At 43.2% G+C, this 143309-nt stretch overlaps 1 protein-coding gene and 1 long non-coding RNA gene across 6 annotated transcripts; both read left to right on the forward strand.

Moving 5' to 3' along the window:
- Positions 1-4959: 4959 nt before the first annotated feature.
- EPHA4 (EPH receptor A4) lies at positions 4960-109949 on the forward strand. 3 transcript variants are annotated; one of them, XM_064386026.1, is made up of 18 exons: positions 4960-5115; positions 6001-6068; positions 10465-11128; positions 46380-46535; positions 61583-61921; positions 82039-82163; positions 83312-83471; positions 84920-85031; positions 90115-90173; positions 90948-91061; positions 91242-91427; positions 95343-95404; positions 96164-96373; positions 98872-99021; positions 101426-101619; positions 104102-104257; positions 104540-105418; positions 107636-109949. In XM_064386026.1, exons 1-17 carry the CDS (start codon positions 5025-5027, stop codon positions 104652-104654), a joined length of 2961 nt encoding a protein of 986 aa, XP_064242096.1. In that variant the 5' UTR covers positions 4960-5024; the 3' UTR covers positions 104655-105418; positions 107636-109949. The 3 variants fall into 3 exon arrangements, with proteins under 3 accessions (XP_064242096.1, XP_064242097.1, XP_064242098.1); XM_064386027.1 differs by lacking the exons at positions 104102-104257; positions 104540-105418; positions 107636-109949 and adding an exon at positions 101718-101756 and having other exon boundaries at positions 101426-101677; XM_064386028.1 differs by lacking the exons at positions 46380-46535; positions 61583-61921; positions 82039-82163; ... (10 more) ...; positions 104540-105418; positions 107636-109949 and adding an exon at positions 25098-26506.
- A 5744-nt stretch (positions 109950-115693) lies between these two features.
- On the forward strand, positions 115694-122761 carry LOC135278424 (uncharacterized). Of its 3 annotated transcripts, none has more exons than XR_010345939.1 (3): positions 115694-115789; positions 120752-120865; positions 121247-122761. It is a non-coding gene; the product is annotated as an uncharacterized LOC135278424 (long non-coding RNA). The 3 variants fall into 3 exon arrangements; XR_010345938.1 differs by lacking the exon at positions 115694-115789 and adding an exon at positions 115827-116028; XR_010345940.1 differs by lacking the exon at positions 115694-115789 and adding an exon at positions 115827-116024.
- The last annotated feature ends 20548 nt before the right edge of the window (positions 122762-143309 follow it).

The raw sequence follows: 143309 nt of genomic DNA on the forward strand, positions 1-143309 counted from the left end.
GTGAAAAGCAGTAATACCTGTTCTGACATTTTGCTGCATTTATTTCTCTACTTCATCCATACTGGTTTTATCTTTTGCCAGTGCCCTTTTAGGTTTATTTATTTTGGGAAATATAATCTGCATTGTAAACACTCCTGGATTTGTAAATAGCTTTGCTGATAGGATTTCTTTTCACAGACTTGGTAATGGCATATTATAAATTTTAGACTAACTATGAGATTTGTGTTGCCAGGACCAATACAATAAAAGGTACTCCTTCAATTGTCATTAAAATCCTGTTACATTTCACTTACGCTTCTCTAGTTTCCCTTAGCACTGCTGCTTAGAAAAGGCAAAAAATCTATGCATCTGTCTGTCTGTATATTGTCAAGTCACGCCGTGTGCCTACTCTGAATAAAGACACTGTCACAGTTCCTGTAATCAGCATCAAGGCAGTAATGAATAGGAAAATCTTGTGATGATGATCACGATTAACAAAAGGAAATGTAAATAATCTACAGTGCCTAAAGCTCACTTTTTTTGCAGAGTGGATTTGCAAGTGAGCTATAAACCTGATCCTTTTCTTATTGAGGTCAGCAGCAAAACTCCTGCTAATCCCAGCTGAAACAAAATCATTCTGCCAGCTTGATGTTTATAGAAATGCATATTACCTTCATGGAGATGTTCTCCTGCTACAGCTTTTTGTATTACAGCCTGCAACTTCATCTAAAGCAAACATGACCTGAGGAATGAAATCTTACACATATCAAATAAAAAGCTGTTATTCTGAAATAGCTAGCAATAAATTTTGTCAAGTAATTTACTGGCAAATGTTTAATACTCACAGATCCAAAAAGAATCAGTCAGTCCAGGGAGGGAAAGGCTGGGCACATCTGAGTACTTGTACTGGGAAGGAGCCGGCAGTGACTGTCTGGTGCCAAGCCTGATAAAGGTGCACCTTTGGGGCATTATTTCCTTTGACAATGAGACTCTGTGTGTGTCTTACACTTCCTGGGGTTATTTTACACTCTTTTGCAAATACCCAAGTAGTGTGGAAGTTGTGTGGGAGTGGAGTAAATAGGATTGAATTTTTGTAGGAAAAGGCTTTTCAGAGGAGATGGGTGAATTTTTCCTGCAGGCTGTGGAATTGCATACTAAAGGAAGAGATTGTGCTTCCTCCCCACTGTATTCTTATTTTTCCTTTACTTTTTTTTTTTTTTTCTTTCTTTTCCCCTTCTAAATGTAGTGCTGGGCCTCAGGAGGCCCATGAACACACAGAGCTTCCTACTGAGGTTGTCACTTGACTGACAGCAAAAAGCTTCTGGGGAGATGGACGAGCATGAGTAGGTGGACATAGAAAAATGGAGAATGAAAAGATAGAATAAAAATAGAACCGAATGTTCATCCAAAATCACAGCCCTTTCAGGGGCTTAATGTAACTTACAAATGTTGCGTTTGTGATTGGAAAAAACATAAAGCAACTTTGTATCTATAAGCATACATGTGTGTGAGACATTTCATATCCATTCAGTGTTCTGCTAGAAATTATATTAACTACAGAGATACATCCAAGACAACGCCCTTGTGTCAGTGCCCAATCATTTATACACTAATATATTCCCTCAGTGCTTTAAAATACGAGGAGAACAAATTGTGAGTGAGTAGGAAATACAACAATATTTCAGTCCTTGCATTTCAAGATGATTTACAGTTTCTCAGAGGGACTGTGTTTGTGTGTTCGTGTGCCTGTTTGTCTGTACCATTTGAGTCCTGATCTCTAAATAATTCGGCTGGGGTTGACCTCTCTGAAGCAGACAGGATCAAACATTTAACACACTGTCATAATTATTACAATGTCTGCTGCAAGTGAATACAATTTCACCGAGGAACTGAGACAAATCCAAGCTCTGAGACAAATACCAGAGACGCTGGCTGTGCTTTATTGAGCTGCATTAAATTGACCGTTTAAATGGTGTAAACTTGATGATGGTGCAAACATGATTAGTTCCCATCAAAGCCAAATCACTCCTGATAGTGAGTTACAATAACATAAGTTGTCAGGTTGGCAGCAGAGCAGGCTGCTCAGGTAATAGGCGTTTAAGACAAATGTAACAGCTCCAACAGCTGTAGCAAAATTTTAAGGAATAAATTTTGATGTCAGATACTTTGTTGAAGGGTGGAGTTATTGGCTGAAGCCGAGAACAGAATTGAGTCCAAGTATCAATGACATCTGTTAAAACCAGGCTGGGCTTTTAGGATTTGTTGAAATGACACAAAGTAAGGAAATTGTGATTATTTTGGCAAGACTTCTTAAAAAAAGCCCCACATACTGGAGGCAAAATATAGTAGTTTTGGTAGGATTGCAAACATTTTATTTTATGACATTTGCAGGCCTTTTTTACATTGTCTGTGTTTATTTTATGTGACTTTTTAAAACAAATTAAAGTTGCATTACAGAAAATTTTTTAAGATTTCAAAGCATTTTATATATTTTTAATGACGACTGACTCTTCTGGCATTGCCACAAAAATAACTTTAATTAAAAAAAGAAGACGTTTTGATGCTTCACCATTCCCATAAAGTTTATCCCGACTAGTAGTAGATCTGTCAGAGGCATCAAATATATGAAAAGAACATTCAGATAGTTTTGAGGAGTGCCTATATTTCTGTCTAAATAATAAAAAAGGCACTAAACCTTTTCTTCCTTCTCATTAGGCCAAGAATTCTTGTAGATAATTAAAGTCAGGAAGTACAAGTTTTAACAGTTGCATTGACTGTGCTACACTGTTTTCTAACTCCCATTATCCAAGCAGCCGCTTAAAAGATTTATTTTCAACGGAAAGAAAAAAACACACCAGCTATCTTTGCAGGGTTATCTTTAAGGTTTTGCCAGTGGGAGCTCCAAAAGAAATGTTTAAGGCTAAGGAAAACAATGTGAGCCTCAGAAATAAGAACCTCATTGTAAATACTGTGTTACCAAACCTTTTTAAGAGCCAAAATAATGCATCCTCCCAAGATCTTGACCCGAAATTAAACCAGGTGAAAGATATTCTATGTTTTAAGCAAAAACTGACAGTAAGGGCGTGTTTGTAAGTATTATGTTTCAGAGATATTTGGATTTGGGGAGAAGTAGAGTGATTTAAAGAGAAAACAGCAGATTCTGAGCAGGCGTGTGTCCCGATGCACAGAATTGTTAGTCAAACTTTAAGCCGCATTCAAAATATTTTTTTTAGCTAATCGAGCCTGTGAAGGGCTTCTGTGCGGAAGCTACAGCTAACTCTGGCAAGGATTCGTTTTAGCCCAGACGGAGGAACAATCCCCGGAGCGTCTGGCTGCGATTCCCGAGTCCGGGGCGCGGGGACGCAGCCGGGGGAAGGAGCGGGGTCCCGCGGGGAGCTGCCCACGGGACAAGGGGCAGCCACGGCCTCCGAACCTGCGGGAAACTGAGGCAGAGGGCCGCGGTGGGAGCGCGGGGGACTCGGCGGCCGAAGGGGGATGCGCTGCGGGATCCGCCGGCTCCGGAGCTTCCCGGGGCTCAGGCAGCGGTACCGACAGCGGCCGGCGGACGGAGCATCACGGGGCGGGCAGCGGGGGAGCTGCTCGGCTTCCCCCGGTCCCGGCAGGCGGCTGGGGCGGCCGGACAGACAGACAGGTCCGGGGGCTGCTCTGCGAGTACGGACTGCTCAAGGACGGTGCTCAGCCCGCTGACGCTGCCTGGCCCACCCAAGGCTCAGCTTCTAAAAACTACGGTTTGTTGTCAAGGCGCGTTCAGAGAGTATTATTGAAGGAGTCAGGTGTTCGGAGCAAAGCGCGGCTGCGGCTGCACAGCGCAGGATCCCGGGCACAGCCTAAGGGCATCAGCCAGCTCCGGTGTCCCCGGGCACGGCTCGGGGGACGCGTCCCGGCGGAAAAGGGGGATGTGCACGGGCTTGTGCGTCCCGATGGATTTCAGCGTTCGGGGGGAATCGCTCCGAACCCGGCTTTCCCTGCAGCCCGCCCCGCCCAGCCGCTGCCCCGGTGCATAAAAGCGTGAAGGATTGGAAACTCCGCGGGGAGCGCCGGGGCCCGGCCTGGGCCGCTCACAGGGGAGCGCCGCTGAGAGCGGCCGCCCGCACGGCCCGTCCCTGGACATCCCTGCCCGTCCCTGGACATCCCTGCCCGTCCCTGTATATCTCTGTCCTTTCCTGTCCATCCCTGCCCGTCCCTGTACATCTCTGTCCATCTCTGCCCATCCCTGTACATCCCTGCCGATCCCTGTCCATCCTTGCCCGTCCCTGTACATCCCGGTCCGTCTCTGTACATCTCTGCCCTTCCCTGCCCGTCCCTGTACATCCTGCTCATCCATGTACATCTCTGTCCGTCCCTACACATCCCTGCCCATCTCTACCCATCCCTGCCCGTCCCTGCACATCTCTGCCCATCCCTGCCGATCCCTACACATCCCTGTACATCTCTGTCTATCCCTGTCCGTCTCCGTCCATCCCGCTCCGTCCCTGCCCGTCCCGGGGAGCCGCTGCCGCGGTAGCCGCTGCTCCCGCCAGGTGGCGCTGTTGCTCAACGGTGGCGCCGGGCCGGGCCGGGCCGGGCGGGGCGGCGGCGGCTCCCGGGACGCTCCCGGGACGCGGAGCCGCTGCGGGCTCGGCGCGGGTCAGGTCCGTCTGCGCGCCGCGGCCGCGTCTCCCCCGCCGCTCTGCCTTTCCTAGCTTTGTTTTTCCGCCTTTTCGCCTTTTCCATCATCTTTCGCAGTTCGGACGCTGTTAAGGTCGCAGGGCCCGGCGGAGCGCCCGCCGCCCGCTGCCGCCGCCCGCCCGGGCAGCGCTCCCTCACGGCCCCGCCGGAGCGCCCCTCAGCGCCCGGCCCGGCTCCCCGCGCCGCGCGCCCGGGGGCGGGGCGGGGCGGGGCGCGCGGCGCGGAGCGGGCGGCGATTGGCGGCGGCGCCTGACGGACGGGCCGGCCCCGCCCCCTTGGCAATGTCTAGCGCGCGCCGCGCGCCCCATGTAGGCAGTTATTCCGCTGGGATAGCGCGGCCGGAGCGCGGCGGCGGCATGGCCGGGGTCCCGATCTGCGCCCTCCTCCCGCTCCTCGTCGGCGTCTGCGGCGCCGTCACCGGCTCTCGGGTCTATCCCGCCAACGAAGGTGAGGCTTGCCGGCGGCCGGGCTGCGCGTTCTCCCGGCGGGGCGCCGGGGGCGAAGTTCGGTGTCCCCGGGCGGGCAGCGGTGCTGTCCCGTCCCCTGCCCGCCGCCGCGCTCCGCTCGCCGCCGGGACGGCGCTTGCCCCCGCTGCCCGTGCCGCTCGCCGCCCGTCCGGCGGCCGCGGACCTGTCCGAGCGGCGCTGCCGGGGCCGCCCGCGGTGCCGGCACAGGTGTCGCGGGGCGGAGCGGAGCGGAGCGGCCCCCGCTGCCCCGGCCGGGCCGGGCCGAGCCGCAGCGCTCCCGCCAGCGGCGCCGGGGCGGCCCCGGCTGGGAGGGCGGCTCATGAAACCGGTTCTCCCGGGAGCGCTCGGCGGCTCCGCGCCGTTCCCCGCGGCCCCGGCTCAGCCCGTTCTGCGGGACGGTCCGGCGGCGGCTCCGCGGGAGAAGCCCGCGGGTGTCCCGCGCTGTGGGCGTGCGGCGCTCCCCTCGGGAGCCCGTGCCCGGTCTCTCGGTGCCTCGCCGTGCTGCCGGGGTCTCGGTGCCCTCTCTGAGCCCAGCGCTGGCATGCAGGCGGTGCGGTGCCCAGCGCCGGCAGCGCTGCGAGAGGCGCTCCGGTGTCTGCCGCAGGTGTGCCGGCACTCCGCCGCTGCCCTCCGCGCCCCGAGCGGCTCCGGAGCGCCGGGAAACGAACACGCGATGTATGTTTCCCCCAGTGAGAGTTTCGAAGTGTTTCTAAGAAATTGACGCGTTCGGAAATAACATTTCGTTTCAAGCGGAAGGTGGATGCGATGTGCTCCGCACATATGGAAACGTTCAGGTAAACCATTTATTTTAGTATTGCCTTTTGGCAGCTGGAATTTAATCTCTTTTATTTGTGCCTTTCTGCAGTTACCTTGCTGGATTCCAGATCAGTTCAGGGAGAACTGGGGTGGATAGCAAGTCCCCTGGAAGGAGGGGTAAGTTTTAAACCGCTATCTGATCAAAAGGGTAAAGGGGGTGATTAGTAACTTTCAGAGAGCCCTAATGGCTCGATTATTGTTGATTGTGGTGAGGAGGTCAGATTTCTTCCCTGGCTTACCAAGTGAATTACTCTTTGTTGGAGAAACTCTATACTCCCTTTGGATAGTTCTGTCATGGAATAAGTGGAAACCAAAAGGGCAGAAAAGAGGTTTCAGAATTAAGAGATTGGTTGAGGCATGGGCTTAGATGCCTATTTAAAACTGAAATACCAACAAGAAATGTGATCTCCCGACTGAATTGGCATTCGTGACTGCTATTATTTTATCTGTGGACTGTCTCGGCTGGGAGATGTTCAGGGCAATTGCTGTTCTATTTCTGGATGAAGGAGTGGGGATCAATATACATGCTAGACCTTTTGTTGTGATGGGACAGTTGTCCTGTTTCAGGGTGTAAACATCGTGTGTTTTGGCTTCTGAACAGATAAACTCAGCAACCCGTTCTTGACTGTGGTTCCTTGGAGTTTCTTTTTATGTACTTTTACAATTTTCTTATTGAACAGAGGGCTGCTCAAATGCACTGCCCAGTGGTGATGTGATGACGTTAAGAGGTTCATTGCTGGGTTTAGAGTCCCTTTGCTTAGAGAGCTGCACACGAGGTAGCTTTAGTTTTTGGTTTAGCTTTACATTTTTGGATGTTCCTTGCTGCTCCCTCATCTGTACCCCGACCTACAGGGTGCCCAGTGCCTCTCTGGGAAACTCCTTCGAATGTTGGACTCTGGAATTGTTGGGATCTGGAGGAGACTGTACTTCATGGGACTTTCTTTTAATAAGCAATTAGAAAGGCTTTTTCTTTCTTCATATGAACAAATTAAGCAAAAATGCCAGCAATGCGCACTAAAGGTGAATGTAAAAAAAAAAAATCAAATCCTTTTAATATTAAGGAGTAAAAGCAGCTTGGAATCCTTAAGCAGAAGTAACTAAGTCAAAGTGTTTGAAAAAGGAAAATGTTGAAAGATCAGGACCTGTGCCCAACAAAGCACTGGATTCTTCAGGAACCTACAAATTTACTTTTTTTGTGTGTGTGCGTTCCCGCTCGCAATTAGAAGAAGTAGAGCTAAGGAAACAGCAGTGAGCGGAAGGAATCCGAGGCTGCCGTGGCTGGTGATGCATTATGCATAAGCTCTGAATAACCATAACATGGGAGAATGGGGGATTGTTGTGCTCCCCCATTGTTGTTCTGGGTGAACTTGACTACAGTCCTGGCTTGTGCTCCGCCTGAGCACGCTGTGCTGTCCCCGAAACTCGCTTTGTCAGAGAGTGGGGATGTGATTGGCAGGCCTCTGGCAGCGCCCACGGTGCACGCTCAGCGCTGATTGCAGGCAATTGCCCTCATCTTTTGACAGCGTGGAAAGGTACAGCTCTATCTCGGGGAGAGCCGGGCTCCCGTGTTAATCCCACACCCTGGAATGTCGCTTAACGAGACGGGGTCTTTCGGACGCCTCTCCAAGGGATATCTACACTGTATGTTCAAACAGAACCTAAAATACAAGTTTGAATAAGTCAGCAGTGGAATCAATGATCAGAGGACAGCTGTGTATTATTAATGGCTGTTGGATCCCCCCTTTCTCCACATGCTTTTTCTGAAAGCGCCATGCAAGCTTGAGAAGGAAAAAATGTGTGCTCTTATTGTGGACGTGACTCGTTTCACTAAACCTACATATGTGTGTTCTATTTTTAAGCCTGTAGTGAAAAATTTAAGAGTACATGGTCTGTTTCTGAGATAGAGTGCTTGGAAAGCATTTACTTTACTTCATATGCTGCAGATTTATTTGAAGCAGCAGAAACAAGCTCCTTTTTCTTCCTGGGAAGAATTTGTCCTTTAGTGTTTTTCTTTAACTGTGTATACTTTATTGTCTAGTTAAAAAAAAAAAAAAAAAGGTATTTTTTTTAGATCTGAGCCACACTGTTCCTGGGGTGTGAGGGTTGTGTGGACAAGAAGGGCTGGAGATAAAGATTTAGTCATTTAGCAGTGACTAGCCATATAGTAGCCCCGGAGGAATTAATAAATTGCATTATAAATGTAATTAATGATTTACTCTTGCATTTCACAGTTGAAAAGCAGGTTTTGTGCCCAGAATGTTTTAATCTGCATCATTAAACTGTGGGAAGAGCTGAATTATAAAATTTATTTCAGCTTGAAAGCAAAAAGTTACAGCTTTGACCACATACTTAGAGTCACAAGTCATTTGCAGTGGCTGGACAGTTTGGGCTGTAGTTATTTTCTAGCTCTGTAGTTATTTTCTAGTTACATCTAGCTCTGTCAGAAAGATGCACTTGGGTTTGTTTTGTATTTGTGCTAATGGAATAAGAAGCCCAGCTCTGTACATTTGTGTGTTGGTCAGCAGATGGGTGTGTTGAGAACACGATCCAAAACTTGCTGAATTCAGTTGCTCTGTCTGTTGACCTCGGCGGTCTCGCTATTGAACCCTCTAGCAGCATCCTCCATTGTGTAAATGCACTAAAGGAAATCCCATCAACAAGTATTATTTCCCTCTGCTTCTTCCTTTCTCTTGTAGCACACACAATATTGGTGGCATAGGCAATCTGAAGATAAGCAGAATGGAAAGTGATGGATCATAAAGGCAACATTGTAACACTGCACTAGCTCTGTGGTGCTCTAAATTAAACAAGTCTGTCTTCTTACTAACAACATGTTACACTTTACATTGATAGATGGCTTTTTAAGATTTATTTCTTCCTTTTCTCTGGAAAGGAGTGACATGCTGAGTATTGATTTCCCCCCTCCTTCATTTTAATTTGCAGTTATCTCTAGGCAGCAAATAAAATATTATTCTTTCTGCTCCTAGTGACTCATGGTGCTAACTGCTGTCATTCTATAAACGGATTCAGCTAAGCTGGAAGCTTTTTAAGTAAAAATCACTTGCATAAGAGCAATCCTTGTGAGAAGAATGCAGGATATTATACAAGAAGACCCTTCATCTTAAGAAGGCTTCTGTTTATCAAAGCTATGGCTTCAGTAGTTTTGAAAAGCACTTCTGAGAAGTCTCTTTAAAGTTATTACTGTTTTCTAAGGATAATTTTATATGCTTCATTGTATTGCTTGCAAACCTAGTCAGCATATCATTATCTAATATTGTTATAGGGAAGGATAAATTGAATAATATAAATTGAAGTGCTACGGTTTTATTTCCTGGAGACATTTCTTTTCCTAATGCCCCTACTTTCCTTTCTCTACCTGCCAGTACAGCTCTGTGATAAACTTTCTTCTGTCTCTGATAATACTTTGACCATTTTTTCCCCGAACGGTTGAGTATGTGTGTTTTCCTTTTCTGAATTCATTGTGCTGAACTCCTGCATCTCCTTCTTCCATACCCACCCTGGATTACACATGTTGTTGTTGTTTCATAATCATGCTGCCTGGTTGGCACTTCTGAAGATGCCTGAACTTGATTTGAGGGGTGTAACAATTCTGAAGAATGCTGCTATCCTTATCTTTCAGCACTTTCCCTCTCTGCTAACCCTTTTGGGATTTTGATAATATGAATTTAGCTGTTCCCTGACATTTCCTCCAGAAAAAATATGTGTAGTATTTCTCCTTTTTTTTACCTTCCCACTAGTAAGAAGCTCTATTTGGATAACAAAGTTATGGTGATGTTGCTGATAGACTGATGATGTTGTCTCTTTACCTGTTTTTCCTTCTCTAAGAGAGACCTGTCTGAGTCAAGGACCCAGTTCTTTGTAGGCAGCTATTTCTGCCCAGCTCCAAAGCAGAATTTACTGAGTCTCTCTGGGACATTGGTAGCCCAGGAAAGTAGCAGCTTAGAGAAAAGTTGGTAGCCCAGGAAAGTCGGCAGCTTAGAGAAATAATAAGAGATGGCTTGAGAACTTGGAAAATAAGCAGTAGTGATGCCTGAAATGTGGCTAAGTCGTGCTGTGTCACCTGTTGGATGTTCCCAGGTGCAAGGCAGGGTCCTGCTGCAGAGAAAACACTGCAGGGCAGTACTGCTCTGTGGGTTTGTGAAGTTCTGTATGTAGCCCTGCTCCAGACAGTGTTCTGTAGACTGTTCATATATAGGTTTATACTGCAAATAAACCTAGTCAGTCGAAGGAGTGTTCTTGGATTGGTTCAGAGGGCCCTTAAAGTACATGCTTGTTCCTCGAGGCATGAGGGATTTGGAATTTGTTTCTCCTGAACAGATGCTTCCTTTAATGTCCAAGTGGTTGAAGTCCTGGCTATAGCTTGGTCTGCTGGGTTGTTTTTTGGGCTGTTTGTTTGTTTCCCCGTAATGGAGCAAGTGCATGTTGTTTGTTGTGAAGCTCTGTTGTTCCTTTCAATATTGATGTGTTTTTCTCCCCCTTTTCCTCGCTGCAGTGGGAGGAAGTGAGCATCATGGATGAGAAGAACACTCCTATCCGCACCTATCAGGTCTGCAACGTGATGGAGCCCAGCCAGAACAATTGGTTACGAACTGATTGGATTCCCCGAGAGGGGGCTCAGAGGGTTTATATTGAAATCAAGTTCACGCTCAGAGACTGCAACAGCCTGCCGGGTGTCATGGGAACTTGCAAGGAGACTTTCAACCTTTATTACTATGAATCCAATAACGATAAAGAGCGTTTCATTCGCGAGAGCCAGTTTGCCAAGATCGACACCATTGCTGCTGATGAAAGCTTCACCCAGGTGGACATTGGTGACAGGATCATGAAGCTGAATACAGAGATCCGGGATGTGGGACCGCTCAGCAAGAAGGGGTTTTATTTGGCTTTCCAGGACGTCGGTGCCTGCATTGCTTTGGTCTCTGTCCGTGTGTTCTACAAGAAGTGCCCGCTGACGGTTCGGAACCTGGCGCAGTTTCCAGACACCATTACTGGGGCTGACACCTCCTCTCTGGTGGAGGTTCGTGGCTCCTGTGTCAACAACTCGGAAGAGAAGGATGTGCCAAAAATGTACTGTGGGGCAGATGGCGAATGGCTGGTGCCCATTGGCAACTGCTTGTGCAATGCTGGCTATGAGGAGCGCAACGGAGAATGCCAAGGTAGGATGAGCCATATTGTACTGTTCATTAGGGCTTAGTGGAATGCATAATTGAATCAGAGATGAGAGTAAATGGACTAAAGCCAGTGATTAGCAGCCCTGTGGGATGTGGTGGGACAGAGGGATTTAATGAAGAAGTCCAATAGCTCCAGGTGGCAAGGCTAAGAATTATATAATGCAAAACAAATGATACTGCTGTAATAGGCAGAAGGTGAAACACATTTTCTAGCAGATGCCTAAATTTGATTTGGCTCGTGATAGTCACCAAAATGTGGATGACTGCAAAGCCGTGCAGTTGAGCTACCATTGTTTGAAGAGACAAATGTTTTAAGGGAACTTTGTTAAACACGGGAAATTCTGGCAAAGTTGACTTTGGGTAATGCAGTAGGTTAAGAACCAGTCTGGGAGGCAGGACAGGAGTTTTAGCTGGATTACTTTCCCAGTTTAGGAAGTGGAAATCTTTGGTGTTACTTGTCGCAAATTTTTAGCACTAAATACCCTTTGATATTTGACACTGCTGCCTTTGTTAAATATTTTCATTTCTCAGAGAGTCTCTATTGTCAGTTAAATAATAGAGGTGCTAGGATACTCTTAGAAATGCTAAAAGTCTCCACCCCACCCTCCCACACACACACACTATCCTGTGTGCTGCAGAATTAGGGATTAAAGTCTGTATAAAAGACAGATTCGCCTAAAAGAAAAAAAACCTCAATACCTATATTCTCTTCGCCTTCCTTTTCTGGATAAAGAAGCTGTAGAAGGTTAGCGAAGGAGAGAAGACAGTTTATAAATAAAATATCTTTAGCCTCTGCTTTGAAAGTCTTGCTCATGTAAGCATAAATTAAGATCAAACTTAAATGGTTTCTTGCACAGGTCAGTGAGCTTAATTTTGCTGGGTGCTGAATTGAAGGTGCTTAGCTCCTTCAGGGATTTGGAGCCATGTTTTTAGAAAAGGTTCTTTGGAATCAGTTGTCTCATCTTCTTGGTGTGTTTTTACTAGAGCATTTTTATTGTCTTGAGACTGAGAACAAGTTAGCAAAGCAAGTAACTGGCTGCTTTTGTGATGGCCTCCTGAGAGAATGGCATCTTTTGAATGTTCTACTTGATTTCCTTTAAATGCTAATTTACAGTCAATATGAAGTTCATTATTACACATTAAAATTATATTTTGGTAGAAAAGAACTGCTATGTGTGAACTTCAGCCTTAATTTTGAGTTTTTGCTCTATGACGGAAGCCTAATGTGTCATTGTGGCAACAAAACTGCCGTGGGCTGAAATTACAGAGGACTGAAAGATGAGCTGCACAATGACAGGGCATCCTGTCTGGGGTAAAATGCTGGGTTTTTTTGTTGGTTTTTCCATCCTGTGAGATGGAAACTCAAAAGCCTGTTTGTCACCAAGTGTGTGAACCTGTGGCACTGCCTGGGTGCTGCCAGGGGAGCCATTGGTGGCTGGGGAGATGCTGTTAGTCTCTCACAGCTCAATAACTTCTGAGCAAAGCCTCCTGACACCTTACCAGCCTGGGCTGTGAGAGGAGGAAGTGAAGTGGGGAAGCATTTATTGGTTTATTGCATGGAGATGATTCCACTTTCTCCTAAAGCCTGTTAGGTCAGTACTGGGTCACTCTGACACAGATCATCCATTTTTCAGTGTCAGTGGCCCAGATGTGGTGAGCTAATTGTCCAACAAATCTTGTGTTGTTTGGGGGAAATCTTTTGAGGTTTTGCTGATGGGCAGTGGTTATAGTGGCATGCTTTTTAAGTTCATTTTTGTAGTGTTGGACTAGACCTTGGGGATGACTGTCAGCTTACCTGAAAGCTCTCAGCTGCATCTGGGGATGTTTGGGCTCAGGAAACCCAATTCTCCATTTCCCAATTAAAAGGGAGACCAGGTGATGCCATACTGACAAAGGTGTTAGAAATGTTCTGTCTCTTGGGCTCTCCAGAGTGAAGTTGGCCTGTGCTACTCATTTTGAGAGCGTTCGAGCCAGCACATAATTGAAAGTGCTAAACCCATTTCATCAGCTGTTACTTGTGGTTTCCTTTTCTCACATTTGCCATTCTCCAGCCAGAACAGTTAACTGGGAAGCTCCTCCTGATGAATTCATGAAGCTCACCAGAACTGTGCAGCTTCTCTCCAGTTTCCAGTGAGGCTGTTAAAGCAGTTTGGCCTTTGACACTACTGAATGAGGTTTCCCCTTTTCTTTCCACTCTTAACTTAATCGTTTAGCTAATGTTCTGCTCTGACAGGTTTTTGGAGGGGAGGAGGAGGATGAAGTGAGGAGGATTCCTGGGGTTTTGATATAGAGGACTGGGGGCAGGGGGAAAGACTTTGAGTTTGGGAAAGGATGTGAAAGGGCTCTGGTCTGGGATGGGAGCTGGTGAGCAGGTTCCACCTCAATTGTTTTTCAATAGGTTGACTGTGGCAGGACAAATACAACGAGAGGTCAGAGGTTGTCCGTTTCCTCATCCATCTTCCCCTGTGATCCTAGGGTCAGAGTGAGGATTGATTAAGATCTTAAATGTTTAACAAAAGCTCAGTGGGCAGGAATAGTTTGGGCCAGTGGACTGGGGCTTTGCACTTGTTGGGAGATCCCCAGTCTGTGTTGGAGCTCCTTGTCCTCTCCTGGGAGCTGCTCCCTGCCCCACAGTGCTGGGACAGACCAGCTGGCCCTTGGGTTGTCCTGCGAGCTGCTTCAAGTTCACTCATCCTCCCAGTTTTTAAATAGTACATTTTCCTTGAGATTCTTTTGCCTAATTTCTGATGTGTGTGTGGGAAGCATAATGGAAAGCCTTTTCACATCTAAAATTCTTGTAGTGGGAGTTAATGACTTTCTGACCTCAAATGGGATTTTTAAAAATTTGTGTTGGTGGTATGGAGGTGTTTGAATATGATGACAAAAAGCTGTCCTTTCTCTGACTGCTTTTTTTTTCCCAGTTCATTTTATTGATGATGATTGCCTTACTGAACATCCACCCATAAGTGTGTGTGTATGTACATATGCAAAAACCTGGGACAGAAAGGAAAAGGAGCTGAGTACTAAATCCGTATTGATTTGGGAAGCTTCACAGGTGTGTCATGGTGGTAGCTCTGCAGAATTGGTCCTGATGTGTAAAAATTTTAGGTGAGATCTGATTCTTTGCTTGCAAATGAACTTGTAGCTGTAAATTAGATGCCAAAAAAAATTCCAATTTGCTGTTTCTACTACTCTTTACTCTCCCTCAAACGTTCTGCGTTAGTGGCTATCCATTTAGGAGAATATGAATGTAGAATATTGTTGATGGAAGATGACTCTCCCAAATAGTGACACATCTCAAGGCTAAGGCAATTAGTGCTTTAGGGCAAAGCTGAGACATCAAGTAATTTTAAACTTCACTTGTAGACATCATTGTTATGTAAATTGTTTTGTTACACATTAATAAAATGTGGTTTGGATTTAGTTATGATTTCCTTATGATAAAACACGTATCTTTCTAACTCAAAGGAAGAGGGGGGAAAAGAAGCAGGAAGGGAGAAAAGACAGATTAAAGAAGCAATAGACTGTAGCCATCTGTGATGATTTTGATGCTGTGAAATTACAAATCTCAATTTTAGACCTGCCATTTAGTATAAATATGTGAGACAGTTGAGATTTTTACTGTGATATTGTAAAGGTTATGAGAGCCAACAGCTTTGTCTTCATCTACACTTGCTTTTTCTGAGTTGTGAATTGGCCAATTGGCAGAAAATCCAGTGTCATTTAAAATATGGCTCAGTCCTGGTTTCATATCACTGCTGTTTTTAGAATTTTCCTTCGAACTTTGATAAGAGCATCCCTAAGAAGTAATAATTTGAATGATAAGATTCTTTTAATCTTAGAGGCTTTGAAGAGTGGCTGTGATCATTGAAAGCAGCAGTTCAGTTTGCATCAGAAGTGTACAGTCTAATTATATGTTTTTCTGTGATAAGATTCTTGGATGATGGGTTTTTTAAGGGTGGGGAAGCAATGTAATTTGTGTGTACTTTGCCATTTTAGTCACAGATAACTTTTTTTGTCAAAATAGCACTGATGTACAGTCTGTCTGCACAAAAGGGTGATCAGAAGGGTGACTAAGACTCTGCAGATTTGAGATTTCAGGAGGATTTTTTTTTCAGGTTGATTATTTTTGGCAGGGGAAAAAAATGCACAGACTCAACATGTTACGTTTTAAAAGGAGCTGAGAAGACGGAAGCTACAGGCGGGGCCTGGGAGCGATACTGAAACACAGTCTGTCTGAACCAAATTTAGTTGGTTCTCTTCTCTGCTGATTTGGTTATGTTATGTTCTCATGTAGCTCAATAGATCTTCCAAGGGTTACTCCCTCTGTGATTTTCTTGTACCACCTGGTGCATTTCAAAATCTGCATTTAAATGTTCTTGCAGGAGCTCGATTGCTTTTCTCCTGCCTGGCCTCCTCTGAAGTCAAGTTACAGTTGTCAAACAATTGTCCCTTCATGTATTGCTTGGAGAAAGGCTGTGATTGCTTCTTTTTGAATTTCTGACATGATTTCTGCTAGTATTGCACAGGGGAGCGATATCTGGTCCTTATTCTGTGTGTTACTGGTGAAAAGCACAATCCTCACAATCAAAGCCAGATGAGTTTTGTGGTGGTAATGAATTTCATGGTAGGTCTGGGTAGTCTTTTGTGGGACTTTCAGCCCATCTTCTGGTTTGTGTGTTCTTTTAGGATTAAAAAAAAAAAGGCAACCCAAAACTTTCCAGACAACTCATCCACTGTGTGATGAGTTCAGTATTTAGATCTTGGCTGGGTAAGGGTTATTATCTGTCTAATAATATGCTTCACTGAGCTTGGTTTTTATTGTGCTTGTGAGTAGTGATTAAAGAAATGCTCAGCAGTACTCTAAGGTCTTTTGAAACTTCATCAAAAAGCCCCCCAAACTTGTGAGATAAATATCTTATCTGGTTTCCTCCCATTATGTGACATCCTTTTCATATGTTGCAGGGAGCAGGTGAGGTCACACAGTTTTGTGAATTAGAGACAATTAACACTCCCATGACTAAACGGCCATTTTATGAATATTCAGAGCCTGCTTCACCTCCCTGGGAAGCAAACATGTTGGTTCCCTTCTCCTTCCTCCTGCTAGAGACTAGGGAAGCTCTCCCTGTGAATGGGGATTGGCAGCTGTCGGCCGCTTTGCCTTTTGCATGCAGCAAATTCCTCATTTACATCATTTGTATACACCCTCATGCAAAGCACCATTTCCCCATTTCACAAAGGAGATAAGAGCTTCCTTTGGAAACACCGGCCAGATTCTTCTTCTGTTTATGCAGAGCTCAAAAGATTTGGATTTCATGCAAATGAATTCTGGTTTGATTTTTTTTTTTTTTTTGATCTCTTTGCTTAAGAGACATTGTGATATTTGCTCAGTGTGCTCCTCATGTCTTGACCAGGCTGGTTGTGTGCAGCTCCCTTCCAGCTGGTGTGACAGTGCTGTGCTCACACCTGACCACCCCTAAAACCATGGCTGGGTGTGGAAGTGCCGCTCCTCATGCCTGGAGGGGCTGCAGGCCCTTGGGTGTCCTCTCCTCCAGATGTTCACCAGTGGTCACCAAGCTCTCCTGTAGCTGCAGCCTCAGCTGGGGGAGCGATGAGGTTCAGGAGGTGGGATCCCCCCTGGGCTGTAAGTGTGCACTTAGGGCATGAAAAAGCAGCATGACATTTTGACATTTCCTATGCTTTGGGCCAAGTCCCTGCTCAGGCCTGGGCCAGTGCTCTTCCCTTTGCTGCCTGGGCTGGCCTTGGCCCATGGTTATAGCGTGGTGAAAAGGGGCTCCCAGCACTCGGGTAAGTAAACATGCAGAAATGCTCTGCTGTCTTTATTTATTGAATGAAAATAATCTGTGAGAAAAGTTCTGCTTTCTTAAGGCTCGTGATTATACGAGTACCCATATTTTATTTTATTTTTGGTTTTAGTGGCTTTCTTTTCTTTTTAACTTTTCTTTATTTCAACTTTACTTAAAATTGCCTTTGGCTTGAAATAAAGCTGAGGCTCATTAAATGCTCCCAAAACACAGGCTTGTTCAGAATGGATTTGTTGAAAGGTTTATTGATATAAGTTAGAACACATGCTGCATGAATGTACTGTATTTCTTTAAAGGACTGGTTTTCATTTTGTGTCTTTATAAATCAGTGGTATGAAATTGGGACCCCGATGGTGTTGGAGCTACATCCTATAAGAAACCAGAAGGAAAAACGTGGTTGTGGGGGGTTTTCATTTTTGTTGGATGTCCAATTAGTGTTTAACTTGAAGGTAATTTCACAGGGGTAGTAAACTGCGCAGTGTGAAACCTGGTGGCATAATTAAATGGAGGAAAGGCTCTTTAAAACAACAAAGGAACGTGCAAAAACTTTGCTTTTGTCCTAACAGTCACCCAGAAGGGGAGGTCATGCTGTTCAAAGTACAATATGGATGGGCTATTAAGGTTTGGAGGGGAAAAAGGCAAAAAAAGAGCTATACTATACAGTTGCTATTTGCTTTGGCTCATTTAGTCATGGATGCCTAGAAAAAAACCCATTTGCTGGTCTGCTTTTTATACTTCTCTTAGATGGGTGTGTTTAAATCTCACTAATGCTGAGTTGATCTGAACAAACCCACTGAAAGAGGTGTGCTGGAAACAGGCTTTGTATTCACTGGGGGCCTGGTGCTGCACAGCTCAGGCTGGGGCAGGCAGCAGTTTCAGCAGCCTGGGCAAAGGCAGGTCCTGGGCAGGAGGAGGAGGAGGAAGATGAAGGATGCTCCTATGCCCCAGCCAGAGGATGGAGGGATAAAGCCTGAGTAACTTTCCCAGAGGCACACAGGATGTCTGTGACTGAGATAAGACCAGAGTGAGGGCTGAATGTAGATGAATGTGCAGATACTTTCTGCCCCTCCTCACTTGTCAAAAGTTTTTGCTCACCTTTTCCTAATGAGGGACCCATCTTACACATCCTTAAAGCATCATTTGAGCTAAGGCAATCAATACCTATTGCTTCTGCTTGTATATGTGAAAGCTTTGTACAGCCACACTACAAAGCTGCAGTACAGTGTCTTAATTACCCAGATAATCCTGTTTGCTTGTATTTTTAAACTATGGAGCGCTGGGTAATTATTCAATTCTTAATAGAAGGCAAATGGCAATGTAAACAATAATTAGGATGTTAGACTAATGTGCTTCAAAGCAAATTGGATTTTTTTTCTTACTGTTCAGCATGAAGTCCCATAAAGCTGACAATTTAGTGGCAAGGAAGCAAGTTCCATTTTTGTATTTTCTGGTGTTATCTCCTCATGCCTTGTTTCTGTGAATGAATTTGCTGTGATGCTGCTGCCTGCTCCAGAGCAAAGGTCAGGCTGATAGTCAATTCTCCCCATTTGCCTGTTCTCTCTGCAGCTTTTTGTCTCCTACAGCCGGGGGTTAGAGGTCAGCAGCATCCCGAATTCCCTCCTTTGCCTGGGCATGTGAGTGTGGAGGGGCACAGCTGGTGCAGCTGGCACTGGGCTCAGTGGGTTGGGGCTGTCCTGGGCAGGGTCCAGAGGAGAGGGAGCAGGCTGAGCTTGGTGACTTAAGCTCGTCCTGCATTTGGAAATTAAGATGTATTTCAAGGGAAATTGAAGTTTTTGGGTGTTCAGTCTTTGCAAACAGGATAATATGCTGTGTGTCAGAACTACAGCTCGTTATCTCCCTTAGCTTGGAGAGAACTCCTGGTTTTCATAGCTCATATCAGGTTTTCCTAGGAGCATGATGCAAGCCACAAACACTAATGCAAAACACTGAATTGATTTCTGTTCTGCCTGCAAAACTTGTGCAATGTAACATATTTCACTACTTGCCCAGGTCGTTAATTAAACCCTGCCATTTTATCCATTCCTCACTTTGCATTTAGCCCGTGATTGAAAGGCGAGTGTTGGTAGCAAAGGCTCAGTCAATAACGCTGCTGCTTCCCGAAATACTTCAATAATGTCTCTGTCACACCGAGGGTTTTGTCTGGCCTTCCCTGTGTGCTCTCGGCGGCCTGAAGGGATTGAACAATTGCCTTTATTTTCCCCATTATCAATGCTAAGAAAAGCCAAAATGTCCTCCAATGTTGATGCTGAATTACAGAAATTGAATTACAGAAATTTAATTTTAAACACATTTTATTCTTCTCCTTAGAAGTGCGTATGTGGGGGAATCAATGGAACACTTCCAGAGGTTTTGGCTCAGTATTTTTGATACAAATACAGGCTATCTTTTTATTAAAGTGTGCACTTAAAGGGTGTGGATTTTATTATTTTAAATCCCAGAGGGTTTTTGCCAGGCCACATTTTAATAACCCTAATTAACAAGTCTGTCTTTCCATACATCAAACATCTCTGTCTGGGGAACTGAAGAATACCTGCGAGTGCTTCTGTGAATCTGGGGCTTGAATTCATTTGTTTTCAGTTTAAGTTTTTCTGCAGCTGAAAAAGACATCGCATCTTTGAAAACAGTTTCCTTTTGAAGTGTCCAGCCTGGCAATGACTAAGCAGCCACTGGGCAAATTAGCATGTTAAAAGGAGGGGATCAATACTTTCTCTTCGCCTGATCCCTGCTCGGGGTCTGGCCAGCTGCACCCCGGCATTTCAGGGGAGCCATCAGCAGCGGCGTGGGCTGTGTCAGGCTGAGACTGCTTGATCTGGTGCCCAGGCTCTTTCAAGGATGGTGATTTGAAAATGGATTTGAGGGAATTGATAGCTTTGGGGAGATCAGACAACTTGTGTAATTATAAACAGGATTAGAAGGAAGGTGGAGGGAGAAATAGGAGATCAGTGGTGGAGCACGAGTTGGCTGAGCTCCTCTTCTGATACTTGAGTTTTGTTGTACTTCGTTGCTGTGTGTGGAAGATTTCTTTGGCCTTTTTGAAGAGACAAGTAAACACCAATTAAAAAGAGGGAGTGTGGGCAGTCCCCACCGTTTCACAGAAATGGTTGGAGGCAGTGGCTGCTGGAGAAGTGTAGCAGGAGATGCTTGGATGCAGCTGTGTTTGCCAACAAACTGCAGGAGGTGGTTCTGGCTCCCCTGTGAGCCCCAGCCCGTGTGCCTACACACCTGCAGAGCAGCTCCAGGAGCTGAGCCCTCCTGCCCTTGGCTCTCTCTGCCAGGCTCCTGCTCACCATCCACACCTCCCTCCCTGGGCCTTGGCCTCCTCCTCCTCCCTGAGACACAGCCCCTGCCTTGGGAGTGGGGGAGCAAAGGGGTTTCTCCTCTGTCCACCACTGCTGAAACAACCAACAGGTGATTGCACTCATCAAAATGGCTCTGGAGCTGTTCTGAAATGGAGACTACTTCTTGAGAGGCATCCTGCGGTCTCACTCACCAGAGATACCAGAAGATAGCAGAGTTCTATTGCCGTTTCTTTTTAGTGGCTTCAGTATTTGCATCTTGCACATCTGCCAGCCTTCCCTTAATCTCTGAAGTACCCTAACACAGTTATTAGGTTGACACATTTTGTCCACTCGTAATTAGTTCTTGGATTGCTTTTTTTTTTTTTTTTTTCCCCCCCGTCGTGATCAGTAGTGTCCAGGGTAGAGCTAAAAAGACAGCTGAAATCAGGACCAGATCCCTATGTGCACTCCACCAGCTCATTAATCAAGGACTCTGCAGTTAATGAGTGTAATTTCCAGGTAATATTTAATCTTAGAGTAGCAATAGTTACACTTAATGTGAAAATACTTTTTTTGTGGTTTGTTGCTGAAGTCATTCCCATGGCACGTTTCCATTCTCTCTGCTACTCCCAGCTGCAGTTCTGTCAGGCTGGCCCAAATTTGGACTGCTTCCAAAAATCCATACAAGGTGAAAATACTGGATCCAAGTATTTAGGCTGGACATGACATTTCAGTGGGTGCTGAGTGCAACACACATGCCTACAGACGTGGCTGATAATGCACAGTTTTGCCGTGCTTTGAGGTTCAAAGGCTTCTCTACGTAGGGAAGAAAGTTGAAAGCAATCAGCTAAAGGGGTGAAGTCAGCGTATATATAACTGAAGGTACATCATTAATTAGCTGCAAGACTGTTTCCATCCTTTTCATCTGAATCTATCCCTGTGCAGATCCTTTATCCATTTAGTTGATTCACCTTAAAGTTTTTAGTGGCTCTTTGAAGACGCGCTCTTGGTGCCCAGTTTTAATGTGCCCAGAATTAATGCACCTGGTAACCTTGAATTCAACACACCCTATAGCTTGGGAAAGTGAGCTCAAAGGGTTGTGGGCACTGTGAAAGCACCCATTTGTAGCTTTAGGATTCTTTAATTTGGGAGAGAAAAGAGAACAAAATCCACCTGCAGTCACAGCAGCAGAAGGGAAAGGAGCACGGCCACAGCTCTGCCAGGGAGGGCGGCTGGCCAGCTCCAGAAAGGGGCAGGAGCCCTTGTGCACATTGGAGAGCAGCACTGGCTGTGACAGAGGCTGGTGGAGGTGCACTGTGGGCTGGCCCAGCACTGCAGGGACCTGCCCTTGTCCTTACAGGAGTGGAGCAGTCCCGAGAGCAGTATGTGGCCTTATTATCTCATCTCCTTCCCATTAGGCTGCGCTGAGGCGGTGACTGTGCAGTGTTTTTATTCAAGATGAACTGTAATTGGGGTATGAGAGTGTGCAAATGGAGATCTCCACCCTCTTTCCTGTTTGGTTGGGCATTGGTTTGTCTGTCTGTTCAATCAGAGGACCCTGCTGCTCTAACTTGTGCTGAGTTTTTAGCTCCCAGCTCACTGTGGGGATATGGGGGGCAGGAGTTCCGCCTACCATATTCCTCTGCTTCTTTAAAGGTTGCCACTAACTCCTCTTTCTTGTGGCTGGGTGTTTAGCTAGCCTTTTGCAGTAATGCTAATTTGACCTCTCTATACACCTGTATTAAAGTTTGAGTCAAAAATGTAGTGTAGCAAAGGAGAGACATTTTTCCGTGGGACTGTTGAGCTCTTTGAGAATGCCGAATGACAAAGTTAACTCTTGTGCAAACATCGCCTTTTATTTGACTTTGTAGTTTGCCCTTTGAAATACAAACATATTTGTGTCAATCAGCAAGTCTCCTTTCCGGAGTTCTGGTTGACCCTGTGGAAAGAAATGTGACTGTGCAATTATTAAAGGTGAGGCCTTCCCTTTAACAAATGCTGAGTAATTGCTATTCACTCCTTTCTGTGCCTGTGCCATAAATGACAGTGAACTGCCCTTCAGCCTGGCTAAATAACAAGGAAGATACTTGTTTGGAAGGAATAATGCTTCAGAAATTTGCAATGTGTCAGAAGTATTGTGTCACAGGGACTTGTGGGTAGGAAAAAAAGTTGTCTGTCTCAGCTTAGGGTGCAAGAGCCTTAGTTGGCTCTAAAATGCAATTAGGTCAAATACTATATCTATGTCACTCAGAGCTAGTAGGGGTTGTCAGAGTATAGAAGAGGGCAGAATTTGCCCATTATAAAAAAAATATGAAGTGTATATGGAGGTGTGATGCTCTGACAATTCTTCTGACTGTAACTCTTATGATTAAAAGGATGAAAGCTCCTCTCCCCTGCCAGAGCATTGGCAGGAATTGGAAAAAGGATCCAGTGTTTCCAAGGAGTATTTCCACAGTCTGGAGACTTGGCCCTGCTTGGTGCCACTGCCCTGATTGATTTTGTCCGGGGAAGTTTTCAGCCAGATAGTGAGGCTGTGGATGAGTTGTGCCAATGAAATATAAGGTTAGACCTCATTACTATTTTTGGAAAATAGCCCCTGTCCTCTTCCAGGTATTTTCTTCTTACTGTTTTTTTTTTTTTTTTTTTATGTAAAAGCCTTCAGAAGAGCCAGAAGTATGGCATAAATTCAAGTTTATTAATCATTTTTGATGCTTTATAGAGGTACTATTGAGATGGCCCAGTGCTGATTTGACCTGTTTCTCCTTTCTGTCTTAGGTTCTAATTTCTGTATCTTCAGTCAGTCTGTCTGTGATTTCTCAAAATAAATTGTTTATTACCCCAAGTTCAGCATCATGAGGCTTGCAGGCAGGCTTTCAATAACAAATACCAGTCCTCCTGGTAAGGTAAGGGGAGATAAATTTTTGAGAGCACTTCTCAAAAGAGATTTTTCAGAAAGCAATAGATTCAGTTTTACCTATTCACATCAACAAGCTTATTTTGGCCTTACTCCAGAAGGAAATAATTGAAACACTATGCATTGGCTTTCTAAGTAGTCCAGAGCTTGATTGATGGATTTGTAGCCCTTAAGCAGGCTTAAGAGACTAAGGCATCCCTTTTGCCTCTGTTAGGGCTTAGTGTCCAGTTCACTTTTAGTAGTTCAAAAGTTGTAATTGCTTAAAATTGAAGATATCTTGAAGTGTCTCTCACTTTTATTCTTTAACCAGAAGTGTACAGAATTTGGCTGTAAAGATGGAGCTGGTAAACAGGGCAAGAAAAAATTGGTTTAAATTGCAAAACCAAAAGATTAGGCTAGACCCAAGGGGAAAAAAAAATTACTGAGATCTGTAGTGCCAGTGCAGATTGCTCAGGAATGTGGGAGAATCTCAGTATCAGAGGATTTTCAGAATAAATTAGACATCCAGTAGCATGGTTTAACTACATGTTATCCTCTGTGGGGCTGGGAATAGGCTGACTGGGATCATCTTTACCTGTGTCTCTTGTGATGAGTGCTCTTGTACAGTTGTTGTGGGATCATCACTGTCTTACAGGTGAAAAGCAGCTCTTGAGGTCTGACCTAGAAACAGAGATTTGATCATACTGTCTGCTGGCTTCTTTCCCTCAAGAGAAACGTTTTCAGTCTGAAGAGGTCTCTTGGCTACTAGAGCTCTTGCTGTGCTGTTCAGCTTTCCAGTTTAACCAGCTGCTTCCAGCTAAACAGAACCTTCCTGAGGTGTTTTGGATAACCCTCTCTGTTTGTTCCAGTCCTTCAGGGATTCAGAGGGATCCTGGACAGGCCCTGGCTTTTCCAGTGAATCATGGCCCTACATAAGAGATTCATAGCTTCATTATCCTGGCCTTAGTGTCCCCTCTGAGCATCTGAGCCTTGGTCATGACAGAGAATGTCAGGGATGCTGACAGCAGCCATGAAGAGCTCTGCCTGGCTCACCTGGAGGGAGGAGCAAAGTGCTGCTGCTGCCTTGCCCTGTCCCTGTTGCAGCAGCACTGCTCACCTTGCTCTGGAGCCTCCTGGGCACTCAGAACAGCCCAGAGTACATGTGTGCAGCGAAATGCTGCTGCACTCCTTGCTTTGTGTCTCTGTGCTGGATTTTGGCTTAATTTTGCATTCCCTCCTGTGGGATACTTGGCAGATGTATCTCAGCTTGTTGAAAGATGCTCCCCTTATGCCAAAGGAAGCCTTCTCTTTGCATCCAGGCTGGTTTTAATGTGGAGCACATGTGCTCACTTACGAGTTGAATAAACAAGTAACTCCTGAGGAGATATTGTCTGCTCAGGTGCAGCCCTATATCTGTTAGGATGTGGAGAAGGGATATTAAAATGGTTTACGAGGTCAGAACTATAGTGAGCCTTGCACCATCTTTGAGTTATGATATCATTACCTGAGCTGCAGGAACCAAGAAAGAAAACCTTTTACAGTGAAATGTGAGGAGTGCTTATGATTTTGAAGTACAGAGAGGCAGAAAAATGCGCATTATGTCCTAGTACTTTTTTTTTGTTTGTTTGGGGTTTTTTTGGTGGTTGTTTTGGTTTTGTTTGTTTTATTTTGTTGCAGGGGTTTGTTTTTGCTTACTGGTGACACACATAGAATAGATACAGCATTTGCTAATGTTTGTGGTAGATAAATGCTCTTTACTAGTTAATTTCTTTTTTTTGGGTCAAGCTAGGAAAAATGTTTCTTCCTAAAAGGAATAAATTATTCAAGTTTATGTAAATAAACATGCTATTATTTATCTAAGTGGTACCTGCACAATTGCAATTCCAATCACTTGTTTTCATTTTCCACGCTGTGTTTCCTGTCCTTTCTGTGACCAGGTTTCTTTCTGCCCTGGAGTAGGAGCCATTATGACATTCGTGCAACTTTTCATATGGCATCTAAAACATTGATGGAATAGAACAGAGGTTGTTGAAGCAACATTGATTAAGCTGATTATCCCCAAAGAGATGAGAGCACCTAGCAGCTTACATCTTTTATGAGACCCACTAGCTGTTTTTCAAGCACTGAAAGCAGTTGATGCTCTATAGGTAGTGATCTATCAAAACATATTTTGATAGGTTTTGTATTGTCCTGCCTAGATACTTGTCTCATAAGTCACTTTTGTGGAATTAAACAACACCATTATGAAGTTATGTATCTGCAGAGCAAGAAAGAAATTAAAAGACATGAACAAGAGAGAAGAAAGTGTAGGTGTAAAAACAGAATGAATGTGGGCTATCAAACAGAAAGATGTGCTGTGGACAGCAGGAGAGGCAGCAGATTTTGTCCTGGGAGAAACTGAGGGACAACTGCCATGTACTAAACCAGTAAATACTGGTTAACTAGCAAAGTTAACTTTCGGTTTCTTTAGAAAGTGGATTTTGTGGTCTTGCTGGTCTGCTGTTATGTCAATGACTTGCATCAAAACTTCCTCAAGTCAGAACATCTGTTGCGGCCAATGGAAAGATTCCTCTTGACTTTAATGTGCTTTGGAACAGGCCCAAAATGCAAATAGTTTTTCTCTCATCCTTTGAAGTCTTTAACATTTCATGGGCTCCCTTATGTTATTGGTAATTTGCACCAGAGGTATTTTGCATGCAAATGAAATTTTGGCAGTAACAATGACTGCATTGGTGAATATGCATGTAGCTGTATCAGTAAAGCAAATTTTACTTTTCAGCTTATCAAACTAAAAATTTCCTTGTAACAGTGAGTTGTTCACAGTATCTACAGCTGCAATCAAATGTATTGACAAATGCATGTAAAAGACTGTATAAAACTGTCAAAGTACATTTTGATACATCTGTATAGAGCAAATTGATTTTTCCTTTTTTTGTGGCTTGTGCAGGTTAATACATGTTTTCTATATGAAACTGGCATTTGTCACTAACTTCACAAAGCACTGTGGATGTCATAAATTTGAATACTGTAATTGAACCTGAATTTACTATGGATTTATTTAGCAGATCAAAGAGTAGCTTCAACCTACAACACTAATTTTGTTTGCTAGCATAAACTTCTGAGCTTAGGGAAGTGCCAGAGAAGGCCTGTTCCTTTGAATTATGTGAATGTGAGCAAATCACTGGGTTTCAAGATTTTAATAAAATTGTAAGTGTATTTTTTAGCTGAGGGCTCATGCTGATTTTAGTGTAAACATTCTGAAGTTTCTTAGAGTCATAAAGACCATTGTAATGTTCTCATGGGTGAGTGCAATACCAATGCAATAAAATGTGACAAGTTTACAGTGCCCCTTGTTTACTTTCCATTAGAGCTCACTTTCTCATGTGAGGTGGGTGCTTTGCTCCCCATTACCTGTCCAGTGAACCTTGTCTGAAAAACACTGAGCCCTAATGAGGGCAGCATCTTCTCTTTGTGGGTTGTCACCTGCCCTGGCCACTGGGATGCTCTTCCCCATTTAAAAGTCATCCTGTCCTGCTCACCTGCTTGGTTTCACCCGGTCCTGAGCCCTCCTTTGCAGAGCAGTCCTGCTGAAGCCCAGCAGGCTGAGCTGAGCTCTGGTCCCCTGGGGCCTCAGCCCTTCCTGCTCCCTGCAGCAGCTGGCCCTACCTGTCCTGGCTGCTCTTCAAGGGCACCGCCAGCCAGGAGAAAGGGAAAAAACAATTTGTGTTTCTAATTGCTCGAAGATATGATTACCAGCATCTTTCCTCAGAAAAAAAAAATATGTCTGCTAAATAGAGTATTGCAGGAAGGGCTTGTCAGTGCTGTTGCTGTTGGGAGATTACCGTGTATGACTGGAAATGTGAAGAGTTAGTCACTCTACTTGTACCCCAGGCTGTTATTTAAAGCTCTTGCTGGGAATGCCATTGCAACAGGGAGGGAGTAGCAGGAAATTAAGGGCTGGGGTCAGCAGTGATGTTTCCCAAGTGGAGGGAAAGGATGCGTCAGCTGAGCAGAGGTGGCAGTGCCCAGAGTCCTCACCTGAGCTGCAGGTTCTCACAGCAGGGCTTGGCTGGGGGAGCTTCTGTTTCAGTGCATCTTTTTGTGTAAGAAAGAAGCACATAAATGTGGATGGGTGGAATGTAGGAAAACAGAGATAGGGATGAAGGTAATCTCACCCCTAAGGAGTTACAGCTGTGCTAATTATCAAGAATTAGGAACAGGCCTGCCCTTAATAGGCCACAGCTAGATCCAGTTAGGGTGGGTATTGTAAAAGAGTAGGTTGGCTGGTCGAGGATGGAGTTTGTTTGCTGTGCTGAGAAGAAGGAGTCAGAGCTGTGAGGAGCTGCCTATGAGAAATCACCAAGAAGGTACAAAACCTTTGCAATAAGATGGCAACACATAAATAGTCAAAATCTAAATGGGATCTAATTGTATGTGATTACCTAGCTCATAAAAAAACACCAGTTGCCAAAAATACTTGTCAGTGGAAAGTCTTTGAAGGAAAGAAGGGTCTTTCTGGTCCTCTCTGTTAAATTTCGCATTGATTTAACCAAGTTTCATTTTGAGAAAGAGGAAATGCAAGGTAAAGGTGCCTTAAGGAAGCATAAAAGGAGGCAGCATGCAAGTGATAGTATGTCACTGGTGGCTTTGCTGGGACAAAGTTATGTGGTAAACACATGTACTTAAACTGCTGAGGATAGCAAGTTCTATCTGACACTAGTTCTGGTCCAGGTAATGCTGATGGGAAGGGAAGAATAGGAGTGGGGCTGTGGACCAGGCTTTGCTAAAGTGTAGATCTGGGGGACCAGGCTTTGCTAAGAAGATCTGGAGGAGCTGTAAGGCCAAGCCTTTTCCCACGGGGCTGCTCTCAGCCCGAGGCACCCAGAGCCTTGCTGAGCCAGCCCCTGCAGCCCCGGGGGCAGGCACAGAGGGCTCTGTGCCCTGGGGAGCCAGTGCCAGCCAGCCCTCTGCAGAAGCAGCCCGAGGCTGCCCCTTCAGTCCTGGAGCTCCTTGAGCAATCCCCAGCTCTGGTGCCTCCAGTTCCCTGAAGTGCAGGGTGGTGCCTCAGCCAGGCTCCACTTTCCCTCCTCAGCCTTCCTCAGGGCACAGCCTCAGGAATGGCTTTGGGAGAGCAGGAGGGAGGGGTGCAGTGCCATCTATGCAAATCCTCCATGCTTTGAGCTCCTCTGCTCCAACCCAGCCTGGGGAGGTTTGTTCTTCATGGGCTGTTCCATTTGCTTAAACATGCTGCTTGTTTTTTCTGCAGGCAGGCGGTGCCCCAAACTATTATGTAGTATGGACTCTTTAATATCATGAATTTGAGGCTTAACTTTGATATGAGATAAGCAGAAACTAAGAGTTGCTTCATTCCAGGCAGAGGCTTGGTGATAGATACTGGCAGGGGGTATCCAGTTAATTTTTGAACTCTTACTCCATCCAAAGTTAAAAGCTGATCCCAATCTGCTGATATCTACCATCTAAAACTAGGTGGTTAAATCTCAACCCGTCAGCTTTGGTGGTTCAGGGGCACTGCTCAAGCCATACTGTGACACCGAAGCATGCTTGAAATTCACCTCACAAATGTGCTGTTGTGTTCCTGATCCACTGCCACCCCTCTAAAGAGTCAGCAAGTGACAGTGGGTGCAGTGAGAGCCAGGCTCTGTCTGAATTAGCATTCCAAAATAAGTGAGGTATTGCCCAATTAATATACTCTGCATTACCTAAGACCATGAACAGCCTCTTTTGTGAGGACCAAAGTTGTCTTTATAAAGAAATAATACAAAGATGTGTTTAAATATGCATGGAATGCGTATTGGTTATTTGAAACACTAAAAAAGCCTTGTTATGTGGGAGACCAAGGACAGTTGTTTTATTGTATTGAGTCTTACAACATCTTAGAAACTTTTCAGCTGGGTGCAAGTCTAGAATGAGAATGTTCTCTTAAGCTGAATCACATCAAGTTGTAAGCAGTATTCTATTGGCAGTGCAGAGGGCAGGATGGAAAGAGGAGGGTTGTCCACCCAGTAATGAGACAGGTTTAAAATACACAAATTAGGGGTTTACATGGTGTTTGTTCCCTTCTGCAGTTTGGGGTGGGGATTGTTTGGTTAGTTGAATTTTATTTTTTTTAAACCCACTGGAGAATCATTCCAGGCTTTTTTTTCACTGCCAGGGGGGATGTGCTTTGCCTCTGGGATGTGAGTGACAGTGCCCACTTAATCGTCTTTAGAGGGTGGGATTGGTAAAGCAGCACACAGCGTGCAGACAGTGCAGGGCTGATAGCTGGCCTCTGGCAAGCCAAACTCAGGCATCCTGGGGTGCACAGATCTGGGTTCTAGTGAGGCTTCCCTGTGCATAGCCCTTGGCTCTGCTTCTCCTGCCTTACAACTTTTCCATCAGTGAAACCCCACTGACAGAGGATGAGAATTTCAATTTGCTGTTTAATTTTATGGTGATATCAGGGTGAGGAGACTCAGACCATGCATTATGAGGGCGGTTTTATGAGAGCAGTGATCAGGCTGTTGAGTCATTACATCTACTTTACACTTTGGATTTTAATTGCTTTATGGAGCTTGTTAATTTTTGTTTAGTTTGCTTGTAACTTATGAGAGGTAGCTGTCTTTATCAAAAATTTCTGCCAGCTCTTTCGTCACTAATTCTGTATGGTACCACAATTCTTAGAAACATGCAGGCAGGATTTTATCCCACGTGGATATTACATTGTGGCTTAAAAAATACCATTGTGTTTTATTTTGGCTTGTTTTCCTCTCTCAGTTGCTAGGAACAGATATAACACTCAGAACAGTGTGAGTAATAATCAGAACTTTTTAAATATCCACTAATGTGGGAGATAAAACTTACCCAGGTGACATATTTGTAAGTGCAAGCAGTAGTAAAGCCATATGAGAAGTCATTATCTCCACATTTTTAAAATAATTTTTTGAGGTGTAGGTTGCTGTTTATTTAAAATACCCTCAGTACAAAGCTCCTGGGAATACCAGTGAGAATGTGGTATGCAAGTCTCTCTGTGCAGGGGTTTCCATGGGCAGCTGTTCTTTGACCTTGCCCTACATGAGGAGTTTCAGGCTTTCATTTCTGGTTTACCAACCGTCCTCTCTCAGTATCACACATTCACTTTAGCTTTCTCAAAATGCAATGGCAAATCAGATTGCATTAATGGAAAATGCTGTGGCCTAGAAAACAGCTTTTACTGCTGACAGAATGGGCTGATGAAATCTGGGCTGGTAAGGTATGCTATTTTTGACTGTGAAAAGTAGCATTTTCTGAAGGTTTGCTGAATGCAGTAATGTGATTTCATGTTCCTCTTTGTTAGTTATCTCTAGCTGCTGGTGATGGTAATGGATGTTAATGTTCAACATTTAATCAGCTAAGGTATGTGTCTGTCTGCTTTTCTTTCTCGAAATTTGCAAGGATTGTTATCAGCTCTGTATGTTTTCTAAGAAGTCAAAAGCAGCTCAGAGAAGATGAACAGAGGTCTGCTAAATCTATTTTAAAAGCCCATGAGTACAAATGAATGATTATGTGAAAAAAAATCAGTCTTCCCTCTGACTGAAGAGGTGCTTGCAGTAACTGTTGGCTTGCACTGTCTTCCTCCAACCTTTCCATGACCATTTAGTGAGGTCTGATTCAGACTAATTCCCACAATCTCGAGGTTTTATTTCCTGCTGAGGCTGGAATATTTGGATGTCTGTTCAGACAGAGTTTACTTTCTAATTAGCACATCAAGTGCATTTTTTTCCTTGTTTTTTTTTTTTTTTTTTTTTTTCCTTTTCCTTTTTTTGAAGGCCACAACCTCTTGTCCCAATCTGGGCAGGTGAAATTTCACGGGCACTTCATCATGGCTCATACCTCAAGCATCCGGACACGCCTTTCTGATTGTCATTCATATCCGCCTGCCATTGCCTCTGGCATTTGCTGAGTTCACGTTTCCATGTGATTTACTGCAGAACAGTTTGTTTAACGAGTCTCTAACACACACTGACAGGGAAGTCCCCCTCAAGAAGCTGAACTAATGATAGCCTTCATCTTTGCTTTCTTCAGGTAGACGCTAAAAAAATCAATCCGTTGGTACCCACGCTTTAGACTTTTCACTTAGGGTGAATTCCTGAAACTTGGAAACTTTGACCTTGAATCTGTGAGTGCTCTGAATTGCAAATGCTCTTTGTCATGGGTTCTGTGTGCGTAACAAGGCGGAGGAGCTCTGAGGCAGCCCTGTGCTCCCCAATTGCAGAATTTCCAGTGCAATTGGGTTATGAGTCAGCAGCAGCTCTCTGTGAGTGTTCAGGTAACCACTGAGGTGTCTGGATGCTGAGGCTGCTCCTTGACAGCATTTCTGGGAAACCTTTTAATATCCCAGAGCAGCTGCTCTGTCTTTTGGCCTTGGCTTCTTTGGTGCATGCCTGAATAAAGTCACTAAGTGTTTGCAATACCAAAATCCACTTAATGTTGGAAAAAGTGATTCATATGGGTCTTATAAAAGATTACTTATCTCCCATGATGGGCTGGGTACAACTGCAAAAATAGCCCTAAGTGTCTCATTCACAAAACTGAAGCAAATGCATAAGAATAAAATATAGCAAAAAATCCTGTTCTCCTCTCTTCCCCCAGTTGGTTGCTGATCTCATGTATTTGGGGCTCTGCCTGGCACAGTGCAGATTTACTGATCCATTAGTGGCTGCTGTTTGGCTGCACCTCCACATAGGAAAATTATGTCTAGAAAATAAACTTGGCACATCAGACACACCATAACTAAATCATTGCAGCCAGCACATTTCCTCCTGTTCTGCTTAACTGCCTCGAGTTTTGATTATGTACAAATTTAATGGTTTGGTTCAGCTAGAAAATCTGGGGTTTGTTTATTTAAATTTATATTTCTTAATGAATGCATGCAGGAGAAAGCGCTAAGTAATTACAAGTGAGGAACATGGAAAACTACTATGCTGAGCTGAGCATTAGTTTTTGAAAGTACAGGCTCTCCTTTTTTAATAGTCTAATAAAAATTTTGGTAAGCGAGTGACTAAGTGCTTGCAAATTCAAGCAGATGGTGGTCCCTGGAAGACTCCTTGCTGGAGCAACCTAACAAATCCTCTGGGAACTCGGTTTTGGTGGTTAAAGGCAGAGTGCAAGTAACCCTTCTGTGGGGTGGGCACAGGGGAAAACTCTGGTGGCCATAGGTGGATGCTGGGGCTGCTTTAGAGGATTATCTATCTGTAGTTATAAGGTACCTCTCTCTATGAAACTCAACAGTCAGAGGAACACCAGGAAGACAACGAAATTTTGCAAGGTATTTCTATTTTGGGAAGACCCTGCTGGTAGTTGACAGAGGCAGAGAGGAGAAGATGGAAAAAATATCCAGTTCTGCCTCAGGTCTTCTGTCTTGGCTGAAGGTGGGAGTGGAGGTTGCTCTGTGTGACTTTGGGACCTCTTGAAAATTGAGAAATACATGCTGAAAACAGATTGTCCTGCATACCCAAGCAAATCTGTTTAACTTCTGTAAGATCACCAGATCACCATGTCAAGAACATTTTAAAACCTAGCTCTACTAAGCTATCTCAGATACAATTGGGATGTTTGTGATAGCATTTTGTTAATTGTTGAGGCAAAATTAAGTCTTGATATGGTGTAGATAAGGCAGTGCTCACAGGAGCTCTGAGCTGATAGCTTATCGTATCAGGAAGAGCGCGGGTGATCAGGGCGGACGTGAGTCACACACCAGCTCCAGCCTCGCCACCACTCTTCTTTGCTGGAGTAAATTTTTGTGGCCTGGACTGAAGTCAGTGGTGCTTTTGGCCATTTCTAAATAGCTCCATAGTTACCACAATTAATTTCTTTATTATCTTGCACTAATTTATGTACTGTGTAGATATTTGAATAAATAGCTCCATCATGTCAACCATGGGGGCCTCCGAGCCAAAATGGAATGTTATTGTTGAGTTTATTTGCCAGTAGTTTTGTTGGAGACAGATGCTTTTCCAGATTAAGAAGGAAAACTGTGTTTGTTTTGTCACTTTCTCCTAATTCGCAGCTGTATGACATCCAGCAGGACTTTGAAGGGAAGCTTTCCTTCTTGTGTGTCACCGTTGCTGGAGGGAAGGTGCTGTGGGCTGGGCTGTGTCCTGACCTGGATCCCAGCCTGGAGGGACTGTGTGTGCCCTCTGGGTACCTGCTCTGGTGACCAGGGCTGCAGCAGGCTCGGGGCAACCTGACAAAGCCCCACTGGGGATGGGGTTGGCATCCTGGGATCTGTATGGAGAGAGGGAGGAAAACCCCTCACAAGCACTAGCTGACTTTAACCCAGTCATCTGAGAAGTCTTCATTTGCTTTAGCAGTTGGCTCAGCTGTGGGCTCACTCCTCATGCTGGAGCTGGTCTTGAAACTGTGTTATCCTGCCATGGTTTGTGCCTCCTGCAGTGCCCAGAGTGTGAGCTCCCTCTCCCACAGGAGCAACAGGCACCTCCACCAAGCAGGCTTTCAGCCATGGTGGCTTTGCTCTGGTACAGGTGGATTCACACTCCAGATGCTTCCCCTGAAGCAAGTCAGAGGGCCCTGCCATGCTCTTGTAATTCATCATTTCTGCTGCTCACTGGTGTGTCTGCTGAGAGCCTCCCTGGAGCTGCCTGGCAAATGCTAAGCTGGGACACAAGAGACCTATCACAGCTACTTTTGGTCATGCCTGACATCAGCTTCTTTCCCCCAGGACTTTATTTAATTTACCTTCTCATCAAAAGGGAGACTTTCTGCAGGACCCTTGAAGAGGTCTTAAAGCATTCATTAAATGTCTGCCTCCATAAAAACCCCTGCTTTAAAGTTTTACTAGGTGATATGTCCATTGCAGAGCTGGGCCAAATCCTGTACTCCTGGAGCAGCAGCTGTGCTGTAAATCTCTGGGTTGCCTGAACCTGGAAGATGGATGGGCAGACTCTGGTTTAAAGATACCATACATCTTATGAATTCAGGATAGTAGAGGATTTAAAAACTGAGTCCAGCTCAAATTGTGATTCTTCTTGTCCAGAACCCCCAGCAGCCACTCATAAGTGGTCTCTCTTTGGCTGTTATTTTTCTGAACCTCTTGCTTGTTTGGGCTGTGACAGCAGGTCCTCCAAACCAACCTCTGTACATCAAGTGCCTTTCCCTCACTCTGCAGGGATGTGTGAGGATGAAAAGGCTTGGGGGAGACATCTGCTCTCTGCAGAGCAAATGCTGGTGACCCAGAGTGGTGGAAAGCATTCTGAAGGGACCTGAATGGGGTCAGCAGCAAGAGCTGCTTTCCTTCTCCTTCTGGATTGGTGCAGTGCCACTCCTGGGCATGTCCTTCAGAATGTCATGATACACAGCTTCACAGGGCTTCTGCTGTGCTGGTGTTTCTGTTGGTGACCTAACAGACTCTGCTTCGGAGCTATTTTCTCCTGAGGTAATTCCCTGTCTTGCTTTTATTTATTGGTGATAAAAGACTATCACAGATAAATAGGCATGTTCTCACTTGACTCGATAACTTACGTGGCATTGCTGAAGGTGATTTACAGTTTATACATGGAAAGGATTTGCTGATCTCATTAATAACTTTCCAAACATCTAGATAAACACGCTATTGCTCTGAATCAAATGAGCATGAAACAGCCAAGGTATTCACCTGCAAGGGCTTCTGGCACTCTGCTCTTTCCCAGACAACAGAAGTTTGACAAAAGAATGTGGGAACTGCCAAAACGCGTTTCTCCTCACAGCCACCCAATCACCCTAAGGTGGGAGATTTCAGCTGTTCTTGCTAAATTATTCTTCTCTATTGGAAGGCTCGTTGACAGGAGAAGATTCCCAGCTCTTTGATTTTTAAATAGGGCTGTATTTCACATCTCTGAGACTGCAGCTCATGCAGGCATTTTGCTGCATCCTCTTGAATGTCCAACCAAAGCCTGAGATGCAAAAGAGCAGGCAAACAATCTCTACAAACTTCTTCCACCAAGGCTGTAAAAGGAGAGCTGAGACAGCCCTGGGTATTCCCTGCTGAGCAAGGCTGTTGCCATGATTTGTTTCATCAGAAATAATCACCTCCTCTTGTTTTATGGGCATCTTGTTATCTGGAGATCTCCAAGTGCTCTATTGCTTAATTAAACCTCACAACAGCTTTTAGGTGTATGTATTGTGAGTCTTATTGCCACTTCCTAAGTGGATAAACTGAGGCAGGGGTATTGAAGCATACACTCTGCATGTCTGTGTCTGTCTTGGCTACCCTTTTCAATTTAGGGGGCCCAAAGGAGCAGCCCTGCTTTCTCTTTCTCTGCTCCCTGCTTCTTTCATGCCATTAACTTCTGTGAGAGAGTTGTTCATAACACAGGAATCTCCCATGATCTGTAGAGAGATGAGCTGGAAGCTAGTGAGCAGGTGAGGCCAGACCAGATGGGAGGAAAAGGAATGATTTTTCATTTCTAAGACAGTGATATTCACTGTTGTGTCCGCGAATGCCAGAGGCAGGTCAGACAAGCTGTTCTCAGCCTCTGTGGTGGAGCCAGGAGTTACACCTGTCTTGGTCTCCCCTGTAGCTGTGAGATTGCACCTTGTTGAGAAGCTTCAGGCTGTGAGGGAGAACAAGTGTGGGTGAATAGCTTCCAGATGGCTCCTGGCATGTTTGGGGGTTTGTAGGTTAGCCCAGTGAGGGGCAAATCTCCTTCCCTGGAGATACTCAGAAGTGGTCTGGACACAATCCTGAGTAATGTGCTCTACAGAACCCTGAGCAGAGAGGCTGGAGGGGAGAACCTCCAGTGGTCCCTTCCAACCTTACCCATTCTGTGAAACTTCAGCTTCATTTTCACATCTAGGAGAGAGTTGGGGGAAAAGGGCATCTAGGGAAATCCTGGGTGGTTTGAGTCTTCCTCTTCCTCTTTCAGAACCTCTTTGGTAGCAAGTGCCACGTTTAAACAAGGGTGTAGCTGCACGTGCCTCAAGTCCAACACTTCTGGAAGGGTGGGATCTGTGTAGAACAGAGGAATATGCAGCTTGAGCAGATTTAGGGAGAAAAGGACAAATAATTGAGCTGCTGTTTTGCTCTTGGTGTAGGTTGAGCTTTGTGCTAAATTTTGCATTGGTAATGAACTAAAAGTGCTCATGTGCTCCAAACAGCAAAGGGCAAAGAAGAGAGAAGCAACTCATCAATGTATGGCCCTCTCTAAAGTGTCGTGGGTAATCAAGTGTGAAGTACTTAATGGATCATGATTTGCATGCCACTATTTTGATTGATGTACTACTTAGTAGAGGTTTGATAGTTTTTTACAGTGGTGTTGATGGGAGTCTCTCAGCAGCAAAGGTATTTAAAAGATGTGTAGATGTGGCACCTAGGGACGTGGCTTGGTGGTGGACTTGGCAGTGCAGAGTTAGTAGTTGGACTCGGTTTCTTCCCTAACTAAATGACTCTGTAAGCACCTTGTCTATTTTCTTTAGTGCTGGGGAGAGCCAAAGCAGTGGTTTTTTGAAGTCATTGTGTTCCCAGCGTCATTGTTAAACAGTCAAAAATAGTGCAGGGTTGTTATCTTGCATAGACCCGGATCTCACCAGAACTGTCTATATTTAGGCATCTTCCAAAACCTTTGTGTCAAGCAATTCTCTGGGGAGACCAAAATAGCTTTTTTTTTTTTTCGTTGTTTATATATAATGTTGTACAGCCATCTAGAGAGGATGTGATGATTAAACCATATTAAGACATCTTGCTATAGCTCTGGAGATAGGAGGTTTAATTGTGTTCCAGGCTGCTCACAGTTAAAGCAAGAATTAAAAAAAGCCCAGAAAAACACTGTAGTTTTTAGTTTGCTGCCATGACGTGCCTCCATCACACTCATGATACAAGTTCAAACAGTAGCAGAAAACACTGCAGCTCTGCCAGGTTCTGCTGCGGAGTGAAATTCCACTTGCACAAAAGAGACAGCATTAAGGGATTGAAAGGCAGGATCAGTCCTCAAATTCTTCGCAATACGCAGTTTGTTCAGGGGTATTAATGTAATAATTATTTCAGCCAACTTGCAATGTCTCAATAGCCTGTATAAAATACAAGCACCTTTGAAATAACGGGAATAACACATTAGGTGCTGTATAATATGTTACGAGTACAATCTTTGCAAAGTCCAGGACCCTGAGCTGATGCTTGTGTTAGGAGCAAACAGACATTTTAAACAGTCATGTCAGACCTCTGTGGTGGGCCTTTCTGTCTTAAAGTGCTCAAGCTGATGCTGTGCTCTATCTCAGGCTTATCTAACTTTGGAGGTTTAATTGCCTTTCTACAGAGCTGTTAAGATTTAGGAGATGAGAGATAATCCCAGGCTGGCTGGACAGTGCTTTTGAGATACAGATCTCTGTTCTCATCAGTGCTTTTACACCACTGGGGAGAGAGGCTTGTAAGCAGGTCTCCTGACAAGAGGATTAGGCCTTGTTAATGTGGAGATTCAGGCCAATTAATCAGCTTTCACTGGAGTATATCATAAAATTTCAGTAGGGATTTTTTTCTTTCCCTTGTAAAATGTAGTTGCTAAAGAACAAAAATTGCAATTTTCTGTTTTGTTTTCTTATAAAAAAACCGCACTGTATTATCTTAGGTTTGCTTGAAAATCTGTCAGTTTCGTGATTCTCCTCGTGCTGTTTCTGTTCAGGGGAATCCATCAACTTGTTTTTCTAATTGAATAATTATTTGAAACTGATTAGTTGACTCATCCCTTAAATCTCACAGCTTGTAGAAAGGTGATTAAACTTGCAGAGTTAGATGAAGTCTGTGATAGAGCAGAGTGACAGCCTGAGCATCCTGAAGAGCAGACCATCAGAGCCCTTGGCCCGGAGCAGCGTTAGAGATGCCCTTAGCACTGGGGTCAGCGTGCTGGCACTGCTGGTGCTCTCTGCTCCCAAAAAGGACACGGCTGCTCCAGCGCCGCTTCTGAGCAGAGGCGCTTTATCATACCCGGGCATCTGTTCATTGTTCAAATACTTTTTAAAGTAAAAATGCAAACAGTGACCTGCCAAGTCCCCATTCAGCAGCACATTCCTCTTCCTTAAAGCACTTGAATGTGAAGCTGTGTGTGCTTTTAGTGCTCCGCTGCCTGGAAGGAAGGGACACGTCCCTGTGCCACTGTGCAGGCACAGTGTCCCCAGTGCTTCCTGCTGGTGGCCGGCTGCTTTGCTTGCCAGTGCTAGCAAATATCGTCCTGTAGAGAGCAGAGCAGGTTGGGATTTTCACTTCTCGTGGAAAGTGCTGACTTCTCACTGAGAAAGGCGATTTTTTTTTTTTTTTGGTGGTTATTTTCAGTCACTTTTTTTTTTCACCTAGTCCTTGAATTTTTAGCTTTCTATTTTTATTTCAGACAAAACCCCAGTGCAGCAAGTGTTCTGTCCAGGGGCTGATTTTCCTTGGTGAGATTTTCCAGCTGTTCCCCCCTCTGGTGCAGGGCTGGAAGCTTTGTGTGCTGGCGGGGTTGACAGGGCTGACGTGAGATCAGGGTGCTGTCAAAGACCAGCAGTGAGCATGATGTGAGAAATGTCAAGCTTATCCCCATCTACTCCCCCAAACACCACAGCTGTAGCAGAGAAAAGGGTTGCATAGATAAGCTATTATTATTAATATATAGAAATGTGAGATTTTCAAATTTGTATATTTTTAAGAGCAGTTTTTCTTTTTAGCAGTTGTGACCGATCAGCTATGTAAAAAAGTTCAGAATCATTCTTAATTTTTAAGAATTAAAGCTAATTTTTAATTTTTAACTTTTCTATGTATGTACCTATTAAACTTAAACTATGAATTGCATATGTATTTAGTTTTTTTTGTTTAGGATTTTGACTATCTAGTTTCTTTAGAAAAAGGGGACTGATGAAGCAGATTTTCAAATGATTGCATTACCAGCATAATTATATTTCTTTTGCGTGAGGTACAAGTTGATTTGTAATATTTCTGTAGAAGACAAGCAAAATGTTTCTCTGTGTGAAACACAGGAGAAGTGATGCTGCTTAGGAGTGGCACTCTAAACCCTGTCCCTGCAGGATTTGGGAGGATTTGGCAGCTTGGCCATGCCATGGGTCTGTGCCCACAGTGTGCAGTGCCCAAGTACATGGCAAAAACATCTGGCAATTGGCTCTGAAGGCTGTGCAAAGAAAATGATACCCAGGTGAACAGGACCTCCTTGGCTGGGATTAATAGACCATTCTGGTTCTTGTATCCTACACCTGGGAATTTTGTCAGTGCCTGTAGCTCTCTCTTGAACAGATTGCAGTGTCAGATGTCCAGTCCTGTTGTGCTTGTGCCCTTTGCTGAGCTGGAGACTTCATTTTTTGTGGTTTGTTTCCCTGGATTTCATGTATATTAAAGAAAAAAAAAATTAAAGCTCTGGAATTCATGTCAGAAGATTTCGTCTTGTTCGGGAATTTTATCAGGAGGGCAGTGACGAAGACCACGTGGGCTGGTGGGTTTTAAAGGACAAGCTGCTGCAAGCAGATGCACAGCAGCTGCAGAAGGTAAAGGGGATGTTGCAGAAGGCCAAGGTGGATGGGCAGGGAGCCCTTGGCACAGCTCAGAAACACAAGAGAAGCACCCAGGAGGATTCTGGAGTCTAGCCATTGCCTGAGGATGCAGAGGAGGTGTTGGGAAAGCCAAAGCTTGGCTGGAGTGTGTCTGGTGTGGGATATGAAGGACACCAAGGACACCTGCTCCTGCAGGAACAATAAGGAAGGCTGAGGAAAACACGGTCCCAGGGATCAGTGGGGGAGGAGACCTAGGGACCAAGGACATGGCAGAGGTCCTGAATGCCTTTTTGTCTTGGCTTTCACTGGCTGCTGACCCTGCAGGTCGCCCAGAATCTGTCAAAGTGAAGTGTTACAGGACAGGACTTGAGTACGGAGGAACTTAAGTGAGGTGGACCTGGTGGGATGTGCCTGATGGTGCAGCAGGATTTGGCTGATGTCAGTGCACTGCCATTCCCTGCTCTCTTTGACAGGCTGTGCCAATGGGCACCCTGCAGTTAGTGCCTCATCCTTTCCCTCCTGAGGATTCAATGAGAGACCTTGGGTGGTGATGGTGGTTTGTTTCCACACCAAAGATCACTCTAGCTCACTTCTTAAAGTGAAGTAGGCAACTGACTTTGTGGTCTCCCATGAGCCAAATAAAAATCTGGCCACCTGTCAGTGAGGTGATCATCATGTCTCCATGGATGCACAATCAGGCAAGGTACTCTTAGATTTACCAAAGGTGTTTGAGTCCTGCTGTGACTGGCATCATGGGATCAGTCCCCAGCCTTAAATCAGCAAACCACAGCCCTAGCAGCAGACCTGTAGCTGAGGAAGCTGTACTGGGGAAAAAATAACCAAAGATATTTAATTTTTTTTAATGGTTGTTCAGATTGGGTGTGCAAAAAGCTCCTCCACTTGGTTTATGTTGCAGCTTTGCAAAGGAGGTCTGAGTGCTTAACCTGCTAGGGTATCTGCATGTACAGGTCCAGTGGCTCGGATACTCAGAGTTTGGATTTCAAATCATACTACATTAATGTTCCAAGGTCCCTTTATTTCTGTTTTGAACTTCCTGAGTTTTTACCCAATCATGGAGTAAAAGTGCTCTGCAGTCAAATAGTCTAGACTCTTCCCCAGTGGGATTTTTGTGTTTCCTTGTGCCACTCATGCATTGAAAATGCATGCTTAGTGTGTAGAAATACTGGTTTTCTCATCAGAGATACGAGCTAAAGATGGGGAGCTCCTTTTTATGCGTAGCAATAGCACAGTCATTATTAACAGGAGGCAAAGATCTTACAGTGTGAACATCAAAGGAATCTGACGTTATTTGGAAAGAACATTTGGTATATCACATCACATTCTACAACTTGACTTTTAAGAAATGCTCAAGAGAAAGCTTCCCCCCCCCCCACCTCCTGCGTGGCTTCTAAGGATCTTTATTTATCACCCTCAGGGGCATTACAGTGAGTAATTAGATTGGACCAGAAGAATGACTTAATTTTACAAGAAACTCATTAATTCATCCTATTTTAAATCTTCTCATTTCACCCCAAACCCAATTATGCTTGTAGTGGCAATGATCTGGAAAGGCATTGTCTCGTAGGTATCAGGGGGGCCACTGGGACTGCTGGGGTATTCATGTCGGGGAGACAAGGGTGACTCCCTTTCTTTGACTTTTAGGTCAAAAGACCTGGTTGCTGGGACAGCTTGACAATTAGAAAACCCTGATGAGCATTTGGAAGTAAAACAGCTGTACAATAACGGAAGGGTTCATGGTGCAGGGCAGAAAGCTCATCAAAAGAGACTATCCAAACAATTGAGTTCTATAATTAACACACAAAAATCTGTTCAGAAATGGTAATAACAGTAAAAGTAAGCTAAGAAGATGCTGCCTTCTTATGTGGCAGATGTAGTTCTGTTACAATGTGAGAGAGAAAATCCATCCTCTTGAAGACTAAGAACAACATTCAAGGGGAAAAGTAAAAGAAACTTTTTGTTCTTAAGGGTGCAGTTAAAACGTGAGCTCAAAATATTTCCAGAGAGAAGAGCTGTAGAAAAAGTAACCAGTGATGAAACACATCAAATGTGCTATCAAAGTATTTTTTCAAGTCTTTAAACACAAACTTCTTTTCTCACTGAAATGTATAAACGTGACATTGAAATATCTCTTATTAAATTATATGCCTTGTCCTTCATTTCACCAAGAGTACTATTTTGGAGTCTTTCTTTAAAGTTGGCTACAATCGTTGACTTAAAAGTAGTTTTCCCTCTTCTGTTGTCTGTATAGAGAGATTTGATTCAAAATTGCTTCTTAAGGAATTTTGAAGTTTTCTTGAGTATGTAGCTACCATATTTTTCTGCTTCAAGAAATGGGAACTGGAATGCATATCTTCTGACAGCTGAGCTGACTGCACAGGTTTCAGCAGCATTGCTCGCTTGCCTGTGATAATAAATATTCTTGGGGGCACAGGGGTTTCCTTTGGGCAGGAGGGTGCAGCAGGAGCATGGCTTAGTTGTGGTTCTGTCCTGTTTGGGGTCCCTTTCCTGGTGTGGGGGGCTCAGCCTTTGGCACAGGGATCTCATGGCCGTGACTGTGCAGCCAGTGCTGCTGGCCCGTGCAGGACTGCATCCCATGGGGCTTCTGTGGGTGAGCACTTCACAACATCACTGTCACATTTGCTCCTAATATCACTTTATTGACTTAACTAGATTTACTTGAATAAAACCACGTTTCTGTGCTTGTTTTTCTCTCTAGTCACTTTATTAGGTCCTAATCAGAAATCAGTATTTTCTTGGTTGCAATCCGCTTCAGCAGGGGCTGAGGCTTCAGGCAGGATTGCTGCTGCCCTTGGTCCCTGGTGTCCAGGGCTGCTGCCAGAGCTCCTGCCCAGCAGTTTTCAGCTCGGGGCTGCTCCTCTTGGGCCTTCCCCATCCCATCACTGCTCAGATCCCAGCCAGGCTCAGGGGTGTCTCCATCCCTGCCTCAGTCCTGCTCGGACTCCAGCCTCTGTCCAGAGCTCCCTGGGATGTTTTTAGGATGTGCACTGCATTTTTAATGGTTTAGGAACTTGTCAGCAAAGAGGTTGGGATTATTTCTTTATCAAACCTTTTGTCAACATTACAAAATTTTTAATTTTTTTTTTAAAGGACTATTAGGTGTGTCAAGGCTTTTCCAAACTCGGAAGAAATTATTGCCATTTCCACAAGGATAAAGGAACAATTTAAGAGCAAGTACTGGGGGATATTATTTTTAAGCAACTCTAAATTTGAAAGAATAATTTTCCTAAATATTTCCCCTGCACCCAATAAAAACCCCAAGAATATAGCTTATTTAAAAATAGTTAAAACCAATTTAATACAAGTATTTTGTTGTAGCAGTGTTTAAAAAGAATGTGATTATAGTTCCATCCACTATGAGATTTTAAATTCTGAAATTGCTGCCTGAAATTTTCTAGTTGAAAATTCAGCATTTGGAGAGACCAAGCAAGCAGACTTTGCAGCCCACACATGTATTCTTTCTCTTTTTTTGAGGAATCTTTAAGTCTGAAAATCAGGTTTTAATGTGAAAACAGAGTTGGAAAAACAGCTTGAGAAAATTTACAGCTAGATTTGACTGAAGTTCCATAATTCTTCAAAGCAATTTTTGCAGTTTTGACATGTATCACTCTGATATATTTGGAAAAAAGAAGGAAAAAGGCATGTAATAATGACAGCAATGTTTGCCAGATCTTGTCTTGCTTTAAGAGAAATAGAAATCAAATAGATTTTAAAATTACAACTTGCAGGCATCAGCATGATTATTTCAAGCTGATGTCCATTTAAATTAATGTGATTTGCTCTGAGGAAAAACTGTGAACTGAAAATATTTTTGTTTGAGAATTTCCCTTGAATGTGGTGCAGCTGATTGTAACCGTGTTCCACTTGGGGGTGACCTGAATGTGAGAAAAAAAATTTTCTCCTTTGAAAAACAAAAAGAAACCTCACAGAAAGAACTAATTAAGGCAAAGCTAAGAAATTGAACTCAAAGTTTGCATTGCACATGTGAACTAATCTTTTTACAAAGGCATCTTTCGAAAACTGTGTAAGAACCCCATTCATGCTGGGTCTCACCCAGCAAATCCTTCCTAGAAAAGCAGCTGTGTGAAGATTTGTCATGAGCAAGCAATAAAGACTTCCAGGGAATGAGTTCTGTACAGGCTTCTTGTTTGCCTACTGAATCATTACCCTTCCAAAAAAAGTCCATCTGTAGTTGTAATAGGTGTGTCAGCAGCACTTCATGCTAAGAACAGCTTTTACAGGATTAGGTTTGAGTTTTTAAGTGGCGCTACCATGAAGCTCTTGGGGGCAAAGAACTCGTGGTTTAATGCAGCACATTCTCTAATGCCCTTTTATGTCTGTTGTGAAATGTGGTGAATCTCTGAGCACACAAAAAGGAAGAAAACTGTCTTCAGGGCTAGTTGATTTTTGAAGGAAAATGGCTGTGTGTGCTTTAGGAGTGTCCAGTGTATTTGGAGAGCTTTCTTCAGGTCTTGAAATATTAATGATCTTGGCTTAATATAGTAGAAAACAAAATACAGTGCATGAAACAAGGGGGGAAAAAAATCCTTGAGTTACAGAGTGTTGACCTTGCAGTATCCACTGAATACATCTTTTCCCTTTTGAACCATGGAGTATGAAAAGACAGGGAGGAATGGTCACAAAAAATTTTACCTGTGACTTTTTCTAGTCTTTCTAGAAGCATGCTATAACTCAAATAGGATTTTCAGCCTTTAGCTAGATTGTTGAATAGATAAGTATTTTAATACCCCAAATATGCTAAAGATATCTCAGTGTTTAATGGTTTCTGTGGTTCATGATGCTCATATTAAAAGTAATATTAGAGTTTACATGTTTGGTGTTAAAACCGTGAATAATAGAAATAATTTTGTGGATGAAAGCAATCAGCTTGCTTTCCTCTTGTATTCTGTTTTTCAATGCCTTGTCTTTATATGTGGCAGCAAGATCTTTCCTGTGGGTGTCTCTCCTGGTCACACACAGGCTTAGGCATATTTCTCATGTGAGCTGTGACAGTGAAAACCAGGAGTAATATCTCAGATCAGCATCTACCATTTCACTGCTGCTGTTAAACCCAGAACACATAGTGATATAGCAACTTGCTTGCCAGATAGTGCAAATTGTATAAAAAAAAGAAGAGTTGGTTAGTTAGTTAGTTGGTTGTTTTACTAGGCAATTCCCATCCCAGGCAGAATAAACTGTTTTCCAGGTGTTGCCTTTGCATCTGCTGGTGCTTGGCTGATGGGCCAGACGTGGGGGGTTTGAATTTGTGTTCAGGGACCAAAATGGTTCCTGACATGGGGCAGGCTGGGTTTAACCCCTGCAGTTCTCCCTGCCAGAGCTGTAGCTGCTGATTTTAATGGAAACCCCTGTGGCCAAAACACACCTTGCAAGTCAAACCTTATCTAATACCACGATGCATGTGAACTCTGGAAGTGTAAATCTCAGTCAGCTGAGCAATGTTTTCCCGAGCTCCTCTGGTGCTGTGGCAGCCCCAGCGAGTGACACCGGGCTGATCTCCCAGCGCTCTCACACATGGCGTGTGGCACATCGTAAAGCCAGGACTTGTTAAGGACATTTCATAAATGGCTTTGGCTAATAAGAATGAAGTAACTTGCTCTTTATGAATGTGTTACTAATATCCCTCTCCATTTCCCACTGGAGGGCTTCGTAAGAGAAGTAGGGAAGGAGTGAGGGGGACTAAGGGAAGGTTGAAACAGCAAGAGAGAGCCCTGGCTATGCAGGGGCTTATGCCCTCCCAACAGGAGCCTGTGTGTAGCAGGGGAACCCTAAAGGTAGTGTAGGTGATAAATGACAAGATGTGGGAGTGAGTCACACAGTAAATAGTGGGAACAACCTTTCTTTTTTACTGGTTTGCGTGCCTGGGAATTTTCTCTCTTCTCTGCAGTGGTGGTGATGGTGGGCTTTTTTCTCTAGCCAAGGGAGAAATTTCTAGGATGACATACCTGTTAGCCACCATGAAAATGTGTTATTAATGATGCGAGTGAGTTTTTTCCAAGTGATGTAGAAGTAGCCTTTTGTGTAAGTCCTGCTTTTTTGAAGCTGATGTCACCAAAAGCTTGCCAACTGCTCATGGGCCCGGGTGGCAGTGGTGCAGTTACTGCTGTGCCCCAGCCTTGAGCAGGGGAGAGCATTGCTGTCTCCTCCCTTGGGGAGAAAGAGCCAAATGAATTCTGCCTTGCCAGGAGGGAGACGTGTCATTTCCGGGCATGTTGGGTTCCTGTCCCACTCCCTCTTAAAAATTGGCAGTGTCTGACTGTCAGCTGCCATTCCTTAAGTGGTCATAGAATAACCCAATTGCACCCCTTTTGTTACACTCTGTGTGTGTGGGGTGCAGGTGGACAGGGGTTAAGCCACATGCAACTCCACAGTAAGCACAAAGAGGCAGCTGATTTTCTGGCAGTGTCAACAGAAGAGTAAAATTTTTTTTTGCCATCTCTAAGCCAGCTTTTAAAATGGCTCCTTGTTGGAATTAGAAATCAGTATCCCCTGACGTAGGACTACTCATTAAGAGTGTGATGATTGTTAATTCTTCACCTGGGGCTAAGAGGACATCATTAGATCTCTTTGAAATGTCTCCTGCCTTGATTTTGAATGAGTAAGCTAGCAATTTATGATCACAGCCCGGGCCAGTAACACTCTCCCTTCCTGTTCCCATCTAGCTTGCAAAATCGGATACTACAAGGCTCTCTCGACAGATGCTGCCTGTGCCAAATGCCCGCCCCACAGCTACTCCATCTGGGAAGGCTCCACGTCCTGCACCTGCGATCGCGGCTTTTTCCGAGCCGAGAACGATGCTGCCTCCATGCCCTGCACTCGTAAGTTGGTCTTTGAACAATCTCCTGCCCCTTTTACCACCCATTTCTTCTCCGTGTCTCTAAAAAGTGCTCTGCTTCTGACAGCAGCATTCAGTAGCTCTTATGGCCCTTTGCAGATGCAGTTTGCATTGTGGTCTCACTTCTGAGTGACAGTGTTCGTTCTCAGCCCTCAGTTCTAATGGTGGCATGGTTGTGCTGACCCTTGTGAGTTTTGTAGTATAAATAAACCAGGAGACACAGTTACAAAAGAGGGACTTGCACACCTTAGTAACACAGGTAGAAGTTAAATACAGGCCTCACTTCCAGTCTGAACACCTGGGCAGTAAAGCACATCACCTTTCATATCTTTAAATATGAATATTTGTAGAAATTGTGAAAGCTTTCCTTGTAATTGTATGACCTCAGGTAAACAGGTAATATTTATAATCTCATTATATTTCTAATTTGCTTGAAATATAGCTGATGACCCTTAGAAACCCAAGTGTTACTCTGAAAGGGGTGGTAATAATAAATCTTAAACTTTAATGAAACACCCCCCCTATTCTGTGTAGGGAAATACATCATGTGCAGCAGATGGAATTTGCTTTAGCTCCACCAAAATGCCTTCATCAGGGAGGAGAGATGCATTGAGCACAGCCGCAGGGTTGCTAGATAAACTCCTTGTCCTGTGTGTTGGTTAATGGCTCATGCAGTCAAAGACCTGGGATTCCAGGCATGTCCTGATGTTAAATTGTGATCGTTTAGTTCTTTGGTTTTCACTTTCTGAGGAGCAGAGCAGTTGAAACAATAAGTGAAAGGGCTGTATTTTACCAGGGGGGATATCCATGTGTGGCATTCCCTGAAAGGTATTGGAAGTGTTTCCAGATTTTTGGAGTTCAGCTGTATATTTATGTAGAGAGAGTGTGTGTGTGTCTGAGTGAGGAAAGGCCGAGATATTTCTTTTGTAACGTTTTAATATATTGAGAATTAATTTTGTGAGAGATGACTCACATTTATTTAAACCTTAATTTCTCCCTTACAAGGCAGAAACAGAGCATGTCCATAACTAAGTTAGCACTCATCCCTTCCCCACACCCCCTTAATTCCAGCTGTTCTCCAGTGATTTCCTTCTTTTCAGCAGTGAATTTTGGTGGGTGGTGGTTGAGGAGGCCAGGGCATAGCCAAGAGCAGCTGCTTCTGCTTAGTAGGAAGCAGAGTGTTGCATATATCCCTTGCCAAGTATTGGCTGGGAATGGATTCTAACTGTATTGTGAAACCTTGTCTAAATGGGCAAGAACATGCTTTCTATAATATAATTTACACTACTAGATCTAAAACGTGACCAGTTTGATAGGAAAAATGTCTTTCTGCAACAACAAAACTATAATTTGGAATGTACACCCTGAATAACACTATACCGACAAAAGTTTTTCAAAGCCCTGGTTCTTGTGAATGATATCTTGACCAAATTGAAATCAAATTAGTAATCAACTGGTTGAATTTAAATAGGCATGTGCAGTTAGAGAAGTATGAGGAGAGAGCAAAACATTTCCAGATGGGGAAATTGTAAGCAAATGATATGTATGTTTGCTGGTATTGCAAAATGTACCCCTGCAAGCTTAGCCCTTTTTTGTCAAGTCTTGGGCCTGCTGCAGGCACTCTTCCCCATTGCTGTCTTGGCTGGTCAGACAAAGCTGGAGATCTTGGTCTTTTACCCCAAAAATACAGAGAGGGAAGGAGAAAAGGCAAAGGCTGTGGTGCTGTCCTCAGTCTCCATCTCTGCAGCAGCCTAGAAGGGCTCTGCAGGCAGAGGCAAGCCAACACCACAATCCTATGGATACCTGCTCTTGGAAAACAGGCCTGTCTCTGGAGGTCCTGTTTCAGAGCTTTGCATTTTCCTGTAGCTGAAGGGCTTGTTTTTCTGTGATCCAAGGTGAAGGATGACACAGGAGTTGTTTCTGAGCTGGCCTGTGGCAGCTGTGCCCCCAGCCCTGCTGTGCCCCTCTCTGAGCCCGGCCTTGGCTGTGCTCAAGGATGGTGCCTGCTCAGGGCTCAGACTCAGCCCTGCCCACCCAGCTGTGCCAGGGCTCCGGGGGCTCTTCCTTTGCCATGGTCCCCCTCTGAGGGGCCTTCTGCCCATGGATCTGAGCAAGTGACAGCATTCAGAGGGCTCTTGCTGAAGGAAGAGCCTTCAGAAGGTCCCTGTTTGTCTGACTTTCCTGACAAGACATGTAGACAGAAGGGAGCATAAACATCAAAGGAGCTTTCAGGTGGATTCAGACTGTAATCAGTTCTTACCAGTTGGTTAAACCAGGTGACAAACCCAATTCCCTTGTGCTGACAGCCATAATAATCAGGCACCGTCTTTGTTCATTATGCTCTCTTTAACTCTGGTATTCTCATTCAGGCCTGCATTTAGTAATCGCTCAGTGTGACGGCACACTAATGAAGAAATAAAACAGTATCTGAGATCCATTCTTCTAGCAAAAAGATAGACTCTGCTCCACTGGCTTGTAAAATCAGGTTTCTGTTCACTTGGAGAACTATTAGACCAGGCGAATATAAGTAACATTGGATAATTTGGAAAGAACACCTGGAATGGACTGTGGATTGATCCCTTCTTTATTATTCCTAAACACTTTTTAAGATGAAGAACTTCAGCCTTCTTAAGATGTGTTTTTGTAAAGCTTTGACCCTTGGCTATTGATTTCCTTTAGTAGTAAACTGGCTGGCCTTGTCATTTATCTCGCCTTCTAGGTTGGGGGAGGAAGACTGTTAGGACTTTCCATTAGCCTGATTGTGCTAGTGGATGAAAGGGAATTAGAGAATTCCCCTTCCTTTTCCTTTCTTGCAATTCCCATGATAAGTAACAAAAGCAGTAGCTACTTCCTGGTGTGCTGGCCAGGAGAGGTGCTCCAGAGTTTTACCCTTCCATGATACTACTCTCTGACATTGCTATCCCCTGCTGAGCTGTAAAAACTGTGTCTAACCTCAGGTAAGCCAGGCATCAGGCTCCTAAAACTCTGGTTTTAGTATCCTGCTCTATTTCAGCTCTGCTACAGTGAGTGATTATGCCTGGTGTAAAGTTTGTGGCAGTGTGGGTGTAGAGAGAGCAGAGTGGGCTGTGTCAAAGGCCAGGCAGAACCCTGACACACACGTGTTTACTGGTGCCTCCTTCCCCTCAAACTTGCCTCCTGGGGATAATCATCAATGTGTCTGTCACCACCAAGGGGCAGAGCCGGCCTGGATCTGCTGCTTTGGCCAAACTTGGGAATTCAGACTGAGCTCTGAAGCACAGTGGGTTTGTCAGCTGTGTGCTTGGGCATGGAGATGGGATGATTGACTTGTAATACACCTGAGCCCAAATCATGGGAAACACCTTTCCCTTTTGGAAGCAATGCAAAAGTAGTGTCAAGGTAGCTCTGCAAGCCTTCATTATATTTCAGTACTTGAAGAGAGGAAGGGTCTTTCACAAGATTAGCAATGTAATGGAGAATAAATTGCCTTACCCACACATGAATCCATGAGGCAGGAAAATCAGTCTCAATCACGGCCCTCGTCCCTGAATTCACTTCTCTGTAAGGAGATATCTTGTGAATTGCAGCCTGGTGCAGGCAGGTGCAGTTCCCACCCAAATTAATGGGCGTTGCTCCTGAGTCCCCAGCATTAATGAGTTGGGTTCTCTGACTCTTAACAAACAAAGCTCACATTATGAGCGAGAACGGAACGGTTTTGTATTGTTTATGTTGTCTGTTCAATTCAAATTATTAATGATTTTTAATTGGGAGCCCTTTACAAAAGACAGATTACCATCATGGACTGTCCAGCTTGAAATCTGCCTCAGTAAATGACCCTGAATAATTTAGTCAGTTGTGTCACCCAAACAGGGACTGATGGATTGATTGATATTTTGTCATGGCCTGAAGTATTCCAAAAGCAGTTGCATTTAAGACAGTTTATACTGGAGAAGCTTGGAGATAATAAGAGCAGATGTAGTGAGATGCAAGAGAAGAGTTCCTGCTTTAAAAGGACCTTCTCCAGTCTAGGTTATCAAGAAACTGAATAGCCTGACTTCAAACAGCAAACATCACTTACTTGTCTTTACATTCCCCTCTTCTAATTGAATTTAGTGCACTGCTGTATTTCCTTCAGAAAGTATATTGTTTTTAAATTACCATTTCAGTGCTATTACTCAAGGCTCCTTCTTCTAATGCTTTCTGACAGTTATCAGCATAATGAACCATAATGAAATGATGAGCAATCTACAGTGGAAACTCAATGTGAATTCCACTAGAGCTGTGTGACTGTGTTGTTAAAATTTGAATGCACATTAAAATAACACTGTCCTTATTTGTTTCCAAGGTCAAGACTTTAAAAAAGGTTTCAAAGGTCTAAACACTCCAATTTTGTTAATGTTGCAGTCTAATATATACACTTAACTCAATCTTGTGTCACATTTACCATATCTCAGAGATAAATATTTGACCTGCATTTCCAAGAAAGAGTGAATTTACCTACCTAATAACTGTGGCTGCAAATGACTAATTACGTAGGAGCTGATTATTTGAGCACATGTTTATAATGATTGCTTAAACTATAAACAATATAAATAAGCAAATGTGCTCTTTTTCCTTCAACTGAACTTGTTCCTTTTCTAAGTTTCCAGTCGGATGTGGATTGTCACCACTGTGACTGCTAGGAAGAAGGGAAAACAGGATACACCACACAGTCGTGCTGGCTACTGCATTGTAGGTGGCTTTGCACTGGCTTTGCCACACTTCCACACTTGTGCTGGCACCACTGCAGTCCTCTGCTGTTGGAGCCTGTTCTCTGTAGTAGCAGGTATATGCCAGTAGAGCCTCTGATCTTCAGAATTTAAATTATGACATAATAACTCTTCCACATCTTTATATATATGTCTGCACCTTCAGTAAATGGTTATGTTCTTGAAACGTCCTAGAATATTTTTCATTATGTAAATAGTACATCAGAATGCCTTTTAAGCTGTAGTACAGCAGTTACAAGAGCAGAGGGAACAGTGGGTAGACTGTAAGGAGAGAATGATTTTTCTTCTCCACGTAGTCTGGGAAAATGGACCATCCATTGCTGCATCGCTGCCAGACTGAGAGAAAGGGATTGTGAGTGATGGGAATCTCAAAGAAGAAAGCTGTTTCTCCTTGTGTGTGGTGATGGGCTGAAGGAATTGAATAAGAAGGGGAGTGGTTATAGCTTGAGAAGAGACGGGAGTAATTTGACAGTGTGTGTTTATAATCAGTAGACTTGAAATCATCACGCCTTTAAATACAGCAACTGTTTATTAGCTGTCTTCTGATTTTCTGGCCAGAGCCTTAAATTAACAGAGACATTTACTCAATTAAATGGGGGCTTTGATTTGGTTAGTCAGGACCCAGTTCTGTAGAGTCGTTGAAGCAAATTAGAGGGCAAACAGCATAAGAAATTCAGCAGTTGGGCCAATTACAGAACAGCTTATTTTTCTGGTTGGATTTCTTTCCTGTCAGACTGTCAGATAACTTTCTGGTTTCTGCAGTGGAATTCTTTTTATCTCGAAAGAGTGAATGAACACAGGTGGTACTGTCTGCAGCACAGTGCATTAGAGTAGATGTGATAACATGGCTTAGCATGTGTGACAATGCAAAATGTTCTTATATGGCAGCTCTTGGAAGAGAAGCCTAGAGCCCAGAGGAGTGGTACCTGTGAGCATCAGTTTTCTCACACCTCTGCCAGTGGTAACTGGACCTCTTTGCTTAACTTCTTTAGCCTTTTTAGGATAGGAGCTATTAATTGGATTGTTCTCTGGGTGAAAGGAACAAAGCCTATTGTGAAGCTGGTAGCTGGGTTACTTCTGGCAAGTAAATAGGAAATGGTACATTCCAGTGAAATGGGCATTTTGTCACTGGCGCTGGTCCAGCATCCCTGGCTTGGCAGAACTCCCGCTGAAGTCAAAGGAATCTTGCCCAAGTAAATAAATGAAGAATTGTTTACCAAATAATTTGCCTTATTATAACCCAGTTGTAAAGCTGACTATGCAGAGAGGAGATAGAAATGGAGCAGATTACTGGTATTTTAAGTGACTGCTGCAGTTTGTGGCCTGTTTGCTTTGGTCTCTCCAGTTGTAAAACACATAATCTATGGTGATAAATGGTCAGGAATAGCCAGGCAGGCAAGAAGTGAGGGCTGTCCAGGCTGCCTTTGCTTGTTTGAATTAGCCCACAACAACAGGGGACCTGTCCACAACTGCTGAAAGAAGCAATTAGTGGCAGCAACATACACAACTGTCTCGGGAAAGTGTGGGCTTTATTTGCAAGCTTAAATGTACAGGACCCCAGGTATTTACTCTGTGTTAGAACTTTTCTTTCAGATGGTTAGAGACCAACAACAAAGGCATATCTGAAGGGCATCACAGCTCACATGCTGAAACATCATCGACAGCTCCACTGCTGTACAAGTTCAATAAAGCTTTATGAGATGGAAAGAGGAGGCCAAAGTGCTTCCTCTTGAACACTGTGCCTGGCATGGCTTTGCCAGACGTTTAGTCAGTGAACTTAAGGCATTTAAAGACGTTGATTATTTAATAATTACTTTCTTTGCATCCTCTCTGCAAATAGTAGAGAAATACTCTCTATTTCACGCCCTCTGAAGTACTCTCTATTTCACGCTCAGCCCTGCCCCCAGTGAGACGATTCTAGGATCATGATCAAATTAAAGAGCATTGATTAGGATTGTTAAAGGCCATCCATACAGTACCAGTGGGGTGAGGCCTTGCTGAGGGAGCAGCAGTGTGACCCCGTGGGTGAGGCTGGCAACACGACCAACAGCCTTAGCAGAGCCCTAGTGCTGCCTCCAGCCCTTTGAGAGGCACCTGATGTGCTTCCACTGGCATTTCACTGCTCTCTGCAGATATGCTCCAAAGATCTTTGCAAGTGTTCATTGTATGGATCTCTTTTTTTTTTTTTTGTACACCTCTTTATTTGGACTCTATTCTTGCTGTGTTACACACAAAAGCTGGCTCTCCGATCTTGCATAGCAGATGTGCTAAACTTTTCCCTGCTTCTGATGGAGCATTTCTAGTCAGGTTTTCTTGCTATTAGGCAGTTGGATGCTTGCTCCCAGGTGCCTGCTGCTCCTTTAACTTATCAAAGAGTTTGCTGCTCCTCTGTAGTGCAGCCAAGGCCACGCTGCCGATTCAGAACAGGCCAGTTCGTCCTGGGCTCCTTTTAACCACGGTGTGTCATAGCAACCTTCCCTGTTGTATGAATCTTGTTTATTATGTAGCAAATTAGCTCAAGATTTCTGAATACCCCGAGTTCCCTTTGAAATCAGGGCAGATGAAGAGGGTCAGGGTCTCTGGAGCAGGCTCATAAAGAGGATCCTTTTGTCAGTCCTGGTCCAAAGCCCATTGGGGCCTGCTGGTCTGCCTGATTGACTTTGATTAACAAACACCCATAGCTGGCACACAGCTGCATTTAACAGTGTTTTTGCAGGGCTTTCACAGTTTTAGGGTGAAGTTAGAAAGCTTCGAACTGTAACAGGTTATTGTTTTATTTTTAATACAGTATTTTAATATTTTTTGTTAAAATTATTTTGAATCCTTTCAAGCTAAGGTCTCTTTTTCTGCCTCAAAAAAGAAGTAATATTTTCTTCAAGGAGAGTGTGGGAATGGTTAAAGAAGATTAAAGTCTTTTCTACATGCTTGAGGTTTTCTGATGTCTGGTGGGAATTGCCAATGAAGCTTCCTTCTGATTTCACACTGTCAGGCGAACGCAGGCTGAATGCAGTGTGACAACCCACTTGAAAATAATTATCCACTGCCCTGGCTGCAGAGACATCCGTTACCTGCTGCAGAAATGAGCTTTTACACACGTGCCCAAGCAGATGGAGTAAATTATTTTTTAAATCATTTTCTCCTTCCAGGGCTCAAAAGTTTCATCATGCTGGTTACTTAGTCACATACATACCTTTAGAAAGCATTTTTCTTTTAAAGGAGGTGCATTTTAAATGCACCGATCTGGTGACTGATGGGATGCTCCTAACAAAGGCTTGCCTTCTTGAGGGTATATATTTGAAATATCTCCATTAGCACTTCCATGGAGAGTGTGGGTTTCAGTTTGCATTTTTAATAGATCTCCTCCCACAGCCAGATCTTTCAAGGTAATAAATCTTAACTATAACAGAGGCTAGTAGTAAATAGATGTGGTTACAGTCCTAATACTGATAATATCAGTTCAGTCCTTAATGGGTAATGTTGCTGCCAGAATAATTCACTACCACTGTTGATGCCTGAAGACTAAGCTGGCAAAAAAAAAAGGAGCTCCTGAAGGAGCCCTCTGCCAGGCTGTGACAGAAACGTGCAGACAGGCAGCTATTTGTGGCTAAGAGAGCTTTATTTTGGGCGCCACCAAAGTGGGTTTCTTGGAAGTGCTAAATTCGCTTTAAAGGAATTAATTGTCAGAACCCTGTGCTGAAGTGCCTTTTGGTTTGTTTTGTGATGTTTTTGTTTCTCAAGACAAGAAATAGTATATAAAGGCTTCTTTTTATCTGATAAAATTGGCCAAACCATAGCCCTTAATTTTATCTTCAGCCCTGTGGCCATGGGACCTCTGAGAAAAGGAAAGAGGAATTTTTTACTTGTGTCTACCTTTGGTGAATTAAAGTTGTTTGCCCAACATTTGAAGCTGCTAGTTGTCTAGAAGTGAGATTCTGGAGTCCTGTCACCCTGGGACAGCAGAGAACCAAGCTGCAAGGTCTTTCTTATTTCTTCTCATTTTATGGAACAACAAGGTCACTTGGGAGCTGTTTTGCTGGGAATCATTTCTTTCTCATCTCCGTTCTCTGTGCTTTAATCCACGCCTCCTAACCATACACTGTTGCTGAACTAAATTAACTGGTTTAGTGAAGACAGTATTCTTGATGTCAAACAAGTCTGTCTGGTCTCCTTGTAGAAAACTGTAATTGAATTTACCGCATACACCCACAGAGACTTTTAGAGAAACACCTTGCTGGGCAGATCAGTAATAAAAAAGGAAGATGTAAAACCAGGGATATTAAAACCTCTGTCATAACCATTTAAATACAGTTCCCCAGCACAGTGCCCTTACAAGTCTGCCTTCAAATCCCAGGGTTAGTTTTCAGGGATATTTTTTGGTCAGGTTTGCAGCTGTAGGGAGGAAGGGAGGACTGACCTGGTTGGAGTCTCCCTGCACAACCAACCAACCGTGCCTGCCTGTCTCCCTGGAGCCCCCCCAGCTTCAGGAGCCCAGCTACAGCAAGCCCTCTGCCATGCCTTTGGATGGGTTTGTGGTGTATTTGTCAGGGGAGGCTCTCTCCTCCCCACTTGTGCCTTTGTGGTGGTGCTGCACTTGCAGTCCTGGCCTGCCCTGGATAGACCCTGTCCTTGGGCACCCTGCAGTCCTGGGTGTGTGCTTTCCCTGTGGTGTGCATGAAGGGCTGGGCAGGCTGATCCCTCAGGGCAGCAGGAATATTCACTCAGTCGTAGCTAATCCCCTTTGTGCTATCTTTCTTTGAAATCATTCATTGCGTTGGGGTAGATGTTCTTTCTCCTTGGCAGAATGGCTTTGCCAGATTCATGAGGCTGAGCCACCTACGTTTGTGCTGCTGTCCTTTGGGGACAGAAAGAAAGGGGCTTTGGGATAACGTTCTTGGCTGGATGGCATCCAAACAACAGTCAAACAGCCTGTTGATGTTTGACTCAACTATCTCTGATGCCCTTTAGCTGATTTAAATGGAAAATACTGTGCTCCTTGCAAATAAACAGTTTACTGAGGTGTTATTATGCCCAGTCTGCAGCCTGGTTTGCTTCCCAGCTGTGTCCCCTTGCCATCTGCACCCCACAGGTGCTGCTTCAGTCCTGAAGAGCGAGTTCATTACCGGGTCTTCACTGCGGAAGCTCCCTGTGAGTCACTGCAGTGCCTGGACCAGGCTTGATCCCTGCTATGCATCATCAAAGCTCCTTAAGTGTGCCCACAGAGACCTGTAATCCACAGGCAGCTGGCTCACAGGGATCTCCTGTGGTCTGGAGGGAAGGAAGGAGGCAGTCAGGTGTTGGTATGTGCCCTTGTCATGGTTTTCACCAGGTCCTTGACAGTTGTACAGGCGTGTGTGGGAGGCTTCTGACTGGAGAGAGACTTGAGTGTAGGAAGGAAGGGAGAAAAATGTTGATAAATGAGAAGTTAGAATACTGCCAGAAGTTGTAGAAGGAGTGCTAAAATACATCAGTCCTTTTAATACAAGTAGTGCCTATGCTATTAACGCCTTAAAAACTCTTGTTTTGCTCAATGTTTGTTTGACATAGGGTGCATTGTCCTTAAGACAGACAGATCTCTCTATCTGTGGATGAAAGACAGCTGGAATGGCTGTAGCCTATTGCAGCAAGAGAAAGCCAAACAATCCGCATTGCCCAATATATTTAAGGAAATCGAATAGGAGGGTTGGGGAGGATAGCAAGATTAGCTTGATGAAGATTATTTGTTGCTAAACAGACTCTGCAGTGTTTCCCTCAGCCCTGACACACACAATGAACTGCTCCACCCAGGGCCTTCCCATTTGCTTCATGGCTCACTTGATTTTGATGGTTTTATTGTGAAGCAAGATTTATGGAGCCCCAGGAAGGAATAAAATTGAAAACTTCCGTTCCCTGTGTTCCCACAGAGGAGCCCCCCTGTCTGTTCACGGTGCTGGTTAAAGGGGCTGGAGAGGGATCTGGCTTTCAGGCCCCATGATCAAACTGTGTCCCCTGTGCAGTCACTGACGTGAGAAGACTGAGTGGCTCTGCAGATCCACCCTCAGATTCTGTTGTCCTGTGCAGGGAAAACAACAGCACCTGCCTTCCTAACATTATAAAATGAATTTTAAAATTAATTGTTTTTCAGAATTAAAATGTTAGATTTAATTTTGATTTCCTGTAGGAACTGTCACATTTTCAAACTGTTCCAGGCAGTGTGGCAATATTAGCTCCATTCTTCCACAGTGCCAAATAGCCCATGCAATAGCAAGCTTCCATTGGCAGGAGATTGATGAAAAATGCTGTAGATCGTGGGCCTTGTGACAAAATTACAGATGGTGGTGGTGATTCAGAAGCACAGGTCCTTGTCTCCTCTCTCATCTGCCCTGTAGCTAGATTTTTCCTGCCAGAGGACACAGGTTTGTGTGGGGGTGATGGTCTGGCTGACAGGATGCTGTTTCCTGTGGGATCCTGCAAGCTGGGTTTATCCAGGTACTATCCTGGCCCTTGCAGCCTGCCCTGGCCCTGAAAGGGTTTGTCTCATCTATGGGCAGCGGCTCTGTTGTCAGAAACAAAGCAAATTCTGATCACCATTGAAGGAGGGGATCCGCCCTGTGTTTCAACATCTGAAACCAGGCCCATCAATCTGAAGCTATTCCCCGCTCCCTGTGCCAACAGCTCCATTGATGACTACACTCCAGGAAGAAAAGAAATTGCTTTTCCCCTCACTGTAATGTCAGCCCACCATTTGGAGACTCCCCCGCATCTTCCTTTTCATGCTGGAGGTGGTGCACTCATCTCTGTGACCTGCAAGCATCTGCTTCCCTGGTTTTCCGCTTCGCCGCGTCTCTGTTTAGACACTGCAATGCCCTGTCCCACATACTAATTACTGACTTTTTGCTTCTGAGGAGCTTGATTCATTCTGGCACATTTTCCCATGTGAAACTGGACTTAGAGCCTTGGAAAATATCTTAATGGACATGAGAGTAAGTCTGAGTTTAACCCCAAACTGGCTGCTGTATCTGAGCTAAGAGGGACATCTTTCAGACCGCAGCTGTGGCAGCATGAACCCTCCCCCCATGGAGGTCTTTGCTTCAGGACTACCCCCATGAAATGGGGATATTCTTGGCCCTGGCAGAGCTGGTGCTGCCTGGGGAAGGAGGTGTTTGCACTGGCAGCACCTCATCTCAGCTCTCTGGGCTGTGCTCCGAGTGGATGCTCTCATGTGTGTGGCTGCAGCGAGGGAATGCTCTGTAAGAAAATGCCTTTTGCTGCTCCTTGCTATCAGGCTCTTGATGCTTCCCACAGGAGCAGTTTCAGTTCAGGGCTTGCTGCTGAGAGGTCCTGAGCAGTCTCTGGGAGGACACACAGCCTCAGCTCCCAGAGTCTCTGGCTGCTGCTCTGTGCAGGGCAGACCTTCACTGTGCAATGTGCACCTGGGCTTGCCGCCTGCTGAGGCTGCTGTTCCCCCCAGAGGCTCGTGTTGGTTTTCCATTCCCTCGACAGTGCAGAGGGACAGGTGTTGCTACCTTGTGCACCTGCCTGCCCTGAAGAGAGCCCAGGTGTGAGGCAGTTTGGGGAAGTCCAGGGTGGAGAGTTTGGTTCAGTTCCTGCTCAGGAGCTCCTGTGCTGCTGCTTGAGTTCACGATTTCAGGAGTGTCTTCCACCTCATTGCACTCAGAGTTGATTTTTGAAAAGAAAGCTCGTGTATTTGCAGGCTAAGCAGAGACCACTTTCATACCCAGGGGAGCTGCCAAAGCCAGCTTTTGGGGGAAGGAGAGCTGCTTATGGGACAGAGGCATTGGGCTGGGACTTGGGACAGTTTTGACCACTGCCCAGATGTGCAAAGCATGTCTTGTGTGCCCTTGTCTCACCACATCTCTCTCTGCCTCTTTCCACTTGATGAATAGAGATTAAAACCAGTTTCTTTCCTTTTTCTTTCTCATCTGGTTTTTGGATCAGGAAACATCTCTTGCTGTGTTCAGTAACTGATCTTTGAGTAAAAGGGTTTTGTCCTTAGGAGTCCAAAATGCTGCCAGTGCATAAATAAAAGCCATGAATGGCAGCCTGGTGGAGCAGCAGGCAGGAGGGCTCCCTGGCTCAGGGACTGGACTCAGCTCTCTCTTCTTGCAGTAATTCTACCTGTCAACCCCGATTAACTCAGAGACTATTTCAAAGGTTTGGCAAGAAGGGAGGATTTCCCTCCTTTCATAATAAATATATTAATTTTGTATTTTTGAAGTAAACACAGACAAACAATCCCTGTTTAGCTGCTCCTGCAACAGAGACCTTTCGTTGGGTACTGAAGGCCCATTTGAGCTCTATTTAAAACTCTTTTCTTAACCTAGCTACCTCTCTCAAAATCAAAGTCCTGTCTCCTGTTGAGCATGTGTTATATCAGGTGGCTTCAAGCACAGACCTGAGGAGGCGATGCAGCCCTCAAAACCTTGTCTTATGCAGCCTGCTCAGGCCTCAGGCTTCCTTTGAGATGAACCTGATAAATTGAGGAGGGAGCCACAATTAATCTTCCCCATAGTCATCCCTTAACAGCTTAACCTTTCTGCTGTTACACTTGATGAGTCACTTTGTAATTTCAGTAGAATTTCACATTTTCAGTGTATTTGGTTTCTGGCTTACCAACTTGACTGTTTTTGTACTTTTGGCATATGAGAGATTATGACTTATTTATTTATACACTTAATGGAACTATTGGTGCTGGCTGATTCTTTTTTACCAGGTTCATAGTTTCATAATGTATGACAAATTTTCCAGAACTTTCTCCTTTCCTTCCTTTTCTGCAAGGAGATCTAGTTGAACTTCTTTTGAATTGCAACCATCAAATGTATTTTGATGAAATCTAAGAAGCGTTCATGAGCTTTCCTGTGTCTTGAATTTGTGACTTTCCAAAATTATTTCTAGTATTTTTCTGCTAATAAGATTTGTATGTAAAGCTCTGACTATTGGTAAGCACAGCTATTTTTCCTGTGTTCCTGTTTGGATTGATACATTTTGCAATCTTCATTCTCATTCTGTCTCATTTCTGTTTGATGCAGTGCTTACCTGCAGCCCTGTCCCAAAGCACTGTGTGTGTCAGAGCAGCTGTGTGCTCTGCCCCAGAGCAGGCTGCCTGGTGATGGTCAGAGAAGCCTTTTGGGATGGATGAAATACCCATCTCTTTCACGGCTTCACTCTGAATCATCTGCCTTAAATTTAAGGGTACAAAAAGCGTGTCTCAACTGTATTGAAATTAGATTAAGAGTTGCAGGATTAGCTCTTCTGCATTTTCAATTTGCCTGTGGGTTTGAGGCCTGTGGGGATTTAAGCACACAAATAGGATTTGTGCCGTGTGTTGGTCGGCGCGAGGCAGGGCAGGGCTGGCCACGGCACCTCTGGAGAGGTGCTGCATGTGCAGGAGGGGCTCTGCCCAGCCTGCCTTGGGCTCTGTGTCCTGATCCCACATCCCTGTGCTGGAACCAGCTGGGAGCTCTCTGGTATTTATGAAGTCTCCCATCCCTGTGGTGGAAAAGCTGACCTTGTGTCTCAAATCCAGCCTTACTGCCAAGCTTTCTGTCTGGTCTCTTGTTTGTGACCAGGTTTCTTTTATCAGCCCTTCCTTCAGATGCTCACCATATTTTCCTCTTCAGTTCTTTCACTTTCTCCAGCACTCCCCTGTTGTATACTTTATTTTCCGTCCTTCAAAGCTTTAGTTCTGTGTCTGGCTTTCTACTCAAATCTCCATCCTGCATGCTGAAGTGTCATGTTCAGGTTCCTGCTTGATGGGCTTCGGTGTTCACCGAATGCGATTTGACATCAACTTGTCTGGAAAATATTTCACTTATATTTTTCAGAAAAAGATACCCTGAGATATTTCTATAATAATTTCAATGGGAGTCTGCCTGCAGGTAATGGGGGACTTTGAAAATCTCAAGTGAAGCAGGAGTTTGTGCATTTGATGCTTTGCTTAGGAGATCATGGGAAAAAATGAGTGTAAGATATGTAAATTTAACATTTTTCGTAACAAGTATAAACAATGAAAGGGGAAAAGTCCCACTCCTGTTTAATGGCAATACTGAGCTTTCAGGCTCATTTAGAGCTGGAAAATACTGTTAGTTCATCAGATAAAGAGATCAGAATTTGAGTTACCAGCTAATTATTTTGCCTTCATTATGAACATAAGTAAAATTCTGCTTGGTCTCTATTGTCCTTAACTTAAATGGGAATTGCACAGCGTCTGGGACCCTTAACTCTGATGTACGTAAGCTTTTTTTTTTTTTCCTTAAATAAAAGCATGTGAACTTTTTCTTTTTAGGCCCTCCATCTGCTCCCCAGCACCTGATTTCCAATGTCAACGAGACCTCGGTGAACCTGGAGTGGAGCCCCCCGCAGAACAAGGGTGGCCGGGAGGACATCTCCTACAACGTGGTGTGCAAGCGGTGCGGGGCGGGCGAGCCCGGCCGCTGCCGCTCCTGTGGCAGCGGGGTGCACTTCAGCCCCCAGCAGAACGGCCTGAGAACCACCAAAGTCTCCATCACCGACCTCCTGGCACACACCAACTACACCTTTGAAGTCTGGGCGGTGAATGGAGTGTCCAAGCAAAACCCCAGCCAGGACCAGGCTGTGTCAGTCACTGTGACAACTAACCAAGCAGGTAGGAACACAAACAGCAATTCCCTTCCTGTCTCTGCTGCCTGTTTTTTAGGAAAGCTGTGATTTCCATTACGTTTAGCATTAGCAAATGAATGCGAGGAGCCCTAAGATGTGTAACTGGGTCAAACCCTTATTTTCTGGTGATTTATATGGATACTTTAAATGCTTCAGAGGCAGGGAGAGAGGAGAGTTTGGGTGCTGTGTCAGGGAGCAGGCTGTGCTGCAGCACGCAGGCAGGACACTGGGAGGCATTCTGCAGAAGCACAGCAGCACGGCTGTTCCCCCCAGCCCACCAGCAGCTCCAGGGGACAGGCACCCTGTACAGGAACACAAGGATGTCCTTGGTGTCTGCAGAGGGCAAAATACGTGCCTGGGGAGCACAGGGTTTTGCTCCATTCCCCCTTGAAAAAGGGCTGTGTAAGATTCAATGAGCGGAACGACTGGGCGCCGCTCGCCTGCCTGCTCGCTCTCCTCTCCTGGAAAGTCAATTAGATTCTGTCCCCTTGTTAAATAAATACCTCCTTAACCTGCTGCTGACAATGTTTCGATTGATCAGAGCTGGCATTGCTGTAGAAATCCTATATGAGCTTTCAACTTCATGCTGACTGATTTTTGCGTTTCATTCATCTGGGAGAGTGAAATACTATTTCTGTGTCTACAAGATTATTTCAGATACCCTGGGCAGCTCTGCTTTTTTGGTACCCCAGGCTTGACCTAGTAAGGGCAAAGGCTGCAGCAGCAGATTGCCATTTTGTTTTGATGCCAATTTGTTTGATCTTTTTCTTTAATTCCATGAAAACATTTCTTAGTTTGCAGCCAGCTCGGGTTTAACGCACAGGGTTCCAGTTGAATTTTTAATTTAATGCACAAAATTATATACATTTGAATATGACACTCTTCTACATGCAAATGAGATATCCAGACTGTCAGACTGGATACAAGACCGTCAAACCTGTTATCTGATGGCTCAGAGTGCTGATTGCCTTCAGGTCCCACAGATGTTGCAGGCATTCAGCACCTCGGAGCGTAGCTCACAGGGTGTCATTTATTACCAGGCTTACGGTGCATGAGACAATATTAATATTGCATATTTTGATAGGACCAGACCATATAAATATTTTGAATTCTGTTTCCTAGTAGGTGTGTGTGAAAAATAGGTAGCCATAGTCTAAATCTGAAAATTTTAGCTGTAGTCCAGGACATGTCAGTATCACCAGTGAGAGATACATTCAATTTTGCACTGACAGTTACAAGCGAAATTGTCAAGTCCATGCTGAAGCGCCTTTGAAAATCTGGTCCAGTGTTTTTTGTTCTTCATATACAGTTGACAGCATCCCTTTTAAATTATGATTCAAAAATTCAAACCACCACTTTGCCTAGTGAAAGGAAGACTAATAGAGAGCAGGGGCTATTAGGGAGTCTTGGGAGAAAGCTGTGGGAGAGTGCTGTCATACGCTATACGAAAAGAGAAGGTTGAGAACAGCAGCAGGGACAGTGTTTTTGTGCTGTGAATGCCTAGCAAAGAGAGTATTTCTGACTGATTTTGGCATGTGTAAGGATTAGTGGATGCATATATGCATGAATAAGTGAGCGGGATCCATCTACCGTGTGAAAATTCTACCATCTTATGCTTTTATATGCAAACCAAAATCTGATTGAATATGCAAATAAGAATTGATTTTGTTTATTATCCATGAGTAGTATTCTTCCCATCAGGAAATTTGTATTTTTGCCAACATTTCCAATTTTGAAACATGCCCAGTTTATCAAATGCGTCAGAGGGACAGAGAAAATTATACTGGTATAAATGAAAATTAACTCCGAGATGCAGTGTTCCCTGTTCTTCATATAACTTTGTGGTTTCTGCTGCACAGAAGATCTAAATAGAAATGTGTGGCCTAAACCTACTGATCCTAGCTGAGATAAATAGCCTTACATATGCAAATGGTCCCATTGATTTTGGTGAAACTGCTTGCTTGAGTAAAGGTTTGTAAAGTTAGACCCTTGGGTTTTACAAGTACTCATCTGTTTAATCATTGTAAATGTGTGTCTGGGGTGCATTAAAATCATTGTGCCACTAATTTTCTTTCACTATATTTCATTATAAAGAAATCATGTTATGATGGTGCACTGCCACAGGCTTGGTTTTCATCTTGCACCTTTCTTACACTAATGTAAAGCCGCCTTGGTTTCTTTAAGGCAATTCTAAATTCAGATTAGAGCCAAGCTCCTCCCTTAATAGCACTTCTTCCCTGTTTTACTAGTAAAAATGAAGCCACCAACAACGAAAATTTATAAATTACTTCGTTGGTTGTTCTTGTTGTGCTTGATAGGAAAAAAAATGTTTTCAATATGGGGAGTTTTTAATAATTCTTTACATACTACTTAATAATTCTTTACAGCACTTTTGGGTTGTCTTCTGGAGAATTTGCTAGAACTCTTTGCAAGAGGTGCATCTCTGAGTTAAATTCAGTAAAAATGATGAGTATGCAAGAGACCACGGAATTCTTCCTCATAACAACTTCACCTTTCAAATATGCAACCATATTATGTGAAGAAAATAGGCAGAAATTTTGCAAGCAGTTTCTGATGTGAGGATCAGGAAGCCGGGTGTCTGTGTGTTTGCTTGTCGTGGTGCCAGCCCCCATGGAAGGTGTGCATTTGGAGAGAGGCAGAAAGCAATGAGAAATCCCTTGTGGTATATTCAGCACAAAATTGATGGAATGCATTGCAGTGACATAGAAAGTGCAGTTGAAAAGCACGGGTGGGTTTTTGTTTGCTTTTGTTGTTTTACTCCTGAGATAATGAAATGAGGCAGTTTACTTTCCACTCTTCGTTTAGAAACTCTCTTCAGTTTCTGATACTATAGAAGTGTTTAAATGAGAATAAGATTTGCCATTCAAAGTAGGATCAAAAATCGTTTGAAAAAAAATATTTTCTACTTCTTTGGAAAAGGTATTGGTTTTAAAACTTGCCTTTAAAAAAAAAAAAGCTAATTTTCAGGCTTTGAAGCAAGTAAAAATTTCTATCTCCTAGTAAAATACTTCAGTGTTGTTACAGTTTAAGAGTTTTGAATTAATTCAGCTCATTGTTCTGCATGTTTAGTATAATTTTTTGGGGTTTTTTTTTTGAGTTGGGAACCATTACTCTTTTCCAGTATAAGATTTAAAAAATATAAAAAGCAAGGATGGAACACTGAGCTGCTGAAACTTGTAGCCAATATCCTTAGCACAATGAGTACTGCAAGTGCTGATATCGGGGTAGCACCACTGGCAGTGGTGGCTTATGGGCTTTCACTTTTCAGTGAAGTGAAATCAGCACTTTGCCCATCTTTAAAAATTTGTGAAATGATTTGTGGAAGAGATGCAAGCCAGCAATTCTCATGTGATGCTGCTAGGAGAAGCTAATTCCAATGAGGAACTCTATCAGGCTGTTGATTGAGTAGCTCAGAAATCTCTGGGCTACTTGGGTTTTTTTTTTGTTTGTTTGTTTTTGTGTTTTTTTTTGTTTTTTTTTTTTTTTTTGTTGTTTTTTTTTTCTGCTAAGGATAATGCTGCAAAGCTGTTCAATATTAAAAGAAAAGCTCTCAATAAAAAGATCTTGTTTGCAGCGTTCAGGAAGCTTGTGTGGTTTTCTTTTGAAGATGCACTGGGCAGTTTATATTTTTATTAAGGATGAAACAGCTGAGCTGTTTGTCTCCAGCTGAGAGGCAGGTTCCCTGCTCAGTCCCCCTGTGTGCCCATCCGAGGGGGCAGTGCCACAGGGACAAGGTTTTTGCATGGTTGCTGAAGGCATTTGTAAGGCAGGAGAGTGGTGTGGGGGGCAGAGCCTACACAGGCTTAAATGAGATTTAAAATCCAAAAACTCATTTTCCTACTTGCTTGGCTCCCTTTGTTTTGTTTGCCTTTTATGAGGGAGGGGTGTCCTGCTCGCTCCTTTGCGTGTTGGAGTTAAAGCAGTTGATATTTCTGAATAAACAACCTGCCTGGTGATTTGTTACCTTGTTAGGGTACCTTGGGCTCTGTGTTTCCTTAAGTGGATCGGCAGAGCTGGATAGATGCAGGATGTGCCAATTAGGATGAAAATACAGTGTATATAAATAAACTTACTTCTTCTCCCGTTGCATCACCCTGGATGTTTTCAAGCTGCCTGTGCTCAGGATCAAGAAATGATCTTTCTGGAGAATATCTCGAGCTCTCTGTGCCGGTTATTCCTGCTCCTGTTGTCGCTGCTCTGCCCAGCCCCTCTGTGTGTGCAGTGCCCCTCTCCTGGCCTGTGCAGCTGTGTGCTCCCTGTCCCAGAGCTGCCCCATCCCTGGCAGAGCAGGGGGCTGGCAGTGCTGCAGTCCTTGCCCCTCTCCTGTGTGCTCCCCAAATCCTGCTCTGGAGCTCAGAGCCCTGCAGTGCTTCAGTGCCCTTCCCAGGCAGCAGCTAAAGTGGGTCACGGTGCCACCAGGATTTCAGCATGCCCGAGAAGATCCATGGGAATTGAGTATTCTTCTGGGACAGGCTGCAGTTGTGGTGAGCCCAAAATACTGACTTCCAGTGCAGGGAAGGGAAATGTCAGCTGTTACTCAGTTATATTTAACCTTTAGGTTTGTTTGTTGTTTATGTTCTTAATTCCTTTACTAAAAGAAAAAAAAAAAACCACAAAAAAACCCCAAATCTAAAAGATCCAAATCCCTTGAGGATGCTGATATTTTAAGTCAGAAATGGCAGGGGCAGGGGGGAAAGAATTGGGAGTTATGACTCAAGTTCTATTGGACTTTTTGGTAGGGGAATAGATATTCCCATTTTGCATTTTGATGGGTCTACTTTGAAAGCCCACATTTCCTTTCAAATGCTGATTAGCATTCCTCACGTGTTGTACAGAGCAGCACAGAAAATGCATATAAGGTCTTACATTATGCCAGTGTGGTTTAGCCTGTGCTGAGCTACATTTGCAGTCAGTAAAAATTCATGGACATACATTGCCCTTGGTCAGTGTGCACTCCTCGTGTCAAAAAAATAATAGTTGCTCAGGCAGATCAAAAGCAATGCATGCCAAGGCCAGGAAAGATAAGGATTTTAGTATTTTCTTTTTAATGTACTATTTTCCTGGATATTTATAACTTACCTATAAAGAATTGCTCTATAGCGAAACATCAAAAGACATTGTTAAGTAGATTTCAGTCACAGAGCTTTCTTTAGGTGACTGCATGAACACCCTTAAACTACTACTGCAAAATAAAATTAACTGTTACTCTGAAGATTGATCAATCCATCTGATTCTCTAAGCTCCCTCATGTTCTTTGAGTATAATCCTGGTTTCAATACAAGTAATAGTAAATAATTTCTGTTTGCTGAGAATGAACATAACATTTTTTTATTTTATGTGTGGTGATATTTATGTGCATATTAAGAATCTTATCGATAGGGAGGTGCTGAAGGAAGTTAATTTTGATTTTAAAAATGGCAAGGTCTGTAGTCATTCAGACTGCTAGTTTTATGCTCAGCTCTTGCAAAAAATGTTCTTTTTTTAATGCAGTCCTGGTGAGGAGCTGTTTATTGTTGTGTTGAAACATAATTTTTGAAGGGCTGTGTAACCCCAAGGAAGACTTCATCTCCAAATAGCCGGCAAAGGAGCTCTATGAATGTGAAGACAGAATTCATCATGCACTTGTGTCACAGTTTCACAAACCCTATGAAATAGTGTAAGCTGGCAAAATAAGTCATTTTCTGTGCTGGCATCCCCCTTCCCTAGTGCCTGGTGAGGCTGTGGGGATGCTCGTGCACATCAGCTCTCCAGCCTGGCCCTGCCGAGTTCCTGGGGGTGATGTGGGGATGGGGCTGTGCTGTGGGGTTTTGTGGAGGGAAGGATTAAGGTGCTGGGCCAGGCTGTTCCTCAGGAGTCTCTGGACCTTTGGAGGGTGTTGAGGTGGCATCCAGCCCGATGGCCCACCTGGGAGAGGCGCAGGAGGGTGAGTTCATGTCACTGCCCAAGAGAGGAGTGAGTGGCACTCCAGATGCTGGGCACAACTGGTCTGCCTGTAGCCTTCACAAGCATCCAAGAATCAATTTACTTTTTAATTTTTGTTCTAAGTACTTGCTACCAGCACAGTCCCACCCTTTCCAGTTACTTGTTCCCCACAGCCAAAGGATACAAATAGCCTGTTCCAGTAGTCCTTTTTCAGGCACACAAACCCGTGAGGAAACTCATGCACGTATCTGGGTGTGTATAAACAGTCACAGCACCCTGGCCACCCAGTTCCCAACAAACCTGATTTAAAATAATCTCTTGGCAAACATCTGGATGTGTGCCAGCTGTCCAGAGCATGGGAAGTGTGTGTGATACTACTGGCTGCTTTCTTTTTTCTGTACAATGTCAGGGTAATGGGAAAATCGAGCTGCAAAGGGCTGTTCTTACTTTGCTTTAAGGTGTTTGTACTAAGGATGATAGACCAGCAGTCTCCTTATTCCCCAAACAGAGCTGTGTCAAGCCTGAATTCAGTAGGAAAGAAAATCAAAACTAGTGAGGAAGACTAGGAAAAGGGCTGATCCATAAGTGCGACACTCCGAGTGATTTCTTACAGCATCTTGCAAAATTCCAGGGTGATTATATGCAACTTTCTCATTTGAAATCTCAATCAGTGAGGTTTCTAAGGCTTCATATTTTTCTGCTGGACGTGAGCAGCAATCCCCCCTGCACATTGTTCAAGCAGGAGGGTTGGCACAAGCTGCCTGCTGTTGTTGGGTTTTATCTGCCCTGATCAGTGAGGTGACCTGCCAGGATGTGCAGGACAGCCTTTTCTTCACCTGCCTTTCCTTCCCCTGCTTTGGCTTTCAAAGGGACTTGTGTTTTGGCTTTGGACATCTGAGGATTTATATTGACAGGAGTTACTGCGAAGATTTCTGCAGCAAACCAAATGGTGTATTTTGGGAAATCACAGATCTTTCAAATATTAATGCAGCGGGAGATCCAGAAAGAAAAGTGATCCTAATGCTAGAAATTTGGGAATTGTGTGGAACTGAACAGTGGGGAGGGAATACTTTTGAATGGGCAAATTTCGGCATTGAGCATGAGATTTCTCAGAGATTTGAAGATGTCATGTGTTGACTGCTTCAGGTTTCTTCTGCTGCACGTTTAATTACGTGTGTAAGTTTAAGTGTCTGAGTAAGGAGCTTCTCCAAGCTGGCAGATGCAAGTGGGAGTTTCTTCTTAACAACTCCGTGTTCTTGCAGAGGCTTTAACTGATGGTCTGTAATAAATGTGTAGTTATAGGCATACGTGCTCCCGTCTTAAAAACAAAACTGGGAAAACTATTGTTGAGAAGGATTAAATTATTATTTTAAGGTAACTGCAGCATTCCACAAAGAAATAATAATTAAAATAACAACTGCCTGCTTTCTGGCAAAGCTGTCTGCACCACCCATTTCCATGAATTTGTATTCAAGGTGGGGGATACAAGTCTTGGTCGGAAGGAAAAAAAAAAAGTGCTTTCTAAAGATCCTTAGTAAATAACCAGCTTCAGGGTTCAGTGAACAGCTTAGACAAGCTGCATGTCAGATGGAGCCAAGATGTAATTGCAGCATTTAAATAAAAATTTGGTCACTTTTTTTAAAAGATCTCGTGGTGTGCTATGGAAAATGGAAGTTAGTTACACATCCTCCTAGGGAAAGAGATGCTTAATTTCAGCATTGGGTAGTGTTGATCATATCTAAGTAGTTTAAATTTACTTCAAGGAGGCATAAAATTCTGGTCTCAGTGATGTTGGTACAGATGAATAGTTACCAAACTGACAGAGATGGAGATGCAGTCCTGCAGCTTTTATTTGCCCTGGACTATTTAACTGTGTGCTCACTTTCCCTGGCAGAAAACTGACATTTCCCATTCATGGGGTTTGACAACTGGTGTGAGCACTTCCCTTAAACAACTGGCACAGAAATATTTTCATGTGGAAGGAGAATTTGCCCAAGAATGTTTGTGGCTACTGAATGTTTAGATGGGCTTCTAAATTCTCTAGTTGTTTTTGCAGCTGACTAAATAAATTGGAAAGCAGCCAGAGAGACAGCAGAGTCCAGTCAGTAGTTCAGCAACAATAAAAGGCTTCGGAGAACTTTATCAAAGCTTCCATTAACCCCCTGCTGATGTCCTCAAACAGGATTTTTTTGAGGGAGTAGAAACACAAAAGCTAGGCTGCACAACTGCCCCTGTGTGTCCATTCACAGTTTTTAAATCCACACAGTTACTAATTAAAATGCCATGCAGAGCAGCACAAATAAACATCACTAGTCCCTGAAGCCCAAAAGGTTCTGCATTGGCTCATAGTTTGGAGGGCAGGATGCTGAACTGACCCCAAAGGGTGGGTGAAGCAGCCCATTCTGGTTCGGATATTCTGTCCTTGTGAAATGTGTGTCAAGTCCATCCATATGCATGAAATCCCACTCCCAGAATGCCATCCCAAGGCAGCCCGTTATATTTTATTTATGTGTTTCATAGCGCTGTGCTAAACCGTGAGGGCTAAATAGAGCTGTGGCATGCCTGCTGGCTCCCTATAATCATGTTTGCCAGCTTCTGGTGGACATCAAAATGCTGAGCACACGAGTGAATACTGCTTCTTTCATTGAGAAATGTCACTTCAGATTTAGCCCCACGTGTGAACTGGTGTGCAGGCAGCGCTTTATTATCGTGGCAGGGCTCCAGTGGGCGTCCCCTCCCAAACAAAGTGGGAGCCTCTCTCTGCATCCACTTGAAGGATTTCATGGCATCTCCTTCGATTAAGGTAATCTGTCTTCATTACTAAATTCAAGAACCAGAGCCCCAGATCTTCGAGTGCACTCTGAGAATGGATTCAGGGTCTCTGAGAATTGTGGAATTTGGAAAAAATTTGGAAACCGGCGATAACAAAAGTTGACTGTGGTTTTGTATTTGCTTTTTTAAATGCAGTCAAAAGAGGTGTAGGAAGCTCAAGCATTTGTATTTTATTCCTGTGGTCATTTGTATTTCAAACCATCCCTTATGGAAAAATCCTACTGTTAATTTGAAAGGAAATGATAGCTTTTGTGTCAGCCTTCTGAACTGTTCCTGCAGAGTTTATTAGGACTTTTATCCCTGCTATTGAATTCTATCACCTAGTCTTGAAAAGACAATTGACTGATTCTGATTTTTTTATTAAATTCTTCTACTACTCCATAAAATATCTTTGGTTTTGCCTGTATTAAAATCCACTGAAAGCATCCATAGATTATTACAGTCAGAAAAACCCTTAAACTGTTATGTGCTTTGGATAGAAATGTCTTCCAATTCCTCAGATTACCAAAGGCTAAAAGGAAAGCACTGGAATTTTTAATTAGCTTTTTATTATTTTTAATTTTCTATGTTGCCGTTAAGTGGTCTTATTGAGAGATAATAGAACAAGACAATTTTGACTGAGCAAAATAGGAAAGTATAGTGGGCTGGGAGAGGTGTCTGGTATATGAATTGAGTTTTGTGTGCTGTCCCATTTATTTTAGCAAACAAATCAAGGCATGATCTGGAGACAACCCGCTACAAGGGCTCCCTGGGAAGATTGTGCTTGTCTCGGTAACAGACTGCGTTCTTTAAATCTGTCCTCTGAATCAGCCCCAATTTATCTTCCCAGCATAAAAGGGAATGCAGATGGAGTAGCCACAGCCTCCCTTACAGTTTATCAGGATATTGTGCATGCACATAAATAAGGCAGAAAGTGACTGGAATGTGTAAGTGGCTGAGTGTTAAATCCCATGTTTTTCAAGCTCCCTGGGCATGGAGCAGCCAAGGGGAGTCCTGGAGGAGCTGCAGGGTTTGTGGGCTCTTTGTGGCACTGCAGATAGGGGGTGCAGGCCCAGTGGTGCCTTTGCGAGAGGTCAGTCAGTGTCATCCTGTCTGCTGGAATATGGGACTGGAAACAAAGGTCCAAGCTTGGAATACAGACCAGTCTGTTTGACTGCTGCACAAGTTATTGTTTTCATGGGCTTTTATTTGCCCAGACTGTAGCTCAGTACTCTTCCAGGACGTAAATCTGGCTGGTCTTTGTTGACCTGTACAGGTCAACATCCTCATAACCTCATAAGGTTATTTCTTTTTTTTAAATTTTTATTTATTTATTTTTAGTATTGAAATTTTTCAGACTTTGTAATGGCACTTGCATTGCACAGGAAACCAATTATTCTTTGGAGTGTTTTACACTGAGGCAATCACCTTTAATATTTAATTGCTGATTGCACTTGGGGTTTTTCCAATTGACACAATTTTAAAACAAATAATGCACTGGTTTTCAGTATCCAGCATAAAACCAAAATAATGAAACCCCTTTATAAGTTTAATTATGTGCCACCTATGATGTAATTGGCTACTGACATCATGAACTAAGATTTTAATTTTAAGGTTTATGTGTTTCAGGAAGCTTAGGACTCTTCCCCAGTTTGTACCTCATCACTTTTTTTTTAATGAATGGCAAACATAGGTAATTTTGCTTTTTGTAGCAACACTGTGTGCAGAGTTTTTTCTCTCTCATTGGGTCTATTAATGATTTTTAATTTCCTGAACAAATCTGCCTGTTGAGAGTGAAGGAAAGGGGATTTAATTCAGTTCCAGTGGAAGGACCTGGAGGGAGAGCTCCAAGTGTGAGTTAAGTGTGCTGTGGTCTGATTCTCTGTGGTACTTTCCAAAAGCACAGAGTATCTTTGTTCCCTGGAGAAGAGACACTTTGGGGAGCATGGCAGAGTGTTTTGCAGCATCCTGCAAGAATGAGGATCTCCAAGTGCAGTCAGAGCAGTGTTCTTCACAAAGTGCTACTAACCTGAGCCCAGAAAACCCAAACCTTGATTCAGTAATTTCTCAAGCATTTCTCAACAGCACAGAGACAGAGATGGTATCATGTCAAATCCATCTAACCTTTGTACGGAAGGTACTTCACTGGAGTCCAACTGAATGCTCTGAATATCAACTATAATTAAAATTTATAGCTTGTGTTCAGCTGGAATGTAAATACATAAATGCAAACCTTCTGAACCAGCCTCTTCTGTGTGATGGAGCTGAAACTAAATATGGCTGAAGTACCTTACCTTTGGTGGCTTTGAAACAGTTCATGCTCTCAAGTGTTAAGGTGAGAATTGTGATTTTTGTTGTTGAGTGAGTCCTGAGTTTGGATTGTGTTTGGAGGGCATGGCTCCAACCCAGCCTGCAGTGGCTGTTGGAGCTGCGGATCACAGTGGAAGTAAAATGTTTATCATTTTATTACTTTTTCTTCCCCCAAGAATCTTGTCATTTCTGACTTTAGATGATTGATCTGAGAAAACCAAATGGCAAAATCTAAGTCTTTGCTATTACTGAAGCACTTCAGAAGCCAGGATGAGGCAATGTGGCCAAATCTATTTATTAAAATAGCGAATGCTGCTTTAGCAGAATGACTCATGCCGTTTATTTATTTATTTATTTAGTTTAGAAGATACTTCAGTATTTCCAAGGCATCTAAGTGGCAAATAGGGCAGAGGCTTCTGTTTGTCTGGATTTTAAAAAGGCTTTTAAGCAGCACTTTTTGCAAAATCTAATATTCTTAATGCTGAAGGTAAGTGACAAAGGACATTATTTAGCACATGTATATACATCATCTAGACATCTATGCTTCAAGTAAATAAGAAGTAACTGTGTGAGAACCAGGGAGAGCAGCGTTAGGAGATGTGTTGCCTTGGGTGCAACATTTGCCCCATTAAGCTTTGTGCCATAACTGTTGGGGTAACCATGTGCCCAGGTGACTTGGTGGTAAGTATAAGAAAGGACCAGGGAGCAGAAATGAGGCTTTCTGGTAATAGATACAGACATGGGGCATCAGTGGGAGCTGTCCCATGCCCTGTGAGACAAAGGGTTCCCCCTTTGGGCTATTACAACAGCAGGGTCAGTATTTTTTATGTTGTTTTATGGATTATTGAAACAATGTTGTAAGACGCTTGAAAGCTGTGCACAGCAAGTGGTTTGCAGGGCACGGATACAGTCAGTTATTTCATTGGTTCTGTGCAATTTAGGAACAGCTCTTCCCCTCTTGTGTGTTGACTCATGATATGTGTGTGAAACATTTCTTAACTGTGGGCAGGAGAATGGCAAAATGAAGGAGGAGTAGCTGGATGTTTGTTTGACTTGAGGAAGGGCTTATAGAATGGGATAGGAGCCTCGTTTGAGGGTAACTGGTGTTTCTTTAAGGGTAGCTTTGATTTCCTGGTGGAAGGGGCTGGAGGGGAGTAGAATTTGTTTAGAAAAGGCTGCTCAGCAGGTCCTCCTCCTGTGCAGCAGTGCAAGGGTGAAAGACAGGCTATTTCTGGGCAGGAATTAACTCTGGTGGCTACTTCTGGCTTCCTGGGAGGAACAGCAGGGCATGTGGGTGAGGCAGAGCTGCCCTGAGGGAACGATGCTAAGTGGAGCATTTTCTCCAGACGACTTATTTTGAACTGTTGGGGAATGCTCCATTTCCAATATTATTGTCTGCTTTAATAGCTAGGGGTTATGGTCTCTAATTCCTCCTTTCAGCTCCTCCAGAGCCACTGTCCTCAGGGCTGCTGTACATTGTGTCACACCATCAGGGGTTTCTGGTGGTGGACCAGCATCTGAGAAGAGGATGATTACAGCACATCCTTCCCACAAATTCAGGTCCTGGGCTCTCACCTCTAAGTGGGACAGCTCTGGCCCACAGCAGTCTCTCTTTGTCTGGACTGCCTGGCCCATTTTTTCTGCTTCTCTCAAGCCAATATAATGCAGTGGAGCATCAGTGTTGGCTTCTTTAGGCTACAAAATTTATTGCTGTTTATACTGGGTCAGATTCCAAGCTCAACTAGAGGGAAGAGTAACTGCAACGTGACTTGCTTTGTGACCAGCGGCTCCAAACCTGCTCGGGTCAGACAGCTGCTGACTAATTATCCATCTTAACAAATTACTTATAGCTCTAGAGTTTCTAGAGCAACTCACAGCTCAAAGTATGTTCACCCTTCCGTGTTAATCATTCTAGCATTTAGAAATGTTTTGGTGCTGGGGTTTTTAAGTGGTTGTGATGTTCAGATTTTTATAAATTACCTTCCAACTGAAAGGCTTGTTTTCCTGTTTGTTTTAAACTGGCATTCATACATACAGGAAATACACTGTATTCTGCCATGTTTCTGTTGGCAACTATTAAGTTATCCTTGTCAGAACATGCCAACATGATTTCTTAGCAAGCTAGCAGAAAGAAAACAAGCAGTTTTCAGATGAAACAGACCCCATGCTTGAGTTGTAATACAAATCTTTTGCTAAATGCTATGTAGATTCTATAATCTTTTGGTTTAAGGCAATCTTTGAGATTGTAGATTGCAGATTCAGATCTCTGGAGTAGTTCCAGACCTTCATTGCATAAGCTGACATCATTATTTGGCCTTCAAAATTGGAGGAGCCAGTACCTGAAAATAATGTATTGCTGTCAAGAGCTGGCCCTCTTTGATCCCCAGAACAAGCCATCTCCTGGGCTTGCAAAAATCTTCTTCATCCTCCCTTCATTTCTGATGTAAACCACAGGGAACTCTGGTCACATCTCAATTCCTGTAATAGTTTTGATCTAAATTAGAGTAGTTCTGGTATGTTGAAGTAGTCTGTGCTAAAAGTGACACAGAACTGGATGTGCAGCCCAGAAAATACACAGGCTCTTTGTGGAGCCTCAGCACACTGCTAGTCACCAAGAAATGAAGCTGACTTAGGTAGTAAAAGTACAGCACTCTAATAATCCTCAACTACTACTATTTGTTGCTGCTGAGAGCCTGGGTTTTCCTTCAAGCTTTTGATTTGATGCAAGTCAGAGCCAGCTTTTGTGGTTTGGCAAGATTTGCAGCACAGGTTCTTTTGGGAGAGGCAAGAAATGAAAACTTTAAAACAGAGGAAATGTTTAAAACATAATAATACTGTGTTAACAGTCTTTAAAATCTCATTTTCTAGCTCCTTTCTTTATGAACACTTCATTGCAAACAACTGATGTGAGCTGGTCCCTGGGTTTGAGAGCCTGTCACTTGTTTTTCTCAGAGGTCTGTGACCTGGTTGCAGAGACTGGAAAGCATGGGAAGATCCCTTGTGCCTGTTATTTTGGGATGAAGGTGTCCTGTGAGAATATCCTGTGGCCAAGCTGGTGCTTTCCCTCAGCAGTGTAATTTCTAGCAAGAAGGAGGGAAAGTTCAGCTCAGCAGCATTAGGGCTGGTTAAAGGGATTGGGAGAAGGAGGCCAAGCTCAGCTGTCACACTGCTTCTCCCTGCGCCGGCCGGGATTTTGGTGTGTGGGTGGATAACCTCGGGCACTTTACTCCACAGGCGGAGATTTAAAGTCTTTGCTTTAAACACTAAAAGCGTGAAAACGCTGCCCTGAATCTTGGCATGTCTCACTCTCCAGGCTGGGAGGTGTTCCTCGCCAGTCGTCATTCCTGGGGGAAGGAGAGGCAGACGGTGGGAAGACAGAGCACTTGGGAATGTCTTGGGAAGCTTCCAGTGGCTTGGTTGAGCAATCAGCCCTCTAGATCCTTGTCAAAGTCCTAACCTGGTCCAATCATCACTAGTACAAATGTTTGCTCCACTTTTACAGAGGGAATAATGAAAAAAGCCCCAAATATGCATGTGGTTAGTTTTTAAAGCGCAGAGGCAGCCCACAGACTCTGGCAGGTCCCTGGGAGAAGGCGTAGCTGTCATGCTGACAGTGAGGAATGGGAATGCCAGACTCCAGCTTGGCTCTTCAGACGTGCACAGACATCTAATCTGGGAGTGCACATCGCCTCACACATGTGCAGGAGCCTTTCCTGTGCTTATCCTGATGAGCATACATGCCTTGTACATATGCTTTGCATATGTTTGGAACTGTGGTCATGCTAAAGTGTTTTCTGGTACCAGTGAGGCCAGATCTGGAGTGCTGTGTCCAGTTCTGGGATCCTCAGTACGATAATGAAAAGGAGTGACTGGAGGGAGTCCAGTGGATGTCACAAAGATGATGAGGGGTCTGGAGCATCTCTCTTATGAGGAGAGACTGCGGGATCTGGGCCTGGTTAGTCTGGAGGAGACTGAGGAGATCTCATTAATGCAATAACGAGATCTCAAAGGGGTGCCAAGAGCATGGTGCCAGGCTCTCTTCAGTGGTGCCCAGTGATGGGACAAGGAGCAAAGGCCATAAATTAAAACATAAGCAGTTCCTCAGCATGAGGAAGAACAGCACTGGAACAGCCACCCAGGGAGGTCATAAAGTCTCCCCTTCTGGAGGCATTCCAAACCCATTTGGATTAATTTCTATGTAACCTGCCCAGGTGACCCCGCCTTGGCAGGGGATTGGACTGGATGATCTCCAGAGGTCCCTTCCAACCCTAACAATGCTGTGATTCTGTGAAAGAGAACTGCCTTCTTTGTAATTTATTCTGGTAAATATGTTTTAGTTTTATGTAAAACTATGTAATTAGTTTTATGTAACTAAAGAGCATTGGACATTCCCTCGATTTGAATCAGTGTGACAGCTAGTCAACTGAGATGCCCTCTTACATGAATAAAACGATCAGAATCTGGCCCAGAGCATGGGCTTTTAAAAATTATGAAAACTGTATTTGATTCTTTGTGCTGTATATTGTTTTCCTGCTGTGAGATTATTTACTAATATAATTTACAAAATCTCTTGTAAACGCCCACAGTGTTACAAGGTAAATAGTCAAAGAGAAAACCTGAAATGTGCCAGGTTCCCTTAAATATGTTGTGTCCTAATCAAGAGAAGATTTTTTTAATGAAAGACCTTTTATTTTCTTGCTTTGATTTCTCAGAGGACTTTTCTTCAGTGTTAGATTCTCAGAAATATTTTCTTTTCTCCTTTTTTTTAAGTAATTAATAATGGAGCAGGCTTTTAGTATCTACCCTGGAAGGTAAAAACCCTTAATCACAGTAACATCATTAGTGCTTTCAAGCATTTAATTTTGATGCTTGACAAAGCGCATAGCCATTGATAAGAACAAATAAGTGTTGTGTGCAATTGAGGGAATAAAGAAAAGCATGAAAACCCCTAAGCTTCAAGTAATTAAATTTAAATATGTTATTTGAATTTAGCTGAGATAATGTACAAACTGTGGGTATATTTTTCAGTCAGTGAAAGACCCCTTGAGTAAACATGATCCATTTAAATTCAAATCATGGGGAGTGGAAAGTAAACCCCGCTGTGGGTAAGAAGGCATCTTCAATAAAACACTGGGCATTGTGTATCTTTGATATCTGAGTACTCATGTGCTGTAGTTTTATAAAGGGCTGTTTTCACTCATGGATGCCTACATGCCAGAGACTTTATTGCATCTATTTATTTCCTGTTTTTTTCCTCTTTCCATTCCCTCCCACCCCTCCTAATTTGAAGCAGTAATGAAAAACTGACACTCTGCCTCTGCCATCCTTTAAAGTGCCTCAAAACTGCTACAATTCAGCACCGGCTAGCCTTGGGACATGGCTTTATGGCATTTGGGTGAAGTTTTTGTAGTACATCTGTGCTCTTTCTCTCTCTGTAGGCCACAAGCTCAGAACTGAGGTAATAAAACTACTAGTAGGTGTTTAATGGCAGGTTATTGAGGAAGTAGATGAAAGAAAATTGCAACATTCACATCAGTAGGGAGTGGGGTTTTTAAGGGAGAGGAACTGCTGAGCTTTGAACTCAGGAAAGTTACACTTGGTGCCTTTGTTCAAGGGGAGCCCCCTTTTTAGACACCAAAATACCTCATTTTGTGAAATGGGCTGTTCTGGTAGAATTGGTGCTTGGTATGTGCAGTCTGTGCACGTGTGGCAGAAAGCTGGCTGTTGTAAGCAGTGATGATTGACAAACAAGTCATTGCTTACTGCTGCTTTCCAAACATAAAGGAGCAGGGTGGAGGAAAGTGCAAAAGGTGAAAGAAAATTTCATAATTTCATGGGATCTTACTGTGAACACCTTAATTGTGAATGTTATTCTTTTTGGTCAAGCTGTCCTCAATGTGTTTTATGTAGGAATGTATGCATCTAATGAACAGTTAGCCCACGCACACAGAAGAGAGTATTCTTTTATTCTGCTTGTGATCAAAGCATCATTTTACAACCTGTTACAAGTTTATCTTCACATCATCCCTAAGAGGCAATTTAAAGGCAAAAGGCAGAAGAACAAAGAATGTAAATATTTTGCACAAGCTCACTCAGGCTGTGTCTGCTGCCTCGAGTGCCATGTTGAGCTGGCAGTGCTGATATCCTCTTTATTCTGGACAATATTGACCAGTCTCTTATGCCTTCTGGTGATACATGTGCAAGGAGAAACTGGTGTTCCTCCAGGAGTCCAGTCTTTCAGGTTAGATGGTGGATCTTGAAAAAAAAAAGGGGAAAAATAACACTGATTTGTGTGGCTACTTGCAGAAATGAAAGGGAATTGATAATTGTTGATTGTATCCATGCAGTGGCATAACTGTAGTACCTTGTGGGTACTGGGTCCAGCTCCTCAAGGTCCTCAGAGTTTCAGCTCACCATCCACTGTAGGTCTGTGCTGCAGGGATGTCACTCCTGAAGAGCTTCTTTCAGTTCTGTAATTGAACTTGGCATTCTTAGTATTTCTGTATGGAGAGGCAGGATGTGCAATCCAAACAAAGTCAGGAACAAATGGCTCATCTGCAGAATCCAGGACAAAAGAAGATATTAAAAGTTAAGGAGGATGAATTTGCATATAAAGGGCAGGAAGGAAAAAAAAGGGCCATTCTTAAAAGTGAACGGAGTAACAAAGGAATTGATGTAAAAGTCCTTTTTGTGTCCTAGAAACCAGCGGCATGTTGTTTATTCCAGTATGGTGTAGTGCCTAAGATCAGCTGTCCATTTTTTGGGAGAAGTGAGAAATCACTTGTTAAGCTGTATAAAGCTGAGAGTCTTTCACTAGAAGGTTTAGTTAATATAAATTCTTCTGCTGCAAATAGCCATTTTACAACAGAGAAGAAATGTGTTTTCATACAGCACTTACCAGCCCAATATTGAAGGACTCAGTAAATTCCAATATAGATGCTTGCTGAAATGAAATGGCAAACCAAGGAGGTTAAAGAGAGGATAAAGGAAAGAAAGGGAACTTTCTCTCTACAGTTCTTGAGGTCAGAGCAGCATAAGTGATGGATTCTCAGTAAAAAGAATTGCTGTCTGCCCTGCATGAGGCAGCGATTAACTAAGCAGATTTCTCTCCGCTTGGTTTATCAGTAATGGCGTGTGCGTGTGCGTTTTAGGGTAACAAATCTGATTTCTAATTTATTAGCTGAGCAGTATTCTTATTGCAGATGGGAATTAAAAAAAGGTTTGATCCTCTCTTGAGGAAGTGTGAGGTTATTAAGCAGGTTTGCAGTCGTGCCACAGATATAATTTGATGGAGCACACCTGGATCCTCCCTGTTGGCTGTGTGTTTATAGTCTCCGCTGTCATTCAGTGTTTGCCTTTGCCTGTGAGAGACAGACAAGGAAAAAAGAAATAAAGGTTTTGGAGGCATTTCTAACAGAGATGCCAAACTGTCAAATAGTAAATCAGGAAGCAGCTCCCTGATGGTTTCACATCAAGAGGAGACACCCTTTTGTGACTGCAGCATCTACCGGTTATTTTCACTTCCATCAGAACTGTCTGATATGGTCAAGTAGGTTTGAGGCTTTCAACATTCAATTTTCCTTTCATTTATAGTGACTGTTTTATTTATTTGCCTTTCTTGGTAGTTTTCAAGGATATCTGTTTCAAGGATACTTTTAACTTTATAACATTTTCATGGAACGTCATTCCAAAGTTAAAGGTAGAAAAAGAAACAAAAAGAAAGGGAAGTGGGGGAAAAGAGCAGCTACAGCATCAGGGGACAAAAGAAGAAATATATTCAATTTAGGAAGACCTCTAATCTCTGGTTATACAGGACAGCTTTGTTAGATAAGATTAAAAATTTCATGAATGTCCCTTTTTATCCCTGGAGACTCCACCATTTATACCAGCTATTGTCAGCATCAAAAGAGCTTGATAACAGCTGGCTAGAGATGTGACCACACAGCAACACAACAGCAAGAAAGGGGCAGCCGGGTTCATAAATCTTCAGAAACCCGTTCCCCAGCACAGCCATGAATCTGCTGCTATCACAGGCAGAGGGAGAAGGCATTGTCCTCCAGCCAGTCAGAAACCTGAACTTCAGCATTAGCAGGGGCTCTTTAGACTGTGCACGGTGCACAAAGAGATGTTTTCCATTATCTTCTTCATTGCAGCCTTTATTACTGACACAGATACAGTTTAAAGGGTCTTGGAGTTTAGCTTGTTGCTAGGTAGAGTTTTTCCAAAAATGCTGCAGCCCTTACCAGTGGTGGTGTAATCCTGCTCTTTCTATTCATGGCATCAATGCAGCGCCACATGGGACAGGGTCAGGAGATGCCATCTTGGCACACACCGGACCAGGCTCTGGTGTCTTTTGGCTGGGAAGGAGCTACCAAAACCAGAATCTGGCCCTTGCCCATTTTCCAGGGACTGCTCACAGATTTGGGTGTAAGCAGGAGAAGTTGTGAGACACAAATTTGCTCAGACTGTTGAAATACACGTTTCCTGTTGTAGTGGGAGGGCCTAAATTATATGTATTCAGCTTTACTCTGGCCTTACTAAATTCAGAGGCAATATTTTCTCAGCTTTAGAGAAAACAAGGTTGGAACCTCAGGAACATAATAATTCCTTTAAAGTAAGTAGCTAATTGAATAACATCAGTAATTTTGGGAGATGGAAGAAGAGAGTGACTGTGGACCAAAATGACACAGGACAAAAATAAGAGATCCTTTTAGTACCATGATCTCATATTAAGGTTTTTACCTGGGCCTCATGAACATTGCAGTGCTTAGACAACTGTGTTGCTAGTTCAAAACCCACCTATCTAATACTGTCCAGCATCCAAACCCAATCTTTCTTAGAGATGATTAAATGTCATTTTGGTAGAGAAAATGGGAAAAAATCTTTAATGTTTCTAATTTCCTCTCACCCCCACCTCCCAAGAAAAACACAATTTCTGAAAGTGCTCATGTTGTGAACGTTACAACTAAAAATACATGTTCCTAATTAAAATGAAATGATTGCTTATAATGTTTTTTTGTTTTTGTTTTCTCCTGGCAGCTCCATCCCCAATTGCATTGATCCAGGCTAAGGAGATAACAAGGCACAGTGTTGCCTTGGCTTGGCTGGAGCCTGACAGGCCAAATGGAGTCATCCTGGAATATGAGGTCAAATACTATGAAAAGGTACTGCTCAAAAATGGACAAGCCAGGGTGGGCTTGGGCACAGATTTTTTTTACTCCATTCCACTGTGGTTTATTTCCAGATAGGGTTCCATCATTTGAAACGAAATAGATTCAGTTTAATAAAATCCAATTAAGGATTTCATGCACTTGAATGGCTGCTTGAAAGAGTAGGACTCATAGGCTGTTCCTACTGTACTGTATGAGTTTATTTTGTTATTTCTTTCCTACCTAGAAACGGAGCTTTTATAGCAATCACATTTATAATGAGAGTCAATAGTGTTGGGCAGAAGTGAGACGTTAGCTTTACTTCATAGACAGAAGTATAATAATGAAGTATATAACAGAGTCATAATAATAAGATCTGTTTGCCGACAGCTCCTGCTTAGAGTGATAGTGTGGACTGGCTGGCTTTTAATAGAGAATGAGGAGAGAAAATTAGATTCTTCATACTTTCCAAGTTAGAGGGAGATGTTATTCCTTCAAATAACTTCTCAAGTAGGGAATTATGAAAAGAGCTATTTTCTTTGAAGGATCTCTGCAGAAATGAACAATTACCTGCTCTTGCTTGTGCACGCTGTCTCTCACATGCACATGAATACTTCTAATTTTTTTATTTAAAAAAATCACTTACTTGCTTTCCACATACATTAAAAGGCATCTGATTTGCAGGGAAGATAGATTATTACATTTTCTGATAGATTTTCCAGCCAAAAATAGAATCATTTTTAATAATGGACTTTCTGGAAGATGTTTTCTAAGTCTTTTCTTTTTAAAAATATTTTTATCATTTTTTTTTATGGCTTCTGGCTGGTAGAAAGAAAAGGAAAGTGCCTGCATGTGTGAGTAAAATGTGCTTGTTCATCAAGAGGATCCTATTTGAATGCTTGGCCGTTTTCCAAAGGTTTTCACTGTGTGACTTCTTAAATAATCAGTGATATATGAGCATCATACGTACTGCCTCATCCTCCTTTTTTGGCTTGCTCAGAGCCCCGTGCACTAGGGGGATTGAGCAAGGCCAGCAGCAGGAGCCCTCAGGATGTATTTTGAGCATTCCATTGCTGTTACTCATCTTCCATGTGACAGTTCTGGCAAGGCAGTGGGGTTCCAGGTTCAGTTTGTCTCCATCACCCTGTGCTCTGCCGTGGCAGGACCAGAACGAGCGCAGCTATCGCATCGTGAAGACGGCCTCCAGGAACACCGACATCAAAGGCCTCAACCCCCTGACCTCCTACGTGTTCCACGTGCGGGCCCGGACAGCAGCAGGCTACGGGGACTTCAGCGGGCCCTTCGAGTTCACCACCAACACAGGTAGTGGCATTCCCACCCCGCGCTGCTTCTCCTGCAGCAGAGTGCAGATACCATGGGCTGTGTGCGGGGAGTTTCCCCTTGGGTGCTTGGACTGTGGTGTGAGTGCTCTGAGATGATGTTCCTGCATGGCCACATGGTGTTGGTGATGGCATGAAGCTGGCCCGAGACATCTATATTGTTGTATTTGCAGGGAGCCCCGTGGCAGGGAGGAATGATGAATCTGACTCCATGTCCTCAGAAGGCTAATTTATTATTTTATGATGCTATATTATATTAAAGAATACTAAACTAAACTATACTAAAGAATACAAAGGATAATCACAGAATGCTAAAAAGATAATAATGAAAAACTCATGACTCTCTCCAGAGTCCCAACACAGCTTGGCACTGATTGGCCAATGAGTCAAAATAACACACCAGAAACTAGTGAAACAATCTCCAAACACATTCCAGACAAGCAAAACACAGGAAAATCAATTGAAATAATAATTGTTTTCCTTTTTCTCTGAGGCTTCTCAGCTTCCTAGGAGAAAAATCCTGGGCAAAAGGGATTTTTCCGGGGAATGTGAATACCACACTGTATTGTAGATTCTAGCAGTGACAGTACTGAACTGTGGTATAAGGAAACAGGACCCTCATAAGCACCTGGAAGCCATTGATGCTTGAGAGATTTTGTTTTCTGAAAAATAGACATTTGCACATTTCTGGAATATCTTATTTCAAGGAGAATAGAACCCTGTCACTTCCTTTTACAAGCTATTGGCACAGATCAGTTAGGTGTCCTACATCAGCTCCCATACTTGCACTTTTCTTTAGACAGTTATATAAAGACAAGAATGTTCAAACTATGCTGTCAATAAGGCTTTTCACTTTGCTTAAGGAAACATGCAGATTTAGCCCCCAAAATGTTTGCTTTTCAGTGGCAGAAAGGCACTGTGACCAAACCTATTTTATTTTGGACGTAGAGGTCTCCTTAAATCAAGTTAAGGTCATGCCAGTTAGTGGCAATATCATTCAGGATGTTAACAACTGAAAACAATTCATCAGGAAGAGAGCAGACATTTTAAAATTACTTACTCTGCTAGTGTCAGTTGTGGAGTGATATCTGGTCCTCCCTGAAAGAAAAAGGAGGAGGAAAGAAGAGTGGAAAGCAATTAGAAAGGCAAAAAAAAAATTAGTCATTATACCCTCTGAGCAGCACTGGAGGGGAGAAGGAGAGAGAGTCCTTGTTCCTGGTGAAATGAAGTTTCCCAAATAATTATCAAATATCATGTCTTCAGCTCATTAGCAGTTGGAAAAATTGTGTCAAATGACTATATAGTAAAGACCTGAAAGTAGATGTGAGTGCTACTCTAAACTGCCTTCATAAGCCAGAAAGCCCAATTGAGTGCTACCTAGGTTGATTTTTTGAGGTTGTCTGACACAAATGCTCCCTTTTCTGTTTTCAGTTCCTTCCCCCATCATTGGCGATGGTACCAATCCCACAGTGCTGCTTGTTTCAGTGGCTGGCAGTGTTGTTCTTGTGGTCATTCTCATTGCAGCCTTTGTCATCAGCAGGAGGTAAGAACTTAAGCTTCTCTCTCCCTCTCCCTCTTTCATCAGGGAGCTTTTTGTCTCCTCCAAACAAAGCTAAATTCTTTGATTAGCATCATAAACAGTACATTTGCATTACAAGCCTTCTCCCGTGTAGCTTTGATCTTCTCGACATTAGTACCAAGCAGCATGTGATGTAATGGCAATAGTTCCAGCTCTATTTGCTCTTCAAATGCAAAGCTGATTCCAATAACTGGCATTGAGAAGCAAGCCAGCTAGAGATCTGTGGTTAGTGTAATTTGAAGTTAAGTTTCATGGGTATGGGTACAGTAGATTTTCTTGGACTGACTGCTGACAGACAGGGAACAAACAACGGCAGTTTTGTTAACTAAGCCATCAGACTGCTATGCTGGTGATTCTGTGTTAGTCTATGAGTCTGTACTAGTCCTTCCTGTGTGAGGGGATATCACTGTAAAATGAAGCCACAGTCATTCAGCATCAGATGCAGTAACACAGCAGAACTGCATCGATGGGTATTTCATGGATGCAGCCCCATAATCTTCTACCAAGTGCTTGTTCATTCTCCCAGATTCAACCCAGGCATCAGGAACAATCCTGTGAGTGGGAGGACACTGTAGCAGAAACACAGTGTGAGTGTTTCTGTCTTCATCTTTGTGTTCAATCTCATTTAAAAAGATCAGCATGATCTTGCTTCAGTATAATTTTGAGATAAAACTGCTTGTGTCATTACTGCATCTGAAGCCTGGGATCTGAGCGATGCACATTTTGTCAATCTCTGTTGGTCAGTTTAATGGCATCAGCTGTAAATGCACTCAAACTCCTCTTCATTTGCTGTGTTTAAATTGTCCTGGGGTGCACTTAAGTGACTGTGATTGTAATATCTGGAAAGTAGACATGCATTGTGATCACTTTCTGTGGGTGTTCAACTCAGAGCCTCCATGCTGGCAAGAGCGAAGAACAGAACATATGAAAATGTGGTGTGGAGAGACAGGTTTATTAAAAGCCATTGCAACAGAAAATAGCATCACTGAGCTTGATGACTTAATCTCCTCTCGCTTTTATTGATCACTTTATTATTTAAGGTAGGATTGATAGCAGGATACATTGGATTTCTAATTATGAGTCGCCACCTTGGAGAATTGAGCCTGTCGAGCTGCTTTGAGATGATTCCTTCCCCTTCTCCCCCTATAAAAAAAATGTCTCTTCCCAAGGCTGATAAACACTGCTTGGTGATTGGCCCTCAATGGATCACTCTTTAGAAAATGAACTGTCAACCCCTTGCCCTCGTATTGATTCTCGTTAGGATCGGCCATAAAGCTGTCAGAGGAGAGGCTGCCTGGAGCCAGGTACTGACAGACCTGCAGGGCTCAGACAGGTCTGCCCAGGGCTGTCTGCTCACTTATCTCTGCCCAGAGCCTGCAGTCACACAAAGGCACCCCAGGGCAGGTGGGCAGCAGGGACAAAAGCCCGGTCCAGGCACTGGTGGCAATGGAGATAAAACATCCTGGTGGCCATGGGCTCGGGGATGTCCTGTGGCTCTGCACTGGTCTCAGAGGGGCCATGAAGGGGAAAGACAGAGCAAGATGAATGAAATACTAGGACAGTAAAACTGCTCTGTGCATACTAATGCTGGTTCCTTGCTAATTAATAGCCCTTAATACACAGCTCTCCAGTAGCTGGAAGTAGCTCTCAATAAACAGAATCTACTCTAACATTCACTGTCACTCTAATGATTTTAACCACTATCACAATGTCATTTAGAGGTGTGGACTTTGGGGATATTTCACGATGTTCCTACGCCAGCCGAAGTTAATAGCAAAATAATTATACTTTGTTCCAAAATTACTTCAGATGAGAAAAAGCTTTTCTGTCCAGAGAGTCCCCATGCGAAGGTTTTGTAATCTAACCATGACCTAAAAGTCATATTTGTACAATCAAGCCTGTGCTCTGGCCTGCAGACTTGGCCTCTGTGCATCCACGAGCCAATGTGGGAACAGGGCATGTGCTGTGGGTGCCCACTTTTGAACACTGGGTCATTACTGCTAATTTAGCCTCATGCTTTTTTCAAGACATTGTTCAAGTCCCAAAATTCATCTTTACAGCAGAATTAGTCAAAGGTCTTTGCCTTCAGGCAGCTCAGGCTGTTTGGCTGTGCCTTGCTATGCGAGAACCAATCTGCCTAATGTTCCTTTAAACTTCCCGAGGTTTGGATGGGGACATCCATGGAGCAGCAGGCAGGACATGGGGTGGGTGGTCCTAAACCCTGCTATGAAGGAATGCTGAGGGAAATTGCAGCATCTCAAAATGAGTTGTAAAGGATTCGGGGAAGTGTAAAACAGAGAGAGATACCTTCTAAAAGGGCTTATGTGTAGTAAGGTGGTCTGACCAAATCCTGGTCATCTGAAAGTTTCTCTCAGAAATTCTTCCAGCTGATAAATGGATTTCTCTTTGCTCTGCTGACACATTTGCCCACATTTTTCCGGTGGTGTTGGAGGAGGTGCTCTGCCATCCTGGTCCTGAGCCCCCCATCCCTCTTTGTGCGGGAAGGAGGAGGCGGGAGCAGGGGCATGGCGACCAGGTCCTGCTGTTTCACCTCAGTGCCTGCTAATTCCCCCCGCTGTTAACTCCTCTTCATCACCAGCCCCACCTGTAGCTCTGCCTGTCTCTGACCCCTGCAGCTCCTGAAAGCTTCTGTGTTCTTTTCTGAATGCCGGCTACTTAATCACCAGTGCCCAAATCCCGGTAATTAGGGCATTCAGCTCTGTGACAAAGGCTCCCTTTGCCACTCAGGTGAGCTGCCCCAGAGGCAGCCCCAGCCCTGTGCCCCGTGGCGTGGGGCTCCTGGGCTGCTCTCCAGGACAATGGCACACAGCAGTGTCCTGCCCAAAGCCGGGCAGGAGAGGTCAACAGGTGACACGGTGAGAGGTGGAAGTAGGTAGTTAGTTTAGAAGGTATTATTTAAACTTAATAAGCTACAATTACACTGCTTGAACAGTAATCCCTTTGTTTTCCTCTGCTTTCTGCTGTCTTTTAGTGGGGGAAGGTTATTTTTTAATCTGTTGTGAGGGTGCTTGTACTTTTTAAAAATAAGATAAAGAGAGTTTTTTTCATACTTAAAATGCTTTCATGCAAAGTCTGTTAGCATTCTGTATTTCCCATCTGTGCCTGAACATTAATAAAATTAATTTGAAGCATCCTGATTAAAATGCAGAATCTTCTTTTTCCCTTTTTTCCTTCCATACAATACCTGAAACCATCTCTGCAGTCCCCTTAGCTGGCCTGGACTTTTGTGGCCTTGGGTGAGATTTGTGCTGCCTGTCCCTTCTTACTCAGTTCAGTAGCTGGGAGCAGAACATCATCCCAATATTTCACTCAGCTCTGTTATACCAGTGCTGTAAGTTCTGGGGCAAATAATCTGTTTAAATGGATGTTTGGATCCAGTGTGAGTTTTAATAACTTGCCATTTGTGTTTCAAGAGAAGAAGCTCCCACTGGTTTATGGTTGGATGTGAACCTGCTTTTTTTGTCTGTCCTGTCAATGTTGGGAGCTGCGATGCTTGGTTCAAAGATCAGGTTGTTGTCACATGTCAAAAAGGACTTTTTTTTCTTCTGTTTAATGGTTAATTTGTATTGTTTTATTCTTGGCATAGTGTGTTGTATGACCCAGCAGGAGGACTGCACAGGGAAAGGCTGGGAGTGGCCTCCCAGCTGACAGCAGTGGGAAGCTGCCATTCCCCACAGGGCAGGTGCAGAGTGGGAAGTGAGATGCTTTTTGCTAAGGGGCAGAGGGGTTTTGCTGACAGAAGAGGTCTGGTAAGACTCAGGGAGATTTGCTGCATAATGTCTTTTCTTTCTGTTACCTGTGAGTTTTTTGACCCCTTTTAACTCACATCTTATAGGTCTTTGTTGTACCTGTTCCCATTTTCCTCTTCTCCTTATGCACCATTTTCAGCCCATTAATGAACCCAGTGTCACCCTGCTGTCCCTGGCAGGCCTGGTTGGCCCCTGCCGCACTCCAGGCAGCAGCTGGACATTGCTGGCAGTGCCATTCTCCCTTCCTGTTCTCCAGGCTTGGTTTCTCCTTCTGCCTTCCCTCTTCTCTCCACCCCAGCCTTTTGCCAGTCAGTTCTCCTGGGTCTTGGATTTCCCAGGAACAGGCAAACTGAGAGTAAGCAACAGTAAACCCTTCTCTTCAGCACTGTCTGCTCTGTGCTTGGTTCTGAGCACTCAAGGATGGGTGGGTAAAAGCCCAAATAATTTCTCTGCATCTACATACCACTGAATGCTGGGCAACTTCAAATTCCTACACATTTGGCTGAGCAGTCTCCTAAATATCCTCCCTGATGGACTAACTTCTTGTATCAGCTTTTTGTAGTGCTCCTTGTCCATTGGAGCTGAAAGCTGCCCTAATTAAATGCATAACTAGATTACAGTATCACAGGTGTAGGTGTAGAAGTAGTAATCTATAGAATTAACATAGTCTGCTATGTTGCTTCCTCCAGCTCAGAGAGTTAGTAGAGGAGTTCTGCCATCAGGAGTTCTTCAGCCCCTTCAATTAAGCAGTGATTAAAAGAATAAGCAAAATCCTTGGGATCTTAATTTTTGATGGTCAGGGTTGGTGGTTCTTCCTTTTTTTCTGCTGAGATCCTCATTTCTGTGTTAAGAGACTTGTTTCCAGTTTTAAATTTGCAGTTAAATAAGTGTATTGACGTTGGCATTTGCCTAATGATGTTTGAAAGTCAATCTACCAAAGCACCTCCATGTTGTAGCATTTGAATCCCTGTGTGCTTGGGCAGAAAAGCAATTTGGGCCCTCAACTGCAAAAGTAAGTTTGAAGAAAAAGTAGCTGAAGCACGAACTTCTTTTTCTTTCTTTAAATGCTGAGATACAAGTAGATTTGTGCTTCCTTTGATGCTCTGTTGATGCCAATAACACGTAGGGGAGTGTGAGGATCCTCCTGCCCTGGTTGTGTGTTGTGTCATGGCTGTGGCAGGTGCCAGCAGCTCAAGTCTCTGCAGGTCAGGACAACTGAGCTTGTTCCAGAGTGAGATCCTTCTTTTGCACTCACTTGCTGTGTTTTGTTCTGGCAGGCGCAGTAAGTACAGCAAGGCAAAGCAAGAGGCAGATGAGGAGAAACACTTGAACCAAGGTAAAAGGCCCTGGTGCTTGGGGGTTTTGGTTTGGGTTGTAAAATGTGGCTCATGTTCTGGTGCTCAGGAAATAGGGGATTGGATTCCCCTTGAAGAGAATAAGTTTCTCTTTTCCCCTCTTGCAAACATCCTGCTTTGAAATTTATTTACTTCAATAACAGGGAAAATAGAAGTGTCTGGGTAAAATGTTGTGAGGGTACAGAGAGGAGAAGGGTTTATCAAGTTTTTCCATTGTTCCTTGCCACTGAAAGATACCTGTTCTTAGCCACTTGATTTCTAGGCAGGATTTTCCCCCACAACACTCTTCTAAAACAGTTTCTGAATGGGCCAGAGGCAATCCTGCAGGAAAGGGAATGTGAACTTTGCTGCCTTTTTTCCAGCACTGAATCCTATTGTTACTTCCATGTACCAAACCCAGGACCTGAGCTCAGAATTTCCTGGCTCCCATAGGAAAAAGGGATGTGTTTTAGTCTCACAGGTCCCTGACAGATTATGCTAGTGATTGCAGTGATTTGTAAAGCTCATTAATTGGCCAAAGCCTGATTCCTTACATCAATAATGGGAAATATTAAATGTTTACACTTTAAAATATTGTACTGGGGGGAAAAAAAATACTTAAGTCCTTCCTTCCTTATCAGTCATTCCTGGCTTACAGTACATTTTTATTGTGCACTCTCTTTGCTGTTGTATATCATTAAGGCTTCAGTCTCATATGTTCTGTGTTCAGCAGCATGTAGATCAGTGACTTCAAATAAAACATTTCTGCCTTGCAGGTGTTAGAACATATGTGGATCCTTTTACATATGAGGATCCAAACCAAGCTGTGAGGGAATTTGCCAAAGAAATTGATGCCTCCTGCATAAAGATTGAAAAAGTTATTGGTGTGGGTAAGTGCCAGAACTTTTGCATTTTTTTCTGTAAATATACTTTTAAGTTTGTTTTTAGGGAATGTGTGATCCTATGATTTTTGTATGACAGTTCTCCCAAAAGTACTGACATAACAGTTTGACAACACAAGTGCATGCTTCAGGCTCGTGACCGTGGATTCCTGTGCCTTTTTCTTTAAGGGGAGTTTGGTGAAGTGTGCAGTGGACGTCTCAAAGTGCCCGGAAAAAGAGAGATCTGTGTTGCTATCAAGACTCTAAAAGCTGGTTACACTGATAAACAAAGGAGAGACTTTCTGAGTGAGGCCAGTATCATGGGACAATTTGACCACCCCAATATCATCCACTTGGAAGGTGTAGTTACTAAATGTAAGTAGGTCATTTTCATGACAAGTCCAATTTAGAAGTCACTGAGAAATTAAGTCTGTATGGTGTGTGCTGGCTTTTTTTTTTTCTCCTTCTTACCCTCTTTCCTGTAAAATGACAGATGGAACAGATCCACTGATAGCTAATAGGAGGAAATCAGTGCAGGACAAGTCATTAATCTTGTTGTCAGCTATAAATGGGTTTACGGTTTCAACTGATATTCTATCTGTAGGCAGCTTGTACAAGATTTTGTAGAGGGAATTAATACTGCAGGGGTTGGCTTTTTTTTTTATCCCTTCTTGCTATGCCAAGCAGGCATCTTTCACATCTTTGCTAGACTGAGATGATTGTTACAGGATAGGCAAAAGCAGATGGTGAGCGAAGAATTCAAAATGATGGGGGAAAAACACCAAAACAAAACTACACAGTCGTATGTTTGAAATACAAAGCACAGATGTAAGGAGCAAGCCTTTGAAATGAAGGAAGCTATTTCAGTGTGAAACTTGCTTATTTGTTTTCTCTGATTTATAGGTGTGATAATTTCACTCTGCAGAATTTACCTGGACAACCTTTTTGTTTCCTTTGTTTGGGGTTTTTTAAGTCTGACTGTGCTTTAGAGAGTGATAATGCTTGCTGGGTGCTGTCTCTAGGCTAGAGCTGGAAATGCACCTGTGAGACACCAGTGCTTGGGTCTGAGCTGAAAGGTGCCACTGTCATGGTGTGGGTGTTGTCTCTGCCCAGCTGCCCTGGGCAGCATGGTGGCAAAACCTGGCTCTCATTGCTAATCCTAAAAGACTCCTTGGGTGTTGGGGCTCATGCCCAGGGTAGCATAGAAAGCAGGCAGTGAGCTGCTATCAGAGTGGGCTTTGTGAAGCTCACCTTCTGCAGCATGAGGAACATGAATGCAGGGTATTAATAGTGGGAGCAATTAAAATTTGAGATGGATGAAAAGTTAAAAAGTAAAATATCATTAGAAGAACAAAGTACCTCTCATAAAAGGTTATCAAAACCATCAGTTCCACTGTAAAACTCTGTGCCTCTTGAATGTCAGTGAGAGCTGATACTTGCCCTGCCACTTTTGTGCCTGGAAATCTTACCCCTGCTCATTTGTGTTGCTGTCTCCTGGTCTGCCTTCTCTCAACAGTTGAAAATGGCTCATACAGCGTGTGGCAGTTTGATTTTAAAGGCAAAGAGCAGTTTGGACTAATTTTGGCCATCCTTACTGAGAGCCTCCCTCAAAACTAAAATTAAAATACAGTACTCTGTTTAAATTTGGAAGGTCTGAGTGTCTCTCTCTGTGATTGTTATAACAAAGGGGAGGAGGGCTGTGATCAGGCCACGGTGTTTGCCTCAGACAGAGATTCTTTTAGCACCTCAGTAAAAGAAAGACAACAGGGGAATCTTTGTGTTGCAATCCCACTGAGGCTGGAAGCCCCTGAGCTGCTACAGCTCCAGCACTTATAAATGGCCGTAGGCATTTGCATAATGCAGTTGTCAGTGAATTAAAATGATTGGGAATTTTCTCCGAGGGAGGCGGTGGCAGCTGACCTGGCAGTGCCCCTTTCCTGGCTCCCAGTAAGTGATGCTCCAGCAGCAACACGGCTCCCTTACTGCCAGCTGCACTCCTGGGGAAACAGGGCTACTTAAGAACACATTTATCTCCATTTCTCCATAGGTTTTCTGAATGCTGTGATAAATGGATGCATTTAATAAACTGAAAATTAAAATGTGAGATAAATAGTGGTATAGATGGGGGTTGAGAGAGGCAGCAAAAAACCATGAATAAATTATTGGCTGCTAGTCAAGTACTTTAATAATTGACTCGCTGATGGTAACTTCTCCCTCCTGTCTCTATCCCCCCTCCCCTGCTAAAGAAGTGCCTGAGTAATGAAATTACATGTTAATGCACTGAAAGAGTCTTCCTTTTTTCCCTTCTACGTTGACATAGTATCTTTTGATTGAAGAAGGTTAATTAATACTCATTTAGCTGTATTTGTTCAGTGGAAGGGTGGCCGTCGCTGTTGCAAAGCATAAATGACACAGTGCCATATGCAGATTTGGTTGAAGTTTTTCCCCTTTCTACTCTAGAAATGCTCTTTCTAGCATTTCTAAAGAATGCTTTCAAAGGTGAATTAGAGGGAGGATGATGTTTTATCACATCCTTTTACTTAAGGATGTGCTCAGCCAAGGTCACTCAGCCCTTCATCCAGAGCAGTTTGCTTTATGCAATACCATTGCTTCTCTGCAACATTCAGTAATGGCATTTCACAGGCATGCTAACTTGCATGGGGCCAAACCAGTAATAATTTGGATACCAGCAGGGAAAGGAAGTAAAAGCAGGAGTAGTAAAAGGCCTGTAAAGGATAGGCTGGGACCGGAAAGGTGAAATAAGTAATGATGAGTGAAATAAGTTACGTATCGCACATTGATGTTGGCCTAAGTGAAATGTAGTAAAATGTTCCTACAGTCAGTCCCTATAGCATGTGGTTTTCTAATTAGAAAAAGGTTACTTCAGAACCAGAAATCCCTGACAAATGAAGAGAAAAGAATCTTGGTGAAAGATGCACTGAGGTAGAAACTATTAGGGGAACGTTAAATGCTGCAACATTTCACGGTAGGGTAATTTTTAGAAATGGTTGTTCTGGAGCAGATCCTTGCTGGTGACAGAAGCAAGGAAAAATTAAGTAGTTCTGATACCTCCCATGCAAAGATGCAGTTGAGCTATCTACAGTCTGGGTGACCTGGCCTTTGTAGCCTTCTTTCCCCATGATGTTCCCATATTCAGACCTGCTCCAAGAAGGAAAAGCTGAGTTTCTCTGGGACATCATCTTTTGTTTAGGAAGAAAACTATAGTTCCTGTAGGTAAAGCATGAGAGAGAGGAGGGTTTGCCTTGCCAGACAGCACTGATTGTCAGGTGCTCTTCCTAACAGTGCTCATCTTGGGACTGGGCTTTTGCCATTCAACCTTTGATGAGTTACTTCTCTGCTTCTGCCATTGCTCTTTTGAGATCTTATCAGACCTATTTCTACAAATACCTGCATGTCAAATATGTAGTAGGATTTAACTCCATGAAATAATTAGTGTTCCTTCCATGCACCTAAGTGTTCTCAGTTTCAGCACTGTATGACCTTTATAAAACTCTTAAAGACACCATTAAGCATTATTTGTGTATTTGCTGTTGTTTTAGGCAGGAGAGTGCCTGGAAAGCATCCCCCTGTCAGTATCATTGCATTTCTCCTTGGGGTGCCCAGCTTGGCCCCTGTTGCAGCATGAGGAGCTGGGTGCTGCTGAGCTCTGTGCCCGTGTGTGACACAGGGCTCTGAATCATTTGGCCCCTGGCTGACTTCAGGAGGCAAATGGCTTTGGCTCATTTATAAATAACGAGAGAAACACAGAATACAAATTCGGGGCAGAGAAGGTTGAAAGGAGCAGCCTGCATTTTTCATTCTTGAATCCAGTTGTCTTGGAATATCTTGTAGCTCCTGGCAGCTTCCAGCTTGCCTAAAGCATTGATCTTTCAAAAAAGACAGACAGACAAAAGCATTCAGGAATTTAATTTTCTGCTCTGTAAACAATATATAATACTAAAGAGTTTTGTCAGGTTTGGACAGATCTTTGTTTCTTAGTTCTCAATTATCAATTCACATATTCCTTAGGGAACAGGAGCCACTTTAGTTAAAGACCTTGTCAATGAGTCAACCAAAGGGTTAACCTTCCAAATGAGCCCATTAAATGTTTCTGTCCTGTAATATTTCATCTCTTGCTTCCCACAGCTGAGGCATAAGCTTGGTGCATTTCAAATTAAATTAGATTGTGTAAGCCAGGTGTCTTGGCAGTAAAATCATGTGCAAGCCATTTTTATCCCATTAACATTGGTGTTCATCAAGGAATTGTGTTTTTCTTTCTGCACACTCTAGGTAAACCAGTAATGATCATAACTGAGTACATGGAGAATGGCTCCTTGGATGCCTTCCTCAGGGTAGGTGATTTCTTCAAAAGCTAAGAAGATTTTAGACTGGGAAACCTTTTCTTTTTTCTTTTCTTTTTTCTTTTCTTTTTCTTTTCTTTTTTCTTTTCTTTTTCTTTTCTTTTTTCTTTTCTTTTTCCTTTTCTTTTCTTTTCTTTTCTTTTCTTTTCTTTTCTTTTCTTTTCTTTTCTTTTCTTTTCTTTTCTTTTCTTTTCTTTTCTTTTCTTTTCTTTTCTTTTCTTTTCTTTTCTTTTCTTTTCTTTTCTTTTCTTTTCTTTTCTTTTCTTTTCTTTTCTTTTCTTTTCTTTTTTCTTTTTTCAAAAGATATTGAAACTTGCACAGTTTTAAAGAAATTATGTTTGTACTTGGGAAATTCTATTTTCTGGTGTTGCTTCTATCGAAAACCAGAATAAATATAAAGCAGAAGAATATAAAATAAATTAATTTTTTAAATAGCAGGATGTTAAATAATCCATATTTAATGTGAACAGTTCTGACTTGCTCCATTTTTGAAAGCATTACAGTGCTGTAGACTCATTAAAATCAGATTCATTGCAAACAGGATACTGCATCACTGAAAGCTGATGAACCTCTGGGTTTTTGCTTTACTGGTGAATTATAGACACTGGCGAGGAGAGCGAGGAAATAACATTGCATTTTATTGGAGAGAAGATGGGAATCCGCAGCTCTGCTCTTTGCCAATTTCAGCAGCGGCAATAATGTAGCTTTTAGCTTAATGCTCCGTGATTTTGCTCCTTTCCCCATATGCAGAAGAATGATGGCAGATTCACAGTCATCCAGTTGGTGGGGATGCTGCGTGGCATCGGCTCAGGGATGAAGTACCTGTCTGACATGAGCTACGTGCACCGGGACCTCGCCGCTCGCAACATTCTGGTCAACAGCAACCTGGTCTGCAAAGTGTCTGACTTCGGCATGTCCCGGGTGCTGGAGGACGACCCTGAGGCAGCTTACACCACACGGGTAAGGAGGGAAGGAAAATGGCCATGTTGTCGTGCCTGCATGTTGGTTTTGTCTGACTGTGTGGGAGGTGTCAGTGGTTTGTTTTAAAATAGTCTCAGTCACAAGTGGAAACCTAAATCACAACCTAAAAGTAAACATTGGCCCAAGCTCCCTAGCTCCTATAAATTGATGTGCTGTTACTGCTACAGCACTGGCCACAGCAGTATTTCTTTTCTGGGATGTGACCCACGTATTCCTCTTGTTCCTTCATGATGATACAGCACGTGGCAGGAATCTGATGCCAGAAATTAGAGCCTGGTTTTCTGCTCCTTCTGTTATCTACAAACATGGTTTCCACGTGGCTGCTCATACTCACGTTTGATACAAAAGGTGTACACATGCCACAAAAAAATTAAAAAGATGTATCCACTTTTTCCCATCACAAAGCCAGTCATAAATTTTACCTAAATGGTTTGAAATGGGAAAAATGTTAGGCCTACGTTCCCATTTTTTGTTTCTTTCCCATTTTATCTATATTTCAGCATCCCACTGTTAGGTAATTCTGCTAAAGCCGTTTTAATATGCTGCACAAGGAACAGGGCTAATGCAAGTACTCTGGCCACAAAACAACATCCCAGCCATTACCAGCCTTTGTACCAATACCTCTGATATCAACATGCACCTAAAGAGAAAAATGTTGGTTTATAAAGTCCCCTTTTTTAATTGCTTCTTTTCTTCGTTTTTAAATATCTGCCATTCTCCATCTGTTCTCCCTAGTGCTGAGTTTGTTTGCAGCACTCAGATCTTGCTGTTTAATCCCAACACTCATCCTTTAATGGATTCAGAGCTCATTACAGGGAAGGATAGACTCCTGTAGTATTAAATGCTGGCCAGCCTTGGTATCGCTCACTCATAAGGGTGGCAAGCAGAAGAAGCAGAAGCAGAGGTCTGAAAAGCTGTATTCAGGGAAATCAGAGTTTAGACAAGCACACAAGGGCAAGACAGAAATGACTGAAGTGCTTCTCTTTGAATTTAGCAAGTGAAATTATGGTATTGTTGGCTCTCAGGAGTAAACTAGAGAGAGTCAATGACATTTGCTTTACAGTCATTGTCTTCATTTGGTATCAGTAATGAAGGATCAGGGATATTTGGATTAACTCCACTGTGCTCAAGCAGCTAAATATAAAGAGCTTATTGACAATTTTTAGAGTGACAACCATGTATAAACAATGTCAGTGCATCTGTGTCTGAAAGGAGGAATAAAGCTTTTGCATAACTAGAGAGGCTGCAATAGAATACATTTTTTAAAGCAACATTTTTAAAGAAAATGATGAGTTCTGCTCCTGTTAGTAACTCATTAAAGTGAGAGCATCTTGTAGTCACCAAGGCACATATTGCCACAACCTGATTCACAAAGGCCTGATGCAAAGGCTGAAGCAGCCAGGGGAAGGACCCCTTTTGATTTCCCTTGGCTTTGGAACCAGTCCATATTAAACACTTGAGAGATATAGTAGAACAATATACTACTAAGTATGCACACACTGCACTCAGTTATGGATAAAAGCTATCTAGGAGATGGCTGGGAAAAAAACGACCAAAATAAACTTAATCAAAGAAGCATAAAAGCAAATGAAAAAAATCCAAAACCTTTGTTCAGCTTAAGTCATTCCCCAGATGGAACTGCAGGAAACCAAAAGCTCAATTAAAAACACCTTGCATATTAGCATAAACAAAAGGAGAAATCTCTGGCCTGGGATCACTCAGCTAAGGCAAAATCAGATAAACAGGATGGAGTGAGTTCCTTTTTAAACAGTGTAGGACCTCAGTGGCCCAAATCAGATGGCCAAGTGTTTTTATTTGTTTTAAAAAAAAGTATTGTAAGAAGAGGCAGATTTCTCCAACAGCTATCAAAAGCAGCCTTGTACCCTGGTTTGGTGTTGAACTCATCCTCCAGGGTCTGAGAGAGCCCAGAGGCTGGCTTGCATTCTCACATCTCTGGTAGGAGTTGGGATATTGCCCATGGGAAACACCACTGTATCCATAAATCTTCCCAGTTTATCCTCTCTTTATTTTACCTTTTTGAAAAGCAAAATGTTTATAATCCCATTTTTCTGAAACAGGCCAAACAGGTCAGACAGGCAAGCAAGGAAATAGTAATTAACAGCATGTACTTATTTGTTTTGTCAACTAAATCTCTAATATATACTTTGTAAAACCCCTGGCTCGTTCTCAGGCTTCAGCATAGCCCTAAGCAGAGATCTCTTGGAGGGCTGATAAAAATACATTTAACAATGTACTGGTTCTCCTCCTCGTGCCTAAAGCAAGCAGATGGGCAGCATTGCCTCCTGGCTGGATCTGACGGCTTTATGGCAAGCAGCAGAGAAAGTGGCTGCGTTTTTCAGAAGGGTTCCGGAGATGTACACAAAAAACCATTTTGTACTTCGAATACGTAGAACAGTGTCAGCCACACACAGCACTGCCTTGCCTCACCAGCCTGTGGTTCCTTCCCTTGGTGGCAGGGTGGCAAGATCCCCATCAGGTGGACTGCTCCCGAGGCCATCGCCTACCGCAAGTTCACCTCGGCCAGCGACGTCTGGAGCTACGGCATCGTCATGTGGGAGGTGATGTCCTACGGGGAAAGACCTTACTGGGACATGTCCAACCAGGATGTGAGTGTCCTTCTGAGCTTCCCCTGCCTTTCCCCTCCCCGTGCCTTCATCTGTGTCCCTAGATGTCTGCTGATGTGTTTCTGTGGCAATCGCTATGTAGCTGTAAGATGTTTATTCCAGGCTTTTAAAAAAATGTCATGGGTGGTAGACTCCTGTTTTCTCGGGAACCTCTCTGGAGCTAAAGTTCCTTGAGTACTTCAAGCTTTGTCTAAACTCACAGAATAGGGCATTCTCAAGTTAGGATCTGTATCTTGTGCATGGGGTTTGTTTGGTTTGGTCTGTTAAATGTAAAAAAAATAGCAATTTAAGAAAAATGAGGAAAGGGAAACTAATATATTTAAACTGTCAAATCATAATACTGTCAAAAGAAGGAAAATTTGAATGTTCATATTATATCTTGAGATTACTGAATGTCTTTAAGAGAAAAATACTTGAATGTGATTGGGCTTCCCATTGGTGGTTAATTCTTGAAGCTCCACTATAAGTCCTATAACTCTCTCCACTATAATGTTTATAACTCTTCCAGATGATTTTATTTCTTGTAAGATATCTAAATCAACACATAGGAAATCCTATTCTGATAATCAGTCAGAGCATCCTTGTGACAATGGCATAGCTGCCCCCTGAGGGCATTAAAAAGCAGCTTTTGTAAATGACCATTCTTAAATTATGCATGTCCTGTTTAACTGTACCATCTGGACTACTTCAGTGTGTTCCAAGAGGGACTGTGCACAATGGCTGCTGTTCCAGAAGAGTATTTAATAATAATGCTAATAAGAGCTTTTGCTAATAGAATTTTTATTAAATGGGAAAAAAAATCCCACTGAAAATGAGGCCTAGATTATCCATAATTCTTTTCCCAGGGGATTTACAAGCAAGTAAGGGAAGAAGAAAATGGTAATCTGAATATACAGCCATGGGAGTGGTTAAGGCATTTTACAAGTCATCTGCTTTCTTGTGTAGAGCTGAACGTTTTCAAAGAGTGTCTAGATGTGGATGGCATTTAATCTAAATGGGGGATATAATTTTAATTTCCTTCTGATGTGAAATGTCTCTTCTGGCACCCAATCTTGCCTTCCTTTTGCTAACAGGAAGTCATCAAGACTTAGCAAGAAAATAAAACACCAGATGTGTTTCGGTTATATCAGGCGTGTCTGCAGAGCGCAGTGGAGCTCACTGCAACAAACAGCTGCTTTTATTAGAGCTGTTTATGTTGGGCTGGTGTTCACTGAGACTGTGCCCTGCTAGGCCACGGTGAAAAGCTGGCTTGAACAAGACAGGGAAAGCCAATATTGCTGTCTGTGCACACTCTTTACAGTCCATAGCAGAGATGTGCCTTTTTTTCTTCCTTAATGATGACAAGAGCAGTTCCTCTCACAACAAAGCAGAAGTAGATTTCAAATTATACTCATTGTCTGTTGAATCAAGAGAAATCAAAAGGATCTTCATACTTGCTGGAGGAGTGAGAGCCACTTTATTTGTGGTCACTGAATAGCTGCTAATAATGCAAGCATATCCCTCACCTTGTCCTCCCAGTGGATTTTAGCCACTAATTGGACAAGTCCAGAAGGAGAGAATTTAGTGCAACTCAGTCTCTGAGCACTCTATAGCCTCATGGTGACTCCTGCCAGCAGTGTCATATTGATTAATTCAGATCTGAAGGCTCCTGGGTCATGTCCCTGTCATGTCAGAATTGAGTTCTGGTTGTGTCCCATTCTCCTGAGAGAGCCAAGAAGCTATTAGAGCCTCTGGAGTGCCTTTTAGAGGGTTTGAAGTGATTTCAGTCTGAGTTTCTTTGGGTTCTGTTAAATATGAAATACTTAACTTAAGATGTATTGGACTTTTGTAAAGCTGCACAAAAGGGTTCCCATCTCTGCATTTGTTGGCTCAGAGCATGCAGCAGTGAGAGAACAGGTTCTCTGCAAGACCTCTCTTACTGACAGAGATATGAGCTAGCCCAGGAGGACAGGGGCAAGGGAGTGATCTGCTGTACCTTAAAAATGATGGGGAAAATACAGTCTCAACATAGTGCATCTGAAACTGACTGATAATAAAGGCCTGCTGTAGAGCTGTTGCTTCTCCAGCCCTCTGTCCAACGAGGCTAGTTGCTTATTTCTAACCAGGGCTCTTCTGTCATCCCTGTATCCCATGTGTTTTTTTGTGACAAATTGCCCTGCTGTATCTGATGTCTGCTCTGGGTACACTTTCCATTTTGAGTTGCTGAGGAGAAATGACAGTTCTGAGACCACCAGCTGTCTGAGTCCGAGTGCAATTTTCCATGTTGCATCACTTAACTGGGGATTTGTCACCGTAGTCTGGACGGCCCTAGGATAAACGGTGCTCAGCTGGTGGACTGAGCAGGGTGTGATGTTCTCCGGTGTGTTCCTAACTGTGCCGTTTGCAGGTGATCAAAGCCATCGAGGAGGGGTACCGGCTGCCCCCGCCCATGGACTGCCCCATCGCCCTGCACCAGCTGATGCTGGACTGCTGGCAGAAGGAGCGCAGCGACCGGCCCAAGTTCGGGCAGATCGTCAACATGCTGGACAAGCTCATCCGCAACCCCAACAGCCTGAAGAGGACAGGCAGCGAGAGCTCCAGGTCAGCCCTGCTCTGTCACCCACCAGGGAGCGCAGGGGAGGTGGCACAGGGAGTGCAGGTGACACACACGGGGTGCAGGTGACGCACACGGAGTGCAGGTGACACACACGGGGTGCAGGTGACAGGCAGGTACAGGTGGCACACAGCTCCCAGGGCCAGCCTGCACAGCCACACTGCTCTGCGTGGGTGGGCACAGGGCTCTGCTGGCTCCGTGTGGCCCCCGGGGCACCCAGGCTCACCAGCAGGAAAGGGGAGTGAGCAGAGCTGCTGCTGGATCACACCAATGCTGAGTGAGTTCCCAGCACAGCCTTAAGCACGTCCTGACTCAGGCAAGCTCTGTTGAAAATCCAAGTTTGCTGCTTCTTTCCCCTTCTCCCCCACCGGTGAAAGGGCTTGAGTGGATTGGGTCACCTCAATCAGTGCAGCTAACAGGAGTGATGTGGTTTTCTGCAGGAAAAGCACATCATCAGGTTTTATAAACCCTAAGATTTGTGTAGGATTTGCAAATGAGCGTTGCAGCATTCCAGCCAACGCCTCGCGGGCATTGGGAAGGTGTGGATTAATTTTTATGTGAATTTGAATTTAATTTTGTGGAAAGCCAGTTTCATGTCTCCACCGATCCCGCATTACATTTGTTTTGTTTGCTAGGCATGGTGTACCAGGTACGTGCAAGAGAAGTGCAGCAGGAAGGAAAACTCCCAGAGTTGTAGGGTAAAACCAAAATAGCTTTGTTGGGACAGATCAGCAGTTTGTGTAAGCTGGCGAAACACTGCTGAAGTAATAGGAGCTTTACTGATCTCTGCCAGCTTTGGTCCATTTTTTCCAAATGTCTCTGCTTTGTCAGGTAGATTTGCTTACAGCAAATATGGGGAATAAGTTTAAAAGAAACAAGGAAGATAATAGGAAAATGTTTTTTAGTAGGAGGAAAGGTACAAAAATATGTATCAGACAATACAAAATTAAGTTTCTTGAATCAGTGGGGGAGTAACAGAGATTCTGTCTCAGCCTCCAACAGAACAACATCCTTTTTTAAGCTTGTATGTCCCTTTGTGAGTCTTGCTTACAATGGGACATACAAGCAAGAGGGATCACTAACCCTGTGAGGCCGCTATCACCACCTCTTCCAGATTGCCCTAATTGCACTGGGACCCTGGCAAAAATGTATCCTCCCTCGAGGCTTAAATAATTTACATGGTGAGAATCACAGTATGATCTGCTGTGATAATTTGCTTGAGGAATCAGGAGTATGAACTCCTCCATTTTGCTTTCTTTTCAATTTAGAGGTGCTCTTTGAAATATATAGGTTTTCCAATAATTAATAATCTGTTCAAGGTCATTCTGTGAGTGTGTGTTTATGTAAGTTAACAGCCTATTCAAGGTCATTTCACATTCATGGCTGTTTAGGAATATTTTTTTGTCTTCAGAATAGGAATTTCAAATATGCATATAACATTATTAATATATGACTTTATACATGAAGCATAATTATATATAAATAGGTTATCATCATTGGTCTTGTGTTAGATAATGCAGTAAAAGAGTTGAACCAAGTATTGCCAGCATGTACTCAATGCCTGAGGCAAGACCTAACCATGCTATTGCACACCTAGTCTTTGATGATGTGCATTTTCAAATAAATTGCTAAATGATAATTGTTTTGATTAGATAGATAACAGTAATTTATAGTGCTTTAATGAAGCTGTGACTTATGATATACATGAAATAGTGAATGCAATATTAATAAGAGAAGAAAATGTTGTAAAAATAATTATTGGCAAAACTGTGCAAGGCAAAATGAGAAGCACATTCCACAGTGCAAACAAAGATCAAAGCTTGTGTGATTCCCACCACTCCTGGCACACACTCGGTCAGGAATGGATTGATTAAAGAGGGGATTAACTCCCTGCTGTCCTGAGTTTGATTGAATGCACTGAGCAGACCTGGCTAGAAACAGGAGTTATCTGAACCTGCCCAGAGTTTTACCCTCCAAACCAGTCTGGCAGGGTGTGAGCTCCCAGTTCTTTGCACATACTTCAGCAGTGTTTCTATAGTTGCTGAGCTGAGGTCTGACACATGCAGGGTTGGCAACGTCTGGCATTGCTGCCCATGAGATACAGACCCAGCAGGCCAAATGCCTTCCAGCATCGCCATCTTCTTTGTTTTGGGGAGTAAAAGCATTTTCTGTGAACTTGGTTGTATCTGAGATGGAAATCATAAGCTATATTGTGGTTCAAGTTAGATCTCAAACCAAAAATAGAAACCTCAGGTGAAATTCATTCTTAGTAAAAATTGGCCCATTCCTTTGCATCTTGCTCAGTTTTGATCTGAGTTGATGTGCAGACCCACCAGTTTCTTTGGGCTCAGCCTCTTGCCCTTGCTTTCCCTCATCACTGAGGTTAATTGTTGCAGAGACCAAACTTTGGTTTGTGGTTCGTGATCCAGCTGACATTATTTCTCTGTCCTTTCACTGTTTGGCATCCAGACCTAGCACAGCCCTGCTGGATCCCAGCTCCCCTGAGTTCTCGGCGGTTGTTTCTGTCAGTGACTGGCTCCAAGCCATGAAAATGGAGCGATACAAGGATAACTTCACAGCTGCTGGCTATACCACCCTAGAGGCTGTGGTGCATATGAACCAGGAGTAAGTACTCAGCGATATAACAAAAAAACTGGTAAATCTGGATTTAATCAGCCTCTCTTGCTTTGTGCTGCATATCATTACACTCATTAAAGGAATGGAATGCCTTTCATTTGGATGGAGGATAACTTTAAAATGCCTCCACAATGCCTCTACTTATTTAATTAAACATTTCTGTACATCTGCTTTTGCTAATGCTGCTGGTGGTTGACTCTTAATATTTTTCTCTGCACCAGCATCTGATCCACCATTCTCAGCCCCTCGTTGTTCTCTTGCCTTCCACAGGGACCTGGCCAGGATCGGGATCACGGCCCTGGCACACCAGAACAAGATCCTGAGCAGCGTCCAAGCGATGCGCACCCAAATGCAACAGATGCACGGCAGGATGGTTCCCGTCTGAGCCAGCACTGAATAAACTCAAAACTCTTGAAATTAGTTTACCTCATCCATGCACTTTAATTGAAGAACTGCACTTTTTTTACTTCGTCTCCTCGCCCGTCGAAATCAAGATCTGCAGCATTGCTTGATGTACAGATTGCGGAACCCGAGCGTGTGTGTTGGGAGGGGGGCCTCCAGAAATGACGAGCCGTCGTTTGAAACCAGACCTGGAACAAATGGTTTCTTGGAACATACTTCTCTGTTGATCAATGATATGTAAAATACATGTATCTATATAAATATAAAGTCACATTCGAGTTTTGATGCTATGTTTGCTGCCAGATACTGTGCTTAAGAAACAACAGCATTACTTTCCTTCTCCCTGTGACCTGTAGGATTACAACCATAGTGTTTTATTTGTGGGTGAAACCACCGTTGTGTATCTTTCACTGGAATGAAGAATCTGCCCTAGGATATTCTTTGCAGACTTGATGCATCACTAACACCTTCAAAAACCTCAGTGAGAATATCATGTGGCTAATCAGTGCCTGCCAATTAGTGATCTACCCGTTTATGGGCTTGAGACGTGAAGTGACCCACCTTGTGGATTACTGGGCCAAACTGGACTTCTGGAGAGGTTCTTCTTGGCTATTGTGCCGTGCTGAAGCCTGCCATTGAAAGACTTTTGTGACCATCTTGCCAGTAGTCAGCTGTGACAATCGTGGCTGTGGAGCTTTCAGACTTCTTTTCTCTTTCAAGGAACTTACTCCCTTTGCCTCACGGAAGGTCAGTGGAAGTACTGTGTCCAACATATTCATGGTGCTTTATTTTGTAAGCTGTGCTAGGATTTCATCACTGTTGGGGGAAAATAAAAACTGCTGTGGTATGTGTTATTTGGGGTTCCTAACTGGTTTATAAGAATCTGTGCTGGTTTCCCAGACTAATTGCTGAGCCTTTCCCATTGTTTGCTTTATTTGATGGCAGTGAAAATTGCACTATCTCAAATTGCTCTCAGGCTGTTCCCTGGTAGGGTGTGCAGACAAGGTGTAGGAGTGTCTTGGGGCTCAGCTCAGTGCTGAGAGCTTGACCTCACTTCACACTGAGAGCAGTAGGGATGCCATTATGGTGTGGTTGGAAAAACTCAACATGAATGGATGCCACAGTGTAAAGTACAAATAGTCATAAATGCACCGAGAAGAACCAAAGACTTTTCCTGCATTCTCATGAACAGCAGTAAAAGCAATATTTGGGTTTTAGAAAAATGGGTTTCAGTTGTGGTGTCAGTGGTTTTATGGGAAAGGGAGCAGAAAAAATGGGATAGAGCATGCAGCCTTGCAGGTTTTGTGCAGTTTGGGTGTCAGGCAGGTTAACAGCTCATGCACTGTGATCCTGTTGGATCAGTTGTGGGAACCAAAATCCACTTTGAAAACCAGCCCTGTAGGGTGAGTATCTGGGATTATCAGGGCAGCTGTGGGTGTGTGCCAGGTGCAGGCTGCACAGCTGGGGCCTGACACCCCTCTGCAGGTATGGAAGGAAGGGTAAGGTAAGAGGGAGCATGGAAAAGCTGCCCTCTGCCTCCTCCAGGGAATGGGTAGGAGTTGAGTGACTGAAAGCATGTCCTGGCTTGCTAGGTGGAGGAGACTGCTTTGGCAATGTGGTTGTCCTCAGCAGGTCACACAGGATAAAGCTTTCTCCAGTAAAGCTCTGAACACATTGAGGCTTGAATTTATTTGTCATGAAGCTTTTATTACTCTTTTTGAACAGAGTATGTAAGTTAGATTCCTTTAAAGTCCTTCTGAGGACCAAAGTGATGAGATGACCTTAGAAAAAAGACGGGCCACTTATTCTGTGCTGAGCAGGAGGAGGATTTTCATGACATGTCCTTTAGAACTGACATTGCATTTCAGCTGTGCCAGGCACAATGTCAGAAAGGTGAGATTTATCGTTTAATGGCACTAAGACTGGTTCTTTAGTCTATAATATTTTGGTCCTATTCCACACCTGACAGTAAATTCAGAAATGATTTAGTGGCTTTATGGGTCAAACTTTCTTAATAATTGAGTTTATCCTAAATCCAAAACAGTTCACTCAGTTGGACAAATCACACATACTGTATTGTCACTCACATCACTTTTTTGTCACTTTTAACAATAACTTGCTGATTTTAACCACTAACTCTCCCTCACTCCCAACTCTCTCAGAGAACAACTTGTTCTGAATATGAGATGCTAAATTTGGATCCTGTCAAGTCATGACAGCTCAGTATAAACTGTTCTGCAGTATTACTTATAAAAGCTTTTCCATTTCAAGAAATTTAAGATTTCTTTAAAAAATCTACTTAAACCAGCATGTTTTAATGTCACTTTGCCAGGCAACATAAGAAGTAGTTACTCATTTTAAAGACCTGACATTTGTACTTTCAGCAGGAAAAATTCTTCTGCCTCTCAAGTGCAGAGATGCTTGAAGTTTCCTTGCTGTAAATCTGTTGCGTTCTGTTGAGATCATCTTTTTTGTCTAAAACCAAAATACACCCAATTTTCTGGCCAGTTTGTTAAATTGCTGTCTTGGAGTCTAGTAGTGGTAATTCAAAACAGTGCAATATTTTCCACACAAAATGGAAAACTGTGTCCCTATAGAATGAAAACTGTGAAGGCAGCTCAGATGCTGGGTTTTCAGCACTGCCACTGGTGGTTGTGTTTCCTGTGAGATAAAATATGGCCAAGAAGGGGCATCCACTGGAATGTGATTTTAGCTTGAAGAGAGCAGATGGAGGAAGGAAAAAAAAGGTGGCCCATGTAAATAAAGATAGAAAGATAGATTGGTTGGTTGCATATCTGTATGTAAGGCATGCCATGGAAGCAAGGCTTTGGAATAGTGTGAGGGAAGGATGAAGAACAGGGAAGGCAAATGGTTCCTGCCCTTTGAGCCCTGCCATTTGGGCAGGTCTGGGTGTCTATCTTGGAGCCTGTGGTTTAATATATTTAATTTGGATTCTCTTTTCAGGCAGGGAAATGGATTTTGCTTTCACAGCCTCGTAGCCCGTCCTGTTGATCACATTGACCATGGAGGAACACAAACCAGACATGAAGCCTTCTGGACCCACAGTTGCGTCTTCCAAAGCACTGATTCTGGAAAACACGTGCTGAACAGTCATCAGTCCCTGAAGAGAGTGTGACTTTTACTTTCTCTTTTTTTTTCCTGGGCCACCCACTCCGTTGTTTTTCTTCACTGAGCGATAACTAACTCGTTAAGACTCAGCACCCAGTTGTCACTTGAGGAATGTACTGTGTCAAAGCCCTGCAGACTTCTGGATTTTGGTTTTCCTCCTCTTCTGCTTTCTCTGCTTACCTTTGGTTTTATTTATATATTTTGTTGTTGACTCTCCTCATTCCCCTGGCTGTCACCTCTGCATCCCGGACGAATGAAGGTGACAGAGCACTACACATCTTACCATGGACGCCAGGCCAGGTGCCACAGCAAAGAACCCAGTTCCTGTGAGCTGCCTGTGTACATTGCTGAAGTGACATTTTACACTAAAGGTGCCATTGCAGTGATATAAATATATTTTTTTCCTTGAATGGATAATGGATTATTATCTCCTCCGGAAGGTGCGTACGTGTGCTTGTGTGCGTGTGTCGGCGTGCAAGTCACCTCGTGTGTAGAACTGCCTGTGAATGTGCCCCAGACACCTCTGTCCTGCGAGACCAGGCTGAGAGCTCATGTCTGAAATGATAGCAAGAACACACACATTAAGAAAGTGTTGCAATTTCTGTATCTGTAAGTGTATTTTTTAGCTGCCACACTAACGTTGTTGAGTAGTTCTGCAGCCTGAAACAGGGGCAATTTCCAGTTAGTTTTGGAGTAATGGATGCAGGATCTAAAGGGTGCTAAAGGTTTTTGTTAAGTGTTTATTCGTACTAGTGCCCTGCTCATGACCAAGAAGGACCAGTTTCTCAGTGGCAAGGTGGTGGAGGCAACACCTGCATCTCCATCCACTGGTAATCCTGAACTGAATTCTTACGTAGCCTTTTTTATCTGCAAAAATAGGATTTTAAAGACTTGTTGAATGCTAGCAAATATATGCAGTTCTTCCATTCACAGAAGCACCTTGCTCTCTGTGCAACGTAATAATCAGAACACTTCCCTGGTTCCCAGCACAGATAAGGAACAAAAATGCAACAAGACCTGTAAAGTTAACAGTTAGCAAGAGTTGTGCAGTGTGTCCTGTTCCTTGTGCAGTTGAAGAACAGTAGAAGACACTCCATGGCCCAGGGAGCAGTGCTGCAGCAGGCTGACACTACCTAGGAGAGCTTGCTGTGTTTGGAGAATCCACCCTGGTGTGGCGTGGGGCAGCTGGAGTGGAGCTGAGTGCCTGCACCCAGGGGACACAGGGCCACCAGCAGCTGGCAGGGGCAGGTGCCCGTGCTGCCCACGTGGACCAGGGGCTCTCGGGCACACGTGGGGCAGTCTGGACACGCAGCCCTGCCCAGAGCTGTGACCTGGTGTCCCCAGGTTGCTCCCATTCCCTCTTTCCCCCCCTCGCTGACCCTCCGTGGTAATTCCACCTGCTCTGAAGGAGCTGGAGCAGCAGGGCTGGCAGGGAAGCGAGGGCAGCTGGGCATGGCAGGGCACCAGGACGTGCCAGCTGTGCCTGGCAGAGGTGGCCACGGGCTGGGCCACCACAGGCTGCTCCAGACACTGCTGCCCTCGGGGACAGGCCACAGCTGGCTTGTCCCCCACGCCGAGTGTGTTCAATTGTCCTGCTCACACACCAATGGTTGATGTTTGTCCGGGTTTCTTGCTGTGCTAATTTTGTGATGGATCTTATGTATTAAAAATATATATGTATAAAATACAAAAAAAAAAAAAAAAAGCTGGTAAGTAACCAGTAAACAGGACTTAAAAAGCAGTATTTTTCTTTTATGTGACATTTTCATAACCAGAAAAAAAATCTGAAATACTAATCAGACAAATAAAAAGAGAGTGCATTTATTTTTTTGTATCACTGCAAGTATGTTGGAATATGCAAGGACTGTGTAAATTAGAATGTATGAGGCATATTATAATTTAGTTCATACTGAAAAATTCTAACAGCATTTCTTGGTTCGTGCATTTGAACGATCTCTGGGTTAGATATATAGATTTTTCTATTTTGTTTTAATTTGTAATTTTTTTCTCCCTCCGTGAATTTTAGGTACACATAACTTATGTCATTTATTTATGGTCTTTTATACCTAGTTTGTAAAATTGTAAAATAGCAAACAATGCAAACATTTGCATTTGAAAATAATAAAGTAGTTGCTGTACAAACCTGAAATGGACTATTTCTAATTATTGCATGCTGCTTTTAATGTGGAGTTTATCCACAACAGATACAGATAGAGAATTTGGAGTAACAGTCCTGGTGTTTGCCCCAAAGGGATTTATTCTCTTGAGCAGATTTCAGGTTTCCTTGCTGCTGTCCTGAGCCGTGGTGTTTGTGATGTGGGAAGGGTGCTGCAGCCAGGCTGCTTGGTAATAACATCAGTGATCCTTCCTTGGAGACCAGGTGCTATCCACGGGCACTGTGCCACAGAAAAACCTACAGGGCCATAATTTTTCCTGTTCATGACTGGGATTGGCTAGGGATGGTGTCCCTCCCCAGCTGGACCTTGCCTGAGGCCAGATGTCCTTGGCAGAGCTCCTGCAGGTATCACCGTGTCCTTTGGGCCAGGCTGTCACCCCTCCACGGCCTTGCTGCTGAGTTACTGCCCCGGGGCTACCTCTGCCTGTGCCAGTGGGCTCGTGTTGGACACCCTGGAAAGGGGGCAGGAGCAGCAGAAAATGGAGAGGAGCAGTTTCCCTGAGGAGGCTCCAAGCCAGAACTGAGCATGGATGCTGTGGAAAGGATGTTGCTGTGGGATGCCCGTGGGCTGTGGGTGCCAAGGGTGCAGTGGCCTCAGCCACCATCTCTACAGCAGGGCTGCTGCTTACTTTGGGATGCACAGGCCTTTAATTACCCAAACTACACATGGGCACCATTCATGGGAGGCAAAGAAACCACGGTGGCTCTTGTAGAATTTTTCTTAGGATTTTGAGCTATTTGAAAGAGATTTTGAACCAAACGAATAGGGAAAGACTCCAGTGATATCTGCAGAAGAGTATTGTGCAGTGCTGGTGCCCAAAAGCCCTGCTGCTAGCACTGGGTGGCTGTGATTTAAAGGCAAGGTCACCTTCAGTAGCTGGGTGAGGAGGGCAGCCAGCTGGGTGTTCTGATGAGTCTGGATTCAGCCAGTCAGACACCAAGGCAGATGTGTCATGGAAATGGAAACAGATTCCATTTCACACACACAAAGGTGTTTTACAAATTGTTTAGCTTCATTGGGAAATGGAAGAAGAACCTTTACATCTTTTTTTAAGAAACAACTGCTTCAAAATGTCCATTGAGGATTAAACACTTGAGTCCTTCCCTTCCTTCTGCTGACTCTCTGCTCTTTTCCCCTTTTAGCTCCCAAATCTAAGAAATCATTGTCTAGAAACTTTTTACTCCAATGGTTTAATTTACCTGCAAGTAAATGGATTTTACTGAAAGATTTCCTGGCCAAAAAGATATTTTTTCTCTCTCTACCCCTCATTCTTTCCACATATTTATAAAGCATCATGAGGTAAATGAATCTATTTTCACATAAAGCCTATATATTTGCATTTCATTCATGGTGAACTTCCCTGTCCTTGAGCTGAGCATGGAGTAGTGCAAAAAACAGATGTGGGGGCCACTGTAGACATGTCAGGAAAAACAAAATGTTTTTTGACAATTGCAAAGCCAAAAAAAAAAAAAGGCTTGTTATGCTCTAAATCAGCAACATGATTAAAACTAGAAGCTGGGTTTGAGGCCTTGACCTCAGTTATTTTACCCTTTCCCTTGCAGGGAAGTACCCTTGGGCCATTGACTGATCCTCTATTGAATGGGTTACAGACCCCTGACATACCTTATTTCTGGCAGTGGCCCTGAACATAATTCTTTGTTTATAGGAGCCTCTGAGAAAGTGATATGAATATGTAGACTTTTAAAAGTAAAATTAAAACCTAAAGCATTTCATTCCAATCAGTTTAGTAAAATGTATTCTCCATGGGTGGATGGAAAGAGTAGCCACAGGAATATGCTACATTAACTTGCTTTCATACATATACATGTATTTATGTATACATGGGTCAATTATATCCCAGTAATCTGCTCTGCATTACTAGCCTTTAACCAGACCAACAAAAGATGATATAAATCGTTGGTTTTTTAGTTCTCTTGAACTTATTACTCTCTTCTATAAAATATTGTAATTAATTAAATGGGTTGAGGCATTTTCAGACATTCACTTTTTGAAGACTATTTTTAAAATTAAAAAACCCCACTGGTCAGCAGAACAAAGCCATCATGAGGAGCCCAGCTCCCCTCCTGTTTCTGACGAGGTAACCAGCCTCCCCCAGGGTCAATAAGCATTTATAGGTGTGGGTAAGTGTCTACTGCCAATTTGTAATGATGCTGCTTGGCAAAGGGGTGCAGCAGCTCAGGTAATGAACTCCTGCTTCCCACTTGGATTTTCAGCCTTGCACTAAGCATCCTGCTGATGAAGTTAGCTAAACTGCACTCTAATCACCTTGGGGAGGGATTTTTCAGAAGCCAACCATGGCAGAGAGGAGCCACAGAAGGGGCTGAAGAGCTGTGTGGGGGGACCTGCTGTGCTGCCCTGGTGCCTCTCGTGCCCTGGAGCCTGCTGCAATCCGTGCCCTGAGCCAGCCTTGGAGGGAGCTGCCTCTTCCTTCCTGCCTGCCCTGCTCTGTGTCAGCCCTTCCTCACCACGACAGTGCCACTGGGATGGTGGAACAGTGTCCTGCCTCCTCCCACAGGCACTGAGGGGCCTGAGAAGGTCCAGGGTGTCACAGGGACCCCAGGAGATGTCTCTGAGCTCTCTGCAGAGCTGGGATGGGATTCTGCACTCATGAACATCATCAGGGTTTGGGCTGCTCAGCAGCTGAGGCTGGACAAATATTTCATGCTCTGGAAATGCAGATAGCAGCAGGGGAGTGGGCATTGGAGGTGCCAGTTTTCAGCAGGTTTAAATCCTAAAGCCCTTTAAGGATTCTGGCCTCAAGTTTTCAGAATGCTGTGGAGACCTGTGCCCTGTCATTGCCATGTGCCAGTGGAATCACCTGTAAAATCAGCGTGTAAGAATTCAGCACAGGAGTCCCCAGGGAGTGCCTGGTTCATCTGCTGAGCACATTAACCTGTGTCTGAGACCTTACCCAGCCAGCAGATTCACAGTGGGTGACAAGCATAAAAGACCATTTACTTCCACCTCTTTGGAAAATTGTTAAAATTCTGTTCAAAAAAATGCTTCATTAAAAAAGGAGTTAAAATTGAATGTTGATATTCTTCCACAATTAAAGAGGCTGGTGGGTTGATTGAAGCAGCGTAAATGAATGGCCTAGGAAAGGTGACACTGACAATTAAGGAAATAAGGATAAATGAGTTGATCAGAGCCTGCAGGTGGTATGAACTGATTTCACTGGGAGTGCCCTGACTTGCATCACCTTACAGATCTAGTTCTTATCTACGTGCCACATGAAACTTGGGCAATTCTGTTTGTATATTTCACCAGAAAATATATTTTCAAGTGCGGTTTGGCAATGACTCAAGCAGTGATAGCACATTTAGGCTGGTCTTTTTGTCTGTTGATTTTTTTTTATGTGGCCATTACTCATACAAATATTTGCAGTACTTGTTGAACAATACAAAATAATGGTATCCAACAACAGACAGGAGGGTTTCTGTGGAGTCCTGCAACTCCTGGCTTTGTCAGCTTCTGTTCTCAGGTTTGATGGCAGAGGAGTTTTATTTGCTCAAATGGTCGGGATTGCAGCATGACATCCTCAAAGACCATTTTTGTCATGTTTGCAGACTCTCCCAGAGCTCCACTGCGGCTGTCTGAAGAGGCAGGACATCCATGTGCCTGCAGGAGCCCTGGGAATGGCAGAGCCAGGATCAGCAGCCCTGAATAAACTGTTGTGTTCCCAGCAGCACCAGCAGGGCAGGGCTGGTTCAGGTGTTGGAGATTCACCCACACTGGTCCTGTCCCACACTGGGCAGGGTGGCTCTGGGGAAGGCAGGCAGCAGAGCCCAAGCAGTGGCAGCTGCTGAGCAGCTCCACTTTTCCTGTGCCCAGAGACACTGCTCTCTTTAGTGTGAGTTCAAAAAGTGATGTCTGTAAGCTTTTCTTCTACAGATGCTGCTTCACATTTCACCTGCTTTTGTCTGCACACCAGGCTGCACCCTGTTAGGAACCACTTTTGACTTAGACAGAATTTTGGAAATTATTAGTTTTGGAGTCAGTTTATCACCCTGAACAGGTGGAAGAGATCATCAACAATTTTTAATCAGCTTTGAAAGTGGGTGTAGTTGATCCAAGAACAAAACAGCATTCACCAAGTACTAAATCCAATCAACCGTGGGTGACTGATTACTTTTAGCTTTCTTAATTGATTGACTGTGGCAGTTCTATGAAGGAGCTATTCTGAAACCCAAAGAAATCCACACAAGTGTTTCAATTATTGGAATAGCTTGTAGGTGATGTGTTAAACCTGTGTTTGTCTTCAACAGTACTGTGTGTTATAAGCCAAATACATAGATGGGTGTGCAAGGGGTCTGCTGGAATAATGGATGGATTTTTCCTTTTGCTTAGTAATGAGTTAAATACTGGAAGGCATAGGTTTATGGATCCTTTGAAAAAGGTTTTAGGAGTTTTTCCCAGTTAAAAGCTCCTAGTAGAAGCCTAGTAGCATCTAGCAATGGAATTTTCAAACAGAGGCTCTTTTCACCCTGGCAAAGTAGCACAAAATCTACCTGCATCTGTCTGTGTGTAAGTGAAATTGCCTTTTACACACACAGGTGCATGAGAAGAGCTCTGTTCTGGCTGGCTGTGCTGGAGCAGCTCTGAGCACTGCTGCTCAGCTCCTCGGTGTCCCTGTGGCAGAGCTGCCCTGCTGAGGACACGCTGGACTCTGCACTGACACGCCAAGTGGGCACACTGCTCTGGAGGATGGGGCCTGAGCTCACTGTGCAGGGGCTTATCTGTCCCAGGGCTGCCCTTAGGACACAATTCAGGCAGGCTTTGTAACACCAGTGTCAGATTTTTTCTGGTATTTTACCTCACTGACAGCTGCTTTTACTCGCACAGCTGAAAAGGAACCTGTCAGGTCCTGAAGCATGGCTTTCCCAGCAATGTGTTCTAGGGCAAATCATTAATGCCATTATTCTTTTATTTTCAACACAGGCAGACAACTCCAGCTGGCAATGAATGTGCATTGATGCCTTTGGTATGATAGAGAGCAGCCTGTCAGAAGGTGACTCAGACCCAAATAAAGGTACCAGCCCTCACTGAACAGGGCTCAGTCATCACCCTCAGCTCTCAGACATGTCTGCTGATGGGTTGGGACCAAGGCTCTTGTGGGCTGATTGAGAACTTTTCTAAAAATACTTCTGAACCTGGGAATTCTAGTCCAGAGTGTAACAATCAGAATCCCTGGGTGCAAAACCCTTCCCTGTAAAGCACAGACTTATTCTTGGGTCAACTTCGTTTTACTAATAACAGTAAGAAATTCCTTGGGAGTATTTTAATATAATAAATAATATTTTAATATAAAAATAATGTTTTCTTGTCATAAAACAATCCAGTCACATCAATATGTTCCTGAGCTTGGTTTGAGAGTTGGGGTGGGACTGTTGATGTATTAAAATGAAAGGAAATTCAGTTGGCAAAATTCTTTCTCAGGGGACACTTTTTACCTGTAAATAGGGGTGGTTTGGTTAAGGAAAAAGACAAATACACTGCTGACATTGTATCTTTTTGCTACCCTGACTTTCAGCTGCATTATTCTTGCTTCCATCTGTGGATTATACAACAGGTTTTCTTCAACATGCCCTTTTCAAGGTGTATAAAATCAGCAGTGGTCAATGTGCATCTAGCCTTTGCCAGCTGTGGAAATTCTCCAAGGTGTATCACAGCTGCTGGGCATCTTTTAATTGCAAGCCACAATTACACTGCTCCCCTGCTCTTGGTTCCCCAGCCAGCAGCTGCTTGGAAGGGGAGAAAGGACTCACAAGGAGCAGTTCCCTGAGGATAAAAGGTCATTTTCCCCTCTTTGGGCTGGGTAGCAGGTCTGGGAGTTGTTATGGCATCAGGACATGCAAATGCTGTTTCCATGTGAATTAACAGCTGAACTGACTCAAGTTCTTGCTGGCCCCACTGTGCTCCCAGGCTCAGCCAGGGATGCACTGAGCCCTATGTCCTGGGACATCCCAAGGGATGGATGCTGTTCCTGGGCTCAGAAGTTGGGGAGCAGCAGTCCTGGTGCTTTTGTGGTAGGTATGTTTTGTATCACACCGAGCCTTTAGTTTGGCATTTGCTTGAGGAAAGCAGCAAGCAACAAACAAGTGTGGCTTAAATCAGAAACACCTGCGAAATTATGCAGGGTTTGTGCGTGTGTTTTACATGAAAGTGGGGGCAAATTTTTTCTTGGCTTACAGTTGTGCAGTTTGTTGAAAAATTACATGGTCTCCATTCCCTCCTTGCAAAGTTAATTGTTGTCAAACCCTGAGCCAACTGAAATAAGCTTTTGTTTCTCACAGTGGAGGAAGAAAAGTTGAGCAGGATCTGTTTATGTTCTGAAAACACACAGAGCCAGTTCTGGGCCCGAGCTCTGGTTTGTGTTGCCTCGATCAAAGACAGCAGATAGAGCAACAGACAAAGCCAGGGCTGGGCTGGGCTGGCAGCAGAGTCAGTAGATGCACTTGGCAGGTTTTACCTGACATTCTCCTCTCTCCAGAAACCTGCATGTTTTCATTGCATTAACTGTTAATTACTCCCCACACTCTTACCAGCAGTGCCAATGCTGAGCTTCTTCACCCGTGCTTGGGTCTCCATGCAGAGAACCTTGAGTCAAGCTTTGTCTGATGAAGTCCTGGTTTATTGGTTTGCTGATTGCTTCCTTACTTCCTTCATCCCAAATTAATCCTACTTCCTGTTGTTCAGCTCCCATTTATGTCTGTTTTTTCTTTCTTTTCCATCATTAAACCTCCTCATCCCTCACTCTTGGATCTCTGCTGGTGAGGAGTTTCCCTTTTCCCAAAGCACTGTGAGCTCCTGGCTGCCCCCAGCACAGCAGTGTCAGGACTGGGGAGGTTTGTGCTTGTCACAATGACATGTGCAGAGGGCATCACTACAGCACCTACTGCAGATACAGACACATTTCAGGGAAAAAAAGGAAAGCAGCTCCCCTTAAATTGTTGAGGAAATAAGGACAAAGTGCTGCTGGGCACTGGAATGCTTCCCCCCTTTGCTCTCTAACAAAGCATTTGTCAAACCCAGGCACGTTCTGCTGTGTGTGGTTCATGTCCTGGGGAGGAATTTGCCCCCATGTGTGACTGAGGAGCATTATGTGGTATTGTGAGCACACACAGGGCTGCCCAGGCACTTCCAAGGACTCACATAACCCAAACAGCTCCCCAGCACAAGAGAAGTCACCAGATGATTTTTGTAATTCTAACTCTTATTTTCTTGCTGGAATAGAAATCTTTTTGTTCACTCATCCTTTTCCTTATTGGGTCTAATTTTATTGATTGTTGAACAAACTTGTGCTAATGCTAAGCCCTTTCTGCTTGTATTAAAAAAGGGATTTCCATGGGCTTATAAGCTTGCCTTTTCGAATCAGAACGCCATGTAGGTTTATCTCATAATCTTTAATATCTCATTACCAGCAGGAACAGCATATGGAATCTTAAATTGAGCAACTGAAGGTCTTGGTCGTGAACAAACTGTGTTCATTGCAAAGTCTGAATCTGTGCAGAAAATCCCCCGTGCCTCTCCCATAGGTAACTGCATGAACTGCATTCATCCTGTAGATGCAATGACTTGCAGTGCAGTGTTTACCAAGGGCAGTGACAGACTGGTGGGATTGGAGCTGCCTTGCTCCATTTGTTTCATTTTGCAGCTTTTTCTCTCCTCTTTGGCACCAGCGCTGTGTCCTGGGGCTTTGGTTCAAAGCAGCTGCCTTTCAGCTGTGTGCTCGTTTGTAGGTGATATCTGATATCGATGGTGCTGCTCTTGCTGTTTATGTAGCATTTTGTAAACTAAATGGTATTGTTTTAGTGGATTTGCTGAAGAGCACAGCCAAGCATTCAGCTCATGAACTGTCCTCTTTGATGCATTGCTATTTGAAATTCAGTGTGTGACTGATCAACTGGGTTCTGTAGAATTTTTTTCATATTGCCTGAATCAATCAAACTTTCTCAGTGAGAAACTGTAATTTAAAAGAAAAACAGCCAAAACTGAAAAACCCTATTTATATTCTAAGGCATGGATTTTTAGGAGTGCGAAGCAGCATTAAAGAAGACTTAAGAAGTCATCTGGAGTTTTCCTGGCATGAAACAGCGCAGAGTTAGTGCAGTTTCTCTTACAGCACTTTAGTTCAGTCCCAGCATTGTAAGCAGGTATAAATCTGAGCAGTCCTGATGAGTGACGTTGTCTCTGCTTCAGTCTGGTCTCCAGGCTGTGAAAAGTTGGTCTGAAATGAGGAGGCAGCTGGGGCAGAGCTGCAGCCAGGCTGAGAAACAAACGGGAGGCCAAGAAAGAGGAAGAGAAAAAGGCAGAAAAAACTTCTGACACAAAAACATGGAAAAAAACATGTTACAAACTTTTTCAAAGTGGAGAATTTGCTTATTTTTAGAGATGTCACAATGAAAAATGGAGACACAAATGAACAGTATTCCCTTTTTTCTGATGAATTAAAATCATATAACTATGTTTACTAAGTGCCAAAAGAAAAGATACTCTAAGAACATAAAGTCTGTTTTGTGTTCAGGAGTTCAGAACACGGACAATGGACCCAAGACATCTCTGGATATGGCCTGAGGAGTGCATGTTTGTAATGCATTGCATATGTCCCTCCATGCACATCTGATCTGGTGCTGGCAGTCTGTGCTGTTATTTCACTTGATTTGTATATTTTAAAAGCCCCAGCTCCTTCCTCACTGAAGATGAGGAGATTATTTTTTTACATTTGTTTTAATTGGACACAAGTAAAGCAGATTCCTGACAAAGCAAAAATCCAAACATTTTTCTTTCTGTTGTTTTTTAGAGAACAAATATTTTTAAGGGTTCAGAGGGCTCTGCAAGTCAAGTGTCAGAACTGGGAAATGAGAAAAGGTGGGAGATAGAGGGGAAATTGTGATGAAAAAGAAAGACAGAGTCTGGCTGGGGAAAACAATAATGGATATGGGTAGAATGAAAGGACTGAGCCCTTGGCTGGTGTTAATTGGTCCAACTCCTCTAAAGTTGGTAGAGGATTGATTCACAGCAGTTGTAATCCTCAAGTTAAATCCCAGCCCCACTGGGAGTTTTATCATTGTCTTCAAAAGAAGAGAGATTGTAACCTGTGTGTTATTTTATTCAGTTATCCAGTGAATCTCTTCACAGCAAAAGAACTGGGCTCAGCCAGCTCTTCCCTGGGGGAGGAGTGGGGGTCAGAGTGCTTTAGGAACTAGAAATGTGGAACTAGCTCTCTGCAAAAATTGTCAAAAACCTTCCAAACAAGCCTTTGTCTCATCTTAGTAGTTGATGCTTTTTCACAGCTACTATTCGAAACTGCTGAACTGCAAAATTTTCAAATCCAAGCCAGGTGAAAACTTCAGCTCTTGGCTGGTTTCCTAAGACGAGTTTGGGTCCGTGTCCAACCTCCAGCAATGAGTGCTGTGTTTTCACAGGGCCATGGCAGACAGCTGAGCTCCTGCTCACAGACACAGGAGCACAGGCACAGATCTCATTTGCACTACGTGGCGTGCATGGGAAGCAGTTGTTGATCCTGGCTTATCAGAGAGTAAATTCAAGGAATACAAACTCTACTGTAAAGTGCAAACCAAGCCAGATGATGGGGGATGATGAGATTTATTGACAAAAATACAGTCCTTGGCTGGACAAAATCTCTACCTGGTGGAGTCAACATGGGATTGGCTTTGGCTGTCCCTAAGCACCACTGCTGAGATTTCAGAGGTGCCAGAGGCCACACAAACCCTAAGGGGCAGAAAACCAGCATAAAGCTCCTATTTTGCATATTTTGTGGGGTTTTTTCCCATGCCTTGTAACTATTGAACCATCAGAAAGCTGCTTTTATGTTGCTATTCAGACTTGGTTTGGCAGTTTCAAGCTTGGCCTCCTAATTAACTATGTGGAGTTGCAACCTGTGTATGCAGAATATTGACACATTCCTAATTCTCTTACTCATGTATCATGAATTTAAGATACTAAATTCAACTTCCCCCAGGATTAAACTTGGCTCTGTTCCTCAGGCTCTGGCTGAAACAGTGCAAGGAACATCAAAATCCCACTGTCAACACCATACAGATCCACACAAAGCCAAGACAAACTCCCCTCGGAGCCCAGCACACATCCGCACACGACTGCATGGGAAACAGGCACAGAAAAGCAGTTTATACACGGCTCAGAGATGAGGATATTCCTGGGGAGGACTGACTTGCTTGCTCTAAGTCTTTTTCCTGAAACTAGGTTTCTTTTTCTGTTGTTGAAAAGAAATGACTGGATAAAAAGGAAACTCCCCTTTGTCATAGAAATGTGGTCTCTTAAGGTGGCATTGACAAAATAGCTACTGTTTGGGGATGTTCTGGTCAAAAGGAGATTTAAAATTAGAATACAAGGTTTTGGCAGGAATTAATTTGGTTTTTATGTGTTGAAAATAAGCCAGAGTAGTAACTGCTATGCCAGAATAGTGGTGTTTCAAGGGCTTTCTTAAGGCAAAAGGTAAGACCTTGGTTTTTGTCCTCTTGGTGTTTTCTTTGTATTTTCCCCTTTTCTGGTGAACCATTCCCTGGAAATTGTTTCTCAGCTTTTACTCCACGTAGCTGTGGTCTTCTCAGCATTACCTTTAGTTTGTTTTATTTCCCTTTTGTTCCTGTACTGACTTTGTAGCTAGATTTTCAATTCCTTTCTTGGTCAGATTGCTGCCGATCCCTGTAGCGTCTGAGAGCTGCAATATTTCATCCCATGATTGTTTTCTGTAATTGTGTACCCAATACAGGCTGCTGTTGTGTTTGATGAGGAGTGAGCAGTGGTGCACAGCCATCATTACCTGAGAGCTCACTGTGGAGTTCCTGATGTGGGCAGCATCCTTGCACAAGTGCTGTTGGCAGAGGTGAGGCTAAGGCTCCTGCCTCCAGCTGTAGCTTTCCAGCTCTAGACACCTTTGTGGGCAGGGGAAGAACAGGAAGAGAAAATAAAAAATCATCAGAGAGATCAGACTCATATATTCAGATTCCACTTTTTTTTTTTTTTTCCTTTGCATGCATGGTCATGGCAAGCCTGAGTTTGTGAATAGATGGGCTGAGACCCCAAAGGTGTTTTACTTGCAAATTGTATCCTGGAATTTCATTAGGGAGTTATTAGTGAAGGGCACTTTGGGGGGGCTTGCCTGAAGTGTCCAGGCATCAGTTTAACTTTGTATGAGCACAGGAGAGTTGAGCACAGGCCCTTGTGACACCTTGCCCTTCCTCTGTCTCTTCTGTTGCTCCACCAGCCATCCCTGTGCTCGGGGCTGCCTAGAGCCCGGGGAGAAGCCATTAATTGGGATGGTCCTGTAATTGAGCATGGATCAGCACCATATCCCTGGCAGTCAAATGGGCAGCTTGAGTCCAGCAACAAGTTCAGAATGCAGATGTGGGCTGGAAGCCACTCACCATCAAATTGCCACAACTTTACCAAAGACAAGCAAAGAGCTGGAGTCAAGAATAGCCTGGAACAGGGATCCTTCTCATGGCTGCTGCTGAGCTGGCTCTTAAGAAATGCGTCACCAAGCTCTGGACACTGCTGCAGCTATCAATGCTGGTAAATAGCTGAAGCCCTTTAATTCTGTCCAGCTTAGGGGAGTTAAAAATTCCATCACATCACACCACAGCTTCCTCTTGGTGCTGCACAGGCACTCCATAAATCCACACAGCTCTCTCCCTCTTATCTGAATCGCAATGCAGTTATTAAACAAATTGTAAGTCTATTTCATATCCTTTTTACTACTTTGAAAACTGCACAATATAAAGCTTAATAAAAGCTGAATGCTCCAAAACTGCTCTTAGAACTGAAAATATGACTACATCAAAAGACTTTACAAGGGCAGGATTTTAATAGCTGAATAATATGCTGGAACAGAGCAGTAATTTCTTCTCGAATGCTGGGATGAATTATTTATGCTTTGACAATATTATGTGTCTCTAAAGCAGCTTTTAGTTATTCGCCTATTGGAGGACACAGCTGATCCTGCTGCCCACTCTTGTAATTACATTAACCTCTTGACACTACATGACAAGCTTTTCCTGTGAACTACGATCAATAGCCCATAACTGCTACCTATTTAATAGGGCCATAGTTACACTTCAGTTCAGATATAATTAGCTCTTTTCCCCCTTCCTCTTTTAACAGAGTGTGGAAAAAGCCCATGTTGTTTAAATTAAAAAAAAAAAATGCACACAACAAAATAAAAGCTGTTAAGAAGAAGAATAAAAGCATTCAAATAACTGAATAGGCAATAATATGTTCCCTGAGTTTGGTTCAGAAATGTGCAGCCCTTCCATTAGTTCACATCTGCATTTAAAAGGAAGGGGAAGCCATAGCCCAGGAGGACTTTTAGGAATTATTTACAGAAATGTTGGTACAGGTGGGCAGGGCTGTGACAGATACAGCTGAAGCTGATAATGAGATAAAGGAGCTTCGTGTCCTCTCTGTTTCACCTGGCTTTCACATGTCATTGCATGCCATTGGAGCTGCCTTGTCTCAGGGATGCATTTAGATTCAGATAAATACTTACAGGGCTTGAAATGAAAGTGTTTGTCTAATTGTGTTAACACTTTCAAACAAGTAATGCCTTCTTGAAGCTAATCTTTTTGCTGTTATGGACAATTTGAACAGACTGAAGGATACAATGTGGAAGAGATTGATCTTCATCTTGATGTAATAGAGATTACCTGTCATGGGGCCTTTAAAACTCCTTTTCCTTCCTTGATCTGTAGGTAGGTGGCCATGCTCATGCCATTGGCCCAGACAACACTGCCCCAATTGTAATTTAAAAGTTTATATTCTCTACTCCAAATAAATGTTTATATTTTTGTGTGCTACTTTGCAAAATGGTCTTCAGGAACTAAAAAGGTTTTGTGGTGTTTTTTTTATTTCATTTTTTGGTTGGTAGATTGAGCACTTTGTGCTGCTGCTCATTTTAACAGAACAGGACAAACACTTGAAATAAGGTTTTATAACTTTTAAAAATAGGCAGTTTGCAAGAGTTGTGTTCTTTCAATAAGGATCCAAAGAAATCAATTTGATGACCATCTTTCCAGATCCTCCAAGGGACTTCTTTCCAGGTTTGCACCAAGATCAATTAATGCTATTGACACATGACAGGACAATACTGGTAGTGAAAGAACCTGACTGGTTTCTCTCATCAGAACATCTCTCTCTAGATCTGTGAACCCTTTCCATTGAGTGCCTCTATGTTTTTTAGGCTTCTCACTCAAATTTCAATCCTTTTGGAGTTAGATGCTTAAACTTATGCAACATCAGGGTCTTAGGACTAGCTTGTCTTCTCTGAAATTACTGAAAAATATTTCTTTACTTGCTTGACTTCACAGGCAGGAAATGTTCTTTTGTGAGCGTACCTGTTGTGACAAGTTTTTTTAAAATACAAAAATTACAGACTCTAACTTCAGCTTCTAAGCAGTTATTCTCTAACCTTCAGCTTATAAGTAGTTATCCTCTAAGGAAAATACATTCACTTGTAGTAAAAATAATAGCTTTTGTTTCTTGTGTTTGTACACTTTACTGGCTTAGGTGGGGCTTAGATTGTGGATGTGGCTGAAGCCCTGGGAGGCTTCCTGACCCTGACCATGCCTTGCTGTCACTAAAACAGAACCTAATCTGCTCTGTGACATTGCTTCTCTGGAATAAGGGTGAGGTTTGATGATTAACAATATGTAGTCCCAGGAAGGCTTACCTTTGCTTAGTAAATATTATATTTCCTATTTCAAGACTATAAGAAAGCCATGGTTTGCCCTGCCCTCAAAAGCTCAGAATAGAATAACAGATATGAAAACAGATTTGTGCTATAAAAACCTCCTTATCAGTGTGTGCAGTTGCTATCTGGACACAATTTTTTTCCGCATAGACAGATTACCAGAATTGTTAATACTCTTCTAAATTAGAGTAATAGCCCTGTTTGAGATGGTAACTAGATGTTCCTGGGAATAGCACTGGAGTAATCAACTGTAAGGCAGAGATTCCAAAGACACTCTGAAACACCTTCCCATTTCTCCCATGAGACAAAAGACAAGACAGAGAAGAGCTGAATAAGCAGTTAATAACATATAATGAGTTAGAAGTTTAAAGTTTATGATGATTCATAATTATTATAAGAAACCAGTTTGTCAATTCATGAATTCAAGACAAGCTTGTTTTCCTGCACAGTGCCTATTGCCACTCGCTGTAGCTGTGAGGTGTTGCACTGCCTTTCAACAGAACTTCATTTTTGGAGACATTTTTTCTTTTTCTTTCCTTCAGCATGTCTGTCAAGTAGGCAAAGGGTTTGGCTAGGTTTTCTGTTCCTCTTCCTTAAATTTATTAAAAAAAAAAAAAAAAGAATGCCAGTCAGATATTTTTGGAAACAGAATTTCCCTCACACAGATTTGTTGATCCCTGTAGCTGACAAGGTGTGTTAAAGCAAGTTCTTATAAAACTGCTGTCCTAAGAAAAATGATAGATTATCTGCTTCTCTGAGAAGGCAGACGTCCTCCTTTCATGACTTGAGTGTGTCAGAGGTTCTCAAAGGTGAATCTCTTGTAGCCTTGACAATCTTGAGAATAGAGTGAAGGAGACAGAGGTAAAGGACCTGAGGGGAGGGCAGGAAAGGAGGAGGAGGAGAAAAGCTGGTTCTCAGAGCAGGGCAGAAGCAAACACCCCAGCAGCTGAATGGATGGGTCTGTCTGGGACACTGACCTTTGGGGATGCACCAAATGAGAAAAGGGTCATTTAGCAGCTTACTGACTTCCACAATTGGCAACCCCTCCATCCCAGATGGGACAGTGATAATTTTATTACTGTTTTTATAGGTTAATTCTGATAAGATGTTGGAAGATCTCAGTCTTTGAGGCTCTCCCTGTGTTATTTAACATGTCACTTACAGGTTGTCTACCAAAGAAACCCTCATCTATTTAGAAAAAAGGGAATGTTTCATTATTCCCAGTTACAAAGCAGGAATTGAGACTCACTGAGAGGTAGTTATTTCATTAAAGGTCACCCAGACAGTATGTGACAAAGTCAGGAACAGAAGTCAGATCTTCAGGACCACAAACCTGTTCTTTAATGGCAAAGATATTTTCCTTCTGCATTTTTAGTGGTTGGAATAGGCTGAGAAGCTCTTCCTGACTGTAGATTTGTTTAATGGTATTACAAGATTAACACTAGTCATCTGGCTGGAATTTTCCCTAACAAGTCATATCACTGTGTGTTTATTTAATATGATATAACCTTTCATTTTCCTGCCGGCAAATATTTCATTTCAGAGATACTAAGCTGACTGAAGTTACAACTTGCATGAGTGATATGGAATTTGAAGTTAAACAGCAGACTGTTTGTTATATTTATAACTGATAGCAAAAGGGATTTCAGTTCATAATTAAAAATAAAAAAATCAGGAGCTTGTCAGCATTAAAGTGAGGGAAGTCTGCACTGGGAAACGCACAGCATAGCTGAAGTATTTATGCACCTATTTACTTTCTTGCACACCCGTGTGATTAATCTGTGCTATCAGCTGCTCTCCCAAACAATGATTTCCTCAGCTCTGTATTGCACAGAGCCAGGCACGGCATGAAATGAGAGCTGCTTCAGTTTTCCTGGGCTGTTTTTGTGCTGCAGCAACAGGCAGAGCCTGGATTGTTATGAGCAGGGTGTTCCTCATCCTGCCAGGCCTTTTCCTACAGCCCCTGCCAATTTGGCCTCACAGTGGGGTACACTTGTCTTTGAAGGCTGAATGAGCTGAGAATGTGGTTTTGATTCTTATCTCTGAGCAGATTTGGCACCTTCATCTAACATGGGGAAGGGGAAATGAAAATCAAGCCTGGAATCACCAGTATGGCAATGCAAAGTGCTCCTGTGAGGCTGGCAACACAAACCTGCAGGGTACATCCTGAACAGAGGCACAAGTCCATTAAAGACTGGATTATCCCAGTTTGGGAGCTTCTATTCCACAGGACACTGGGGCATTCTTTTCTAGATAGGAGAGTTCAGACACTTTCTAAAGGCACCTGGATAAACAAAGTCTATGAGCATTTCACTGAGGTAACACTGGCAGTCACAGAAAAAGATATTTTCCCCACTGTGTGGTAACCCACCCATTTGTCCGTATATTATTTAACAGTGGTCACCTAAGAATGGCAAGCAAGGGATATCTCATGTTCCCTTTGAGATGTTACAGGAATAGTATTCCATTACAGCATATAGCATCCATAATGGCTTGAGAGATACCTTCACTGTATCCAGTGTCCGTTTTGAACAGGGAAGGAGAAAAATGGTAACATGATCACACTGTCCATAGCCTGGGAGCTGGGATACAGCTGGGCTGCTTCTGCTGAAAGAAAAGCCTTGAATCCAGCAGAACTGTTTGCTTCCAAATCTGTTTTTCAAATGCTTTATTCCAGATTTGTTGGGGAGCGGGGTTGGGGGAGCAGTTTATGGTATGAAAGAGGATTGGCCTGTGGAAAGGAACCAATGAAGTCCACCTGCTTGTTCAGGTGAGCAGAACACAGACACTCTGAAAAGAAAAAAATGGAAACCTGGGCCCTGTATTTACACATAAGTTTGTAGACACACAATTTGTGGTGATTGGGATGGGGCTGAGCCTCATCCCCAGTGGGCACAGCTGTGAGCAGCAGGTGAGCAGCACTGACAGCAATGAGCCATGGAGTGCCCAGGGCACTGACCAACCACCAAAGGGAGCAGAGGGCACACAGGTGCAGGGCATCAGCATGAGGGGATAAAAGGCTGGGACAAAGAACAGGAGGGGCCCATGCTTGCAGCCTTCTGGGGTGACCTGATGTTACTCTGTATGGGCAGGTACCTGAAGCCTTCTGATGAGGTAAGGTGTTACTCTGGATGGGTTGAAGCTTTCTGAAATTGTGCGGTGACACTCTCTGTGTTGTGGCCCTCTTAACTGTGACATGCGTTTGAGCTCCTTCACCCAGGGTGGGTCCAGCCCTGCTCCTGCATCCCAGGTAGGAGGCAGAGCCAAATGGATCCCTGCAATGTCAGGGATCTTACACAACTGCTGAGCATCCCTGTGCTCCACGGCATGAGGGTACCAGGCTGTGCATCCCCCAGCACTAGAAATCTCCCTCTGGGGGTGTCCAGACCTTTCAGTAGGATTTTCCCCTTATCTCTTTCACCTTGTTCTTTTCATCCAAATCAAGTTCATCAAGATTCTCCAGTCTCATCCTTTCATATCTTACAGATCTTCTCACTTGATTGTTGTTTAACTCTGTGCAACCCAACTAAACCTCCCACAAAATCAAATATGTAAAACTACAGGAAAAAAATGTATTTCCTATGTACTTTCTTGCTTTTCAGTGTTTATATACAGCCTCTGATTATTTTTAAATGTCGTTCATATTTTAAAATGATTTGATTAAATATTTCATTAATTTCATTAATGTTACTTAACTTTTGCCATACCTAGCAGTCTCTATTAGGTTGTTTGTTCACTTCAAAATCAGGAGTTCAAAGGAGCTGACTCATAACTGGTCTGCAAGGGTCTATGGCACAGTTTGCTAGAGAGTGAATGGTGTTATTTTTGCTGTTTAACTAGATGAACATAACCCTCCTAATCACGTTCCTGTGAGAATTATCATGTACAGAAAGCTAAAGATTTGCTTTCCCAAGCATTGAGAGAAAATCTTATGAAACTCAATTTCCATAGTAATTGTAGAAAGCAAAGGTATCACAGATACTCATATCCATGGAGCATCTTTGTGTTTGTCTCATGTTATTATGAGGTTTCTTTTTTTCTTGAGTGGTTTTGTGTAATTCGGCCACTTCTCTTTTGTCTATGGTCAAAATCTGATTTATCAAGATAAAGCTGTTATTTCCACAGGAAGATGTAACTCTGGAGCTGAAAATAAAATGTAACATGCTATGGGAAAATGCAAACTAAGACATATGAGAAAAAAACCATTCTGCAGCATGCTCCAAATTGGCAGGGATATAGCAAGAAATGATGTAGTAAAAAAGACTTGGGATTGATTGCTTCCATAAAATTAGCTTTGATCTGCAATGTGATATAACCGGAAGAAAGGCCAGCACAGTTTGGGGCTGCATTGATTGGAACATGTCCTGGAGCAAATAAACCAGAGACTGGGTCTTGTTTTAACTCCTTGGGGTTTTAATGCTGTGGGTTTTTCCTAGGGCAGCAGCCCTCAGTCTTTCACAGTGCTGTCCTGGGGCCTCCATTACTCTGCATGCAGCCTTGTGTGCTTGTGTTTGGGATGTCTTGTAAAGATAGCAGCAACCCAAAAAATACTGATTGCAGAGAAACAAATTGGTCTGGAAGGACTGCTGTATTGGGGTAAACATAAGGTGTTCTGGTAAAATTGCGTGCTTAGCAGGATAGCAGCTAAGTTGCAAATTAATGCAAAATAATGTAATTGATGTATATAGAAGGAAAACAAAGATTCAGTCACACCAACAGAAGCTACGATATAATTAGGAGCAGTAGAATGAACATAAAAAGGAAAAAAGTAATTTGAATATTAAGAAAAATATTCTGAACTGCCTTTAGCCTTTCAAATAACATCCCAAGTGAGGCTGTGGGGGATTCTTGAAAATTGATCCTATAGGTATTAATTAAAGAGCCAATAAACCTGCAATCGAGAGCAATCTTATCTCTCCTGGAGGGATTGCCCAAATGATCTGTGCAATATTTTTTGTCTCTATCGCCTCTGGCTTATGCAGATGAAAGGGAAAAGCAGAAGTGGTGTCTTCAGCACAGGTGGTGACCTGGCTGTCGATGGAACACTGAGCCCACCAGGCCTGCAGATGCCAAATGGAAAAGGGCAAAGAAAGGAGGCACCTGGAGGGGGCAGGAAGCACCAATGCAGTGCCCTGCTGAGAGCTGCATCAAGGCAAGGGAAAGCAAAGTGCAACAGGGCTTTAGAGAGGAACAGAAACATTCTTGGAGGACAAAAGTGTGCTGCTATGGCTGAACCCAGAGATGCAACGGCAGCTCCACAGCAAAACAACACACAGTGCTCAGGGTCAAATGGTTCAGCAAAGTGCTAGGGTGCTGCCTGAAGGTAAGGGGGTGCTTTCCTTCCCTGGTTTCAGCTCTTTTTGTTGAGTGGGTCCATGGGCTGCTATGGAGGAGCACTGGAGCCCTGACACCTCTGGAGCTGCTGTCTCCCTCCCCTGGGTCTGTCCCAGCAGTGGGTACCTCTCCCCCAGCCTGGGGAGACCTGCTCCTGTTTTTACTCCTCCCAGGATCTGGTGAGAGCACTGTTGAAAGTGAAGAGCTGTTTTACAGACCTGCACACAACATGTCTCCATGGATATATGTTTTCATGTGTTTGAGGGAATCAAGCTGAGAGGGGTGAAGCAGTTTTCTGAGTCTGTAGTAGTAAATCCAGTAATATATTCCCAAATGTTGTGTTACGTGAAAGTCAACAGCTAAAGTAGTCATTGTATCAGCTGCTGGCTGTTCTGCACCTTGGACTTTCCAGTCTCTCTGTAAAGGAAATTGTCTGTGTAGCCACAGGCAGCAGCTGAGGTGGCTACTCCCTGTTTGAGTGTCTCAGGTCTCAGCAAACAGAAATCTGCAAGGTCTCTGTCTTGTAACAGAGCAAAGCTTTTTCCTCTCTAGAACTGGGTTTTTTTCTCTCCCTTAAGAAACACCGGGTTTGACTTGTCTCACACACTGTGGGAACTCCAGTTCCTGGGGAAGGGATTTGTGCTTGGTTTTGTGCACATGAGCCTGTTCAGGTGAATTGCTGGAGAGTGTGAGAGGGTAAAGCATCATTTTGTGTCATGAAGTTGTGATTTATTTAGTGAAAGTATAGGACTGTGCTATCTCTTCAAGACTGCATTTCTGCAAAAATCTGTGTGATTTAATCTAATTTCAACAATATATAAAGGAATTTAAAATGCAGCACTTGTTATTAAATGTTTGGAAATGCAAAGAAAATTGCAGCTGTTGGTTTGCTGCTTGGTTAACATTGTAGTTGCTCTCCTTATTTTCCAAAAATTTTTGGTCTATTTAATGCATCTTTACCTGTATGCAGGTTATACTGATTTGTTGTAACAGAGCTCCTGTTAAGTGAATAGATAATGCAAAAATGCTAACACTAGTGCAACACCTTTTCTGTCCAATTTCCTTCTGAAAGATGCCTTCCTATTGATATCACTTTCCCTTATAATCACATTGGCAGTTGTTTGAAGGTGTGATGGGAAAGCTTTTAAACACGTGTATGTTCCAATTGCCTGTGAGTGTCAGTAGTGGAAGTGCTTTTGAGGTCATGCAATGACAGATCAGCACTAGTACAAGGTAACTTTTCTGACCAGGCAGCAACTAATTAACGTTACTTGTGCAATGAGAAATGACTTTCCATGGCAGCTGATAGAAATCAACCCATAATGTTAAATCAAAGAATACTGGCAATTTGCCAAGCTACTGAAGATCACAAATACCCTGCAACAGAAAAAAAGATTCAATTTCTCAGATAAATGACCTTTGTAGGTTATTAATCTAGGTCCCATCAGAGTGGGTGCACTAGGTTTCCTCTCTTGATACTCCTCAGAAGAAATTTGCTTTGTTTTTCCCTATCTAATTGCTATAGTCTTTAGAGGATATTTGTTTTTAAGCCACAGCCTCTGTTATTTCCTTTTGCTGCCTGAGCTTAGCGAGAACTCTGCCTCAGACATGCAATAAAGCCCAGTAGCAGAGGAAATAACAGCGCAGTTAACCTCCTTAACACTGATAATAAATAAGCACTAATAAGATATGTACCAGGGTGGCAATTGCCCTGACATAATGAAATGCACCAGTTTAAATAAGTGGTAGCTGGTGTCATCATGCTTTTCAGTAAAGAACCTATGCAGGCACTATATTTTCTGGGTAATTTATGTGTCAGGTTTTGTAGGCAGCTTAGCTGCTGTTTAGTCCAAGTGGCCCAGTTTTTCATAAATTCTTGACACCAAGCAGAACCCTTTGTTTTTACAGGTGCCTATCTCTGATTTGAGCTGTTCTTTAAAAATATTGCCCCCGTTGGGGGTGGGGGGCTGAGCATTCTTAGAAATCCAGTCTCTCTATTCTCCCTTTTTGTTCAACCTGCATTTCACTGGATTAAAGCCAGCTCCATTGAGGATGTTGCTCTCCAGTTGCTGCTGTGACTCTTGATAGAGCACAACATCTCTGCCATCAATTTATGTCCTTGCAGATGAAACAGCTCTCTTCACCTCACCCCACTGGCAGCCTATCCTGACAACTGCCTGGATATACACACTCTGGAACTGGAGAGGAACTTCATTGCAAAGCAGTTCTTCAGGGTGCCTTAGTGAGGCATTTTAAAGGAAAAGTTAAGGTTGTCTTTGCAGCAGGCCCAATCCAGGAAAATGCAAAATGTCCCCCTTCAAATAGGTTGTCTCACAGCTTGAGCCCTGCTTAGAGCAGCTCATGTGCTGTAATTGAATTTCAATACCTACAAAAAAAGGGTACTGACTAACCAGGAGATGTTTATAAGTAGCAATATTAATTAGGCAATCATAGTTTATAAAAGCCACATGAGGATGTGATTTGTGAATCGTAACTAAGTCTCAGGGATTGTGCTAATTTATTATGCTTTAGAAATAGAACTGTAAATTTGTAAGCGTTGTGCCTCATTATTACAATTATTATTTTTTTTAATCCACAGTTCCCTTGACACTTATTGTGTTACTAAAAGACAAGAATAATAATACTAGAAAATGGTCATGTTTTATCTCTGTAATATTGCTGGCAAATTGAGACAGCATGGTAGCAAATTCATAGAAAAGGATTTCTCTGAAGTGCCCATGCCTTTGGTTTATGGAGCTTGTTAGATTTTCGTCCATGCTTGGTTGCAAAAAAACATCTGTTCCTGCTTTTGGGAAATATTTGTAGCACTCTTGCAGAAGGATTTAATTACTGCCAGTGAAGGGTGGTTGGGTGCCATACAGTACTAAAAGATTTTTATCTATATTCCTCTGTATCTATGAAGTGTAAATGACAAATAGGAACACTATTTTACTGTGACTTTAGTAACAAAGGCTACTTGCTGAAGAACTATGTGGTGAGTGACTTCAAACGATGGTCAATACTCAGAGGATTTAGTTTCAGAGTAGTTCACACAGTGATGTGATTTGTTTCTTTTTGAGCTCCCTACCAGAATGCAGCTTGCTAAGTCCTATAACTAGCCACAGTAAAATCTCCAACGTGAGCCTGGGGTGACTCTGAGGCACTGGGAACTTTCTGAGCACGTGCAGTCAATGTTGCTTATGGTTTATTAAAGTGCTGATCACTCTTGGCTCTGAACACTATGCTTTTGATGGAGCTTTGTTTTAATATATTATTTTCTGTTTTTAGTTGTCCATCTGCTGTTTGGGAGAGATCTTAGACATTTCTGTTATCATGAAGATACAATCTGATTTTTATACTGTCTGGAAAGGGGGGCATCTCACTCCTCTAGAAATACCTAATGCAAAAATGTGACTGATAGCTTTTGATTACAGCAATTTCGCTGTTAATTAGAGAGAAGTGCAATACCTGAGGCAGCAGCAATGCCAGCTTTGGCTCCCTCCTTTCTCTTCAAAAAGCTCACACTGCTCTGATTTTTTACAGCCTGCTTTCTCTCTGTTCTACTAGAAAAATAATCCTTTTCCAACATCTGATGGCTTCCCTCATTTGAGTTATCCATGAATTCTCTGAACTCCTCATCCTTGTCAATTGTAACGGCTCCAGAGAGAGAACCAAGGGCAGGCCCTGCATTCTCTTGCAGAGTGAGTGTCCCCAGCTGAGCAGCAAGGAGGATGACTCTGCAGGCATACAGCCAGCCTCATCACAGGTGCTCGTGGAGCTCCAGTTTGGCCTGGGGAGTGTCTCTCCTGCAGCTCCCTGCTCTGCTCACGCCCTTTCTGCACAGTATTTGCATGAGAAGGAAAGAGCCCGGCTTGGCTGGCAGGGGCAGGCCTGGGAATTTGTGGAGAAACTCTTCAGTACTTATGCATGGGGCATTACATATGGAAATCATGATGTTATTACAGCTTATAAGAAACATTTATATTAGGGTGGCACCCACATGTTCTGCTCTACGTTTATGTATGCAAATAAGTGACAAAGCATTAGCAGTTGCAACTGAGAACCTATTTTTTTTCCTTTAATCTGAGTCCTCATTCAGTCCCTGCAATGACCTGGCTGTGGCAAAGGTTCACACTGTGGTATTTGAAAATAGTTTCAAACACCTTCAATGTCTTTTAGCAATACTGACATGCCTGCACAGGCAAACAGACATAGTCTGGACTTTCTTTATAACAGCAAAAATATGAATTTGCCAGTTTATTTTGTATATAGTTCTGAAATTGAAGCAAGCCATAGCCCTGGGGACATCTTACATTGTGTTTGCATGGGGCTTTTCTCAGCACAGACACTTGGAACCCCAGCAGACACTGTTATGCTGGCAAAAGCTTTGAGTGTCAACTTTTATTTTCTTTAAAAATTCTTGGAATTCAAAATCGAGTCATCCTGCCCTTTGCCTTGCTTTTGGCTCCTAATGCTTTGCAGAAGGATTGGTGATGGATTGGTGTGTCTGGGTGTTTGTTACACACTGAAGTGCAATAGCCTGGGCAGGGTTAAGGCTTCAGAGAGATGGAGAAATCCTCCCTCAGCTTTCTCCCAAGCTCTAGGAACTCATGTCACATCTCATTCATTAGACAAACTAGCTGCTCTGAAAGCAGCATGCAGAACACTCTGGATCACTCTGATGCAAAAGCTTAGCAGCCTGCTCCCCCGAGGAGTGCCAATAACTCAACTTTGAGCCCTGAAAGAAAAGCTGGTTAGGAGGGTCCGGTTTCCCAGGGCTGGGCAATGAATGGGGGGCAGTGTTTGTGAGGAGCTGGAGGCACAGCCAGCACACACCTTGTGAGCTGGGCTGCCGGGCTGCCCCTCACCTGGAACCTCTGCAGATTACCGGCTCCTGCCCCACTCACAGCCCTGACAATGAGCTCTTCATGGCGTGCTGACCCGGGCCACAGCCACTGCAACTCACTTTTCTGCTCAGGGGGTATAATTTCATTGCTTTGACACAGGCAGGATTTATAATAGCAGGGGATGGTGTTTTTTACCCCCATCTCAAATGAGTGACAATTCTCATATTCTCTCTCTGTTGAGCCTTGTTGCTCTCAATTCTAATGTGATTTTCAATCTTGCATAGATCTATTTGCAAAGGTAAATGAGAAATTTCCTTGTATGGATGTAGGTAACTGATGAGAGGATTTACTAAGGTGGTTTTCAGTGTAAACACCCTGAATTCAAACAGTTATACAAAATATCAGGCACCGTCAAACCACAATGCCGATTTACTTGGTTTCTGAAACTTCACTCAGGAATTAATTAGGAAATTCCTAGTTTCTGAAGCATGAGAAAATTTTCTTTAATATGTACCCTGTAATGTGACGTGTGAGTCAGGATACCTGAACTAGGAATTTTGGCATCAAGATTGCCACTTCAGTCTGAGTGATATTGCACCTGAAAAGATTTGTACATAAGTCCTGGAAACAAACTCAAAGACCTGAGTGACTGAAAAACAAAACCATGCCTCTGGTAATGTCTTGCAATTAATTAATTATCTTCTCTATTTAAAAAATATGCATTTTAGTTCTAATCTGAAGTGACCGAATTACTAATTTCTAGATGTTGCATTTCTATATGGCTCTTCTTCTGTTGTTATTAGCACTAGATCTTTTCCTGTAGGTGCTGCCTCAGGTGTGTCTGTGCATGCTCCAAACTCATGCCTGTATGTAGTGCAGACAAATACTGTTTCCACTCTAAACCAGCCAAAAGCAGAGGAGGATCCAGGTGCAGAGAGGTTGGTAACTGCACAGATACACCTGAAAAACCCTGCAGCCTCTGTGTTCCCACCCTGAGAGCTCTGGGTATTTATTTCTTTTGCCTCTCATTTTGCTCTGTTCCAAACATAGCAGCCCTTTACAGGTGAGATTATCCCCTGTGAAGCCCTGCACAGTAAAAGACTCCTTTCAGCACTGGTAACAACATAAGTTTAGGAAAATGCTAACAATAATAGATTTTGTTCTGCATTCTCTAAGTGGTCCAAAATCTCCCATTGATTTTAATAGCTCTTTTGCCTGAGTAGTTGTTATGTGAGCAGATTATGATTGAAATGGCCTAATTCTCATTTACAGGAAATGTCTATGAAATAGAAATATCCACAGCCAAGTCATCATTATATGTGTGGTAGAAAGGGTTTGAATGTAGCAGAAAGTAATTTAGCTTTAAAGGTGAAGGTGCCTCTCTTTTCATTTCCTTTCACCATTACCTCTGCTGCTTTTTTCATGTCTTTTTCCTCCTTTCTTGTTAGCTTCTTCCAGGGACTGGAAGCTGAATGGTGATTCTGTCTACAGCTCTGTTCAGCTCAGATTGTGATTCTGTGCTGGTCAAAAGTAGTTGCACAAATTCCTGAGTCCATTATGGATTTCCTTTCCTAATTGGAAAAATACCCCCCAGAACCAAACTAGCTTAGAATCTCATGTCCTGTTGTTCCCATGCAAAGCCCTTGCCTTCTCCAACAGATTGAAAAAATTAGGTTTAGAAAGTATGGTAAATGAACATTTACCCATTTGATCCCTTGAGGTAATCTCATCCTTTTAGATTCCTGAGCTTTGGTTTTTTTGCAGAATTTGAACCAATATTCATAGAACAAACAATCTAAAGTTCCTTACTGAAGTGGCAGATAACATTAGCAGATGTCTGTAGTCTTCAACAGCCTCATCCTGCACTTTCAAGAACTAGACATATTGGTAGAAATGTCTCCCTGGTTCTGTGATACAGGATGGCACTTGTATCAATCAAGGAAGCACTTAGGAAACTGAAGATAATGTTATAGCTGAAGGATTTTTCCCCTGAAATTCTTGCTGCAGAAAAAAGTACATTAAGATAAATATCCCAGTGTCAGATGCACACAAGGGCCTCCTTGTTCAACAGTGTCAGTAGATTAAAGAAATAAAAACACACGGCGCTGTCTTTCCACTGGTACTCCAGTGTAATTCTGATATTCTTCACTTGGTTTGAAAGAGAACCACTCTAGCTTTTTACCAAGCTCATGACAGGAGAGTTCTGTCCCTCATTTCTTAGCACTTCTTAGAAAGAATTTTTTATGTCAATATATTTATTGGAAGAAACTTTTTTTTTTTTGTAAGAATGAGAACTTTTCCCTTGATTCCAGTCTCCTGATTTGCATGTGTCCAGGTATAACTTTGGTGGATGACCTGTGTGTGAACCTGAGAGACAGACAGAAAGGAGGGAGAGAAAGGGTTAAGGGAGGAGATGGTCATGGAAATGGAATAACCTTGCCTGATCATCATAAGAGAACAAATTCTCCAGGGGCCAAAGGATTACCGTGTCTGCAAAGGTACAATAAAGGGGGAGGCTGAGCTGCTCATGGTGTCATCACAGCTGTAATTCTCAAGCCATAAAAAACCCAGTATGTCATTAATTCAGCCATTCTGGTTGCTGTAGAGATGTTATTCCAGTATTGCCATTAATTCATCTTTTTACCCACTGATACATTATTTTCTGCACAGATTCATTGTTTTAACCCTCAAAGTGAATTAGCCTGTGGCATATTTCAAAGGTTTCCGCCCAATTAAATCCATCCAAGGACATCCACATTGCATCAGAGCCACTAGCAATACATTAGCAAAGATAAAAACCTCAGTCAAGAGGGTAGGATATCTTTAATGGGACTTTATCACTGAGACTTGAAGTTATATATACGTGAGAAGTAAAATGTGGTTGGCAATTCCCACAGAGATCACGCACTCTAAAATTACCTTAAAATGCACAATCACTAACAGCAGTATTTGTCCCACTCATTGCTTGTTAGTTTAGACCAGAAAATTACTTCTGAATAAATGCTGATTTGTCACAGAAAATACATAAAGCAGTAACATGTAAATGAAAATGATCATTGAGCTCCAGTGTTGCTGGGACTGGTTTTTTATGCTTGTGGGTGATGGAAGGTTTTTAGCTAAAAAGAAAATGAGCATGCATAGTGCTGATAGAGAGAAGGGGGCGAGGCAAAGCAGAATGGACACAATAGGAGAAGTGGCTGAGCAGGGGCTAAGCAGCTTTGGTGGACCTGAGCTAGTCTGGGGTCTCAGGGCCACATTCTGTGGAATGCAGCACCAGTGCTGCTCATGCTTTGGCATTATCTACCTTTCCCAGGCTCCCTGCTGCCCTGGATTAGGGAGAGCCATCTGTGTGTGGACCTTCCACTCAGTGCTTCTGCTCCCTGAGCAGCGGGCTGGGGGAGATAGCAATGGAAATCACAGATCAAACCCTCTGCTTTTGTCCCTTGCTGCCTGGGTGGAGGAAACACAACTTACTGCTTAAGGGTTCAATTTTTGCTTATTGTCATTTTCAGAGACTGAGATGAGAGTAGATATGAGCTTTGGATATGTACGCTATTTTAAAGTATATCCTCAAAGTATTTGTGCACCTGCCTCTCAGTCCCCTGTCAGTTCAGCTATTTTCCACTAATATGGTGATTCTGGTTTATGCAAAATACCAGCTATTCTTATCTTAGAAAATAAGGAGAAATATTTTGGGATAGGATCTGTTTTCATGGTATCAGTAGCTGTTTGTATGACACTGACATTTACGGGGATCTGACACTGCTCAGTGGCAGAATTGACTGGTTTCAGAAAACAACAATGCAGAACATAAAGACAGGACAGATTTTTACTGGGTATTTTACCACACTAGGGAAGGCATTTAAAACACAAATAGACAACATGTAGCCCTTGCACTATTAAGTTTTTACAGGACATTTTTCCACTCAAGGGATGCTTGTGGTGTGAAAAGAGAGAGAAACAACCCAGGACACAGAGGGCAGGACAGATCTTTATGAGGAATTATCCCACACTGGGGAGGCTGCTATTGTGAACAGAGGGAAGAAAAACAAGGCAGGAGATAAAGATGAGAGATTTTGCAGGCTTTAACGTCCGCCTCTGTGTGATCAAAAGCCTCACTGGTAGCACTAGATGAAGAATGCACACTGAAAAGCTCATCCTAAGATATCATTCTGTTTTCCTGTTTGGTAATTGAGAAGGTTGAACTGAGAAATTATTTCCCCCCACATACTTTGTTCTGGGAATATTTTTTGTCTCAGTCTATAGGATAAAATGACCAGTGAGGTGCAAGTGAATGCACTTTTCAGAACTGATGTTTTTCAAATGCTGTGAAATAGAGCTGTATGAAAAATAAAGACCAGTGGGATTTTGCAGATAAAGGGAGTTCAAGGAGAATAGTTACTGAGCTGAGGTCAAAATAGGCAAATGGTTTCAGGCAAAAGAGAGTACAATTTCAAAATGCCATTTTTGTTGTGAATTTAGATGTGAACAAGAAAGTGTGTTCTCTTAAATGTCTTAAAATAAAGAAAATTTCTTTTCAGCTTGACACAAAATACTTTGATCCCAAACAAAACTTTTTATTTTGTGAGATTCTCATGAGCTAGAATTTTAATTTTGAATAATTCTGAATTAATATTTTTAAGCTTTACTTGTTCAGACAGCAATTGCAATCATCCAATTATTTGAGTACTGACATAAGTAAAGCCTTATTCCTTATGGAGCATGATCCAACATTTTCCTGCACAAATATGTTGTGGTTCCTTCAGTGCCTGAAAGGTGTGACTCCTTCTTATATCTGGGCATTAATAAAGATCCTGTGCAATCACTGTTTTCTAATAAGACACCATGATGCAGCCCTTCTCAGAATCAGGTATCATGACATCTTTTCTCAACCAAAATCTGCAGGAAATGCTCGTTGGGGTTCTGTTTCTGTGATAAAAATTTCAGCTGAAATGAGATGTTGATCAGAAGTTACAGCTGGGAGCGGAGGGAGCCAGCAGGTTCCTGTAGCCCTTTGTCCCCATCAAACCAGGTGAGGGCTGCTCAGGGGGCAGCATCCCTGGGCAGCATTCCCTGCTTGCTGCTCTCCAGGACCTGTCCCAGTGCCCTGGGAGCCCCAGGAGAAGAGAGGCTGACTGCCAGGGGTGCACAGACCTGGAATTAGGGTCACTGATCCTCTGCCACAAACCCCAGAGCAACAAAGAGCCTGCCCTGCATTCCTGAGAGCAGCTGCAGCCTCTTCAATGCATGGAGAGCTGGATCTCCAGCTGTGAACAGGGATATTTTCTTGCTCTATGCCATGCTGCAAGTACAGTCATAATATTGATTATAAGATGCTCAGATGTTATAGGAAAGGAGGTGCTATAAGCAGCTTTATATGATTTAGTAGACAGTGGGAATGTTTTAACAGGTTTTCCAGGTCATTCTCTAGCATTTAATAGGCTGCTGTGTCCTCGTGAGGCTGTAATTAAAAAAAAACTGAACAAAACAACAGGACCATACCCAAATAATCCAACCACATAAAAAGCAGAACTCAGTTTGTCCTGTAAAATTCTGTGGTCTTACAGATAACTGGTTTGGTGCAGCGCCATGGCTGATAAACTCTAGGGAGCTTCTCCACAGAAAAAGGTGATTGTGGAATCAAATTTTCTGAAAAAGAGGAGTTAACACAAATACATGCAAGTCACAAAGGTAGGAAGAGTTAATTAAAGTGAGACCAAAACAAAGGGAGGAGATTCAGAAGGTGACTTTTTCAAAGAAGTTGGACAAAGTCCTCAACAGTTAAGAGAGTAATAACAATAGCATAAAGAAATATGAAGGAGGGTGAGAATGAGAAGGAAATCCAGCATGTGGAAACCAATCCAGTGGGTGGGAAAAGAACTGTTAGTGGTTCTATATATGCCTTGGCTGGCATAGACTCACCAGTATGTAGTTATTACTTTCTAAAAGTCCTGTGATTCAGTAACTTAGTCTTTTTTTTCCCTTGCATTCTGGGGTAAAGAGCCTCAAACCAGTGGCTGATTGAAGAATTGGGACATACTAGAAATAGAAATGAACTTCATTTCAGTATTTATTTTATCAATATAGCATCCCCGTGCTCAAGTGTTTGTATGCTGCTGATGAAGAATATTTCTGTTCAGGCCATGTTAATGTGCATACATTTGTTTCATTCTGCTCTAAATTGATCTATTTTGTCTTTATTGTTTTTCATTGTTTTTCTTTTTTTTTCCTTTCTTCCTATGATCCCTGCACATATTCTAAGAAGAAGAAACATGTTCTCTTTTCCTTTATGCAGACTAGTACAGTTTCCTAAATCAGGCTTGTTCTGGGAGGTCATCAAACCAAGACTATGACATGGTTCTAGCTAATAAAATTAGGAGAAACAAGGAGCTATGTCTTGCATTCTACCTTGTAAGTGGCACAATTTAAGCTTTGTCAGGGTTTTTCTGGGGTCATAGTCTAAGGGACTGCTAATGACAGAAAAAAGTCTTTCATAGAGCCTGGCACTGCTCAAGACCTGGGTGAGCACAATTAGAGCATTCCCACCTGACTTGGAGCTGCTGCAGGGCAGACCCTGCCTCTGACATTGGTAAACCCAACCTGCTGAGTGCTTCAGTTTGAGTTACAAAACAAATTGTTTACTGAGCTTTCTCCCAGCTGTTCTGTTACTGACTTTCAAGTGTAAATAGCTATTTGTTGAAATTTGCAGCGGAGTATCTCACTCTGTTGAGCAGACCTGTTGTCTGCAGGGGCACTCCTCAGAGAGCACCTGCATTAATGCTCCCAGGGTCGTGAATCACATTCCCCGCTGGAATTCCGGCGGTATCTGGCAGCCTCACCTGCCTTCATCACTGTGTTTGCACCTTGGAACAGAGTGAGTGCCTGTCAGCAGCCTCTGGGGGCAGCTGGAGGCAAGCAGAGAGACGCCGGGAAAAGGTGTGGTGGAGAAAGCCCCTGCAGCTCTCTGCTGTTGCACAGAGGTGCTTGAGGCTGGGAGGGTTTTGCTGGTGACAGTCAGGTGTGCACAAAAGCTCTGGCCACTGCAGGTTGTATTCTCTGGTGGTGCATAACTCAGGTGGCTCATTCAGCAGTCTGTATTTCTGCTGCTCACAGATCCACATCTTTGTAGCTAACACAGCCAGATTAAGACTATTAGCCATATTCCTGTAAAAGTTACTTTGCCAGGGCTGATTCTTCTGTGAAAAAAAATTTCTGACCCAAGGCACAGTGTGACTGAAGGATCCCTGATGTCCAGGAGCATCTTTCTGGGTCTGCAGTGGGCACACACAGAGTTTTGGTTGTACGAACTATTCACTGTAATGGGCGATAAACTCTCAGCAGAGAGTTGGAGATTCAGCAGTGGGAGATTGTGGATCTGTCTTTGGTGAAGCAGACACAGGTGGCTTTTCAAGCAAGATAATTTAGTTCCTTTCATGAGAGAGAGGGTGGAAGCTGTCCAGCCTCTGTCCCCTTTTTGTCTTGCTCAGAAGGCAGTGGAACTGTGTGTACCTGGTGGGGCTGCTGGTACACCCTGGAAATGAAAGAAAGCTCAGAGGAGAATGGCCAGGGTGATGTGAAACTCAGGAATAACACGGGACATGACTCACCCCAGCTGCTGCAATGAGCTCAGTTTACCTCATCAGAGTCCAGAGGTGGGCTCTCTTTTAGCTGAACACCCCAATTCTTTAAAAGAATGTCTCCCTGAATTAGCCAGACCAGTGTGCTAAATAAGAAATCCTCTGCAACATCAGCTATCCTTAAATAAGTAAATTTGATATGAAACATTCCACCCTCTAAGTATGAAATATCTAAAAGAACCTGGGCAGAGAACCCTGAACTCTGGTACCACCAGAGAAATGGGATTTGGAAGAGCCTCAGCCTCCTGCTAGACTGTGATATATTATAATTACCTGCCCATTATATTATGCTTCCTAATAGGTATTGTCTATGTCTGGACTAGATTAAGCTGTGTGATTTTCTGTGTGCTTTTCTGTGTGCTTTTATTTAGCAAATCAAGATTAGGCTTCTGGCCACCTTCTCTTTCACTGGTGGTGGGATAGAGAGGAAAGAACTCATTTATAACATCTGACTTTTCTAGTTCTACCTTTTGGGTTGTGATTTACTATTTTATTTGCATGCTCTCTTGCTAATGATTACAATCATCTTTCTGCTCTGATAGGAAGGCATTTTTAAGACTGTTTTATTCTCCCATCTTATTTATTTATTTTTCCATTATTTTTGCTCACTGCTGGGCTCACAAGTAAGTCTGGCCAAACTAGTGAAGAAGAACCTGAAGGTAACCTGTGCACAAAGAAGAAAATTATTTGGATTACTTATTTCCTCCTCCTGATTCCAGCTAGAGCAGGTCTGCATCTCTTTTATAGCACCACTTCTCAGTACATCTGAACACGTGGAAGACCTGTGAGCTAAAAGCAGGAGGCCATCTAATATTTTCACTTTCAGATTTACTCTGCTTCCAAATATCAATTACAAGGTTTGTGTAAATTGCAAGCATGATGAACTCAGAGTAGCTACAGTCAATTTAAAATGTCTGTACAGGGATAATAAGGAGATTGTGAAAATCTGCTCTAGGAAGTCCTGGAGACATTTTCAGGTAATTAATGCAATGTGTGGAAACCTGAAATCAGCACTGGTTTTCTGTTTGTTTGTTTTATAAACTAGTAATTTAGGAGTACATTATAGGAGCACATTAAATTAACCATTATTAGATGAGGAAATGTTAAGATTATTAAGATAATAAAAACCAATTAGTGTAGGGGTTTTTGTGCATAACATGGGTCTCTTATAGAAAACCTATTATGCAGGAGGGACTATAAATATTTGGGGGAATATTTCAGGCAGAAGGTGGGGTTTCAGGTTCTTGAGCTTTTTTTTTTTTTAAACAGAAAAAGAGTGTTCTATGAACAATGTTCTCTTTGAAACACAGTGATGTGATGTTAGGATTGAAAAAAGTGGTTCCCTCAAGAGAATTTCAGGTAGTGTGTAAGAAGTTTGTCCATCAGTCTTTTGGGAGCAAGTTGTGGCAGCTGGAAGAAGAACATAAAATTGGTTATTTGTTCATGTAATGCTGGAAACAACTTGCCTGTTTGCTCATGCTGGAAGTGTTTAGATATCATTCCTGGAGAGTTAAAGCATCAGATTTTCTTCTGGTTAAGCAGTGAATTAGAAGTATTTCCATTGCCATTAAAATGTTGACATCAGTGTAAGGATATTGAAAATGAGGTAAGACACATTCCTAGTTTGTATCTTGATAAAGGAGAACACGATTCTATAAAAATATTTACAGTGGGAGATAGATGTCTTTAATAGCAAGGCAATGCACTTTCATAGTAACACAAATCTTCTCAGACAGTTTGTATTCTCACATTGTTTTAATTTTG

The sequence above is a fragment of the Passer domesticus genome, chromosome 11 (assembly GCF_036417665.1).
Source record: "Passer domesticus isolate bPasDom1 chromosome 11, bPasDom1.hap1, whole genome shotgun sequence".
In the NCBI taxonomy this organism is placed as follows: Eukaryota; Metazoa; Chordata; class Aves; order Passeriformes; family Passeridae; genus Passer; species Passer domesticus.

Excerpts from the sequence above, each read along its gene's own strand:
- EPHA4 (XM_064386026.1), top strand. The coding sequence starts at position 5,025 with ATGGCCGGGGTCCCGATCTGCGCCCTCCTCCCGCTCCTCGTCGGCGTC. Across the intron at positions 95,405-96,163 it reads CCTTGGATGCCTTCCTCAGG|AAGAATGATGGCAGATTCAC; the intron begins GTAGGTGATTTC and ends CCCCATATGCAG. Across the intron at positions 96,374-98,871 it reads AGGCAGCTTACACCACACGG|GGTGGCAAGATCCCCATCAG; the intron begins GTAAGGAGGGAA and ends CCTTGGTGGCAG.